General features: G+C 42.2%; 2 protein-coding genes across 14 annotated transcripts in view; both read left to right on the top strand.

Moving 5' to 3' along the window:
* The window catches only part of LOC128583942 (SEC14-like protein 4), a 20,992-nt gene extending 2,493 nt beyond the window's left edge, over positions 1-18,499 (top strand). Inside the window, exons 1-13 of one of the 9 annotated variants that reach the window (XM_053588609.1) lie at positions 2,258-2,318; positions 4,057-4,312; positions 5,243-5,318; positions 11,256-11,299; positions 11,536-11,656; positions 11,760-11,948; positions 13,522-13,617; positions 13,940-14,000; positions 14,956-15,039; positions 15,347-15,453; positions 15,529-15,668; positions 15,764-15,933; positions 17,005-18,499. In XM_053588609.1, the coding sequence (XP_053444584.1) occupies positions 11,585-11,656; positions 11,760-11,948; positions 13,522-13,617; positions 13,940-14,000; positions 14,956-15,039; positions 15,347-15,453; positions 15,529-15,668; positions 15,764-15,933; positions 17,005-17,144 (1,059 nt within the window). In that variant the 5' untranslated portion in view covers positions 2,258-2,318; positions 4,057-4,312; positions 5,243-5,318; positions 11,256-11,299; positions 11,536-11,584 and the 3' untranslated portion in view covers positions 17,145-18,499. Of the gene's footprint in view, positions 1-2,027; positions 2,078-2,178; positions 2,319-4,056; positions 4,313-5,242; positions 5,319-11,255; positions 11,300-11,535; positions 11,657-11,759; positions 11,949-13,521; positions 13,618-13,939; positions 14,001-14,955; positions 15,040-15,346; positions 15,454-15,528; positions 15,669-15,763; positions 15,991-17,004 lie in introns of those variants that run through there. The other 8 variants (XM_053588610.1, XM_053588606.1, XM_053588607.1 and 5 more) reach the window with 8 other exon arrangements.
* Positions 18,500-44,679: 26,180 nt separating this feature from the next.
* Positions 44,680-121,667, top strand: PITPNB (phosphatidylinositol transfer protein beta). 5 transcript variants are annotated; one of them, XM_053587362.1, is made up of 11 exons: positions 46,476-46,627; positions 52,491-52,521; positions 55,621-55,766; positions 69,629-70,385; positions 70,892-70,966; positions 72,575-72,658; positions 101,731-101,808; positions 113,407-113,517; positions 115,061-115,183; positions 118,459-118,544; positions 119,718-119,855. In XM_053587362.1, exons 4-10 carry the CDS (start codon positions 70,314-70,316, stop codon positions 118,504-118,506), a joined length of 591 nt encoding a protein of 196 aa, XP_053443337.1. In that variant the 5' UTR covers positions 46,476-46,627; positions 52,491-52,521; positions 55,621-55,766; positions 69,629-70,313; the 3' UTR covers positions 118,507-118,544; positions 119,718-119,855. The 5 variants fall into 5 exon arrangements, with proteins under 5 accessions (XP_053443336.1, XP_053443337.1, XP_053443333.1 ...); XM_053587361.1 differs by lacking the exons at positions 46,476-46,627; positions 118,459-118,544 and adding an exon at positions 44,680-45,814 and having other exon boundaries at positions 119,718-121,667; XM_053587358.1 differs by lacking the exon at positions 118,459-118,544 and having other exon boundaries at positions 119,718-121,667.
* Positions 121,668-144,179: the final 22,512 nt, after the last annotated feature.

Raw genomic sequence — 144,179 nt, 5'->3', positions numbered from 1 at the left:
CATTTATTGCTTGATGCCCTACTATTTTTCTTATCAACATGCATGAGCTCCTTATAAAGATACCAATTATTTTTCTGTTTATCTACTCGTTTATTTTGAGACTAAATTTTACTCTGTTGCCTTGGGTAGAATGCTGTGGCATCATAGCTCACAGCAACCTCAACCTCCTGGGCTCAAGTGATCCTCTGGCCTCAGCCTCCTAAGTAGTTGGGACTACAGGTGCCCTCCATGACACCCAGCTAGTTTTGCTTTTATTTTTGTTTGTTTGTTTGTTTTTTCCTTCTATTTTTAGTAGAGACAAGGTCTCTCTCTTGCCCAGGCTGGTCTCAAACTCCTGAGCTCAGGTAATCCACCTGCTTCAGCCTCCCAGAGTGCTAGCATTACAGGTGTGAGACACCGCGCCTGGCCAAGATACCAATTTTTGTACATTTTATTTTTCCCAAACTCACGTCTGCAAACACTGACTTAGTGCCTTAATTCTGTCTCTTATTTAACAGAGTTTCATCTTTTTATGTAGTCAAATCAATTTACTTTCCCTTTGTGATTTCTGTCACTGCTCTTAAGCACTAACCATGCCCTTCCAGAGATGTGGAGTCATTTATACTTTCTTTTAGCATTTTTTTTTTTTTTTGGTGATTTCTTTCTTTTAAGATTTAAAATCTCTCCAGGGCAAACTCTGTTCAAATGAAATATAACATAAGTCACAAATGGGAGCCACACATGTAATTTTACATTTTCTGGTGGCTACATTTTTTTAAAGTAAAAGCGATTCACAGAGGATTTTTATGGCAGTGAAACTATTCTGTATTCTGCTGCAATGGTGGATACATGTCACTAAACCATTGTCAAAACTGGGAGAATATACAACACCAAGCAAGAACCCTAATGTAAGCTAGGAACTTGGGGTGATAGTAATGTGTCACTATAGGTTCATTGACTGTAACACGGGTACCACTCTGGTAATAGAGATTGTAAAAAGTAAAGTGACTTTAATTTTTACTCTAAAAAGGTAAAATTTATCAGTTTTAAAAGGTTCAAAATTATTTTTAAAAAATTAAAAGAAACGGGCGAAAATAACTTTAATCTTTTATTCATCCCATTATATTAAAAAACACCATTTCAACATGTAATCACTTAAATAAAATTAACAAAAATCATTTACACGGTTTAGTACTAGGTCATCAAAGTTTGGTTCACATGTCACACTTGCAGCGCGTCTCCATTCACCAGGAGCCACGTTTTTCAGTGCTGGACGGTCACACATGGCTCATGGCCACTGCGCCTGTCATCTTGAGTCTAGCACTGGGTTTGACTCCATGGGAGAACAGAGGAGGAAAGTTCCAGGGCCCTGTTTTACTGCCCCTTGGACTTCACCTCCCCCCTGCTTCTCCCTTGCCAAAGCACAGCCAGCCAACTCGTGTTTTCTCACCTCTCCCAGTGGGAGCTCCACTTGGCTCTCATTTGTCAGCCACTGACACACAATGGCCTCCCAAGCCGTCTGTCACTGCACCCTGGCCACCTCCCACGTGGCCTTCCCTCTGTGGAGCCTACTCAGGAGCTCACCACCTGGGCCATCCCAGGATGTCCACCCCGGCAACTTCCAGCTCTGTGTCAGCCCCAGTAATAATGAAGTTCTGAAACTATATTCCTAACAGCCAACACTCGCTGAGCACATGTGCCAGCCTAACCCCGGGTTGCATCATCTTGTGAGGGCTGGAATCATTTTGCAAACACCCTCATGAACGCAGCCCCCATGAACACTGACAGAGCCCAGCCTGTGTTCAAGGTCATGGATGGAGCTTGGGGGTCCCTTAGGCAAAAGTCCTGGGGATGTGCTAGAAACCTGTTGAGCCAGGTTTATAAAAAGTCCTTCCATTTTGCTCAGAAGGGGATCCTGCTGTGTTCCCTGAAACGTGCCCACGTGTGTCTCTTACGCACCACCACTCCCCAAGTCCCTCCTCCCCAGCCCCAGAACCAGTAGTTGCCCTGGAAGTGAGGAGGCACAGGTGGGGGCCACCTGCTGCCCAGCCTGAGTCTGTGCTCTGGATCTCCTCCGAGGGTCACCTCCCCGCTCCAGGTAGGGTGTGCGTGGGAACCACGGTAACAGCTTCCGAGGGCGGGGCGGGGCGGGGCAGGACCGGCAGTCCCCAGTCCGGGGCGGGACCAAGAACATCTGGCCCGCCTGGCAAAAGCAGGCGGCGGCTGCTGCCGGCAGACACTGCCGGCTCACTTGCACCACGCGCCCCTCTGTGCCTGAGGGCACCATGAGCGGCCGAGTTGGGGACCTGAGTCTCCAGCAGCAGGAGGTGCTGGCCAGGGTGAGGGGCATCATGGGCTGGGAGGGCTGGGAAGGTCCTCCCCGGCCAGCAGCCTGGCTCCGCAACCCCGCTGGAGCGCCCAGACCGGAGAGCGCCTCTGTCCTGCTGAGGCACACGGGACAGGAGCCCCTCTTTGGGGCGGCCAAATTCAGCCATCACCTGCTAACCAACCCTGGCTCGTGTTCCTCCGCTGTGGGGAGGGAGGGGATGGCTCTGCCACCAGGGTACAGGGGCGGCCTTGGGCAGACAGACCGCCAGGTCTCACGCCCAGATTGCAACACCTGTTTTTGTGTCTCTCGCACTCCTAAGGGTCCAGGCCTCCCTACCTTGTTTTTTTTTTTTTTTTTTTTTTAATTAAAGGGAAATGGGAGAGATGTTTGGTGATTTTGAGACGTTTTGCAGGCTAGACCTGGAGCCTGGAGACTGTGGGGAAAGGGGAGATGTCCAGGCCTTAGTAGTCACAGAGTGATGTGATTGTGGGGGCCAGGGATTGGAAACTGTGAGCTGGTGGTGGTGTGTTTGTGTGGCATTGGGGGGGGTGGGGGGGTGGGGGGAGGCGGTCCACAGCCTCGGGTCACACTTCCAGTCTGTGGAGGTGGTCCCAGGAGAAGGAGACTGGTCACCAGATGAAGGAGGGGCCTCAGGTTAAAGAGTAGTGTCCACAGGGGAAGGAAGGATCCCCAGTACAGCAGAGAGGTCCCAGATGATTGAGAAGTGTCCTTGATGAAGGAGAAGGCGGTCCCCTGGTGCGCCCTCTCCCTCCCCGGTGCTGATGACCCCAGGCCCTGTGCTCGCAGGGGGGAGTTGATATCTGCCTTTTGGAGGTGAATGATGACAGGAATGCTCTGAGCCTGAGAGCTTTAAGAATGTAAAAAATTGGGTGGCACCTGTGGCTCAAGGAGTAGGGCGCTGGTCCCATAAGCCAGAGGTGGCGAGTTCAAACCCAGCCCTGGCCAAAAACCAAAAGAAAAAAAAAAAAAAAAGAATGTAAAAAATTAATTTTTATCTTTTCCATCCTTTAAAAATAATGAGTGCTTATTTTTAAAATTGGGGAAAGAGAGAAGAGTAGCAAGAAGGGACAGAGGTGAGGGAGGGTCTCTGAGGTCTGGACGACTATGCCTAGCTTCATTTCCTTCTAGATTCCTCTTGAGCTTAGTTTTGCCCACCTCTGGTCACACTGCGGGATGCTGCTTTCTGTATAAATGCAGTAATAAGAGGAGTTTTCCCCAAAGTCAGTGACTTTCTGTTTGACTCTAAAAGTGGTATAGCCCCCGAGGGTGGATTCTTCCTCACTCCGACCCCAGGGAAGATTCCCCACTTCCCTAGCCTTAGTTTCCTATGCACAAACAGGGGTGTGACCTTTGCCCTCTTACCTCAGAGCACAGCCTGAGGTTCAAATGAGGGAACACAGTGACCTGGAGAGGTTGTGGGTGCAGAGTTATTGCCTCTCAGAGGTCCTAATCCCTCTCCTCCCCTCCCCCCAAAAATTCCTCCAGAATGCAGAGGCTGCAGCTGTTTGTACAAGAACCTCCATTCTGGTGCCTGTTCAGATAGTCGTGGCAGGGGCTGTTGCCCACGTCCCTTGTTAACACTGGAGATGTTTTACCGATTATGCATTTTTAACGATGTAGACGATACACGAATATGCTCTTATTTTAAAGCTAAAGGTAGTTTGGTGAATGGCCTCGCATTTGATTCTTTTTCTAAAATTATTTACTTATTTATTTATTTGACACAGGGTCTTCTCTGCTGCATGGGCTAGAGTACAGTGGCATCATCATTGTTCACTGCAACCGCAAACATCCTGGCTCCAACAACCAACAATCCTCTTGAGTAGCTGGGACCACAGGCACACACCACCACGCCCAGCTAACTTTTTTTTTTTGCAGTTTTTGGCTGGGGCTGGGTTTGAATCTGCCACCTCTGGTATATGGGGCTGGCACCCTACTCCTTTGAGCCACAGGCGCCATCCTTTTATTTTTATTTTTTTAGAGGTTGGTGGTCTCACTTTGTAGCTCAGGCTGGACTTGAACTACTGGGCTCAAATGATCCTCCCCCTCAGCCTTCCTAGGGGCAGGGATTATAGGAGTGAGCCATTGTGCCCAGCAGCCTCATGTATATTTCTAATCCCAAATTCTGGTTCACAGCTTCACCTCTATACCCAGCCCTTGCCTTCAGCTCCCTTAGTCCCCAGGATGTGAGGTGTCCTGTCTGTCTCAGACATGAGCCTCAATCTCTGGTGAACTTCTTTAAAGTCTGCCAGTGGGAAAAGGCACCCCCCAGCGGGTTGGTCACCTTCCTTTCCCCTGGCTTCAGCACATGTCCTAATGAGGCATTCCTGGCTTCCCTTTCAGTCATTTCCCCCCTGCTGACATTTGCCTCTCATTTTTTCCAAAAGTCTCCACTGTGCAGGGCTTCCGACAGTCTGCACTGAATGTGTGCCCATGTGTATCCAACATCTGCTTAGAGGCAGGCCGGACATTAAGTGCTTGACATACCAAACTTCTTTGATTGGCAGGAGTTTATCATTATCCCCATTTCACAGATGAGGAAACTGAGGCTCAGAGGGAGATTAAATAGCTTGCCTCCAAAATCAGACCCTTAAGATGCAGAATCAGACTGGCCTGCATCAGAATAACCCAGGGATCCTTGTAAAAATAGGGATGCTGGGCCCCTACCTCAGCTTGAGGAATTAAGAGTCTTTAGGGGGAGGGCACTCCCAAATTTTGAGAAGGACCCAGCTTTTCTTCCTGGAACGGTGGGCTGGAGGGGGCCCCATTCCCAGATGGCAAAGCGGTTCAGCTCAGCTGCTGCTACGTGCAGGGTCTCTGGGTAGGGCTGATGGCTGATGAGGGTTGGAGATGGGGTTGGTGGCCCCAGAGGTTGTGAAAGCCCCATTGACTATCGTATTCTTCTACCCTTAGTTCCGGGAGAATGTCCAGGACCTGCTGCCCGCCTTGCCTAAAGCCGATGACTACTTCCTCCTGCGCTGGCTCCGAGGTAAGGCTGGTAGGGGCTGAGAGGCAGAGGAGGATGTAGGGAAGGGGGTTTCTCAGGAGAAAAGGGTGGAGGACTTAGGGGAACAGGGTTGCCAAGTCGTAAAGAATGTGAGCTCTGGAATCAGACTTCTCTGGGCTAGAATCTGAGCTCCCCTGTGCACAAGCATGGCACAAACCCCCCACTGAGCCCGTTTTTTCATCTGCAAAGTGAAGATGAGGCAGCCCCTGAGCATAGCGTCCAAGTGAGGTTGGAGCTAAACACCTCCACGGCCTCAGGATATAATGGGGCTGGCCAGGCCCTCCAGTCAGACAGCGCTGAGCAGCTTCTTTCAGACTTGCCTTTGGGTCTTTCTTCAGTTGCCTGAGAACAGGGCTGTGTTGTCCCCTTAAGGAACCTAAGTGTCCTCAAGGGCACTGAGTGAGTGCCCAGCAAACATTTAAGGAAGTGGATTTAATTAACAGTAGAGAAGGAGTTTCTTTTAGGAATTACAGAGGGCGGTTTAAAAAAAATAACAACAGAATCCACCCAGGGCTTAGGGTAAGTGAAAATAATTCATTTTAACTCATTACATCCCATGGACTGGATTTTGAACTTGAGATGGGAGAGATGTTGGGAGTCAACCCGTAAAGCATACACACAGTGCAGGGTTCAAAAACCACCAGCCTTGTACTGGTAGAGCTGCCACTGAATCCCAGCTCTACTACGGCCCACAGAGGGCCTGTGACAAGTCCTTCCTTATCTCTCAGCCTCACTTTCCTCTTCTGTATAATGGGCTCAGTATTGGTCCCGACCTTCAGAATGCTGAGTCAGATGAAGTCACAGATGTGTCTGCATCTGTGTGACGGGAACCTGTGCCCAGGAACCAACTCTTCCTTCTGTTTTGTTCTGTTTTTATCATTATTATTTTTTCATAAACTTCGTTTTTAGGACAGTGTTAGATTTTTCAGAAAAATTTCAAAGATAATATAGAAATTCCCCCAGTTTCCCGATTATGAACATATTGATGTCATTATTGTACATTTGTTACAATTAACGAATGAATATGAATATACTATTATTAACTAAAGTCCATACATTACATTTCCTTATTTTTTCTCTTCCAAGGTCCCATACAGGATCCCACAGTACATTCAGTCACCTTATCTCCTTAAGCTGCTTTTGGCTGTGGCAGTTTCTATCCATATGTTGTTTTGCTTTGTTTTATTTCTTTTTTTTTTTAATTTTTTTTTTTTTTGTAGAGACAGAGTCTCATTTTATGGCCCTCGGTAGAGTGCTTTGCTTTATTTCTAAGTGAACATGTCATTGACCCCAGCCTGGGCTAAGAAAGTGTGGGAAAGTGGATTTCTTGAAGCCCCTTGATATGACGTCAGTCTTCTCTCTTTGGAATCTTGTTGGGTTTTGGCTTTGGTTAAAAACCAGCTTTCAGGTACTTCGTGTGTCCTTTATAAAGGAGACCTATCGTGGAAACCTTAGGCTGCTGGGTCCTGGCAAAGGAAAAGTATCCAAGAGTGGAGGTGGGTGGCTGGTGTCCCGATGCCTCCCACTTCATGCTGTGGGTGATAGATCCTGTTGACATGGCTCCATTGTCCATGTCAACATCACCTGCGCCACTCCCTGCCTCACTAACCCAAAATACAGGTAAAGGGAGGGTGCTCACTGGGCCTGAGCTTGGCAGAGCCTCCTCCCTCTGGCCTCATGCTGAGGGGACTTCCCAACCAACCCTCCTTCTGAAGTCCTTTCCCTCTGGTTTTCTTTATCTCCATCCCATATCTCTGTTCATCGCCCCAACTCAGATGCCAGTTCCATGAGGGCAGGGACTGTGCCTGCCATAGTACCCTCAGGCTGGCACAAAGTAGATTCCACTGAAAAAAAAAAATTCGTCCTTATATCCCATCAGCAGTGCCTGAATCACTGTCTCTAGGACAAGAAGCCACACACTGGTTCTAAATAGAAAAATCTCCTACAGACACTGCAGAGATTGTTTAAAAAGCCAATAAAAGCATATTATGAACAATATACGTTAATAACTTTGAAACTCAAAATGAAATAGATACATTCCTAGAAAAAATATAAGGCCAAAATCCACCAAGAAGAAATAGAAAATCTCAACAGACTGATATGTTTTAAAGAAATTAAAATGGTAATAAAACCTTCCCCTCTTAGAAAACTTAGACCCCAGTGACTTTACAGGTAAATTCCTCAGACATTTTAAGACCAGTTTATTCCTCTCTTACACAACATTTTTAAGTTGCTTTAGAATATATGAAAGAATGAGAGTTACTTTATGAGGCTTGGGTAAGTTTGATCCCAAAGCTATATCAGGACAATAAAATTCTAGTCTTGTTCTGTTTATTAATGTAGATGTGAAGAGATCTGAATCAATATTACACAATAGCATCCAATAGGGTATTAAAACTATATAGCACGACCAAGGAGAATTTACCTTAGTCATATCAGAACAGTTCAACATCCCAATATTAGCACGGCAGTGTCATTGAAAACAATATAGTTAGAAAGAAGAAATCATGTGACTATGTCAATTAATACAGAAAAAGAATTTTAAAAGGTTCAAATCTTATTTATAAGACAGAAGTATTACCAATCTAGGAACAGAAGGAAATTTCCTTGCCTTGGTAATGATTATATAGCAAACACTCTCTTAACAAATTTAATCCTTAAGGTGAAAATTTAGCTGCATTTTCTTTAATATCAGGAACAAAGAAAGGATGAAGACCTTTAAGTCTTACCATGTTAATGCAGAATTAGAGATCTGGCTAAAATCCGGCTAAGACTATAGCCAGATCTGTACAGTCAGATTCTGCCAATGCTATAAAGAAAGAAAAATACGGTCATTGGCGTAAGAACTAGAAGGAAAGAATAAAATATCTGCAGATAGGTAGGTGAGGTAGCTTACACGTTATCCTAGTTCTCTGGGAGGCTGAGGTGGGAGGATCAGCTGAGCTCAGGAGTTTAAGACCAGCCTGAGCAAGAGTGAGACCCCATCTCTGCTAAAAAATAGAAAAATTACCCAGGTGTTGTGGTGGGCCCCTACAGTCCAGCTACTCCAGAGGCTGAGGCAAGAGGATCTCTTGAGCACAGGAATTTGAGGTTGCTGTGAGCTATGAGGCCATAACACTCTAGCCCAGGCAACAGAATGATACTGTCCCCCCCACAAAATCTCTACAGATGATTTGCTTATCTTTCTTGAAAACCAAAACCCAACAGGATCAACAGAAAAACTCTTGAACTAAAAAGAAAGTTCAGCAATACTTCCAGATATGAAATCAGTAGCATTTATCCCAGCATAGAGATATCCTACTGAAAAATATAGAAATCAGATACCATTCAAAACAAAGCCCATAACATATCCAGGATTTTAGGCTAGAATACAAAATCTGTACTGCAAAAATCATAACATTTCTGAAGTATATAGAACTGTTCTCTTCCATTTGGTAGCCTCTATGTTTGGTAGCCTTTAGCCACATATAACCATTAAAATTAAAATTAAATTAAAACTTCAGATCTTGCCAGACGCAGTGGCTCACACCTGTAATCCCCCACCTCAGAGGCCGAGGCAGGTAGATTACCTGAGCTCAGGAGTTCAAGACCAGCCTGAGCAAGAGCAAGACCCTGTTTCTAAAAATAGCTAGGGATTATCGTGGGTGCCTGCAGTCTTAGCTACTTGGGAGGCTGAAGCAAGAGGATCACCTGAGCCCAAGAGTTTGAGGTTGCAGTGAGCTTTGACACCATGGCACTCTACCCAGGGTGAAGGATAAAAGAAGACTCTGTCTCAAAAAAAAAAAAAAAAAAGAAAGAAAGAGAAAAGAGAAGAAAGAAAGAAAGGAAGGAAGGAAGAAAAAGAAAGAAACCAACCAACTCCCCCCCCTTCAGATCCTCAGTCACACTTGTCACATTTCATTTCCTCTGTAACCACAGGCTACCAGTGGCTGCTATTTTGAGCAACTCCAGTATAAGATGTTTGTACCATCACAGAAAGTTCTCTTGGACAGCATTGACCCAGAAAGTTCTGTTGGACAGTGTTAACATGGATTATTTGAATAGCTATATAGTGCAGAGCAAAGATCAGGCAGGTGAACTTGCTGGCTTGTTTTCAAATATTTGCTGAGTTGCCACATAGACAAGCCATGACATATATTTGTTTGACTGCTGACGATGGGGCTGGAATCATTGCTGAGCAGATTTGTGCTCAGTCAAAGCTGAGGAATGGAGTAGGCTGCCTGCTGAGGTGGTGAACTCCTCATCATGGGAGATAACGAAGGCTGAGTGGTGGCCTTAGTAGTTGTTTCTGGAGGTCCATGATCAGAGAGGAGGCACGGAAAGCATCTCAGGGCCATTCCATTTGAAAATCTCTGACCCTGCATCTTCTTACAGCTCCATCAATGTCAAATTCCTCAGCGAGCCAATGGTCTCAAAGAACAACCATCATAGCATTTCCAAAATAGAGCATTATGTTTTAAATTAAAGTGTATCTATTTCTTTGAAATAAGCAATCACAACAATAGCTACCATTTATTGATAACTTACATGAGCCAAGTACTGTATCAAACTTTATTTACTTTTTTCATGCTGTTCTATAGAACTGAAAAAGGTATTATTTTCATTTAACAGTTCGTTAGAAAAATCTAGGGCTCAGAGAAGGTAAGTGACTGCTCAAGGTTGCACAGGAAATAAAAAGGCAAAACTACAATTCAAGCACAAGTTGATCTGATTCAAAATCCCATGCTTCTCACTACATCTAACACTTTGGGGGAGGGTCGCTGCTCAGTGGGCAGGCATTGAATATTATGGGAAAGATCAACTTTTAGAATGAACAGTTTGGGCTCTGCAACCATAGCTCTGTGGTTAGGGCACTGGCCACATGAACCAGGGCTGGTGGGTTCAAACTCAGCCAGGGTCTGCTAAAACAATGACAAAAAAATAGCCAAGCATTGTGGCTGGGTGGCTGTAGTCCCAGCTACTTGGGAGGCTGAAGCAAGAAAATCACTTAAGCCCAAGAGTTTGAGGTTGCTGTGAGCTGTGACACCATGGCGCTCTACCCAGGGCAACATAGTGAGACTCTGTCTCAAAAAAACAACAAAAAAGAACAGTTTAAAAAACATCTGAAAAAAAAAAAAAAAAGAGGTGGGACCATAGGGCGGTGTTTGTGGCTCAAAGGCGGTGTTTGTGGCACCGGCCCCATATGCCAGAGGTGGCGGGTTCATACCCAGCCCGGGCCAAAAACTGCAAAAAAGAAAAAAAAAAATTAGAAGAGGTGGGACCTTAAGGAGGCTCTGCTCTCATGAATGGGATTAGCAATGTCCAACCAAAAGGGTTGGAGGGAGCTAGCTAAGCCCCTTTGCCCTTCTGTCCCTTCTACCATGTGAGGACATAGCATTTCTCCCTTCTGAAGAGTAGAGCATTAAAGGCATCATCCTGAAAGCAGAGATGAATCCCTCATCAGGCGCTGAACCTTCTGGTGCCTTGCTCTTGAACTTCTCAGCCTCTAGAACCATGAAAAATAAATTTCTATTATTGATAAAAAAAAAAAAAATCTGGAAACTTGAAATCAAGGGTCCTTGAAAGTCTAATAGAGGATTAAAGATCTTTATTTTTTAATAAAAACATTTCCAGGCTAAGTTCAGTGGCTCATGCCTGGAATCCTAGCACTCTGGGAGGCCGAGGTGGGAGGATTGCCTGAGCTCAGGAGTTTGAGGTTCTGTGAGCTATGATGATGACACTGCTCCACACTGGCCTGGGTGACAGAGTGAGACCCTGTCTCAAACAAAAACAACCCAAACCATCTCCAGAGTCTCAGTGTGTTCTTGGTGTGTCAGGAGGAAGGGGCTGGGGACGCCCTCCCTATTACCTCACATGCTTTCAGAAAACGGCTCATTCTACATCCAGCCTTGAGTCTCTTCCTGCCTCATCTTTTCGCAGCTCGGAACTTTGACCTACAGAAATCCGAGAACATGCTCCGGAAGGTGAGGCTCCATCAATCCTAGTGTCCCAGAGACCGCACCCCGGGGATTAGGACAAAGAGTGAGGACTCCTGCCCTGTCCCCTTTTCATGTTTCTCCTCGGATCCTTTTCTGCATCAGACCCAAGTTTCCTGCAGGCCCCTTCCTGTCCCCATGCCCAGGGCTACGTTGGTGCAACCCATGCATGCTCTGCCAGGATCTTGGCCACTGTGGGCAGAGATCTGGCGTGGTGTCCACAGGTGCCCCAGTGACCTTTGAGACAGGCAGCATCTGTAGTTAGCTCCTGCCATGTCTCTGCAGCATGTGGAGTTCCGGAAGCAGCAAGACCTGGACAACATCCTCTCCTGGGAGCCACAGGAGGTGAGCTGCATGCAGTGTCCCCCAGGTCGGCTGAGGACCCCTCACCCCCATGTCTGGCCTCCTCCTGGGCTGGTTTGAGTCAGGCTCTTACCCACATGCCCAGGTGCTTCAGCTCTATGACTCAGGAGGTCTATGTGGCTACGACTATGAAGGCTGCCCCGTGTGGTTCAACATCATCGGGACCCTTGACCCCAAAGGTCTCCTCCTGTCGGCCTCCAAGCAGCAGCTGATTCGGAATCGCATCAAGGCCTGTGAGCTGCTTTTGCATGAGTGTGAGCTGCAGAGTCAGAGGGTGAGCACCTGGGGTGGGGAAGGAGGCCGTGCTGGCCTTAGTCTGTCTAAAGGGTGGCACTCTACCCCCCAGCTCTCAGCCCTCAGAGTTCTGGAGGAATGTGGGCTTCTCCCACTGTCGCCCATTCATGAGCATCTTGCATGTGCGCAGCACTCCACTGGCATGAGTCAAGGGCCACCAAAGCCTCCACATCCAAAACTGACCTTGGGTACAGCTCTGTTCTCCTGGAACCCTGGGAATAGTGGACAGTCAGCTTTGCTTTTGAAACGATTCCTCAGTGTAAACTGCTTAACTAGAAACACCCAATGAATGAGCCATTTCTTTGGGCATTCCTGAAAGCAGTGACCCTGGAAACTGGACACATCCCTTGTGGGACCCTGAAAGTTACCATAGAGTTGCTACAAAAAATATTGAGTCCTATGGGGTATTGGGCTCCTAAGCCAAGAAGGACTCCATGTCCACCATTGTGGATCTCATCTCCTTGTCCGTGAGCTATCCACTGGCCACCTGTATCCTTCAGACTGAATCTAATGCCGTGTGTGGCCTTGTTGGTTTTGTGAGTCTAAGTGTCTAGATGAGCCTAAGAGGAAGATCCCCCTTTCCCCCAGTGTGAGCTGTGATGTCCTTGTGGCACAGTTTGGCTAATGTCTCACTCCACATGACAAGGGCATGGCCTGTGTCATCAACACCTGGCATGAGGCTAGACACAACAGAGTCCCTCAACAGAGATCTGTGGTGTGAGTGAGTTGCAAAGCTCTGACCAGTGCCAGGTTTGAGACGATGGGAGGTGGGCGGAGGGAGGGTGATTGGTGGAATTACATCTGCGGTGCATCTTACAAGGGTACATGTGAAACTTAGTAAATGTAGAATATAAATGTCTTAACACAATAACTAAGAACATGCCAGGAAGGCTATGTTAACCAGTGTGATGAAAATGTGTCAAACGGTCTATAAAACCAGTGTATGGTGCCCCACGATCACATTAATGTACACAGCTATGATTTAATAATTAAAAAAAAAAAAGATAGCTGATCTTAGAGGGTTGACACAGTTTCTTCACCTTCACAAATGTCCCAAACTGGAGCTGATAATATAATGACACTTAATAATATCTAGTAGTATTTGTCAGGCACTGGGCTCTTTGCGCATTAGCTCATTGGATACTCACAGAAGTTCTATCAGATCATGGAAGTATCTGGTATTATTTTATGGAGGAAGAAACTAAGAGTTAGAGTGGTTGATAAGTAGCCCGAGGCCATGCAGCATAGCTCTGGCTTGGACATAGCCATGGGACCACACAGTGTTGGCTAACATCGTCTATCATTGTACATGAAGATGCCCAATGAGTAATGAATGATGTCTTCAATTTTGCGGTTACCTTTACTCACAGTGTGAGTCGGACTGTGCCAGGGCTCAGGTGCAGCACCGCCTCAGAACCTAGATGGGCTCCATCTGTTTGGAAAGCACTGTGGCCTGCCGGCAGGGGTAGTGGGGCAGGGCAGTAGGGAAAAGGGCTTGAGTTTCTCTGGCTGGAGCTGTGGTCTGACCAGTATATCTGCTCTGTCCTATGCAGCTGGGAAGGAAGATTGAGGTGGTGCTGATGGTGTTTGACGTAGAGGGCCTGAGCCTGAAACACCTGTGGAAGCCAGCTGTGGAGGTCTACCAGCAGGTAAGGTGGGTGGCTGAAGCCAGAGCAGCCATGGTTCCCAGGCCTATGAGAAGCTGCCGCCCACACCAGCCTGGGAACCTCGGTCCATGGAGGAGCGACAAGGCCAGCCAGTGAAGCTAGCCTGGGGTCCACTCTCCAAGAAGAAAGAATAACTCAAAGAAGGAAGCGTACATTCATGGGGAAGGCAACATGGGCTGGGACAGGCCTCTTGTCTCAGCAGCTCAACCAAGTACTGCCTCTGCGCTGAGTTTCTGCTGCCTCAGAAACCTAGGGGTGGGGATGCTAGAGCCTGGCCTTGACCACACTTGTCTTGACTCCACAGTTTTTTGCCATACTGGAAGAAAATTATCCTGAGATGCTGAAGACTTTAATTATCATTCGAGGTGAGCCCATGACCGGATGAATCCTGGGGGAAGGGGATGCTGGGAATGGTGGGGACAGTAGATAAACCATCCAGTTCAGGGCTTCTCAAATCATCCTTTGTGAAGGACATGTTTTTGTTTGGCTTCTGGCTTTGGTTTGTAATTCCAGTCCTGCACAGACTGATACTTGTGTAATAGACAAAAATGTGGCTGGTATATTGCAGCAGCCATGTCAGCTAAGTTTCTAAACGTTTACTGTTATTGTATTTACTTATTTCGATGTGGAGTAGAAACATACAGTCTGTGGACCAGGCTGGTCGATGGACACACTTTCAGTGGAAATGGCCCCTGTCTGCTATGGCTTTATAGTAAGGGAGTCACTGCATATGCTCTGGAATCAGGTGATCTGGGTTCAAATCTAGCCAGCCCTATGACATTGAGGAAGTTTGTTTAACTTCACTGAGCCTCAGTTATCCCACTCTGTAAAACAGGGATACAAGGGCATCCTCATAATGTAGCTGTGAGGTTAAATGACACTGTCTGTGGAGGAGGCAGAGCATGGACTTGGTTGAGCGATTCAGGGTGGGACAAGAGGTCTAATGCAGATGTCTCATCTTCTTACACCCAAGAGGATTTCAGGGTAATGTGGAGTAACCTTGAGTGTGGAAAGGAAGAGTTACGCTTTGCTGACGTGGGTGCCAACTTGCGCCCAACACCTTGCAACTGGGCTAGGGGAGACAGCTATTTATTGAGAGACAGGTGCCGTGATGAATGTTGCAGATACATTATTTAATCTCCATTTAGAGTTAAAAGCACTAAGACTCAGAGTGGGTAAGTCATTAGCTGAAAGTTACACAGGAAAGAATGGCAGAATCCGTATCTATCTAAATCCTGTCCAGCACATACCCTTAATCATGGCTTTCTATACCCAAGTCCTCTCTTGTCTAGCTCCCCAAGGGACCTTCATGTGTTTCAGCCTCCAAACTGTTCCCTGTGGCCTTCAACTTGGTCAAGTCATTCATGAGTGAGGAGACACGCAGTAAAATAGTGATTCTGGGAGGTGAGTGACTTGGCTTCCTGGCTGTGCGTCTGCTTGGGATGCAGAGGTCAATGCTAAAAACCCCATTTTTCCCTGGTTCATCCTCTTGACTCGGGCACTGATCCTGGCCCAACCCAGTAGCCTTTGCATGCACAGGTGAGGCCTTGGGTCCTAGACCATGTCCTGGGGCCACGTAAGCTCTTGGGTGAGCTTAAGCACCCAAGAGAACAAGCCAAAGACATATCAGGTCCCCTCACTGGGCTCAGCCCCGCTTCCCTCTGTTGAGTCTCCTGAGCCCCTTTGGAGCCCCTCTCCTGCTCCCACACAGACACCTGGAAGCAGGAGCTCACCAAGTTCATCAGCCCTGACCAGCTGCCTATGGAGTTTGGGGGGACCATGACTGACCCTGATGGCAACCCCAAGTGCTCAACCAAGGTACAGGGAAATCAGAGGGTGCACAGGAGGGGAGACAGGATGGTCTAGTGCCCACTCACCCACCCTTGTCCACAGATCAATTACGGAGGTGAGGTGCCCAGGAGCTACTACCTTCGCAACCAGGTGAGGGCACAGTATGAGCACTCAGAGTCCGTGGGCCGTGGCTCCTCCCTGCAGGTGGAGAATGAGATCCTGTTCCCAGGCTGTGTGCTCAGGTAGAGATGGTGACCACTTCACACCTGGGCATGGCTGGGAGGGCCTCCAGAGCCTAGGCAGGTGGTTGTCACCAGGGCTTTGTCATCCACTGCAGGTGGCAGTTTGCATCAGATGGTGGGGATATCGGCTTTGGAGTTTTCCTGAAGACCAAGATGGGGAAGCGGCAGAGGGCTGGGGAGATGACAGAGGTGCTGCCCAGCCAGCGCTACAACGCCCACCTGGTGCCTGAGGACGGGAGCCTGACCTGTCTCAAGGCTGGCGTCTGTAAGAGCTGCAGGGTCACTGGAGCTGTTTTCTTCCCTGTGGTGGAGCAGTGAGCTGGTCTCTGGCTAGTCTACCCTCTCTTTGCTCTCTCTCATGGTGGGCGTGGAGACCTATGTAAGCTCCTACCTCCCAAGGACTTCAGTGGAATTGTCTTTTGGTGTCAGGGGGCTGATGAGTGGTCCCTATATGTGGGTGCAGGAGAGGACCAGCCAGGTTTCACAGCTCAGGGCTTTGGGTCACCTCCTGGAAAGTCCCTACCCCAGGCTTGTCAAGCAAAGAGAAAGCAAAGTATACAGCCATGGCCCTGGTGTCAGGGATCCCAGCACAGAGCCCGCCCAGTTGCACAGAACGTCCACTTCAAAGGGGTGGCTTCCTCCAGGTGTTCATCACCCTTTGCTCCCTGGCCTCCCAGGGCAGATGCAATTCGGTCAGTTTTACCAGATACCGTGTTGCCCACACTGTACACTACTGACCTTCCACCTCTGTGGGGAACATAGCTGGGAGAAGAGGAAACCAAGGCCGATTTCCTATGAAAAGGAGAAGGCACAGCGTTCTTCCTTTAGTCTCAACATAACCTAGTGCCACTTTGTGGAAAGGGAGAATTAGGAGGATGGAGAAGTCTGGATGACTCCTCAAGTCTCAGAGTCTATGGTAGACCTTGGCGTTGAAGGAAATGCCTTCTCCAAGATGGAAAAGTGGCTTACATAGCTCAGCCCTTTCCTCCAGAGAAAGCAGGGCTGCTCTCTGCATGGAGTCATTAGAGTAAGAGAAACCCAGTCCCTCCCCCACAGATGCTCTGTGATCACTGTAAAGTCCATCATCTCAAAGCCTGGAGGTGACAATACCTCCCCCATGGGGCTGCTTCAAGGATTCAGAGAGCTGTGAATGCCTGTAACACGATACCTGTACAAAGAAGGGGCTTGTGATGGCTGGTGGTGGCAATTCCTTTACATGGTACCAGAATCATCCAAGGAGATGGTGGTGAGCAACGGGCTTAGGTCTTAGCAGGACACCAGGAGTGCAGAGGTGCCAGGCCTTGCCCTGCCTGATCATCTCTCTCCATCACTGCAGATGTCCTGCGCTTTGATAACACCTACAGCCTGATGTACACCAAGAAGGTCAGCTACAGTGTGGAGGTGCTGCTCCCTGACAAGGCCTCTGAGGAGAAGTTGCAGAGCCTGAAGGCCACAGGACCCTCCCCAGTGCAATGAAGACCCTGGCTGCCACCTCTTCAAGCCCTTTGCACCCCACTAGACCCCTGTCTTCCAAGCAGGGTAGGTGCTGAAGATGGCCACAGAAAGCCACCTACTCTGTGTTACAACTCAGAAAAGGGACAACCAATGCCTAGGCCACCCTAAGGCCTTAGATGGGCACCTAATCTCCTGTTTCCTGAGTATTTACCAGCATCCACTGAAGAAGGGTCCTGCAGGAAGAAGCTACCCTTGCATCCCTCCTGACAAGACTCACCCATTCTAGGACTTTCCCATGGCTGGTGTCCCAGCTTGTGGGGGCAGGGAGGGTCTTTGCATAGACCCCAGGCCCTGCATGGAGCAGTTTCAGGCCTCCAGAGCCAAGAAGCCCTATTTTCTGCAGGGTCAGCTGAAAGCGGCTGGGTGGGGAGATGGGGCAGGGGTGAGGGTCTCAGTTCTACCAGGGTATCCAGGTCCATTCAAGCTGCTTGTTATGTGTTTAGAGGGAAAATCAGAAATGGAGAAGTGGGACCTGGCAAGGGTAGCCATCAGTGACAAAAGCCACACTCAACACAGTTGAGTGGGTAACGATGCACTCTCCAGGGAATTCCCAGGGACTTCCCCTCCACACCTGCTGTGATCCTGCCAACATGGCTCTTCCTGCACAGGTCAGGAGCAGGGCAGACCTGGAGCCACAGTGCTGTCATCCAGGGAGTGCAGCCGCCAACCCAGGGAGCCCATCTGGGCTTTGAGGTGCTTCTTTAAGAACCATCAAGGTTTTCCTCCATCTTTATATCTTGCCAAGGGGACAGCAGAAGTTTGGCTGACAACACCCCTCATGTACACCACCCAGCAGCTGGCCAGTGATGGCCCAGAGGCTGGCCTCCGGGCGCCTGCAGTCAGCACTGCTACTTGCTCTGCTGGGCAGCTGCACCCAACAGAGCAGACCTTGCCTAGGAACAAGCTTGAGCTGGATGTGACTATGTGAGTTGACTCCAGGGGACAATGAAGAGCCTGGGAGTCCAGCCTGCGCTGCCCTGAGAGCCTGGGAGACCAGCCTGCGCTGCCCTGCCTCCTCCCCACCCTGCCCTCTGCCCCAGGCCAGTGGCCACCAGTATCTCAGAAGACCTGAGCCCACAGCTCAATATCATTGTTCCTGCTGTTTGCCTTTCTGGGTTAATGTCCCAGAGGGCAAAAGAGTACCATCCACCCAGGTGATGTCCCTGAGAGAGGCCAGTCAGATGTTCCTGTAAAAGGTGTCCTTGTTGCAAAGTGTTGGCTTCCTGAATGCGCAGGCCCCTCCCAGGGACCAGAAGCCTCAGCAAACACCACCTGCCCAGGTGCTTTACAAGCAAGAAGCCAGGCTCTGGACCCTCCCTGCTTTCAGATTCTGTGATCTCACTTTCTCCAGTTAAGGAGAACTTTCTCAATTACCCAGAACCTATTTTGGGTGAGAAAATACTGAGGCCTGAGAAGGTGGGGGTCTTCATGTGAGCACTGTGGGGGTCTTGGGGTCCCTCAGCCCCCTGCTGCTGGGGCAGCTGCCCGGTTCCTGGGTGCACAAAGTTTGAACAGCAGCCCTGCTGCTCTAAAAAGCTAAACTAAACTAAACTACATGCCTAAAGCCAGAGCCATGATACATTCCTGGTCCAATAGGGTGTCTGATCAGATTGGCAAAAACAAACAAAGGCTGTCCTGGGCTGTCAGGCAGGAGTCATAGGACATCCCTAAAACCAATGGCTGCCCTTGCCTCTGAGATGTGACAGGCATTCTCACCACCCTGCTATGCTCTGCAGGCGTCTTCCTTTCTGCTGGCCTCGTTGCAGGGATATCTGGAGTCCCCTGGGCACTTGGGTTTCCACAACTGTAGCCACTGGGGCTGAGCTTGTTAGTGAAATCACATGCTGGATTCCACCTGTTGTCATGATGTAGGCTCACAACGCCTCGGGTCAGCCTTCACACCCTGCATCGAAAAATGAGGGGCACTCCCCACAGCTAACTCCCACCATAGGCACAGCCTCGGGTTTCCTAGCAGGTAGCAAAGATTGCTCTGCCCCCGGCACAAGGGTTTCCTGAGGCTCTGATCACAGAATATACAAAGCCACGGGCTGTCTGGAGCTGGCAAGTAACAAGGGGGTCAGGGGCAGGCCCCAGCAGGGATTGAGTCCAGGGCTGGCAGAGCCACCTCACTGCCTAGAGGTTACTCAGTGAGTGTGGCAGTCACCTGTGGAGGGATGGGGGACATTGGCAGCTCTGCCAAGAACCTCTCCTTAGCAATCCATCCCTAACTCATAACACTGTCACTTTAAAAAAAAAAAAGAAAGAAAGAAAATGGCCCATAGAGGGACACTCCTTTGCCTAAATTTTGCTTCTCCATCTATCCTTTTGTTCTTCAGCGTTTATTGACTATCTGAAGGCCCTGGGGACAGGGAGGACCCTGGGCTGACCCAGCCCTGCTGACAGGAGGCCTGCCCTGTGGGGGAGGTGGAAGTGACTCCAGTGATCAGTTATTGAGTGGATGTGTTGTCACCACACGTACTTGGCGGGGCCAGGAGCAGGATTCTGGGGGAGCACCCAGCAAAGAAACATTATGGGGTTAGATGCTCTTTGCCCAAGGTGACTCTGGAGGGAGAGCTGTGGGATGTGGGGGGTGTGTGTGACCAAGCACAGGAGAGCCATACAGCCTAAGGAACGGGGTGTGGATGGCCAAGGGGCTGTAGGGTGTCTGAAGGAGCCCAGGGGCTCTCCTGGCCTTGGGCAATGCTGGTAACGATTCACCAGGTGTTTGCACATGTCTGTGTACACACTAGATGTTAATTAAACTATTTTATAATTTCAGTTACGAAACAGAGCCTCTTGCTTATCAGTAAAGAATGGCAAAAATCTTGGCAGGAGGCCCCAGATGAAAACTCTTGCTCAAAAATTACGTGTATGGAAATACCCAGGCCTCACCTATTCAGGGCATGGAGGCGGGACCCGCCTTTCCCAGCCCATCTCCTTGCTGAAGGACCCACAGTCTTCAGGGTGAGGCAGGTGGAGATCAGGCAGGACCCATGGGCATGTTTTGATGGCAGATGGAAAGGGCCCCCTGCCCCAGCCCAGTTCACCTCTCAAGGAGCCCAGAGTCTTGGGTACCCAGAGCAGGTCTTCACCAGAGCTCCAAGCCACTGCACTCTACAGTTTGTACTCCTGGGCATTAAACCCTGATGCAAAGAGGGGTTACGGGCCCCACTTTACAGACCACAAAACCAAATCTCAGCAAGGAGTGCTTTGGCCAAAGTCTTGGTGTCCAGTGGAAGAGTTGGAACCAGCACCCAGGTCAGTTGGCAGCAGTGCCCCTGCCCTGCCTCTTGGAGTAGAGGTGCCAGCATGAGGCAGGGGGCACACGGGGAGAGTGAAGCGCTGGGTTCCTGGGCTAGAAGGAAGGCCCACGGACTGCAGTAAACTGCTCAGATGTTTGTGCATCTCAGTGGAAGTGATGGTGCCAGCTCCACTCCCCAACACCTACTGTATGCCAGGCATATATGCTTGAGGCAGAAAGCATTCCCCCCCCGCCCCCCAGTTTACGATGAGTAGAGTGAGGCTCAGGGAAGGAAGTGACTTGTCATGTCACACAACATAAAGAAAGATGTGAACCAGAGTCCCTCCCTCCAAACAGCCTGGGAGCTGGATGAGCACTCTCCATGGGTGGGCCGAGGGAGGAGGCCCCTGGGCCAAGCCCTGTACTTTGCTAGGGGGTTGAGAGCGGGGAGAAATCTTCACCTTTGGCCACCAGGGGACGGTGTTGGGCCATCTGTACCTCTGCCCACAGGAGCACAAACAGGGACACTTCCTTCCATCTGGCTCATTGAACAGGTGGGTTGACAAGGCTCAAGGGACCAAGTTCACCAGGCAGAGGCTGTTTATGGGGCCGTCTGGAGTGGCAGAAAGATGTGGTATGACCTTGGTTCAGATCCTGGCTCTGCCCTTGCTGGCTCTGCCCTCCTTCCCACAGCCACTGCCCTGTCAGGGCCTCCATCACCTCTTGCTTGGATGATGAGAAGGGAGGCTCCCCCTGTGCCCAATCCTACCCCCTCCTGCCCAGACTCCACAGTACAGTCAGACTTTCTGAAATGAAAATCTGATCACATCACTCTCTGTGTGAACTCCTCTCTGGCTCTCTATTTCCCCATGGGTAATACTAGTCTTTTTGGAGGCTTCTAAGGCACTCTGTGATGTAGCCACCACACTCCTGTTCCAGCTTCATCCAACAACCTGAGTTCATCAAGTTCCTTTCTGTCTTACCTGCCTTTGCTCATACCTAAGACTCCCAACCTTGTCCTGTGTGTCCACAAGGTCACAGAGTCCTCTTCTGGAAGGCCTTCCCCAGGTAGGCCTCACTCCTACCTGGGCCCTAGCAGTCAGGTCCCGCAACTAGCCCAGAGCTCATCTCACAACAGAGTTATCATCTGCCTCGTGTCTGCCTCCTGTTCAGCCACAGCAGCTCCCTAAAGCCTGGCAAGACATAATAGATACCCTTCACAGAGCACCTGCAGAGGCTTGCTGCTCTCATACCACCTTGTTTAATGTTTAAAGCAGAGTGTAAAACAAATACAGTCATTCCCATCTTACGGGGGGGGAAGTGAGGCTCGCAGGCAAAAAGTCATTTGCTCAGTGGTGGCACCAGAACTAGAACTCAGGATGTCTGACCCCAGAGCCACGTGCCTCCCTGAGCCAGCCAGCCACCCCCTGCCCCTGGAGGTCGGGTCATACCAGGAGCACTGACAAAGGGCAGAGTCTGGTGGTGAGACTCAGCTCTGCAGAAAGACCCAAAGAGAGGGCTGGGTAGGGCAGCCACAGAACAGGGGAGAAGGAACCAGAAAGGATGGGCTCACCTCGCTGTGTCCTAGTCCTGGAGTTGAAGGCAGGCTGGTGACCAGCCCAATAATAACAGTAAAAGCCTATGCTATTGATACTTACCAAGTGCTGAGTGGTATGTGAGGTACCTTTTGGCCTCTGCTATGTTGGCCACCTCAGTACCCTATAAGAAGTAGAAGTTGACTTGGCGTCCATAACACAGTGGTTACGGCGCCAGCCACACACACTGAGGGTGGTGGGTTTGAACCTGGTCTGGGCCAGCTAAACAACGATAACTGCAACAAAAAAATAACTGGGCATTGTGGTGGGAGGCTGAGGAAGGAGACTTGCTTAAGCCCAAGAGTTGGAGGTTGCTGTGAGCTGTGATGCCACAGCACTCTAAAAAAAAAAAAGAGAGAGAGAGAGGTACCAGGTCCAACATATGGTCAACATATAAATTAAGGCCTCTTCCACTTCGCAGAATCCTTCACTGTCCTCCCCAGACTCCTACTGCCGTAGCAACCCATTCCTATGATAAGTGATTAGCAAAGGTACCATATGAGAGAGGAAAGGGAAGAGTTTGTGGGCTTGGCCAGAAGCTGTGTCCCCACCTCAGATGTCTTTGGGTTCTCCTCTGGCAACTCTTGACTTCTTAGTGGTTGTCTATTGTAGGATAGAGCATAAGGTTAAAAGTGCTAGGCATCAGGGACAGAGTGACCTGGGAAAATGCCAAGAAGCACTACTGGCCACGACTACTGAAAACAATACTCTAGACACAACATAACGTCCCAGCCCTAAGTCATATATTACCAGCGATAAGGTTAAGGCAAGACAGCAGTGCAGTAAACAAGATGTGTTAGGAGTTCGATCATGCGGTTAAAGAAGAAGTACTTGTTTTTTTATTTTTATTTTTAATTTCAGTGTGCTTGTTCATGTTTGTTTGAAGTACTCCTTTTCTGTTGATTTCTTCTTTCTCCTGCGGTGCTGGTGTTTTTGATGTTGGTAGAGACGGGGTCTTACTCTGGCTGACTGCTGCTCATATGGGTTTTGAACCTCTGAGCTCAGGCAATCCACCCGCCTTGGCCTTCCACAGCACTGGGACTACAGGCGTGAGATGCCACGCCCGGCCGAAGTACTTGTTTTTTAACCTTTACTCTTTCTAATGCTTTCTGCTGCACTGTATTGTCTCCTGTCTGAGATTTCAATAAAAGCCTAAGAGGAACGTTGGGAGGAGCCACACCCTTGTTTCTCCCTGCAGAGAGCTGGCTGGTGTGGCCTCCCTGGGTCCCTCAGGTCAATGTAAATGGACTGAGTAAGTGTTATTCATTTTGCATCGAGTCACACTGACAGTTGGTATTTTGTGGCACAGACATCAGCAGCAGAAGTATCATCATCATCATTATTGTACTTAATTTTGTTTCCTAAGTCATGAAAGGAGAGAAAACTAAATGATAAAGAATCTAGATCAGGAAACAAAAGCTACTGGAGCTAACAAAAGTTCAGTAAGATTTCAGGACACAAGATTAGTCTACAAAAGTCAGTGGTGTTTCCATACACTAATGATGAACAATCTGAAAATGAAAGTCAGAAAACATTTCATGTACAACAGCATCAAAAGGATAAAATACTCAGGAATAATGTTGACCAAAGAAGCACAAGACTTGTACACTGAAAACCACAGAATACTGTTGGAAGAAATTAAAGAAGACTTAAATAAGTGACAAGATACCTATGCATATGAATTGGAAGATTTGAGGTTAAGAAGATGGTACTCTCCACAGTGACCTACAGATTCAGTGTAATCCCTCCCCAAATCCCAACTGCCTACTTTTTTCTTTTTTCAGAAATGGACAAGCTGATTCCAAAATTCACATGCAAACAGAAGGGACTCAAACTATCCAAAGTCATCTTGAACAAAGTTGGGCAGAACTCACACTTCCGATTTCAAGGAAAAAGATAAATCCATCAAGCAATTAAAATGGACAAATAACACAGCAAAGCCACTTGCAGAAGGTAAAATACGGAAGAGTCAAAGCTGCATGAGCATTTGTTAAAATGCATCTGAGGCAAACGAAGGGCATGAGCTCTATAGTGAAAGTCATGGAGGGAGCCAAGCATGTCTGTGGACGGGCTGCCCAGGGTGAGCCAGGGCAGAGGAAAGGGGCTCAGGGTGGAGCAGGATGGGAGGGGCCCAGGAGCAGCAGGAAGCCCCACTGGCTAGAACTCCCAGTTGAGAGGGTGAGGGAGCTGGCAGGGGAGGGAGGGTTCTTGAGGGTCCTTTGGCAATGGCCCAAATACTGCTGAGGGAGGCATGAGGCATTTGAGAGGATTGAGCTGAAACTTAATGTTGCAGATTTTAAAACATTAAATATATTGCCAATTAGTGGTGGATCCCAAAGCTCCACTCACAGCTGGGAGGATTCACAGGGTCATCATCCTGAAGGAAATCCCTCAGCAGACACAGAAATTCAGTGTTTGTCCAGCCTGATCCAAGACTCAAGGGAATATGTAGGAGAAAGTCCTTACTGGCAGCACAGGGTTAATACTGCAGTACAGTATGCAGAGTGCTGACCAGTGGGAATAAATTTATGTGCACACATGGAAAAAATCAAATGTGCAACATGAGTTTAAAACTTAAAAAAATAACTAACAAAAATAAACTAGAATGAAGTCTCAAGGGAAAAAAAGATGACTTAATTGAAAAATGCAAACATACTCCATGGATTCTTTGCATCTGTACAGGTTGTTTGGGAGAAAAAGAGGAAATGCCATCATTTACATCTGGGATGGTGTTCCAGGGTAGATGGAAACATGACCTGAAGTAGTTACAAAGAAAAAAAAAAAAAAGACAAGACCAAAGAAGAGTCTTTAGATGGCTGATGGTGAGAGTGTTAGGACTGTCTAAGGAAGATTACTGAGCAGCCGTGCTGCTGTAGCTGGAAGGGAAGCTGCTGTGGCCCTTTTTAGTGAAAGGGGCAATCCTTCAACCAATGTCCCCACCATGCCTCAGACACCATGGGTAGCTTCAGAAAAGAGGGTCAGTACAGCCAGTGTTCCTCTAACTGCAGTGTCCAGGTATGTCAGGAAGGCAGGTAAGGGTTGGGATTTGAGGGCAGTGAGGGGCAGTGAGGGACACTCCTGAGATGGCCCTGCCCAGCTGGGAAACCGCTCAGGGCCTCCAGGGGGGATCAACCATCAGTGTACTCACTGCACTAGGTTTGAGCTGCAGCACTGACCCGCCAGGACCCAGGGGTCATCATGACCCAGGCACCTCCAGGTCCACCCCCCACACCCCTGACTCAGGAGCTGGGACCCTGACTCACAGTCCTCTCACGACCCAGGGGTCATCATGACCCAGGCACCTCCAGGTCCACCCTCCACCCCCCTGACTCAGGGAGCTGGGGCCCTGACACACAGTCCTCTCACGACCCAGGGGTCATCATGATCCAGGCACCTCCAGGTCCAACCCCTACACCCCTGACTCAGGGATTTGGGACCCTGACTCACAGTCCTCTCACGACCCAGGGGTCATCATGACCCAGGCACCTCCAGGTCCACCCCCCACCCCCCTGACTCAGGGAGCTGGGACCCTGACTTACAGTCCTCTCTGTCCCCTGCAGTGTCTGTGGCACACACAAAGCTGATCCAGCTGCCCTCAGCATCCAGGGCTCTGGACAGGGGACAGCAGCAGCGTTGGCAATGTCAGTGATCAGGACCGACACTACACATTCTTCGTATGAACACACGCTGGTAGTATTTTCCGTCATTCTGTGCTTTGCATGGTCCTTTCCTTAAAGTGGACTTTAGCTATGCAGAAGTTTTCAATATTAGTGTAGAATAATTTATCTTTTTTTCTTCTCTTGATTAATATTTTTGTATTCTCTCTGAAATGGCATGGTCCATTCTAAAGACAGAAAGATATTTCATATACTTTTCTAGACTCTGTATGATTATACATTTTATATGAAGAATGTGACTCCACAAGTTATTTTTGCCTCTGGGATGAAGCAGGGATCAATTTTCATCATTTTCAGCAGTCCTGTGACATATTCAAGGGAAATCAACTGTTGGTAAAAATTCATCATCTATTTGCAATTTTAAAAGAACTTCTTCTTCATAAATAAGTTAAATTGAAATTTCTAAATCTAATAAGATATATTTTAAAAATGAAAGATAAATCAGGTGGTGCCTGTGGCTCAAAGGAGTAGGGTTCCAGCCCCATACGCCGGAAGTGGTGGGTTCAAACCCAGCCATGGCCAAAAACTGCAAAACAAACAAACAACAAAAAAAGATAAATCATCCTAATGTTTCTATATAAGAAGTGTTCCATTTAAATCAAGAACCAAACAAGCCTCATTCCTCAAGGGAAGAAATGATCTAGAAGTTAGTTTCTCTTCCATAGTTCTCACCAGGGACGTGCTAGATTACAAGAGCTATGGCCCATGTAGGACAGCCCGAGTCTGTCTGTTCCAACGGCTGTTTTATTTCTTACCACAGTCTTCCCCCTCCAGACAAAATGTGAAAATGAAGCTTATTTGCCTTTTTATCATTAATCCTGTCAGACCCAATTTTCTGTTTATATGTTTTTGTTATTATTTTGCTTTTTAATGTGCTGTAATATTTTGATTATAAATTTAAAATTTTTTGTTTGTAAATATTTATTTTCAGGAGATTAAATTTATACATAAAACATCCAAGAGAATTCTTTTTCCTTTTGATGAAGTATAAAACATAACCCCCCAACAGAATACTTGACATTTACAATTCAATAGTAAATTAGCAGAATGCTAAATATGTATAAAACTGTATCTTTCCCAAATATATTTAGAGTTACATGCAGTTTTATAGAATGCCCCCCCCAAAAAGAAAAAGCTCAAAACTGGGCAAATGTCCCCTCATTCCTAAAAGGAAATTATGTCCAATAGAAGCTGTGAGGATTCTTGAGCACATAGGATTTTGTTTCATTACCAAAGCCTGATATTTTGGGCATGTAAGAACTTGGACATGGGACCAGGGCTTGTCAGGCTGGAGTGGGGACTGATGGCCACTGCTCCCCTCACTCAGTGAAAAGTTTAGCAACATTACCTTTTGGCCTTAACCAGCACAGTATATGGTTTTCTGGAATATTGTGAATGTTGATTAAAGATACTCACTTCCGGGCGGCGCCTGTGGCTCAGTGAGTAGGGCGCCAGCCCCATATACCGAGGGTGGTGGGTTCAAACCCAGCACCGGCCGAACTGCAACAAAAAAATAGCCGGGTGTTGTTGCGGGCGCCTGTAGTCCCAGCTGCTCGGGAGGCTGAGGCAAGAGAATCACATAAGCCCAAGAGCTGGAGGTTGCTGTGAGCCGTGTGACGCCATGGCACTCTACCCAAGGGCAGTAAAGTGAGACTCTGTCTCTACAAAAAAAAAAAAGATACTCACTTCCATCCAGATCCTTGGAAATTTGTAACAATTCAGCATCTCCAGAACCCATGCTTATAAATGTTCACCTGACTCATTCTTTGGGAGCCACCTGCGCTTTGGAAAGGGCAGCAGACCCTTCTCTAGGGTGGGGGCACAGCTGAGCAGGGAGATGGTGCCCCTCACCAGCTTGACAACCTCAGCATCTGATGCCATCAGTTATCAGGATATAAACAAGTCAGGCATAAAACAACACACTAGCAAGCAGGAGAGTGACCAGAGGTGACAGGGAGCCGGAAGGTGCAGCCCGGTTCCCATCTGGCACGTGCCACAGCAGTACTGGAGACAGCTGGTGGAACTCTGTGCACTTCAGCCTGTGCTCTCATGGGAACCACAGTCCAGCTGCGTGATGTTCAGTCACTACCACCACTGGAATATTTAAGGCTTCGGCATTTTAAAGACTATTATTTGAACAGAAAATTCTCTTTATCCCTGAAGAATTAAGTCCCTAAATTATAGGTGAAAATGTTCTCATTTCAGTGGGTTGAAAATCAGAGATCAACGATGAGGATGTTTATTGCCTACTTGAATAAATCCCCACTTGAACCACATCTGGTAGCCCAGTCTCCTGTGTGCGTCCTCTTCCAGAGTCCTACCAATTTCCATTGAAGTTTTTCAGGTAATTTTGAACAGTATTAACCATCAATATACAGCCTAATATGAAAGCATGTGGCAAGAGAAAAATCCCAGTATTTTGCTCATAAATGAGGAGTGTGTCACTACTGATGTCTATCTCATGGGTGGATCCATTAGCAGAGAGGCTTGGAGCGGGGGTTCTTGGGGAGCCCATGTGAGAGAAAGCACCTTGCAAACTCTGCTAAGGATGTGCAATATCCTTAGAGCCAAGGACAGAGCCATGCTGCTGCTGTCACCCTATCTCTGAAAGTTGTTTGTTCATATGGGAGATACCAGGGCTCTAAGCAACTGAACAGCTGAGAAGGAAGGCTTCTCAAAGCTTTGAAGACTAGGAATTTTCTGGGATTTGGGCCCTTGGAAATTGAGTTGTGAGTCAACTGTTCCCATTCAACAGTGGAAATTTTTGTTGAATTTTCCGTATGCTTCCATAATGTTCAGAGGCCAAAGAAAAATACCAGTCTGTGGAGTCCAGACTTTCTGCTGAGGGGCATAGTTCAATCTCAAGAAAGGAAAAAGGCCCCCTGCAAGGCAAAGTCCACGGACAGCCACTTGCAGTTCTGAGTGTGATGACCGGTGGCCCCACAGGTGACACAAGACAGATTTCGCTTTTTGTGGGACTTGGCACCAGGGTTGCCACCCCCAACGCAGCCTTTCTGCCCTGGCAGCAAACTGGGTGGGATGCAGGTGGCAGGGTCATGAGGGCTGTGGCTCTGGAAGTACTTGGTTCTGCTTCTTGGAGCGCCAGCAGAGCAGGAGCCCAAGACAGGTGAAGATGGGTGGGCATGGGGCTCAGAAGGGGCGGTGGAGGGGTGCCACTGGGCAGGAAAAGAGGCCTGGGAAGGGCCATGGGACAGTGAAGGCAGGCAGGGCCTGGGGTTGAGGAGGGGTCGGTGACCTGAAGAGGTCAAGGGTGCATGAGGGGCGAGGAGGGGACATGAATGGGGTGGAGGGCACAGTCTGGGCCTGGACAGGGATAGAATGGACACGTGGGTGGAAACAAGGGCAGCAGACAAGGAGAGGCAGGAGTCTGAGGCTCCCTCCTCCCCACTGCTCCTATTGTTTGCTGAAACAAACATAGATAAACAAATGATCAAAAACAGGGGAAATGGAGCTCCTATTTCCGCTGATACTAGCTGTTCTTTGTCAGTGTAGCACAGGTTACTGTGGAGAGTGACCACAAGGACTTCTATGTGTTAGAACACCTGGTGCCATATAGTGAAATTCGGTTCTATCAATGTAGAATACTTTCTATGACATATAGTTCAAAGAAATAGAACCCAGAACATAATAGTGAAAAGGAAAATAATATCTGCCTGTTATCAGTGCAAAGATTCTAATGTATTCAAGTCTCTAAAATACGAAAGAAAAAACTGCCAACAATCCCTTGGAGGCTTGTTAGAGATATGAACCAACAACAGTTCAAAGAAAAAAAAGACAAACAGCTCTTCATCTCATTCAAAAGAGAAAAAAATTTAAACTAAAACTCCACTGACATACTACTTCAGTGACAAAATGTCAAAAGCTTCACATGTAACTGCGTGTGGTTGTGCTCACAGTGTTGCTAAGAAAATGTGACCCAACCACTGTGAGCACAAATTGGGCAATACTCAGCACATTGCACAGTGCTAACACTTCGACCCACAGCAACTCAACACGCCCAAGTCTATCCCAAAGGCAGACTGCAAGCTCCGGAAAGGCTCCCCCTTAAGGCCATCTGGTACAACATCAGAGATTTTAAAGCATACTTCCAAACATAAATATCTATAAAAATCATAATGGAAAGTAGGCAATACTTACTGATGAGAACATTGTGGAAATTGACATTTGGGAGATACAGCCAAGAGTATTACATGAGAATAATCTATGGTAATTTACTTTAGAAAAAACAGAAAGGCTGAAAGTAATTGAAGGATCCAGCTTAAATTGGAAAAAACAACATCAGAATAAACCCAAATAAGGTCATGGAAGGACACACAGATGAGAAATTATTAAAACAGAAAACAAGATGATCATAGGCAGAAGTGGGCAGCCAATGGCTGGTTCTCTGAGAAAGTAAAATACACAAGTCTTTAGTGAGATTTATCAAGGAAAGAAAAGAAATCATAAAAATTCATGTTAGAAATCAATATGAAGACATAACTAGACACGTAGCAGAGAATTAAAAACAGACAAGTGGATATCATGAACCATTTTATGCCAGTGCATTTGTAAAGCTCATTGTGTTTAAGTCAGACTGCAGCAAGCTGATGGGAACCAGGTTGACAAGCCAGTGGTACACTGTGTTTGGCCCCCTCCTTACTGTTGCTGGCTGGATTTAAACCCTTAGGATTGTGGAGATAATAATATAAAATGCACTAAAATACATCCCTGATTCTTCTATGCTTTGGCCAGGTGTTGGGCAAAAGGAACTCAAAACTCACAGGACTGGTCCATGCTATCCTATGTGGTCCCACACACCTTCTAGACTCTGGGACTGACTGGAAACATCTGGAGCCCTTCGTGGTTTTCACAGTTGTGACTATGCCAGGCTGTGCAAAAATGTACCTGTGATGAGCCTGATTTGTGTAACTCTGAATCTGCTTTATGCTGAAGCATGGTGCCTGGGATCTCTTAGGCTCAGTATTTGAATATTTACATGGGAATGCTGACCTCCCTGCATGGTGCCTAACACCCCACAACTGAGTCTTAAGTGCGTGTCAGTGGTGAAGACCATCGGCCTCCAGCCATAGGGCTGGGTCCACATTTTCATCTTTCTATTCAGGAACGCCAGAGTGTGGGGGACTCATTTTTCACTTCAATTTCTTCAACAGAGTGATGGGGATCACAAACCAAAGCCCAGCTAAGGCTCTGGTGAGGTTGAATGAACTAATGCATATGAAGTGTATGACAGGGTTGGATTGTAGGTTTTAGAATTTTGGCCATGGGGATTGTGCTGTGTAAATAGGAAAAATCTCTTGAAAACACACAGCCTCACACACACATACCCACACACACACACTCTTATCACAACACGCAGATTCACACAAGACACCAACATTCTTTAAGCACACAACCCCCTACCAACTGATAGAGAGCATAATTGCTTGCATGAAACATAGAAACTTGGCCAGCCAATGTAAGATTATTTCAAGAGAGGAGATACAGGTTGAAAGCTGATTAGTTTTTACTCTTTAATACAATGAGTTGCAACAAATGTGATGAAACAGTGACCAAACGGCCCTTCATTTTCCTATTTGTCATTGTTTCTAAAGTATGTAGCTTTTAGAATTTGATCACTTGTAGGTCTTAACTTCAGAAGGGTCACTAAAGCAGCAAATAAAAACATATAATATATAGCAATAATACACATTGGTGTACATAGACATTCTGATTTCTATTCATTACATTATTTGATTTCATACATCTAGTTAGCCACAAAATAATACAAGGCACACATAGGAAAAATCAAAGTATGGACCCATACAAGAAGTGTGAATAAAGGAAATTTTACCTGTGTCCTGGGTTCCTCTTGTTTCACCTCTGGCCACCATTACTGGCAGGTGGATGTGGGAATGAGCACGGAATGGGACCTGGGAGCTTGCAACAAATCTGTTCACCATAAAGGAAAGATCCAACCAACTACAGATCTTATAGTTTGGATTGTGAGTCTGAGGGCTGGAGGCTACTCGTTTGCCAACACAATGCCTCAGACTGCCCTCTTTTCAGATACCAAGGTACAGAGATAAGGGATTTTTCTGGATATGGACATGGAAAATATTTCCTTTTTTGATATTGACAATGGATCCCACTTCTTTATGTTCACTAGAGTTTCTGTTGAGGAGCCACTGTCCCCATTTTTTGCTCCTTCAATTCCACCTAATGGTGATCAGGGTGTCATGAGAATCTGTCCTGTGATGAGCTGGGGCACTGCTGATCCTCCAGCCCATCCTGGGGAGCATGAATAGACCCCCACAGCAAAGAAACACTCACAGAAAGGTACTTTGTGGTTAGGCCTGGGCACTTTCTACTTGGTAAAAGTATTATACAAAAGTCATAGCAGAAAAATATGGAACATTTCATGAATGTAATTAATCTAGTATGTAAAGTGAGTGTTAAGTAGTAATTAGAATATAATTTAATTAGAATATAAATGGAATAATTGGTGGTAATTATTTCCACTTGCTATCTTAGTTTATGTTTTGTTTTCTACAAATACATCCTGTGTTCTCATATCAACTTCCAGATGCTTTACTTTTTATTTCTGCAAGTTCAACTTAATGTATTACAGAAGGTATGAGTTTTATAAACATTTGAATGGGACCAAATGGACTATGTGACTTTCAAAATGATAGGGGGACAATACCTTTTATTCCTAGCAAAGTGTGTGTGTGTTTTAACACAGGATTACTAAATACCTAAGAATCACCCAGAACTAAAAAGACGACTTTCCACCACCACGGCTTAGTACAGCTCGTCTGCACCGACGGGGACACCTCTTAACCCGCTGCGTGCACTGTTTTGACATCTGCTGGGCCGTTTCTTCCTCCCTTCTTTTTTCTCGTGTAGTATCCTCACTGCTGGGCTCTGATAGACCTGGTGGCTGTTGAAATGGGATGCTGGTTGCCAGTTAAAAGAAAACGGGACTTGAGAATTGAGAATGTTTTGCTTAGATTTAAAATCATCAGAGTAACCAGCAATAACCAACAAATGATTGCCCAGGAAAGGAGAGAACTTAATTCGATTGCTTAAATATAGAATCTAATCCCTTCCCCAGCCCCCTGCCATGAGTTGCGGTTTTGTATTTTCACTCAGTAAATGTGATCAACCTTGAGATGTTTAAAACCACAGTGGGTGGTGGGGAAGCTAGGCTGGGTTCAGTGGCTCACACCTGTAATCCTAGCACTCTGGAAGGCCAAGGCAGGTGGATCAGCTGAGCTCAGGAGTTTGAGAATATCCTAAGCAAAAGTGAGACCCCCATTATCTACTAAAATTAGAAAAACTAGCCAAGTGTTGGGGTGGTGCCTATAGTCTCAGCTACTCAGAAGCCTGAGGCAGGAGGATAGCTTGAGACCAAGAATTTGGGGGTTGCTGTGAGTTATGATGCCATGGCACTCTACCCAGGGTGACAGAGTAAGACTTTGTTTCTAAATAAATACATGAAACCACAAGGGGGGGCCTGGTATGGCAGCTTACACCTGCCATTCTAGCCCTTTGGGATGCTGAGGTAGGAGGACTGCTTGAGGCCAAGAGTTTGGGACCAGCCTGGGCAACATAGCAAGGCCCCATCTCTACAAAGAGTAAAAGGAAATTAGCCAGTCATAGTGGTGGGTGCTTATAGTTCCAGCTACTCAGGAGACTGAGGCAGAAGGATCACTTGGGCCCAAAGAAGTACTTCCTTGATATTGAAAACCACGTGAACCCAAGGATGCTGAAGTTCAAGGTGTGGATGTGTCCTATCCAGCCCTCCCCATGAAGTCCCCAGGAAACACAAAGTGCAAAAGGCTCTCCATTAAATATAGGAGTCAGCTGACTTCTGGCACCTAACACTCCCCAAGCAACACCAGTTCTCTCCCCTGAGTATATATTAGAACCACCTGGATATTTGGAAGGAAATACAATTTTAGGTTCTGCCCTATACCTGTACTGTCCAAAGTGACAGTCACTGTGGCTATTTAGCACTTGAAATGTGGCTATAGCCATGTATTTTTAATGCATTGGGTTAAATAAAATAAAATTAATCCATCTGTTTATGTTTGATAATGTGGAACTTAAATTACACTTGTGGTGGCATCATGTCTCTGTAATGGGAGCAGCACTCTAGACCATGGCTTTTCAAACCTAATGTGTTGTTAGATGACTTGACTCTTGTATAAATGAAGAGTCTGATTCCATAGCACTTGGCTGGCTTGAGAATCTGGGTTTCTAACCTGGGCACTCAGGTGCTGCTGCAGCTGCTTCCTGACCACCGCTGGGTAGCAAGACCCACACCAGCTGCATCTGGACTTCTTTCTGAACATGCAATGTGTGAAGGCGCCCGGGTTGATTTTAACCAAGAGTCTGTCCTGGAAACCATTATCATAAAAGAATTTACCCCATAGTTGGGCCACCAAGCAAAGCTGATAAAAGTGCATGCGATTGTTGATCTTGTAGATTGAGGTTGGTTGTAGATTCTGGCCCTGAACACTCTTATCATGTGCTACCCACATGCACCAGGTTCTAAAGTAAATAGTGCTTGATTCAATGTAACAACTTAACTCTACCCATATTTGTGACCTGATTTAACAAAAGGTACACAGTGAATTGCTTGAATTCAACTGTGCTAAATGTAGGGAGAAAGGCCCTACCTGTCAGAGTCCTGGTTCCAGACTCCTTTGAATATGCCAAGTCCTCCTCCTCTATTTTTAAATAGTGTCTACTATTCGATGCCTCGTAGAGTTAATGGTGGCTGTGTTTGCTTTGCATATGATAAAGTATTTTTGGTATATATGGTAGTATCCAATATCAGTCATGAGAAAAACAAAATACTATACTTTCTAAGTGAGCATACATTCATTTGGGGTGATGAAACTTGTCCCAAATATTTTTTGTCCTTGGAAACCCCTGTATGGGGTCAGGACAGACCCAGCACTATCCAAGGTGCTAAGTGAAAAGGAATCTCGGTGAACTGATTGGTACTTAGTTCAAAGGGTTTATTTCTGAGGATCCCATTGGCTCCATCCACTTGTTCACATCAGGTCAAGCAGCTCTGTGCTGTGATCCCAATAACTAGGAATTGTTGGAAATGTTGGCAACCCACAAAGCCACGCTCCCCAAATTCCCCTCGACTCTAAACAGTACTACATGTAAGTTCTGGATCTCAGTCCTAAGATCCAAAGACATGCCAACTCATGCCCAAGGGAATCCTTCATCTATCTGGAGTTGTGCAGCGGTAGCCCATCTCAGAACTCTTCATTTTGTTATCACACTAGTAAAAGGAGGCTTTGCGTGCAATTGTCTAGCCAGTAGGATGAGATAGAAATGCAAGGAAACAAGTATTATATTTCTATATTATTCTGCAATAAATAAAATTTTGTTTTCTTCAAAGTACATATGGAATGCTTATATTTTGATAGGATGTATATCTGTGCCAACATATATATTAAATTAGAAAGCAAACAATGTCCATGGTCCCTGCCCTAATGGATCTTACAAGTTAAAGAAAAAAAAAAACTTTAGATAATGTCATTTGCAATAAACAGAAAGCTACTATAAAGACAAGACAGATGTTTTACAAAATCTTTCTGGTAGGATAATGGCCCTAGTCAGGAGTTCAGGAAAGGTTCACCAGGAACATTTCTGATTCAGGGGGAAAGAATTAATGAAGTTGAAGTGAATGAGATGCTGGAGCCTTTGCAGAATGAAGAGCTCAGCTTCAGTCTGCCCATTTGCTGAGCCACTCATTTTTCTTCCACAGCAGATATGACTTTAGATGTTGCCAAAGCTAATGAGGTCCTCATCATTTCTGATGACCTTTGGAGTGACCACTGTGGGTGTATCAAACAGGATCTGAAAGACTATGCTGAGAAATTCAGTTTCTGAATTTGTGTCCTGGGCTCCCCCTCTGTCAGCCATTACCAGGAGGGGGGCCTGGGAATTTACAAAGAATCTGCTTACCAGAGAGGACATATCAAACTGGTTTTGGAACTTGGATTCTGGACACTGAGTTCGATAAAAGGAACTCAGCCAGTACTGTGCCTCCACCTGCACTGTGGGTAAATCCCCGGCTACACAGAGTAGGGATTTTGCTGGATATGGGCATCACAAGTATAACTTTTTGTCACCTTAGTAATGGACCCATGTCTTCACATTGACCTACATCTCTCCAAGCATCTTATTTCTCTAGCATAGTCCAAGACGGGTCAATAAAACTAAGACTACCCAAAGCTATTATTGAAGATTACTTTTTACACATGTCTATGACCTTTTCCACTTAGTAAACATTTTCTTCAAAGTAACCACAGACAATTATGGAGCATTTCATAAATCATAAGTACAAATAAATTAGAAATTAAATTGTATTACAGATATTAACTAAAACATAGTCATCCTTTTAGTTTCATGTTTATTATTTCTGTTACTGTAAATGTGTCTTAAATTCCCAGATTAACTTTTATTATTATTTTTGAGACACAGTCACATAGCTCACAGCAACCTCCATCTCTTCTTGGGCTCAAGTGATACCCCTGCTTCAGCTTCCTGAGTAGCGGGGACTACAGGTGCTTGACACCATGTCTGGCTAGTTTTTCTATTTTCAATAGATAGGGGGGTCTCCCTCTTGCTCAGGCTAGGCTGGAACTTGTGAGCTCAAGCAATCCACCTGCCTTAGCCTCCCAAAGTGTTAGAATTATAGGCATGGGCCACCGCGCCTGGCCAAGATCAATTTTTAAATAATTTTCTATTTATTTTTATAAGATCAATTTAACTTATTCTGGAGGTTATGAATTAAATTAACATTTGGGTACCAGATTACGTAATTTTCTTTTTCTTTCTTTTTTTTTTTTTAGAGACAGAATTTCACTTTGTCGCCCTTGGTAGAGTGCCGTGGTGTCACAACTCACAGCAACCTCCAGCCCTTGGGCTTAGGTGATTCTCTTGCCTCAGCCTCCTGAGTAGCTGGGACTACAAGTACCCGCCACCCTCGGTATATGGCACTGGCATCCTACCCACTTAGCCACAGGCGCCGCTCATGTAATTTTCTATTGTAGGGAAACAGTAGAGACATGGATAAATCCCAGCATAATATCCATAATTGAAAAGACAACATTTTATCAGCAGGTAATAAACTCCAGCAGCTGGAACTACAGGTGTGCACCAACGCATTAAGCTTATTTTTAAATATTTTGTAGAGATGGGGTTTATCTATGTTCCTTAGTTGGTCTTGGATTTCTGGGTTAAAGTGACCCTCCTGCCTTGGCCTCCCAAAGTGCTGGGCTTACAGCATTAGCCACTTGCTCAGTCTAAATCATTTTAAATGGTTACAGAAATGTGAAAAAAACAAAACAAGACCAGAAGAGACAAAATAATTTTGAAAATGTTGAAATTGGGAGGAATTAGACTACTGAACTTTAAGACTTACTGTATAGCTGTAGTAATCAATGGTAATCAAAGAATTTTTTTATTATTAAATCATAGCTGTGTACATTAATGCGATCATGGGGTACCATACACTGGTTTTATAGACCATTTGACACATTTTCATCACACTGGTTAACATAGCCTTCCTGGCATTTTCTTAGTTATTGTGTTAAGACATTTATATTCTACTTTTACTAAGTTTCACACGTACCCTTTTAAGAGGCACTGCAGGCGTAATCCCACCAATCACCCTCCCTCTGCCCACCTCCCCCTCGCTCCCCTTCCTTCCCTCCCTTTCCCCCTATTCTTAGGTTATAACTGGGTTATAGCTTTCATGTGAATAAGTGGGACTACAACAACTGGATATCCATATACATAAACAAAAAATCTTGTGTCTTACATTACACATTCACAAAAACTTACTTGAAATGGATCATAGACCTAAAAATGTAAAAGCCAAAGCTTTATGACATCTAGAAGAAAACAGTAAAATAAAGATATTTGTGGCTTGAAGGTAGGCAAAGATTTCTTAGAACACAAAAGGCATGAATCATAAAAGAAAAAACGGATAAATCAGACTTCATCAGAATCTAAAAGCTCCACTGTTTGAAATTACCACTAAAATGAAAAAAGGCAAGCTGCTGACTGGGAGAAAATACTCAGCACACACATTCTAAATCTAGAATAAACATTTAAAAACATGCAAAAAGTTGAGCAGACACAACAAAAGACGGGTACAAATGAACAAAAAGTATGTGAAGAAATGAGTATCATCATTAGTTTTCAGGGAAGTTCAAGTTAAACTATAATGAGATTCCACAACTTTTGCACTAGAATGGCTAAAATGTGTTGGTAAGGATGTGGAGTAACTGGACTCTCATACATTGCTGGTGGGAATGAAAAATAGTACAACCACTTTTAAAGTTGGTAGGTCACTTCTCCCAGAGTTAACATTTCTTATAACACAAAAGATATTCCTAAGAAAAATGAAAACACATATCCAGAGAAAGACTTCCATACAAACAGTGATAGCAGATTTACCATGACCAAACACTGGAAAAAAACCAAAGTCCACCAACAGGCAAATGGATAAACAAATTCTGGGATATATCCATACAAAGGAATACCACAGAACAACAAAAGGACGGAATGGCACACATAGGTGACTCTCAAACACATAAGGAAAGAACATTACACTGAATGAGGATATGCTGAGAGAACATATACAAAAATAAGATTTCTCTACAAGAGACAAGAAGAGCATCTACGTCTTATGTTGTTGTGATGAATAAATGGGTTAAGTTTACTTCAAATACCTACAGTAGCAACTCAAATGCAAGATAAAATTTTTATTTTTGCAAGATAAAATTTTCTTGAAGATAAATAACTCTGCACGACAGAGTCCCTACAAACTGGTAGCTCTTAACTTAGGGCAATTTTGCCACCAGGGGATACTGGACACTGTTCTAGAGACATTTCTGACTGTCATGATTAAACAGCTATTACTGGAATCTAGCAAATACAGGTGAGTGGTGTATGGTACAGACCAGCTTCCACAATTATCTGACCCCAAATGCCAATATGACAGAGGGTGAGAAACCTAGATGTAAAGAAAGTGACAGAATAATCCAGATAGAAAGAAAATATTCAGAGTGCACATAAAGAAAATGGAATTCAGATCTACAATACGTATACATATGTGTGTGTGTCCTGAAAATCAAAAAGAAAAAAATCAGACCAATAGGAAAAGGAGGAAAGAGTAAGGATATGGGCAATAAACATACAAAAACATCATTACCTGGTAGGAATGCAAAACGTATACACAAGATAGCACTTTAAAATAAAAAAGCTAGCAAAATACAAAAATTCTGACAATACTAAATGTTAATATAAGACAGGGAAGAACAGAAATCGTTATTATGCACTGTAAGGAAGAGGTGAATTAACACAGCCAATATGAATACACATATAAATGCATAAATACATACATACATGCATTCTTATTTATTTATGCTTTAGAATACTAGTGATTAAAGATAGTGGTTACCTCCGGGGATTTATATGTGAAATTGTTTCTGTTCTCTGGAAGCTTTTAAATAGTTTCCATTCACTGAACACCTATTATGTATTAGGTAATATGTAACATAAGTGGCTTTAATACTTTATATTTTTTAGAATATATCTGTTGTAGATATTAGTAGTCCTCCTTTAAGATGCAAAAATTGAGTCTCTGAGAGATTAAGTCATTTAATTAAAGTTCACACAAGCAAGTGGCAGAGCCAGGATTCAGGACCAGGTCCTTCTACTCCAAAGCCCAACTCTGTCTCCCTCACAGGAGTACAGTATTTTGACCCATGCCTTCATTTTTAACATAATTAAAACATTCTTAGGCATATTTCTAGTTTTCTTTCTTTTCTTTTTTTTCCCTGTTACCCTGGGTACAGCGCTGTGGCATCACAGCTCACAGCAACCTCAAATTCTTGGGTTTACATGATTCTCTTGCCTCAGCCTCCCAAGTAGCTGGGACTATAGGTTCCTGCCACAAGACCTGGCTATTTCTTTTTTGTTGCAGTTGTCATTGTTTAGCTAGCCCAGGCCGGGTTCGAACCCGCCAGCCTTGGTGTATGTGGCCAGCGCCACTGAGCTATGGGCACCACCCGGTATTTCTAGTTTTCATAGAATTTTTTTCAAAATCATTCTGGAATGTGAAAACAAAAAGAAATAGGATGGTGAAACACAGAGTTAAGCAAGGCAAATGAAAGAGAAATGTATATAGATATGAAATTATGTATACTGGTTCACAAATTCCCTGGGAGTCCGTTCAAAAGGCCTTTGGATTCCAGGTTACTTTAGCTGCAGGGAGAGAGGCTAAGTTCAACTATAATATTTAAAAGAACTGTTCAAACTTCTGTGTTTCACCAGAATTGTGCTATATTAATTAGACCATAAAATGAGTGTTTCACACACTGCTTGTGTTCAGAAATCTTCTGGTTTGCCTCAGTATAATCTACCATCATTCATACTGTAACAAGCTCTTTGCTCCAGAACTATATACAAGAGAAGTAATGAAATTTGTGGTTATATAAGGCTGGTAAAATTGCTAAGAGAAAGAAAACATACTTCAAAGTTCAACTAGACATCTTATCTGTAAACATTACCTTTGCTGAGAATTGAAAGTTAGAACAAAAAACAAGAGATAGCAGGTTTGGCTTGGTGGCTGTAGCACAGTGGTTATGGTGCCAGCCACATACACCAAAATTGGTGGGTTCGAATCCAACCCCGGCCAGCTAAAACGACAACAACTGCAACAAACAATAGCTGGGAGTTGTGGTGGGCACCTGTAGTCCCAGCTACTTGGGAGGCTGAGGCAAGAGAATCACTTAAACCCAAGATTTGGAGGTTGTTGTGAGCTGCGACATCACAGCACTCTACCGAGGGTGACATAATGAGACTCTTGTCTCAAAAAAACAAAACAAAACAAAAACAAAACAGGATGGCTCTTTCTGATATCTAGAGACAATTAACTAAGCTATATTCCACTTTGTATCCATATTTAAAAAAATGCACCCTTGGTGCATTTATCTTTATTTGTAATACAAGAAAATGTCACACAATGGAGATGTTAATCTATTAAGTCTACTTTTTTCATGTCAGTCTTTTTCTTTGTATGTCCTTCTTTCTCATTTTGATTGTTGGTTTTGTCTTTCGTACTTTCTAGTCTTCTTTCATAATTCTTTCTGCCATTTTTATCCTTTAAGTTAGTGATTTTTCAATTGGTGGTGCCGTGAGAGGATCTTAGATGTACTATAGGATTTTGTTTCATTATGTAGATTTCATGTTTTTTATCCACCTAACTTTGAATTATGAACTTTGAAGTATGTTTTCTTTCTCTCAACAAGTACTTATCAACTGGTTACTTTCTTAAACAATCCTGTTCCTCAACTGAATATTTTAACATGAATCTTTTGATGACGACTTGCCCATGCTGTTTTCAGAGTTGAGCCCAATCTCTCTCCCCTGCTGCAAAATCCCATTACAGTGGGCCCTATACCTATTGTGAAGGTCCTGAATAAAGTCTGCCTTACTATACTTTAACAAGTACAGTATATAATTTTTTCTTTAACAATAAGGAAAAGAGAGACACTGTCTATACTGCATCCTGGTAGGAGGTATGCTCCATCCAGCCCACTGTTGATTTACTTTACAAGCATTTGAGTACCACGAGCAGCAAGCATGTCATGTAGACAAAGGTTAGTGAATGCTTATGGGAGGACTTCTGAAGTTAGAGAAATGATCTGAAACATCCCAATTTTTCCTAGTGACTGACAGAGCATGTCAATACCAAATTTATCCATAACATTAAGAAAGTTATTTATATTTTCAACAAGCACATCATTTGGGAAGAGATTGCAACATAAAAAGACTACTTATATGAGGTTGGCAACTAATCATGTTACCTCCTTGGACTTTAAAGAGCGCCTGTAACTCTAGACTAATATACAAGGGCACAGTATTCAAATCTGTAGTTTCTCTGTTTTCATCTCTAATCATCTAGATTTTGACAATTTTCTTATCATGAGAAAAAGAGAACAAGCATCATAAAGATTATCTGCATGCCCCAACTTTTTAACTTTTAGTTAGAAAATAAGTGTAGTGGAATGAAGCTTTTAAACTTTTGATTTGAAACCTGGCTTTGCAAACCGGCTAGCTAGGTAATTTTTGCACAAGTCACTTAACTTGGCTATAAATTCCCACTTGTCCCTTTCTAAAGCACACTAAAATATTATCTCATAATGTTTTTCCAAATGTGAAAGGAGTTAACGGCATCTCCATTACCCAGCACAATTCTTCAGATAAGATAAGGTGCCCAATCAAAGCAAGAACTTCTCAGCTTCTAAGCTGCTAGAAAGTAAGAGCATATATTTTCTTACATCCTGGCCCTCACAAAAACTAGCATTAACAACTCACTCATACCATGAACTCACTGACTCTCAGGGACTACTGAAGGAGGCAGTTACTAGCTTTTAAGCAGATATTTCATTACTGTTATTTTATGAGGTTGCCCAAATGCTGCTGGTGTATTCTAGTATCAGATATACCAGGCTTTTACATGTACAGAAACATTTTTAATGTTTTTATTCTTTCAACACCTACTCTTTGTGATCTAATTGGTTCCAGCTTATTTTTTTCTCTAAGAAGTTCTAGCTACACCTGCCCCCTAGCTGCTCCCCAATAATTTTCAACCAGTGTGCTGCAAAAATTTTAAAGATCAGTAATTATTTTCAAAAGAAGTTTAAAGCACAGTAAGTGTAGCTATCAAAAAACTTCTTTCAATTGACTATACGAGTATATCAGTTATAATAAACATTTTATTGTTATAACACCAGCTTATTTCTAAAATGGGTAGGGCCTTGAGACACATCCATAGATAGTACGTTTGACAAGGATTTGACAACACAGATCTATGTTGAAATCATCCTGAAATCATCCGAAGTGAATGAAGCCATGTGACCCAGTAATCCTTTGTTGTGCCTTAAGTAGTAAGTCGTGTAGCTCATGTTGACCGTGTGGTACAGTTTTGTGTAGACTTGAAATAGTGAAGTGGTTGAACACAATCACCTTGCAATTCCTAGATTTGAAAATTTCTTTAGTGTATTTATTTAATACCTGTATTTCTGTGCCGAGGGTGGCGGGTTCGAGCCCAGCCCCAGCCAAACTGCAACCAAAAAAAAAAAATAGCCGGGCGTTGTGGCGGGCGCCTGTAGTCCCAGCTACTCGGGAGGCTGGGGCAAGAGAGTCGCTTAAGCCCAGGAGTTGGAGGTTGCTGTGAGCTGTGTGAGGCCACGGCCCTCTACCGAGGGCCATAAAGTGAGACTCTGTCTCTACAAAAAAAAAAAAAAAAAAGAATGAGTTGTCTACTTATTTTATTATTTTTGATTTGGCATTTTTTATTTTTATTAGTGTTTAATTAAAATGGACATGTTTTTAGAAAAGCAAAAGTTAGAAGATGATGCTAGTGCGGCGAATACCACTTCACCCAGTACATTGGCACTACAACTACTTGTCAATATAATGAAGATTATTTATCATTCGGTTTCATATGTAGTAAAGGAAAGCCACCATGTCCCACATGTGTAATCTGTGGCGGAACATTAACAAATGAAGCTATGGTTCCTAGCAAATTAAAGAGCCATTTATAATCCAGACATTCCCACTTGTCTGAAAAGCCAGTGGAATATTTCAAACGACTTGCATTCAGTAATAGAAGCAAAAATATGGACCAAATATGCAATGATATCAGATAAAGCACAAGAAGTGAGTCACACAGTTGCAAAAATTGTACTTAGGGAAATGAAATCTTACACAATTGTAGAATCTATCATTTTACTGACTTCCATGCAATTGTAAAAATAATATTTGGAGAATACAAAAAGGAAATTTAAAAAATTCTGCTTTCAGACAATACAATTTCTTGGTGTGTTAAGGAACTATCCGAAAATACACAATTTCAAGTAATATGTCACCTCAAAGAAGTCAACATGTTTCCAATTCAGTTGGATGAATCTATGGATCTGTCTATAAAGAAGAAATCCTAGAATAGTTTTTATTTTGTCAATCACTCTAAACCAACAAAGGGCCAAGATATTTTCGATTTGACTGATAATTAGTTTAATTCTAATAACTTGTCTTGGGGTTCCTGCATAAGTGTTTGTACAGATGGTGCCTTGTCTATGTCTGGAGGAGTAAAAGATTTGTTACATTTGTGCAAAAAAAAAGAAAAAAATCCAAAAATTATTTTTACACAGGTTTCTACAAATAAGTGTGAGTGTCAAAATCATTAGTGCCTGAATTACAAATATTCTTTAGGTGACACTTTTCAAATTATTAATTATATAAAAAGAAGGCCTTTGCTGTCAATAATTTTTTCTTTTTCGAGGCAGAGTCTCACTTTGTCATCCTCCCTGGAGTGCTGTGGCTCACAGCTCACGGCAACCTTAAACACTTGGGCTCAAGTGATCCTCTTGCCTCAGCCTCCCAAGTAGCTGGGACTACAGTCACCTGCCACAACGCCTGGCTATTTCTAGAGATGAGATCTCACTCTTGCTCAGGCTGGTCTGAACTACTGGGCTCAAGCAATCCACCTGCCTTGGCCTCCCAGAGTGCTAGGATTAAAGGTATGAGCCACCAGCCTCCCCCGCTTACAGTCAAGATTATTTGCAGAATTATGTTCCTCAATGGATGCTTCTCATATGCAGCTTTTATTGCCTAAGGAAGTGAGATGTCATCTTGAGGAAGAGTTCTATCAAGATTTTGCGAAATAAAGTATCAACTTTAAAAAAATGCAACATTTTACATAGGTGATTTACTTTGTGACCAGGTTTGGTGTAATAAAGTTGCATTTTTCAGATTTCAGTGTTTGAATACTCTTAGTAATAAGAATATATAGAGAGCATGAAAATATTCTCACATTTACAGATAAAAATTAATGCTTTCAGAGAAAAATTACTATTCTGGAAGGAAAGGATTAAAAGAGAAACGGCACTCTTACTGAAAATATTTTACAAATTTTAGATTATACACAAATTTTGAAAAATATTTTCCTGCACCTACACTTAACATTGCTGGGTTGTGTGTTAACATTGCTGGAAATCCCTTTAAGTGCATGTACATCAGCAATTTAAAATATTATAGAAGAGTTAAAAATGACAGAGAATTGCAATTAAAATATTCAACAACAGATATAACAACCTTTTGATCATCTCTCAAGGGTAAATTTCCAAATATTACCAATAAAGAAATAGAAATACTTCTTCCATTCTTGACATTACTTGTGTGAAGCAAGCTTTTCTGCAATGAATAATATTAAAAACAAAAATCAATCACAGCCAGAATCCTTGGAAGATTTAAGAGTATGTTTGTCCAAAATTCGACCTTGCAAAGAAGACAGGCTAAAAAACTATCAAGCTCATTAAATGTTAAATTATAATAAACGGAAAAATAAATATAAATACGTTTTTAAAGTATTTTAATTATCTTATTACAAATTATAATAAATTGGCTTTTTTTGGCCGTGATGGTGCATTTTGTGCCAATAAATCAAAAAAGATACTTTTTACTTTTTAAATTTTGATCTATGTAACAAGTGTGCCGTGAGATTAAAAAAGGTTGAAAAACACGCGGTCTAAATTTATTGCAGCCTCTAAGCCCATTTTTCCTCTAACTAGAATGTCTCTCCCACCTTCACAGGCTGGGCCAGCTCTCAAACCTGGCCTCCAAAGAGCCCTTCCCTTGTTCCCTCTGCCTCCCCCATTATTTTATCAAATTAAGCTCCAAATTCCCTCTCTCCTTCCCTCCCTTTCTTTCTTTCCTTTTTTTTGAGACAGAGTCTCACTCTGTCGCCCTGGGTGGAGCCAGATTCTCTCCGTTCCAATTGAGTTATCTCCTCCTCTATCTAGACTGTGAGCTTCTTGAGGACAGGACCCGGGCTTATTCTGCTTCTAGGGGTATCGCTGCAGCCTAGACCTATGCTCGGCACAGACTAAGGCAGTGACCTCCAGGCTGGTAACTCATCCAAAAGTCCACGTTTGAGCTTTGAAGCCGATGGAGCATTCACGGTGATGGCGTTAGTCCTCCCAGAACAGACCCCTTTTCCTGGTGTCAAGGGTAAGTAAGCGCCTCTTTACCCCCAAAGGGGCTTCGTCAGGAGCGTTGGACGCTCCGTCGAGTCCCGTACGTGAATCTGGATTCTCGGGCAGGCGTGGATTTGGGCTTTGGGAAACAGGAGCAGCCACAGCTGCTGGCCCTAGCAAGGTGAGGTCAGGAAACTGCACTGATAAGGCTTCTGGAACATCCACGAGAGCAGTGAAACACATAGGTACATTCTCCTGCGGAATCTGAGCTGGCAGGGCCGGGAGGGCCACAGAACCCAGCGTTGTCCAAGGCCCCCAGCACCCGTCAGAAGTCTTTAACATGAACTTCGGGAGTGAGGTTTCGGACAAAAACGTGGGCCCCTCCTCATAATAGTGAGAGAGAGTAGACAAGTCGTCACCGATACACAGTTTCAGGGAACCAACCAGAAAACTCACCGGAAAGCGTAAGCTCTACAGACGCCCCAAGGGACTCGGGCTGGCGGGCGGAGCCCTAGAACGCAGCCCAGCTCGCCGAGCTTGCACAGCCGCAGTAGAAGCCGCACGCGCTTCCGAGGGGCGCGCAGAGGAAGTGGAAGCTTCGCGCGGCTAGGGTGGGGCGCGGCACTGGACGGAGCTAATCCCCCTTCACGCGCTGACGCGACCGGTCGCGGCGGAAGGGTGCCAGCGCGCAGGCGTGGCGGTGGCTCGGCGCGCAGGGGGGCGGGGCCGCGCAGGCGCCCTGAGAGGCGGTAGCGGCGCGGCGGCGGCGGCGGCGGCGGCGGCGGTGGTGGTGGTAGCGGTGGCAGCTGTGAGGGGTTTCCGGGAAGATGGTGCTGATTAAAGAATTGTGAGTAGGTCCGTGGGCGCGAGCGAGGCTCCGAGATGGTGGTGGTGGGAGATCGGTTGCTTGAGTAGCTACAGACTACTATTAAAACGGAGCGGGCTCCAGCCAGCCGCTCCCAGCGGGCGCCCCTCCCCCCGACACGCACCCCCGGCCCACCCATCCGTGCTGCTGGACCCTGCGGGCTGTGCGGTGGTAACAAGGCCGCCCTCTCTTCTCCAGGGACAGGCGGCTGGATTCAGGCCCGAGCGCATGGCTGGGGGAGGCGCAGCCGACAGTTTCCGCTGTGACCCACCTTCTTACCAACCCTTCACCTCTTGTATGGGTCTAGGCCCACCCCCAGGCCTGTTGGTGGGACGGAGCCCTAGTCCGAGGGTGGGAAAGACACGCTGGGTCTGATTGTGATTTCTTGTCTGGGGTGGAGCCTGCTTGTAATCAGCGGGAGATGGACTTGTCAAGTGAAGGTAGCTTTGGTGGCAGGACTCGAGGTGGGACTTTGGCGCCCTGAAGTTCGAGAAGTCGGGAGGAAACCTGCTCTTCTCTGGGCTTCTCAGACGACTTGACGGAAGAGCCATCTCTGCTTTGGGTAACAGTTTGGGCTCCACCCACTTCTTGGGATGGTAGTGCAGAGTGAACACGTGTTCTGTCAAATGAAGGGGTTTCCAGGGCCATCAGAGCAGCGGAGTGATTTTGTTGAAAAGTTACAGCTTTTTCCACTGGCAGAGATTGTCTGGAAGTGAATGTTCGGCTGTCACAGTTGGTTCGTGTCATTATCATGCCTTCGGCAACTGGGAGATTTCAAATATGCCCCGTTTTCACATTTCTCTTTTCATTGTAAATTCTTGAAAACGAATTTTGCTTAGCTATCTCCAGACACCTTAGTTTTAGTGTTTTCGAACCTTCTTTAAAAAAATCAGTGATGCTTGCTTCTCTGCTTAATACTCTCCAAAAGACCCCCTGCATCACGAAGAATAAAAATCAAAGCCTCTACAACCAGTCTGCAAAGTCTTATGCTGTTTTCCTTTCTACTCTGATCTCATTTACTATTTTTTCCTCTCCCATTCCAGCCTAACCAGCTTCCTTGCTGTTCCTCCACTACTCCAGAATAAGCTGAGTTCAGGACCTTTCTGCTTGCTTTTGTCCTCTTTGCTTGAAGTGCTCTTCCCTCAGATCACTGACCTACCTACCTCCTTTCAGGTCTTTGCTGGAATGTCGGTTTTCTCAGGGAATCCTCTGAAGACTTAATTACCACTCTCACCAAATGGTATTTTCCTTCCCTACTTTATTGGTCTTGATAGCACTTACCACCATCTAACATACAACACAATTTATTATTTTCTCCCTCCACCTACTGAATGTATTCTCTTTTTACATGTAAGCTCCATTAATTTGTCTGCTTTGCTCACCTCCATATCCCCAGGTTTTAGAATAGTCAGTAGCGCATAGTAGGTGCTTAGTAAATATTTGTTAATAAATTGATGAAAAATTATAAATTTGATCAATGACAGGGATTTTGAGAAAAAAATTTTTTGCCTTTTGTGATAGAGTAAACTTTTGCAGTTCAAGCTAGTTATATAGTCTCCAAGTTACAGACTCCCAGCTGATGTAATCCAAATTTAAGAATGGAGGCTATTGCAGGTAGCGGTAAATGGTCCCGTTCCAACTTACATACAAATTGAACTTAAGAACAAACCTACAGAACCTATCATTTGTCACCCAGGGACTGCCTGTAATACTGAACATTGGGTTTATGTAAAAGTTTTCTTACATATTTATTCATGCAAGTGTCACCTCATTTATTACTGTGACTCTATCTGATGTAGGTAGGTAGCAAGAGAGAAGGAAATTGACTTGGCTCCTGTTTCATTGCCAGTGATTTTCAAAAGTGATTTTAGATGAGAGATTTAGTTATCATCATTATTATTTGACACAGAGTCTCACTGTGTCGCCCTCAGTAGAGTACTGTGGTGTCATAGCTCACAGCAACCTCAAACTCTTGGGCTTAAACAATTCTCTTGCCTCGGCTTCCCAAGTAGCTGGGAATACAGGTGCCTGCCACAATGCCTCGCTATTTTTTTTTTTTTTTTTTTTTTGGTTGTAGTTGTCATTCTTGTTTGGCAGGCCTGGGCTGGGTTCGTACCTACCCACTGAGCTACAGGCACCAAGCTTAGTTATTATTCTTTTATTAGTTATTTTTTCCCTCCAAAAATGTGAATTAAATGTTCAGTAGCTTTCTTTGACAGCTGTGTCAGTAGTAGTAAAGTAACTCATGGAAATCACTGGGAATTTGCACACTATATATACTTTTTGCAGACCTTTACTTTTATTATAAAAATTTACCAAGGTACCAAATATTGAAATGTACCCAAAGTCTAATTTTTTTCCCTAAGGAGTTATAACTTAAATATTTTTCTTTCTTTCTTTTTTTTTTTTTTTTTTTGTGAGCCATGGTATTATAGCTCATAGCAACTTCAAACTCTTGGGCTTAAGCAATTCTCTTGCCTCAGCCTTCCAAGTAACTGGGACTATAGGTGCCCACCACAATGCCTGGCTAGTTTTTCTATTAGTAGAAACAGAGTCTAGCTTTGCTCAGGCTGGTTTTGAACTCTTGAGCTCAGGTAATCCACCCACCTCAGCCTCCAAGAGTGCTAGGATTATAGGTGTGAGCCAATAAGTTAAATTTCTTGATGTTCACCCCCTCATGTATGTCTTCCCAGGTCTTATTTTTCTCCCTAGACTTTTTAAAGGTAGAGGCTGTTTCTTAGAGTATTCCCAGTGTCTAGCACAGCATCTAGTCTAGCTAGCACACTGTAAGTTCTTCATGTTTTTGAATGAAATAATGATCTTTTTCTTAGAATTCAACTTTCTGAAATTGTTTTTGGTCAGTGGTAATAAATAGGTCCTTCCTATGTGAACATATTGGTAAACTGAAATATTTTGGCAGATGTTTATTGTCCTACAAAATTCATCCCTTTTTGATAAGAATTAAAAGGTTAGAAGACTTTGGGATGGGTGGGTTCCCTTCAGGTTACTATTTAAACAATAGACAAATGCCATTAAAGTCTTGGTTTTAAAGAACTATTTGCTGGTTCTATTTGGAAACTAATTTTCAGAGTTGTTTGAAATTTTTCAGATTGCCCTAGAAGGTGAATACTGCTTTTAGAATGATAATGAAAAATCAAAACCTCTATGTTCCTTTTTCCTTTTCCTTTTTTAAAAACACATTTCGAAGTTATTTGACTCCTCATCTGAGTATCTTAGTTTCTCTGAAAGTGTTGTTAAATAAAAATGGGGCTTTTCCTGCTCAGTGAGTATGTTTTGAAATTACTCAGCCAAGATTCTTTTGTTCTGTGAAACTTCAAGGAAGACTTTAACTTTTCCCCTTTTATCCCATCCTTGCGTTCTCTCTAGGGTCCGTCATCTTGCTTCAGGCCTTTGTGATAACCCTTGCCCAGCCTCCCAAAAGATGGCTTTTCCCCATTCTCCTGCTTCTCGACATTTTTAACCACCTGCAGAAGACTTCTTCAAAATAGCTTTAGTTGTAATTTATCTCTTGGAACAACTTTCCAGGATTCCTTATTGCCTGATGAATATAATAATTTCTTACCATATTATTCGAGGTTCTGAAAATATATTCCCAACCTATGTCTTTCTAGCCTCCTCTCCCCCAGATTGTGCTACTGAGAAAGTGAGCAGGTTAGTGTGCTCCTTGAGAAGGCGACACCTGAGATGACTAGAGATGTTTAGGTATGAAGGAACTTACAAGAAGTTTTTTTTTTTGTTTCTTTCTTTCTCTTTCTTTCTTACTTTTCTTTTCTCTTTCTTCCTTTTTTCCCTTTCTTTCCTTTCCTTCCCTCCCTCCCTCCTTCCTTCCTTCCTTCCATTTCTTTCTTTCTTTTCCTTCTCTTTCTTTTTTTTTTTTTGTCTTGCTCTGTCCCAGGAGCTAGAGTGCCATGGCCTCAGCTTAGCTCACAGAAACCTCCAAACTCCTGGGATCAAGCAATCCTCCTGCTTCCAGTGTCCTGAGTAGCTGGGACTGCAGACGTGTGCCACCACGCCTGGCTAGTTTTTCTATTTTTAGTAGAGATGATCTTGTGCTTGCTCAGGCTGCTCTCAAACTCTGAACTCAAGCAATCCTCCCTAAGCCTCCACCTCCGCCTCCCAGAGTGCAGGATTACAGGTGTGAGCCACCACTTCTAGCCACAAGAAGTTAATTCTTGATGGAGAATAGGGATTACTAATCATTGTGATTTTGAGAACGTTTATTGTTTTTGAGTCATCATTATCGGAGAGTGATGAGTTACTCCTCATAGTCAAAGAAGAGAGAATATAGGGGACATGTTTTGGATGCATTGGAGACGAAGGTGCTATGAATGTTCAGCATAAATGATTGAAGAGAATGGAGAGGGAGGAGTAGGTAGGAAGTGTAGCTGAATGAAAACTAGTTATCACATTCTGGGTTATACTGGTCTTTTATATTTATGTATAAGAAAGATTATTAACCAAGAATGTGTAGATCAAAAAGATTGTCAGTAATACAAACATTAAACTAAATGACTCTTACTGTAAAAAAAAATAAAAAAATTGCAGCTGAAGAAAAATTGTAGTGAGTAAAACTATTAGGAATTTTCTATAAAATGACAACTGAGTAAGATTAAGAGAGAAAAGTCTGAGGAAGACTCTGTCTCTTCTACGCCCCTCTCAAAAAGAAGTCGTGATGTTGGAACTAGCTATTATGAGATTGGGGGGGTCTTGGTTTTCAGAATTTACAACAGAATTAAGTTAAGGAATCTTCCTGTAAAAACCTGGAGATAAAGTGCCGTATTTTGATATAAAACAATGCACCATAATAATTGTTTTTGAAATTTATCTTTAGACTATATTATAGGTAAAATGGAGCTGTAGTGGTGTCCTTTTGTTCTATCCAGTAACAAACTCCCTGGACAGGATCAGACATGTCAACCTTATATTGAACCTACCCTGGAAGGGTTATATTTATAAAGCTTAAGGTTGTTTCTGTGATAAAGTTTTCTCTTATTAATTTTAAATAAGGCCCCTTATTTTTATCTTATTAAATTTCAGGAATAATTGAGTTGTGGCAAACAGTTTCTGGCAGCATTCATTCATGGTACTCCACACATGTATTCTGTGAGAAGTATCATAAAAACCAAAATGGACCATATATAGATGTAGTAGAATGAAACTACACCAAAAATTTTATGAAGGCAACCTGATCAGACTATCTACAAATAGTTCATTCTGTACCCTGTAATTTTTTTTTTTTTTTTTTTTTTTGTAGAGACAGAGTCTCAGTTTATGGCCCTCGGTAGAGTGCCATGGCATCACACAGTTCACAGCAACCTCCAACTCCCAGGCTTAAGTGATTCTCTTGCCTCAGCCTCCCGAGTAGCTGGGACTACAGGCGCCCGCCACAACGCCCGGCTATTTTTTGGTTGCAGTTTGGCCGGGGCCGGGTTTGAACCCGCCACCCTCGGTATATGGGGCTGGCACCTTACCGACTGAGCCACAGGCGCCGCCCCCTGTAATTTTTAATGATGAGTTTTCTCTTGTTTCTGCACTCTTCACAAGAATCTCTGTGACTTATCTCTGGGGTCCTGACTGCTTAATGGGGTCTGACACAAGGCGGACATTTAATGCAAATGATCATTGAGATCCAGGAAGGATTGTTTAGTTTCCCAACTTAACCCTTTTTTAGGGCTGTAGACTTTCCATAAATGACATCCTTGTATTTTTGTATTTACAAGTCTCATGTGGTATAATTGAATTTAAGGTAAAACTCTATAGATCTGTGTTTCAAAGCTGGGTATTTCATATGTAATGTGTGTTCTTTTTTCTTTTGTCTTTTTAGCCGTGTGGTTTTGCCATGTTCCGTTCAGGAGGTAAGTCTTTCTTGCTTCTGCATCATTTTATTGGTATAGGTAGTTTACGTTGATTTGTTAACCTCAACCACCTAAACCAATAACTTTCCCTTTTTTTTTTATTTGCGATAGTCTTACTATGTCACCCTTGGTAGAGTGCTGTGGTGTCACAGCTCACAGCAACCTCCAACTCTTGGTCTTAAGTGATTCTCTTGCCTCAGCTTCCCAAATAGCTGGGACTGTAGGCACCTACCACAACCCCCAGCCAATTATTTATTTATTTATTTATTTATTTTTGCAGCTGTCATTGTTTAAGCTGGTCTGGGCTGGATTTGAACCTGCCAGCCATGTTGTATGTGGCCAGCGCCGTAACCACTGTGCTACAGGCGCCGACCCTAACCAATAACTTTCATAGTCTCCATTTACCTCTTCATTCCAGCTTATTTGACAAAATGAATTGCAAATGAATTTCTTATTACACTGCTTTGTTTTGGAAAAGTCTAAAGAATATGTAGTTTAACCTCCAGTCTAGTGCAGGAATTCTTTCTACAAGATTCCAGAAAAATAAGGCTCCATCCTAAACTTTTTAAGGTTGCTACTTAGAAAAGCACCCTATTTTAAACCCTATGTTGAACATTTTAAACATTTGTTTTTAACTCAAAATCTGCTTTAGTATAATGTTTGACTATTGTTTACAGATCATCCCACTTGAGCACTGGGAAATAAGTCTGTTGTATCTTGTAAGCCTTGAGGTTTTCTCTCCCATACCACCTCTCAATCCCTTTTGTTCTATCTTAAAAGGTCCCAAGGTTAATTATATCCAGCACGTTCATTTGGCCTAATATAATACGACCTCTAGACTTTTTCACCAGCTGGTCTCATCCCTGGAAATGCTGTATTTGTTGATCTGAACTGAAAACAGTATTCCAGAAATGGTCTGACCAACACATAACTGAGCGCTTTTCTTCCTCAGTCTGCACATAATATAGAAATACATAACCTATTCAACACTTACATGACCTGCATTTGTGGTATAGCTAAGAATGAGGAGTTTTGCAGAAAACACTTCTGAGAGATCAAGATGTGTAGCAAAACTCATTAAACCCTCTGGACCCTTCTCTTAACTTATACACCGTTCCCACTTGCTCAGTTATCTTGTTTTTCTAGAGCTAATGCTAGATTAGAAGCACTGAATTGGAAGTGAGACAAAGCAAATTGATAGTCTGAAAAGTGACAACTGACAGAAGACAGAAAAAAATGCAGGAACTAAAAAAGAGTAGCTGGCACTGTTTAGTGTAGACTTGAACATAGCCATAAATATCTCAGTGGTGCCTGAGGTTTCACTGTATCAAAACACCCACCAGACGTGCCAGGAACCCTTACTCTCTATTTGCACAATTGGTTGGTTGAACATCAATGTGGATATTGACATTTGTTTTTGTTAAATTTTTCTTTTGGTTTCAGCTGATTGAATCAGCTTGTTGAAATCTTTGAGTTTTGATATTGTCACCTAGAATACTCTTCTTAGCATTTCGTTATACTCAAGATTGAATAAACCTGTTGTCTCTATCGTTATTCCTAAAAAATGAGAATAAAGGAAGGCCTAGTAGCATGCCACAAAATATCAATCCATTAATATTTTTTGGATACTGTGTTTTTTTGTATGAATTTTTGTTACTGTGTTACTGTGTGTTCCTGACCAATATGAAATTTGTCTCTTTTTGACTTAGAGACATTTTAATCTTGTTTCAGAATATGACAGAGTTGAAAAGTATGTTTTGGAGATATTTAAGGACTTTGGTATTGCTAGACTAATCCTACTCTAGTGTTAGTATCATTGAAAGCCAAAAGGAGAAATGCAGCCTCTCAGCACTTTCTACAGAAATTTATTTTTGGAGCATTTAAGAAATATTTTTTGTTTCATCTTCCTAAACCTTCCAAATTGAGTAAGTTGGTCTGTGGGTCTGTAGGTGTGGGTGTTTAAATATAGTTAACCTGTAGGGTAGCACATATCCCCGTGAGCTCTTTTAGATTAATACTGTTTACTGAGCTTACACTTAACCCTATTTTTTGTCCCTCAAATAAAATGCTAGTTCTGAATTACAAGGTAGATTTTTATGCCTTTCTTTGAAAATAAGCTTATAAAGAAGAAAAATCTTCTTCAGGCTGTCTTCATTGGAAGGAAGAAATTTAGCTAAATTTGTAGTTTGAAGATAGTGCCATGATTGGGTCACTGGAACAAATTAGAACACAAAAAAGAAATTGGCTTTTTACAATGTTTGTTAGAACTGGTGGCTCCAGATTGATATAGGACAGTACGGCTAACTCACAGGTATTGATGCAGACCACTGAGAATTGTGGTTTACTTAAATGAAATAGAAACTGCTGCCAGCAATTTCCTGCCTATAATAAAAATGCAAACAACAGAGAAGAATATAAAATACTTGTATATTTATAATACTTTAAGAGCAGTTTCTGTTTACTGGGAGACTTCATAACTAACAGTTCTGATCCTGGACACCCAATAACTGGTTCTGGTTGGCTGAGGAAGGGCAAAATTGAGTTGTAATACATAAGTTGTGGGGGGAAAAAAATCCCTGGAAGTCTACTAAAATTTGGACTTTTCATGAGTGAAGAATCTTTGAATCTTTAGGCTTTTTTTGTGATTATACTACATGTATTTCCTCTGTATTGTTGAGAATAATATTCTGGTTGCTTAGCTTTAGTTGGCAAAGTGACAGTTATTCCTGCCATACTTTTCTTTGAATTTTGTGATATTGAATGAGATCTAATAAATGTGAAAGTGCTTTAGAAAGCACATGTATATTGTTCAAAAGTTGAACCAAGTGGTAACACATTTTCTTGACAAACTGATAAAAGCACTAGAGTATTTGTAACTGGCAATTTTTTTTTGAATAATGGAAATCCTGTAAAATGTAAACTGTATGATTATTTGATGTTTGACGTCCTAAACACACTGATTTCTAATTTGAGTTGTTTTTCTATATAGCACAAATGTCCAAATAGTGTGGATATGCTTTTCTATGTTAAGATTTTAGCTTAGGAAATTTCTGCAGTTCCTACTGACTTACTGAAATTCTGTGCTCTTTGCAATTTCAGTATCAGGTTGGGCAGCTTTACACTGTTGCAGAAGCTAGTAAGAATGAGACTGGTGGTGGAGAAGGAATTGAAGTGTTAAAGAATGAACCTTATGAGAAGGATGGAGAAAAGGGACAGTATACACACAAAATTTATCACCTAAAGAGGTAAGTGGGGTATTCACATTTGATGCTTAGTTGCTATGTTAGATATTAATAAATACGCTGTAACTGCCCAGCTTACTTTTGAAGCATGTAACTATCTATAGTAGACATGTTGAGGTACATTTTTTATTTCAATGTGATATGTTGTATTCTAATTTTTAAGAGAACCTCTTCCTTTTGGCTGTTTTTAATTATATGGGTAATACGTTAAAACAAAAATTCAAACAACAGCGAGGACTGTAAAAACCTAGCCCCCACTCCTTGCCATCAAGTATCTGTAATCACAGAGAGAAACACTAGAAATGGTTTAGGGTTTATCCTTCCATGTCATTTTCTGTATATATTCAAAGAAATATTTGAAAACAAATAAATCACCCGAATAATTTCTAGTTTTTTTAAAATGGGTTCATACTGTGTGATTCTGCAGTTTCCTATACTTTTCCCACAATAATATAGCATAAACATCCTCCATGTTATTTTTTAATATCCATGTGATTCTTTTTAAAGCTGCATAAAATTTTTCAGTATTGACACCATATAGTTTACTTAACCATTTCCTAAGTCATAAGTCCATTTAGGTATTGTAGGTATTTTCTAGTTTTTGTCTGATAGAAATAAAGTTTCTGTGAACATGGTTATATATATGTGTTTATGCCTTATGTTACTGTTTCTCTAGGAAAAATTTATGAAAGTAAGATTACTGGGAAGATAAGGACATTTTAAATACTGATACTACTGCCTAATTGCCCTCTAAGAGTTTTATAGTGTTCAACCATATTTTTCTGTCATCTAAATTTTTGCTAATTTCATAGACCAGAAAACAATCGTCTCTTGTTTAAATTTGTATTCCTCTTCTCCTTTTGGAGATAGGGTCTTGCTGTGTTGCCCAGAATGGAAGGCAGTGGTGTAATCACAACTCTTTGCAACCTTCAATTCCTGGGCTTAAGTAATCTTTCTACCTTAGCCTTCCAAGTAACTAGGACTATAAGCAGGTGCCACCATGCCCAGCTAATTTTATTTTGTTTTTTATTTTTTGTAAAGATGGAGTCTTGCTATGTTGTCCAGGCTGGTCTCAAACTCTTAGCCTCAAGTTATCCTCCCACCTCCTCGGCCTCCCATAGTGATAGGATTATAGGTGTGAACCACACCATACTTGGCCTGTATTTTTTTATTAATGAGGTTAAATGTCTTTTCATGTTAACTGACCATTTGGATTTCTTGTGTGACTTGACTTCAAATTTTTTGTCCATTTTTTCCTCTTTGGTTTATTGAGGTTCATACATATTTATTTTTTTATTTTATTTTATTTTTTGAGACAGAGTCTGACTATGTTGCCCTCAGTAGAGTGCTGTAGTGTCACAGCTCACAGCAACCTCAAACTCTTGGGCTCAAGTGATTCTCTTGTCTCAGCCACCCAAGTACTGGGACTATAGGCACCTGCCACAACCCCCGGCTATTTTTGGTTGCTGTTGTCATTGTTGTTTAGCTGGCCCGGGCTGGGTTTGAACCTGTCATCCTCAGTGTATGTGGTTGAGCATGGTGCCGTAACCACTGTGCTACAGGCCCTGAGCCAGGCATACATATTTAAAAATAGAAAATGCATACCAGTATTTATCTAAGGGCAAAAGACCAGTAATGGTTTTTAAGAATCTATTTTGTTAATAGTCTTCCCAGTTTACTAAAGGTAAAAGGGAATCTGTGCTCTTCTGCCTCTGTTTTCTTCATATTGAAGTGTATCATGCTCACATTTTGTAGAGGTTCTTAAAATTGCAGATGAAAATTAGCTGGGGATGGTGGTGTGTGTGTTTGTAGTTCCAGTTACTCGGGAGACTGAGGCAGGAGGATTACTAGAGCACAGGCGTTAAAAGCTGCAGTGAGCTATGATCATGCCACTGCACTCTAGTCTGGGTGTCAGAGTGAGAACTTGTCTCTAAAAACAATAAAGTTGCAAATGAGCCATAGTGCGCAGTATTTTTGTGCATCTTCATTTCAAAGAGATTCTTAAAATTGCTTGGTTTATAGTGACACATAACCTACTAGTTATTAATTATAGAATCTTAAGTTTTGTCATTATTTTTTCCTACTGATACAGCATTTCTTTGCTTCTGTTATAAGTTTGACTTTAGAAGTAATTCCAGGAGTGAAGCCAATAACTCTAATCACTTATCCGTAGAGACTGTCTTATTCATATTTTCAATTAATTTGAAACCCTAAGTTTCAAGCACCCTCAGTTTAAGTGAAAAAGTTTCCATTGAGAGAGAATTTTGGCTTTCTAGATAGTATAGTCTATATAATATTGAAAGTATTGAATTTATTTACAGATACTTGGCTTTCTTTTTCTATTATTTTTGCATTTCCCCATTGAATTCTACCACATTCAAGTTATTCTTGTTGTAAATATATAATTCTTTTTGGATGTTATAAAATAAACCCATGTATAACATTTTATGTAGGACTTTGGTGTCCTTTTTAGATCACTGTTCCATACATGAATTAATTTGAAACAGATTCAAAATGTCTTCTAGTTGAAAGCTAAGAGTTGGAACATGGAGGAAAAAAAACTTTTTTTTGCAGTTTTTGGCCAGGGCTGGGTTTGAACCCACTACCTCCAGTATATGGGGCCGATGCCCTACTCCTTTGAACCACAGGCGCCGCCTCCCCCAAAAAATTTTTTTAAGAGCCAAGGTTGCCCAGGTTGGAGTACAGTGGTGCAGCCATAGCTTATTGTAACTTCAAATGCTCTTCCTGTCATCAGCCTCCTCATAGCTGGGACTATAGGTGCCACCATACATGGGGATGGGGGGTAGAGGAAGGGTTTTGCTGTGTTGCCCAAGATGGTCTCAAACTCTTTTTCTCAAGTGATCCTCCCACTTTGGCCTCCCAAAGTGCTGGGATTATAGACATGAGGCACATGCCTGGCCTGAGGAAATGTTTTATCTATTATTACATGGAAAAGACCATTTGCTAGATAATACATACATTCATGTGTGTTTTTTAGAAAATCAGAAGACGGTCTAGAAAAAGTTTCATTAAAATGTCAAAACTATCACCTAGTGGTAGGATGTGGGTGATTAAAAATTTTTTTTTCTTTTCTGTATTTCCATTTTAATAAGAAAGAAAAGGAATGTTAAATGTTATTTTTGAAACAGTTGATTTAGGTAGCACTTTACCCATAAATAGTGAATCTCTTAAGTTGAAAAGGACTATGTAAATATGTTACCTTTGAAGTATTCCCCTTGGCCATCTAGTGACTGTAGTGATATTCAGCAATAAGGTATGTTAGTACTTTTTCTAGGATGAGTTCATGAATTTAATTGTCATACCTCATACAGCAACAACTCTAATGGCCATTCCAGAAAAAGAGTTCCAAAATTGCTTTGAATGGTGGACTAGTGCTGGTGTTGGTGCATAGCTTCCCAAGGGGAGTACCTCAAAGGTGACTGTAGTGATACTCACTATTGAGATATGTAGCATTTTATATAGGATGAGTTTGTGAACTTAATTGTCTGACCTCGTATTGTATACGAAACACTAAGGCACATGTTTAGCCAAGGTCACACAGCTAATAAGTGGCAGAATGGTGAAAGAGACTTGGATTCTCTGATTTTTAATTCCATACTCTTGCTTATAGTAGGCAGTCTCAGGTGCCTGACAATTCGGAACCCTATAAGCACAGGTCTCCCACGAGAAGGGAAAGAGAGGGTCTGATGGGCTGATGAGGGCAGTTTGATGCCCACAGGAAGCTGGCTTTGTCACACAAAGATGGCAGCTGTGGACAGAAGCACACTATGTCAGGGAAGGGAGAAAACAAATGGTGTTGGCAGTAACGAGTCTCAATGTGGCAAATAATAGCCACTCTGTCAGCAATGAGAAGCAACCAAAAACCTATCCATTGATAAAGACATAACAGGGACCAGTTGTAGGAATCTGGAGGAAGGAATGGTTATGGGGCAAGGGCAATGAGATGTTCACAGTTAGATTTGTCACTGTCATATTGAAGGCACATAAGCCACAGGATAACTATAAGGAAGAACAGAGAATCATGTAGCAGTGAGGCCTTCACTGTGCAAGGCTGGTGATGTAGCCCCGTCAGACTTCAGTTTCCTCAAGGGCATCAGTGTCTCAGCATGGTGGAGACACATCCATGGTCACTAGTTTTACAGCTCTCCTGCGAAAGTGAAGTTTGCATCCACAAATAGGTTTCCTTTTCCAACATTTACTCCATTAGTTAACCTATGCTGTGTGCATTGTCACTGTGTAACATCTGTAGAATTACCAACTTGGCCCAGGCTGCCAAGGCCTTATTTTATAGTTGAGATACTTGAAATTCTAAGGTCAGCTTTACCCAGTGTCACCAAAGTCTCTGGATTCCCTGGCTAGTATGGTTTTGCATTTCAGCAGCACACTTCTTGGTAAGATGTTTACACTTAAAAGATGATCTTGACCAGATAGTAACAAAATCCAAAAGTTAATAATTTGCAAAGGACATTTCAAATACAGTAAAGCCATGACCACCCAAGGAACTGTAATAAACTGGTCAACATATGGAGCTGGTCATCATAAGGTACTAGGCCCATTGTACTAATACATACATGTGGTGCATGTCTGGTCTGAAAATTAGCTCAATTTCAAGTGGTCAGTGTAGGGAAGTGGTCATCTATGGAAGTTCTACTATATCTGGTTTCCTTGAACCTGTAATACATTTTTTTTTATGAAGTCCGTACTTGGCTTGCTAATTTATAATGAACAGTCACCCATGGTACTTCTAAACAGAGCACTAGTACTTATGTATTCTTGTTGTGTGATGGTCATTGGGTTACCGTAAATGCTCTAGGTGGGAGCTTGTTCATTCACCCCAGGAACCTTAGCTGTGAAGAAACTGAGGTCAAGAAAGGTTAAGCAACTTGCCCTGTGTCTCACTGCTGTTTGTAGTAGAAATAGGACTTGGGTGCAGGCAGGCATTGTGACTCTAGAACCTGCCCTTTTAACCACTTTGCTCTATTGCTGAGCTCTGTGGGAGAGTTGGAATGTTTTTCATTTCCTGAAGTTAGCTCCATGGGAGAGAAAGTTTTCCAAAACCTCAAATTTCAGCATATCTGTTTTTCTCATACATCTTTAGGGTCTAAAATCTTCCTCCAAAATAAAGTTAAACTTAACAGTGTACTTAGGATTATTCATATATTCCCTAATTGTTGTGCCTTCATCTGGAATAGAAACCCTTGTCTCTAAGAAAACCAGTTTCTTTGTTGTCCTCCTTAAACATTCTGTGCGGAGACTCCCTCGCTCTCCCCCAGCCTTTTTTGTTCAGCCCCTATGCTTTTTTCTTCTGATGTCAGGCCTCTCATAACCTGCCTGATATTCTGAACATAGGACCTGCCCTGTGCAGAGACATTCCTTGGCTGCTTTTATTCATATTGGTCCCTTTTCCTTGTTATTTTTCTGACTTCTACTCATTTTGACACCTGTTCATGTAGTTCCACGTATGTATGTTTTTGTCTTCTTGCATTCTATTTTACACTAGAGTTTGAGTATGTTTCCTTACTTAATATGCACTTAGTAGTGGATAATGATAAAAGAGGAGGGAATTTCCTAAGCAAAGAATTTTGAAGAAGGACGAGGAAATATGTTAACAATTTTTCAGAAGGTATTTCAGAGAAAATCTTGCAGCTCTCCTGAGACCTCACTGTAGGGAAATATTGACTAATCCTTTTTGTTTGTTTGCTGTCCCATTTTGGGGGAAATCAGCTTTATTCTATTTATTCTGCATAAACATTATGCACCTTCGCTATTTTCAGTCAGTCTGGATGATGGAGGATTTGTAAAGCTTTGCCAATTCTACAATGACCTTGTTCCTCAAAAGTTTAAAGAACAGAAGTTTTATTGAAAAAATAATTATTTTAAAATTTCTTATGAATCAAGGTAAGAGTTCATTTTGGTAAACAAAAGAAGACATTTTAAAATGAGAAATTTAAATCACCTGAAAATTTAAAGATTGTTATATGTGATACTTAACATTTAGAGAGCATCTTGTATAAAATAAATTAATAAATGTCAGCCAAATATAGTAATTTGTTCTTGAGTCACAAATTAGCCAACCTAGACACAGCATATTGTTTTTTTCTTTTACGTAGTTCAGAGTCTTAAATTTTGCAGTTTAGAGTTTCACAAAAATGATTCTATTTCAGAAAAATATCAACTATTTTCTGAAAAATAATTGTTTTCTATTTATGGTATATCTCATTTTTCATTACTGTCCCCTTTTTATTGGTTGAAAAATATATATTATCTCTCTGTTTTTTATAATTATCTAATACTTTAGAGTCTCCTCTCTCCCAGAAGTTAGCCAGTTTATGTCTGGTTATTTTATTCCCTTCTCACAAATCAGGATCTTAAATCATATTTGTAATTTTCCCCCTTACATCTTTGCATTCATCTGTCTTTCCCGTCTCCATTGCTGTTGTAAATCTAAGTTACCATTCTCTCTTGAACTTCTCCATTGCCTCTAGATGGATATCCTGCTATCTGTTCTTTTTCTCCTCCTTTTGTTGACTTAAAAATACTGTGATATAGTTTATATGCCATAAAATTCATCCTTTTTAAGTGTACACTTTTGTAATTTTTATTATATAGTTGTACAACTGTCATTGTTAATCTAATTTTAAACATTCTCAAATTAGATTAACAATGACAATGCCCCCTCAGAAACCCTGTTCCCATGACTGCCCACCAACTTTTGGCTGATTTGCTGTCTTTGTAGCTATGCCTATTGTGGGCTTTTTATATAAACAGAACTATATAATGTGTGGCCTTTTGTGATTGGCTGCTTTCACTTAGCATAATCTGTACTTCTTTTATTATTTTTATTTATTTATTTATTTTTGAGACAGAGTCTCACTTTGTTGCCCTCGGTAGAGTGCTGTGGTGTCACAGCTCACAGCAACATCCAACTCTTGGGCTTAAGCGATTCTCATGCCTCAGCCTCCTGAGTAGCTGGGACTACAGGTGCCTGCCACTATGCCCAGCTATTTTTCTGTTGTAGTTGTCATTGTTGTTTAGCAGGCCAAGGCCGGATTTGAACCTGCCAGCTCTGATGTATGTGGCCAGCACCCTAATCGCTGACCTACAGGCACTGAGCCTTTTTTTTTAATAAACAGTCTCACTCTGTTGCCCTGGGTAGAGTGCCATGGCATCACAGCTCACCGCAACCTCAAACTCTTGGGCTGAAGCAATTCTCTTGCCGCAGCCTCCCAAGAAGGTGAGACTACAGGCTCCTGCCACAACACCCAGCTGTTTTGTTTATTGTAGTTGTTATTGTTGTTTGGCAGGCCCAGGCCAGGTTCGAACCCCCCAGCCCTGGTGTATGCGGCCGGCGCCCTAGCCACTGAACTACAGGCGCTAAGTCGGGCAATATATTCTTTCTTTTTTTTTGTTAGACCACATTACTGAGAAGCTTAGGAATTTTCTTTTTTTTTAATTTTTAGGTTTCAATTTTTTTCTTCCTTTTTTTTTTAATTAAATCATAGCTGTGTATATTAATGCAGTCATGGGGTACAAAGTGCTGGTTTTATATACAATTTGAAATATTTTCATCAAACTGGTTAACATAGCCTTCATGGCATTTTCTTAGTTATTATGTTAAGACATTTATATTCTACATTTAGTAAGTTTCACATGTGCCCTTGTAAAATGCACCATAGGTGTGGTCCCACCAATCACCCTCCCTCCATCCATCCTCCCCTCCCTTTCCCCTTTCCCCATACTCTTAGGAGAGGTTAAAGCTTTCATATGAAAGCTATAAATAGGTTCATAGTAGGGCTGAGTATATGGGATACTTTTTCTTCCATTCTTGAGATACTTTGCTAAGAAGAATATGTTCCAGCTCCATCCATGTAAACATGAAAGAGGTAAAGTCCCCATCTTTCTTTAAGGTTGCATAATATTTCATGGTGTATGTATACCACAATTTATTGATCCATTCGTGGGTAATGGGCCCCTGGGCTCCTTCCATGATTTACCAATTATGAATTGGGCTGCAATGAACATTGTGGTACAAATATCTTTGTTATAATGTGATTTTTGGTCTTCTGGGTATATACCTAGTAGAGGAATTGTAGGATCTAATGGCAGGTCTATTTTTAGTTCTCTAAGTGTTCTCCAAACATCTTTCCAAAAGGAAGGTATTAGTTTGCATTCCCATCAGCAGTGTAGAAGTGTTCCCTTTCCTCCACATCCATGCCAACATCTCTGGTTTTGGGATTTTGTGATATGGGCTAATCTTACTAGAGTTAGATAGTAGGTACCTGAAAGTAGTTTTGATTTGCATTTCTCTGATGATTAAGGATGATGAACATTTTTTCATATGTCTATAGGCTGTGCATCTGTCTTCTTCAGAGAGTTTTCTCTTCATGTCCCTTGCCCACCCTGAGATGGGATCTCTTGTTCTTTTCTTGCTTATACGTTTGAGTTCTCTGTGGATTCTGGTTATTAAATCTTTGTCGGAGACATAACCTGCAAATACCTTCTCCCATTCTGAGGGCTGTCTGCTTGCTTTACTTACTGTGTTCTTGGCTGTGCAGAAGTTTTTAGTTTGATCAGGTCCCAGTAGTTTATTTTTGAAGCTGCTTCAATTGCCTCAGGGGGATCCTCCTCATAAAATATTCGCCCAGGCCAATTTCTTCAAGAGTTTTCCCTGCACTTTCTTCTAGTATTTTTAGTTTCATGTCTTAAGTTTAAATTTTTAATACAGTGAGAGTCTATCTTACTTAATGGTGAAAGATGCGGGTCCAGTTTCAGTCTTCTACAGGTCGCCAGCCAGTTCACCCAGCACCATTTGTTAAATAGGGAATCTTTTCCCCACTCAATGTTTTTAATTGGCTTGTCAAATATCAAATAACAGTAAGTAGCTGGGTTCATCTCTTGGTTCTCGATTCTGTTCCATACATCTACCTATCTGTTTTTGTGCCAGTACCACGCTGTTTTGATCACTATAGATTTAAAGTATAGTCTGAGGTCTGGTAGCGTGATTCCTCCTGCTTTGTTTTTATTTCTGAGTAATGTCTTGGCTATTTGAGTTTTTTTCTGATTCCATATTATTTTTTTGAGATCTTTAAAGTATGACAGTGGAGTTTTAATAGGGATTGCATTAAAATTGTATATTGCTCTGGGTAGTATGGACATTTTAACAATGTTGATTCTTCCCAGCCACGAGCATGGTATGTTTTTCCATTTGTTAACATCTTCAGCTATTTCTTTCCTTAGAGTTTCATAGTTCTCTTTATAGAGATCTTTCACGTCCTTTGTTAGGTAAACTCTGAAATATTTCATCTTCTTTGGCACTACTGTGAACGGAATAGAGTCCTTGACTGTTTTTTCAGCTTGAGTATTGTTGATATATATAAAGGCTACCGATTTATGAATGTTGATTTTGTAATCTGAGACACTGCTGTATTCCTTGATCACTTCAAAGAGTTTTGTAGTAGAATCCCTGTTGTTTTCCAGATATACAATCATATCATCTGCAAAGAGGGAAAGTTTGATCTCTTCTGACCCTATATGGATACCCTTGATCGCCTTTTCTTCCCTAGTTGTGATGGCTAAAACTTGCATTACGGTGTTAAAGAGCAGTGGAGACAATGGGCAGCCTTTCCTGCTTCCTGATCTGAGTGGAAATGATTTCAATTTAACTCCATCCAATATGATATTGGCTGTGGGTTTGTTGTAGATGGCCTCTATCAGTTTAAGAAATGTCCCTTCTATACCAATTTTTTTTTCTTTTTTTGGTAGAGACAGAGTCTCACTGTACCGCCCTCGGGTAGAGTGCCGTGGCATCACACGGCTCACAGCAACCTCTAACTCTTGGGCTTACGCTATTCTCTTGCCTCAGCCTCCTGAGCAGCTGGGACTACAGGCGCCCGCCACAACGCCTGGCTATTTTTTTTGTTGTTGCAGTTTGGCCGGGGCTGGGTTTGAACCCGCCACCCTCGGCATATAGGGCCGGTGCCCTACTCACTGAGGCACAGGCGCCGCCCTATACCAATTTTCTTAAGTGTTCTGATCATGAAGGGATGCTGGATATTATCAAAAGCTTTTTCTGCATCATTTGAGAGAATCATATGGTCTTTGTTTTTTAATTTGTTTATGCGATGAATTGTATTTATAGGTTTACATATATTGAACCAGCCTTGAGACCCTGGGATAAAACCCACTTGGTCATGGTATATAATTTGTTTGATGTGTTGCTGGATTCTGTGTGTTAGGATCTTGTTCAATATTTTCGCATCAATATTCATTAGAGATATTGGTCAGTAATTTTCTTTTTTTCTTGGGTCTTTTCCTGGTTTGGGGATCAAAGTGATGTTTTCTTCACAGAGTGTGTTCGGTAGTATTCCTTCTTTGTTTATATTTTGGAAAAGGTTAAGTAATATAGGTACTAGTTCCTCTTTAAAGGTTAGGTAGAATTCTGATGTGAAGCCATCTGGTCCTGGGCTTTTCTTCTTAGGGAGATTTTGTATAGTTGATGCTATTTCAGAACTTGATATAGGCCTGTTCAACATTTCCACTTGATACTGGCTAAGTCTTGGAAGGTGGTGTGCTTCCAGGTATTGGTTAATTTCCATCAGATTTTCAAATTTCTGAGAATGAAGTTTCTTGTAATATTCTTTAAGGATTTTTTGAATTTCTGAGGGATCTATTGTTACTTTGTCTTTACCATTTCTGATTGATGAAATTAGAGATTGTATCTTTTTTTCCTGGTTAAGTTAGCCAAAGGTTTATCTATTTTATTGACCTTTTCAAAAAACCAACTTTTTGATTGATTGATCTGTTATATAATCCTTTTGTTTTCAATTTCATTTAATTCTGCTCTAATTTTGGCTACAGGCGCTAAGTTCGGCAATATATTCTTAAAGAACCTTCATGCTTTTGAGTGTTATGCTGTGATTTCTTGCAAACAGCTGAAATTTAGATGCATGTACCTTGAAATAAGTAAGCACCATTATGAACACTTATCACTAGGGAACCTGTTTCTTGAATAGTTTGAGAGAGCAAGAGAAGGACTGTCTTTTGTGTTTGTTTTTGAAGGTCTGTCTACATTTTGTTAATGTGGTTAATAATTGTGCCTTTCCTGAGGCTCTCTAAACTTCCAAAACAGGAATTTCCTGTATTTTACTAAAGTGAGTTACTGAGTTACAACTAACATGGAAAAATGATGTGTATGCTTTTAATTATATATAAATGGCACACTTAAACTGCCTTATTAGGAATATATTAAAGTTGCCATTAATGAAAATTCCTCTTTTAAAGTGGAGAAATTTAGAAATTTAGTTTTATTTACTCCATTTATACATTTCCCCAATTTAGTCAGTTATTTAGATTTATTTGAGGTGAGATGTATTTGTTAGTGTTCGTATGTTAAATGTTTAAAAAGCCAATACATTTGAATACAACTAAGTTTGGAGTTCAGTAACTATTCAAACATAAACTGAATTGTTGAAATTCACATAGTGGAAAAAATATCATAGAAATAAGATAGTTGGCATTTTGCGTTGGGTGCAGTGGCTGATGCTGGTATTTACAGCACTTTGGGAGGCGGAGGCAGGAGGATCTTTTGAGTCTAGGACTTTGAGACCAGCCTAGATAGTGTACACGCCAGATTCCATCTTCACAAAAAATAAAAAATATCCGCTGGGCATGGTCATCCATACCTATAGTGCTAACTACTGGGGAGGCTAAGTCAGAAGGGTCACTTGAGCCCAGGAGTTCAAGGTTGCAGTGAGTTATGATTGCTCCACTGCACTCCAGCTCAGGCAAAGAGAGGAAGACCCTGCTCTTAAAAAAAGTTTACCCGTATGCATTGCATGTTAGACCTCACCCACTTTTAAAAGGGATTTTGGTTCTCATTTTTTAGCAATGTGAAAAATTTTTTGGACTACTAGATATTCTTTGACTTTTATTATTTTCAGTTGTCCTGATTTCATATTTCTGAAGTTTGTATGAATTGCCCTACCATTTCAAAAGAATAAGTTATCAAAGAATTATTATTTTTCAAGGATGTGAGGGCACATGTAATTCTCTTTATTTCTGTGGACTCTGACTTGTACTGCCACATGTTATAGGAATACTTGAGTTTTTCTTTTCCATTGATTTAATTTGTCAGAATAGCGGAATCCCCAAACTATGCACCCATTCTTAACTCGCAGTTGGCCCAGTGACTGAACAGGGTAAATGAAAGGATTGTCAACACTTTGTCTTCTTTTGCTGTATAGCGCCAACTGGCATGGGGTTCCTTACCATCTATCTTGCTTAGTCTATAAAATTCAACATAGGAATAGCTCTGGCCAACTGCTCAATCTCATTACAACGTCAGAATTCCTTTCCGGCTCCCAGGTTTCCTTAGTTTGTTCTTCTAATTGAAGAACTTAAGTCCTGCATGAAAGTTTTGAGATATGAAAATATGTCACCTTCAATTACAGGACATGCAGTTTGAGGACATAGTTTTGACATCTAGTTATTTAGCCATGTAAATGCTTACTTCATAGTGTTGTTGGAAGATGTAAGTGACGAAAGGTGTGCGAAAGTTACCAGCTCTGTGTCAGCTGCTATTATAAAGCAGTACCTACCATTTTTTGAGCTCCCATTTTACTGGGCAATGTGCCAAACATATTACAGACATTATGTGATTTAATCTTCTCAAATAGCCCTGCAGAGTAGGTATTATGAACTCCATTCTACATTTGAGTAAGTTCAGAGACCCCAAGTACTATGCCCAAGGTCACACAGCTGAATGGAAATGTTGGGATTTTAATCCAGTCTGTGTGAAAAGCTTATGACAATGTATAAAACTATCCTCTTTACAGTAGGCTCCAATCTGTAAAAATAGTCATTTCATTTGCATTTTTTTGAAGACTGGTGAGACTCATTTTTCCATTTGTTAAGGAGTAGCATTTTCTATTTGTAATGGGTCTATGGATGTCCTTTACTCATTTATATATTGGGATTTTCCCTGATTATCTTATAAATTTGCATGAACTTATAGATGAATCATATACTTAATCCTTCTCTTCCTCTGACTATTTGTGTAGCAGTGAGTGATATCCACACATACAAAATTTTATACTTGAATAAGCTTTGTTTTCTCATTTTCTACATAAATCTTTCACTTTGTTGTTTTTCTTCGAGTCTATTAGGTCTTATCCTGAGATATCCCCTTATTCTAGGGTTTTTGCATTAAACAGTGTAACATAGTCTAAATATGAGAGAGAATTTCCATATTGTATAAATGAGCAGGTTGAGTAGTCTCAACTAGATTTCAGATCATGGTAATAGATCTAAAGCCCCTAAGAAAGAATTGCTTCTATTAAAAAAAAGCATATAGTGAAACATTCTTAATCATTGTATTCTTTTTATTTTTTATTTTTTTGAGACAGAGTCTCACTCTGTTGCCCTTGGTAGAGTGTCATGGCGTTACAGCTCACAGCAACCTCCAACTCTTGGGCTTAAGCCATTATCTTGCCTTAGCCTCCCGAGCTGCTGGGGCTACAGGTGCTCACCACAACTCCTGGCTCTTTTTATGTTGTAGTTGTCATTGCTGTTTTAGCTGGCTGGGGGTGGGTTCAAATCCGCCATCCTTGATGTATGTGTCTGGCACCCACCCACTGAGCCACAAACCGCCCCATTCTGTTATTTTTACATTAGTTTTCCACTGGATTACTTCAGGATTGAAATAAACTGTTGGTAGCAGTCTTTAATACCAGGTCATCAAATGTCTAAGTGGTCACCTTCAGTTACAGCATTCTTTGAAGCAGTTTGATAATTAGAAAGAATTGATAGTGCTGTTGAAAACATATCTAGTATCTCTCTCCTCACAGCAAAGTTCCTGCATTCGTGAGGATGATTGCTCCTGAGGGCTCCTTGGTGTTTCATGAGAAAGCCTGGAATGCATACCCCTACTGTAGAACAAGTAAGCTTGGTCTCCAGCAGCCATTTCACCCCTCCACCTTGAGGATGAGGAGAGGGACTCCTGGTGCTGACACCTTTGAAAAGGGTTACAATGGGCAAGGTCTTCTGTAGGTTCTCGGATAGTTATTGCCTGAGTGATAGCAGAGGAGAGGCTGCTTTGGGTTCTTTCCCTCACTCATTTACAGAGGGTATAAGTTCATTCATTCCCAGATGACAATCACATTGGGGTCCCTGCTTGACTGTCCTGGGTCCAGGGGTGAGCAAATGAAAGGAATCCTGAAATCTTAAGGAAAGGTCATCCACTCTGAAGTATCTTTTGGCAATACTTTGATTGCCACCTAATAGAGGAGAAATATACAGACTTCTGAAACAGTTTCTCATCATTTCCTAAATTAACCTATTGTTTTCCTTTTGTGACATTATTCTTTTCAACATTATTTTGAAATTACATTATTTTCATACTATATGTACTCATAATCTAAAGTATCCTATAGTGTTATTATATAGAAAGTGTTTTACAGATTTAAGCTACTACATGTTCTCTGTTTTCAGGTAGTTTAGTCTCTGTGATGTTATATATTGGGATAGATTGTTATGACTCCAATTAATATTCTGAAATTTTCCCCCTTTTATTGCCTGCCTCTCCATTATGCCTCAGTTGTAACGGTGAGTAAAACTATTTTTGTGTCGCATTACTCTTCATTGTTTAAACTATGTTTTCCATAATTATTTTTAACTGTTCTTTACTTTTTCATTAAAATTGTCTATCACTGCATGGCTCCCTTCCCTGTGTTCAGCCCAGACTCTACCACGTATTCCCAGTGTTAATGGGCTCTTTCTCCACCCTGTCTCAAAATCTCCTTACTGATTTTATTTTGTTTTTGCTACTGCTTTTGAATGCCCAGTTGGCTCACCAAACCTCACTGCTCCTTTAGTAGGCCCTTTGGATTGCATAGCAAGTAGGATTGTTTAAATTATTTAAAATCATGCCGCATTTGGTTTGCGTGACACAAGTCTGTAAAAATTGGTAGCTAATGATTCTTTGTCACTTGAGGATTGGTCTCCTTGTAGAGTCAAAGCATGGATGTTTATACTGGGAATGCTTTCCTCAGACATGAGCCCCAAAGAACCAGTGAAAGATTACTGTCATTTTCCTGTTGTGTTTTCTGCAGAATGAATATATGAAAGATGATTTCTTCATTAAAATTGAAACGTGGCACAAACCAGACTTGGGAACATTAGAAAATGTAAGTTTCAACTCTGCGCTTATAGTGCAGAAGCCCTTAGAAATGGAAACACTGTATGTAGTTCACTTTATTGTCTCCAAAGTAATGTCACCTATGTTGGACTAGCACCTGGCCGTAGTAAGCAGGCTGTGTCAAATTGAAGTAAGACAAGCAACCAGCAACCAAACAGGCTTTCCCTGTCAATCCCCTTGCCTTGACACTTGAATGGATTTTGGTGAGTTGCTGTTTTTATCAGCAACTCTTGTTTATCTGTGATACTGGTTGAGTATGGGTAAACAAAATTCACAGATAATCCCAACTCAATTTTAGCTATTAGTTTTACCAATTAGATTGCTTTCATCTCAAACTATTTACTAGAGCTGTTCCTCATAGCAGAATTAATTGCTTTAAAATTGTTACTGCCACTCCAGTTTGCTGGGATGTGAGTTGACGTTAGAGAAATGGCCAGAAGGCAGGAGGAGAAGGTTGTTTGAATAATTTACAAAAACGTTGACAAGCTCCTCTCTTAATGTCTTTATTAGTTGGTACACATTTATCTCTAAGTTTCGAAAATATCAATTAGAACTCAAATGTAATCATTAACTTTTGGTAAGGTTTGCCATGGAACATGGGAGGGCATCTGGTATGGTTTGATACCCTTGGCCCTGTGGTCCTCAAAAGTGTCCTTGTTGGACGAGCAGCATCCATACATTATCCGTGGACTTTGCCAATACTCAGGCTCCACCCAGGAGCTGCTGAATCAGAATCTCTGGTGGTAGGGTCTAGCAGTCTATTTTCTGGTGCACTCTGCAGTTGAGAACTACTGTCCGAACCATATGACACACTGTTACATGAGAGTGAGCTAATGGCTATGGTAAATTCTGTTCCTGGTGTTGTATTACTATGCTTTTATGTTATGGACACTAATTAATACAACTTTTGAATTTTAGTTTGTAGTATTTGACTTTCAAGTGATTATTTGACATTACATGTAGTTTTTCATTGTATGGCTCTAAAGTTTGGAGTCTAAATGAAACAGTTTGGTGTGTTTTAATCTGTCATTTTTAGCTTTCAAGTGGGCATGTCTTTGGCAGTTTTTAAACAATTTTTAATTGGTTTGTAGATGGAGTTTCAGAAATAAATGATGGGACAGCATGAAGTCTAGAGGAGTTGACATCATACTGAAACTGAATAGCTTTAGGGTAATCAAATTCAGGAAAGATTTTAGATGATGTAGTGGAGCATCTTAAAATCTACTTAGAATGTCACCTTATGTTTTTATAGGTTTCAAGGATTTTGTTGGGTATCATTTGGGTTAAACATCGGTCACATAGATTTTATTATCTAAATCATCTCCAAGGACTACCTGAAAATAATATCAGCAAATTTTTGTTCATTTGGCAGCATCTTCAAACCCTCTCCCCCTTATTATTTGAGATTATAAGGGGTAACAAAAGATTTCTAGATCTCTCAAGATTTCAGATAGCTAATTTCATGAAGTAGTAATTTGGATTTCTAAATTCCCCATAATGTACCCTGAGAGACTTGAGGTAAAGATTTTATGTGTAAGTTTATAGTGTTATCTAACAAGAATAATCTAGTTTATTTTGTTTTCTTTGTCATTTATAGGTACATGGTTTAGATCCAAACATATGGAAAACTGTTGAAATTGTCCACATAGATATTGCAGATCGAAGTCAAGTTGAACCAGCAGTAAGTGTTACTTTGATTACATATCTAAAAATGATTTTCTTCCTTATATGGCCTGCTTTTCTACACTGAAATGAGCCTGGAGTTTTGTAGGGGGTCTGTGGATCAAAGAGGTCAGAGAGTAAGAGAGAAGGTGGTTTGTTTTCTGTATGGATTTTGCCTTTAAGAAATCACAGTATTCCTGGGGATGCATAGGTATGTGTTTTCATTGAAGAAGATAACTCTCGTTGTTTATAAAAGAATACTTCCTTGACTTTTGAAGAATTTGGGCCCCGGTGCTTTTCAAATTCTGTTAAGAAAGTAAAAATTTAATTTACATGTAAGTTTCTATAGCTAAGGGCAAAAGTTGTCATTTATGGAAAATGGTTAGTGTGGAGTATTTTAATTTAATAATTGTTTAGCTTTCTGTTTTGATTCTTATTAGATATAAATATTTGTACTGTCGGCTTTTGATTTAGTAAAGAAATTTTTTTTCCACAAGTAATGCCACTTATATACTTAATGCCACATTAAGACCCTAATCTTGACAAAGCTTGTGAATATTAAATCTATTCTTATTTTATAGTGCACTGGGTGCTGCTTTGGTTTTATGGTATGCATTAGTGGACTTTTGGCCTGTTAACACAACCACATTGGTCCTCTTCTTGATGATCCTTGGGAGCTAAAGCTTTGAAATTCTAGTGGCACCCCTTGTTTCATCATGGTTACGCACAGTGTGTTCTGTTCGTGTCCCCTTCCCTTTCTATTTTTGGTGCTTATTCCCTGAACTTGAGCAATGTTTTAAGCTAAACAAAAATAACTCAAAACACTAAATGTCTGGTTTTGCTGTTGAAATTTAAAGGTAAACCTTTTGAAACAAAGGTCTCTGACCTTTTCTCAGAAATCGCTAGGGTTGGGACTGCTGGCAGTGGCCCTCTGCCAGGATGTGTCTAGTTCACTAGGGTTCTCATCCTGCTTAGAAGTACGGGGACGCTTCTTCCAAAAGTTGGTAAATTTTGGTTATACTGTGATTTAAAGTTGTTTCAAACTTAGGGATATTTCTACATTTGACATTACTTAGGGAATTTTTTTATCCTTAAAAGTGAAATGGTATGTCTGTCATACCCTTGTATTTCTTTTGGTGTCATTACAGCCTTGGTATATGTGAATGAACAGTGATGGGAAGAAGAGTAATTGGGAGTAATTAGTTAAGTGAGTTAGTGGCTAGGTCAGGATAGCTTTCATGCTGCAGAAGATCACAAGATGATTCTGATCAGCAAGTATACCATTCCAAGATTGAGTACCCTGCGGAAAGCAGTCAGATTATGCTGTTACGTTAGTAACTGCTGTGCTGGCTGAACAAAATGGTTTCACTGACCCAGTCCTGTGATTCGTAAGCTTGCAATCCATGACGTTCACCAACAGTACAAATGACCTTTGGTTTTGCTGGGGGCATAAAAGTAGTTCCTTGTTCCCATCCTCAGGCAAAAATGGGGCAGTGTCAATGTGTGTGGGCATAAATGTAGGTGGAAAGAAGACGGTAAAGCAAATTGTATAAGAGCCCTGGAGGCTCTGGTTCCCATTCTTTCCCCTCCAGCACACACGGGTGAAGATGCATGACAATAGCACTTGAGGTAGAGGCTCTGGGTGGAAGACCCGCAGAGGCTGAGTAGGTAGTTCTCTGTATGGAATGACGATGTTTGGAAAAGTAGTGAAAGCGAATGGATTGGGCCCAAGTGTGAGGCCATGGCCCTATGAGGTGACTGAGAACAGACTACCGACACTAGGTGAACTTCAGATTTAAATTCTGAGGCTCTGCCACCTGCTGGCTAATCTTGGACAGGTTACTTAACTCTCTGTGCCTGTATTATTTTGTGTAATTATCTCAGAGGAGTAAATGTGAGTGCCTAGAGCAGTTCCTAGTTTATTAGATACTAGCCATCGTTTCTTTATTAGCTATAGTTGTGTAAGAGTTCTGAAAGTCCACATTTACACTAAGCATTGTTTGTGGAGTAAGTGTTCATAGCTTCTGTCTTCCAAGCTATATTTTAGATATTGGTAAGATATAAATTCATTTTAAAGTATGTTGAATTCACAGTAGTGTTTAAACTTGTGATAAAATGCAAAAAATATTTACCATTTAACCATTTGACAACATACATACAGTTCAGTGGCATTAAATACATTCACCATGTTATACAACTGTCACCACTGTCTAGCTTCAAAACATTTTCAGCTCCTCAAAAGGACACTCTGTACCAATTAACAATCACTCTCCACTACTCTTTCCCGGCAGCCTTTGGCAACTATTAAGCTGTTTTCTTTCTTTAGGGATTTGTGTAGTCTGGGTTTTTCATATAAATGGAATCCCATAATATGTGGTCTGCTTTGTGTGGCTGCTTTGTTATACCTGTACTTAGCGCACGTTTTCAAGGTTCATCCACGTTGTAGCATGTGTCAGTACTTCATTCTTTTTTGTTTTGCAGTTTTGGCCGGGGCTGGGTTTAAATCCGCCACCTCCAGCATATGGGGCTGGTGCCCTACTCCTTTGAGCCACAGGTGCCGCCCTGTACTTCATTCTTTTTTGCAGCTGAATAATCTTCCAGCATATGGATGTGCCAAATTTTGTTTATACATTAATCCATTCGTGGACATTGGGGTTGTTTTCACGTCTTGGCTGTTGTGAATAGCCATACATTGGTGTCACAGTAGCTCTTAGGTTATGAGCTTTCTCATTTGTGGATAATAAAAATACAACTGGTAGGAGTTGTCCCACTTTTTGATGTGAAAAAAGAATTTTGATAGACATTTTTCTTCTATAAAAAGGAGAAAGGAACTTAGTGGTAGCAGAGGTACCCTTGATGGTTTTTCAGACTATGAGTGCTAGGAGCAGAGCATGGCACTCTGGGTGGGGGTGTGTGTGTGTAAAGGCTGGGCGGGTGGTGGCAGGAGAGCCCCTGGCCATGGGGCCAGGCCCCCATTCTAGGGAGGACATGATTGTGAAACGTGGTGGCCCAGGGACTGTGGGCCTGCTTTTCTCATCTGCACATCCTTATCTGTCTACTCTCTTGACAGATTGTTGCCCCATGCTCTTTCTCCTTAGGTTCCACTCCATTGTTTTGGCCTTGACTAGTTAATATTTCTTTTAGGATTACCTTCTCTTCTAAACACCTGGACCAACTGAAGATCATTTCTTCATACCAGAGACAATTTGGTTTTCTGTTCATTTAGTTTGCTCCTTTGATTCTGCTCTTGTATGTAATTTTGTTACTTGGAAATACTAGTTTGTGCTGGGAAGAAAGGAAGAAAGCTTTCAAAACATGTTTATGCTTCTCACATGGCAGTGCTGTGTGCCTGCTCACTGTGTATGCACTGCTGTGGTACCTTGTCAACAGTACCCACCAGGATCCTAAGTCTGAGTGAGATAAACCCAAGATAGCAAAATAGTTAACAAGTTGCAGAATCTTATGTGTGGTCCAGAGAGTTGCAGGATTTCAGTGAAGGGAACAAATGATGTGTGAGAACTGAAATCAGAAAAGGTTGAATGAGCAATCTTCAGCTGTGAAGATGAGTAGGGTTTTGATGGGTAGAGCGGTCATTATACTTTTCCTTCTTGCTGTCAGTGATCTGACACATTTTTCTTCTCTCTCTCCTTTCCAAACAGAGATTGAATGTCGGAGGGAAGAGTCTTTTTACTATTGACAAGCCCTTATCTCCCCCAACTCCTACAACAGTGCCTAAGATATAATAGGTACTCAACGAATGCCATGTTAAGTGAGTGAAGGACTTGTAGTTTGTACAGACTAGAAATGAAGGTACAGGTGTATTGTCTTAACATTTAGTACCTACCTGGTCCTCCTTGGTTTCAGACTGTGCTTTGCATAATACCAAGAGTTTCTTGGTACTCCATAGTTTGGAACAATCAAATTAGGGGGCAGACAAGTTCCTGCCCTTCTCTCTATACCAGCACGGCTCTGCTTGTTTGTCTGACATTAGGCTTGACTCTAAGATTTACTTGAACACACAGTTGTGCAGCTACAGAAAGTATGGTTTAAAAACTAACCTCCCTCTTTTATAAGTGAAGAAACTGAAGCCCAAATAAACTAGCTTGTTGTTGTTCTTAGTTAATGCCAGAAGTGGAAATTCTCTTGGTCCAGTCTTCTGTGCATTGATTGCTTTTCAAACTGGTCTGTACTGACTCTGTCCTGTGCTTCCTGTCCCAGGACACTGCCTGGCTTCACCTACCTTCTGGGACTCCTTTTGTCTGTCCAAAACCTGTGTGTCTTTCAGGATTTAGTTCAGAACTCACTTCCTAGGAAATTCTAGGGAGATTTCACCCAAATTGGTAGCAGCCTTGCCCTCTGCTGAATTTCAGAAGCTGTCATTCATTTCCTTTTCATAGAGTGGGTTTTTCATAAATATTGGTCATATGAACCTCATGATCTTGAGAATAATGATGAAACTAACCTATGAGAGTGAAGAGTTTGGACTGGAGTGTAAAATTGGTTTGATGGCATTTTGATAACACCTAGGTTGGCAAGAAGTGAGGAAATAGGCATTCATACATTGCTTGTGGGGAGTATAAATTGGTGCAATGAGCCTAGCAGAGTTACAAATGTACGTGCCCATTGACCCAACAAAATTCCACTTCTGGGAATTGACCCTACCCACTATGAAGTGACAATTATACAAACCTAAGATTAGAAACAGTCTGAAGTCTAAATGTTTTTCCATCAATCAGGAACTGAAGAAAAACTTTGTGATATAACCACATAGTGGAGTTCAGTGCAATCATTAAAAGGGAGTGAGCTCTATTTTTACTAATAGAGAATCTTTTCCAAGATAATTTGGAAGGAGAAAGATAAAAAAGTATGTTTGCTTCTAGTTCTAATGTTTTAAAAAGGAGAAAATATTATCTTTATCTGTGTATACATATTTGCTTACTTATGTATAGATGGTCAAGAAGAACGCATAAAATTCTGGTAATAGCAATTCCCTTGACGGGAAAGAGGAGGTGGAAGAGTTGTGGTCTGGAAGATGTGTGCATTGGATTGGGGGGATGTTCTCCTCTCACTGACTGTTAGTTTTCCACTGCTGCATAACAAATCACAAATTTAGTGGTACTTTAGTCATGGAACTGACATCCTATTACTTTTGCCATAGTCTGTTGTTTAGAAGCAAGCCAGAGGTTCTGTTTGCACTTAGGGGAAGGGATTATATAAGAGTGGGGGGCGGCACTTGTGGCTGAAGGAGTAGGGCGCCAGCTCCATATACTGGGTGTGGCGGGTTCAAGCCCAGCCCTGGCCAAAAACTGCAAAAAAAAAAAAAAAAAAAAAAAAAAAAAAATAGGGGGTATCACCTTAGAGCAGTGATCCCTAACCTTTTTGGCACCAGGAACCAGTTTCATGGAAGATAATTTTTTCATGGATGGTTGGTGGGGGGTTGGGGGAGATCTGACAGGAGGTGGGACTCAGGTGGCAATTTGAGGGATGGGGAGAGGCTATAAACAGAGATAACGCTTTGCTTAGTCACTACTCATCTCCTGTGTGGCCCAGTTCCTAACAGGCCACAGACTAGAACCTTTTGGCACCAGGGACTGGCTACATGGAAAACATTTTTTCTTCCGTGAGACAGGAGGTAGAGCTCAGGAGGTGATACTTTGGGGCCAGATTCCTAGCAGGCCATGGACCAGTACTGGTCCGTTGCCTGGGGGTTGGGATCGTGGCCTTCGAGTACCTCTGTCCTAACAGCAGCTAACTTTTAGTGCCCAAAACTGGCTTCTTAAGGATTGGAGTGGTATTAGATTTAAGAGCTTAGTAACTCTGAATAGGCAAGTGAAGTGGGTACAGGATCCTTCTGAGGTGGGACTGCTCACAGTGGATTGGGTCTCCTGTTAGAACTGGGAAAGCTGGGGTGGATTTGAGGCATTGAGGCAGAATCCCCTTCCCAGATTTGCTGGGTAGCCTAGAGCAGGGCTCCAGAGAATGGCTTGTGGAGGCCCAGTCTGGATGGGGAATAGCTAGCTAATGTTTAGATGCCACTGTCCTCCCACACCTCCATTCAGCTCCCAGCTCTCAGTCTGCAGCTTGGTTGGGAGCTTCACACTCTTCCCGTTTTGTAAATAGGGACTGATCTCCTTTCACAAGGCCACTGTCATGTCTAGGCCTTTGCTGTGAAGCTGTGGCTGTGCTTTACCTTTGTTTTTCTCATGACTGCTTTTGTGACCGAGGGCAGTACCTTCTTCTGTGTGGAAGATAATGTGTCTCCCATTTAATGCTCATCTGTTGGTAATGGTAGCACCTGAAGTGCAGGATGTGGTTACCTCTGTAGTGAATACCCAGAAATTTGGCAGATCATATCTCTAGTCCTTCCCAGTTTAAAAGTTCGTGATAAAGATTTGGCCTTTCATCTCTCTGATAAATGTATTGGTGGTGATTTAGGCGTGGGGGCGGGGAATCTTATGACGATATGATCTCTCAAAACTTCATACTTGGCATTTTGACTCCTGGAGTTTTGCTGTGACTTAATTCAGCAACTTTTTGTTCTGTTTTTAATGAATCGCTGTGGTTTTCTTTGAGCTAATAAACATTAAGTGGTTGAGTTTCTTTCCTTCGTATTACTTGCTTTAAAAAAAATAAAACCATTACATTAGTTATTTATTTTTGTTCATTTGTTTCTTGAGGCAGAGTCTCACTTTGTTGCCCTGGGTAGAGTGCCATGGTGTCATAGCTCACAAACTCTTGGGCTCAAGTGATTCTCTTGCCTCAGCTTCCCAAGTAGCTAGGACTACAGGTGCCTGCCACAACCTCCTGCTATTTTTAGGGATGGGGTCTTGCTCTGGCTAAGGCTGGTCTTGAACCCATGAACTCAGGCAGTCCACCCGCCTCAGCCTGCCAGGATTCTAGGATTACAGGCGTGAGCCACCTTGGCAGGCCTACATTAGTAATTTAGAGAGAGTAATTAGCCAAGTCCTCTCAGAATCAGGATGAAGGTAAAACCCAAGAATTTGAAAGTGAAGCTTGAATCTTTTAACTCCACCTGGTGGGGTTTTTAGTCCCTGCAGGTGGGTTTAGTACAACACAGCTTTGGATGTTTAATTTGTAGTGACTGTTGATTACTTCTAAGGTTTAGCTCTCTCTGTTGGGTTGTCAGATGGCTTGTATACTACTCTTGTTGTAGACTTGATGTTTTTTGGTCGTGCTTATGAACTGTACTTCACCATGCATAGAAGGGATGTGATACATCCCATGTTGTAACTGATTACTTAGATGGATGTTTTGATAGTTTTACATAATTGAAGAGTGACAATGTCACAATAACTCTAGGAATAGGCGTTTGTTGTAAAAATTCTTTCCCTCATTGTGACTCACGGTCACAAAGTAGCTTGCTGCAGAAATCATATGTATTTAAAATATAGGTTATTAGGATTATTTGTTAATGACTTGTGGGATGTCTATATATGACAATTGCTGTAGACAGTGTTTTCTGTAATTTCCTGGAAAGACATAAGCCTAATGAAACAAACTGAATGGTCTGGGATTTCTGCATAAATGCCTCCACCCACTTTTTTTTGGCCCTTCAGAATGTATCCACCATACAAAACAGATTTCCTGCTTTAAGAGAAAGTGGTGTTGTAGCAAAGTAGTATTAATATGTTATATTCTTTAAGAAGGAAGAGTCCTTCTGTCTGATGTCCCAGCAATCACTGAGCACACCGTGCTCCAGCAGGGCACACTTACTTACCCTTGCACCCTCCTAGTCACTCTCTCCCCCTTGTTTTAAATCTAACCCAGGTGTTACTTATGAAAAGCCATCCTCTGTAAATTGGGTGCCTCCTGGGAGCCAGGACTGTACTATACTTCTCATCATTTCCATGTTTCCAGGTCCTAGCAACATGGTGTGAGCTTTTTAGTAAAGGTTTGGAAGATCACCAATTGACAGAATTTTTTTCCGTATTAAAAAAAAGAAGAAGAAAAGGCAATTTAGAGGAGTTGTTTTTATTCAAGTAGTAAATGAACAAAATGCTACTTTAAGTCTTTCTTAACTTATCCTAGATGATGAAATATATGTGATGTGCTTTCAATTCTAAACATTCTTAGTCTTTCTAAATGAGGGAATAAATAGCTTTCTGATCAGATTAAAATTGTTTTTTAGCTAGATCTAATTGCAACAAGAGTCAAGGTATTAGTAGAAAACACCAGACTGTAAGTTTTAAATTTTTTTTTAATTTCTAAAGTTGTCGTTGATAACATACACAAAAGTTGTAGATTCTTTAAATGTCCTGATGAAATGCACATGCGTATCTTCAACTCATTTTCAAAATATACACAAATGAGTCAGTTGACATCTGCTTCTTTTTTTTAAGGTATAAATTTGAATCTGGCCCTTTTTAATCATCTCCAGCACTTTGTCTAAGTAGCTTTCCATGATTTGTATACAAAAGTCACTTCCCGGGAGAGGAAGACTCTTTAAAGTGTAAGCTGAAGTGTACACACGATTAACATCAGAGAGACCTTCGTTTTTGGAAGTAATTTGAAAGAAAATGAGCATGCTAAATAAAAAAAAGAGAGAAATTGGAACCACATTTTTAGGTATTTATGTGTAACAAGAAAGGATTGTATCAACTTTCCTCTAAAGTACGTACTATGTGATTTCATTTTTATAATTTCTAAGGTGCTTTTTTTGGTAGAAAAATGTTTAATTCAAAATTCGAAGGCTGTGCCACACCTTTTGGGGGCAAGACACGATTGTAAGAGGGACTTTAATAAATGCAATCAGTGTAACCTGGTTTCTTGTACCCTCAATGAATCCCCAGCAATTAAAAAAAAAATTTGAAGCCTTACACATCTAAAAATAGTACAGGTGAGCATCTAAGTCAGGGGTTCTCAACCTGTGGGTCCCGACTCCTTTGTAACAATGAAAACACATCCTGCATATCCGATTTATTTACATTACAATTCATAACAGTAGCAAAATTACAGTTACAAAGTAGCAATGAAAATCATTTTATGGTTGGGGGTCACCACAACATGAGGAACTGTATTAAAGGGTCGTGGCATTAGGAAGGTTGAGAACCACTGATTTGAGTGTTTTTTGAATGGCAGTAAAAAGCAAATATTAATGATATAAAGGTGCTAAATTGTTTCAGAGATGTAGTTTAAAAATATAAATCTATTTCATATTAAAATGCAGCCATTTTGAAAATTTCATTTTTTAAAGAGGGAATAGAATTTTGTTTTAACACTTTTGAGTGTAATGTTGTTATTTGTGGTGAAAGAAAGATTTTTCCCCAATGAGGCATTTCAAAAACCAAGAGGGTTTTTTCGTGACCATAGTAGTGTTTTACTGAAGATGATACTCCTGAAAGGAAGAGACTACAAGCTGGAAACCTGTGTGCTACGTTGTTTCTGGGTCACAGAAAGGACGTGCAAGATGTGCTCTGATTGGTGGGGCCCTGTGCCAGGACTTCTCTACAGGGCTTGGCGGGGGTCCTGTTCTGTGGCCTACCCGGTAAGTTTGTGCTTTTAAGGTAAAGCTCAGATTTCATTCATAACTCTCTTCCTTCTTTTTGTCCTTTTGAATACCTTCTACCTCAATTATTAGTCTCAGTGCCCCTCATCCTTATCTGCCCACAAATATAATTCCCATTGTCTTATTTACCCCAAATCTTCATTTTTTATTCTGGTCCTTCTCCATTTGCATATGTCCCCCTGGAGGGTAATAGGGCAGGGTTGGGGGTGGGCTGTTTCATAATTGGGCTCAGTGCTGCAGTCCCCTCTGCAGCCCTTGTGGTAGCCAGACTTGGTTCCCTGGGCTGAGGTCCTTGGGTTGTTGCCACTGCTGGGACACTGGACTGCTCTACATCATCTCTTCCCTGTAGAAAAACATCTCGTGAGCAGCTTTTTCAGCACCAGTGTGTGGCAAAACTGTGAATTTGCTCCCTAGTCCCAGTTCTGCCCTTAATATCCCAGAGGACACAAGCACTCTCAAGTGAGAGGATGAGGCTGCTGGTAAAAACAAATTCAGCCTCCCTTTCAAGACCTGGAATCACCTGCTGAGTCCAGCTTCCTTAGCCTTTCCTCCCTTTGGTGTGGTCTCCTTTGGAGAACACCCTCACCACAGCTTTTAGGTAGGGTGTCAATTCTGGGCTAAGTCTACTCACCAGTCCAGTTCTCTTACCATTCCTTTGAAAATTAGGAGGTTCTTTTTAGAGCCCCTGAGGGAATCTAGCAAATTTAGAGCTTGCTAGTGGCTAATTTCAGATCTTGCCTAACAAAGCTTTTAGTTAGGATTCAGGCCAAAATTCCAGCCTCTTTCTATTCATTCCTATTCTGCACATAGGTAATTTATTAGAAATACAAACTCGTAGCCCCTTCCCTGTTTATATTCTCTGGAATAAGGCTCTGTCTAGCCCCACATGTGCTCACCTTTGAGAAGCTGTGCTCTAGTACACTATGAACATGAAGATTGTAGGTGAAGTTTGTAGCATAGACTCCCTTCTAGGATTTTGGCAGAAAGAATCTCCCTTGGAGGGCATGGTCCAGCAACATTCACTTCCACTTTTATTTTTACTGTTAAGGAATTTGTAGCCCAGGGATGTGCTATAACTTTCCCCACCTATGTAATTAGGGGACCCAGGAATCCACTGTAGTCTGTTTTTTTTTTGTTTTTCTAGAGTATCTTCTTACTATGTAATGTTCCTTTCTTTGTAATATGTTGATTAAGACTATTCTTAATTTATTCAAAGGAAACAATCAACTGTCCCTTCTTCCACCTGTTTTCCGTAGTCCCCTAAAATACCAGTTTTTATGCTGAATGTTGACATATTTTAAAGTTGTAGAATAAAAGGATTGGAAACTCAAAGGTACATGTTTTGATATGGGTACTCATAGAGAACATTACTCAGATATGTTCTCATTTGTTTAATAAACATTTTTTTTCTATGCTGGTATGGTAAATATTTTTCTAGTTAAAGGAACAACTGTATGTGTAAAGAGAGTGCAAAAGTCTTAATCAGTAAATGCTAAAATATTTCTAATAAGAGACTTGGAGTTAGTTTGTTCCAGCTGTTGCTGGTGCCAAATGTGGGCGCTGAGTACCCCTCCATCAGAGGGCTATTTTCTCACAACTGATACTGACTAGTGCTAGGCTCCAGGCTACAAAGTTCAAAGGTTAATCAGAGTTGAGAGATTTGGAGTTTTGCACTTTACTAAAGCAAAACAGCCATTTTAATTGCATGTCAGAAGACTATAATGGGATTTTGAGTTCATCTAAATGGTGACTCTGAGCCCTTGTAGAAATTCCAGGATAATCAAAATTTTTGAGGGTGCTGATGTCAAAGAAGATGAATTGGTTTTTAAAGTTTATGGTTTTTGCTTCTTGTTTCCACCACTGACCATTTTACTCTTTGGATATCATCCATTTGGCGGGTATGTTTTGGTAAGCAGAATAATGTCTCATTTTAGTTGAAGCTAGGACTACGTGAAGCCAGTACCTGATTTTCTGAAATTGCATTTGCCTTTGAAAATGAACATACATGATTTGCTTATTCATATCTTTAGCTCTTTTCACTTTGAACATGCCATTCACACTTTTTGCTTTAAACCACAGTGTGTATTGTTCAAATAAAGATATTCGTGCTCTTTTAAAAAATACTTTTTCCTAAACGTTAGCCTTGGCAAGCTAATGAAACTTGGTTTAATTTATTTAGGGTAGACTCTTAGAGGCATGTAAGTTTTGGCCACAACGTAAGCAGTACTTGTTACTTGTCCTCTGGGAAGGAGTTGGTGTATCTTTTCTTTTGATCATCACATTCTGTGAGACTATGCCCAGTTGTTACATATTTGAGTAGATAGTTTTGTTGTAACATATGCTTTACTGTACTGGCTTTAGAAAAAACTATTTCAAAGACATCTTACATAAAATGCACTCTAGTCTTATACTATTAAAGTTTTTTCTCTTCAAAATAAAAAAAAGGATGGAATATAATTAGAAAAAGTTAAATATTAGTTTAAACCATGTGCAATTGTGAATATTTGTGAGTTTTTGAGCTGCTGAAATGACATGTTCTTATGAGTCAACCTGATAAATCCTTCAGGCTAACCTTTGGTAAATGACACCCCAGGTGGGCAGTACTGACCATTGTTCCATTTGTTCTCTTTCACAGCTTTCAAGAAGCTTCTGCATTTTGGATTTTACATTTGTTCCGACTGTTGCTTCTTATTTCCTAAGAAGGGCTTTCTGTTAATTGGAGCTATGCACTGGCTACCCAGTTCTTTAGATCTGAAAAGAGCTTTTGTTTATTAGAAGTCTGTGGCTGAGATCCAGCAAGTTCTGGGAGGGCCTGTGGTTGCCAAATGCTGCTTTGGTTGTTCTTTGGCTGTACAACACCTGATCTCAGTAAAGTACCTCTTCCTTTTGCTGTTAAAACCTAGATATTCATTTTTACTTTAAGTTTCTAACTTAACACTAGTGTATGTCAGAGAGTTCCAAAAGCTCTTAATGAAAGTGTGTTTATGATAAAGATGTGAGAATTGTGAACCAGCTCCTAGTGGGTGATGAATGCATGTGATAGTAGCCTCCTTAAACTAGAAGGGAGGAAAAACTCTCAAATACCTTAAGGCAGCAGTGATTTTGCTTATGCTTAAGAAATTTCCAAATGTTCATCTCACCTTTGCTGTGCTGTGAGGTCCTGGTGTTTTTAGAAGTAAGTTAGAGATTTTTCTCCCCATCCTCAAAAAAGATATCAATAAATGTAGGCATGGTTCCTATTAAAAACAAATGTGTAAATGTTTCCCACTTTATTCTGCTGCCTTACGTGGGCAGGTACTTTCAGATCACTTACCCTAGTAGATGTAGAGAAAGTCCAGTGTTTGAAGGCATAGTTGGATGGCAGTGCCCTCTTGTGGGAAGATAACATAATTGTTTATTCCCTGCTTGTTTAAGTCTTAGCACGCATTTTAACACTTAGGTTAAAAAATCTGTATGTGCAAAGATTCTGCAAAAAAAAAAATACTTTTTTACTAAAACCATTATTAGTGTTTATTCCTAATTTCTCTCACGTTTTAAAAGTAAAGAAGTAAGGAAGGTGGAGGTGGTGAGATATAAGGTAGGATTTGCTCCTTGGGTGGGGAAGAATTCTCTGATGAGAGTCAGGAATTTTCCTTTTTTTTTTTTTAGACAGAGTCTCACTTTGTCTCTTGATAGAGTGTCGTGGGTGTCATAGCTCGCAGCAACTTCAAACTCTTGGGCTCAAGTAATTCTCTTGCCTCAGCCTCCTAAGTGGGCTGAGGTGCCTGCCACAATGCCCGGCTATTTTTAGAGCTGGGGTCTCCCTCTTGCTCAGGCTGGTCTCAAACTGGTGAGCTCAGGCAGTCCACCTGCCTTGGCCTCCCAGAGTGCTAGGATTATAGGTGTGAACCACCACTGTGCCAGGCACAGGAAATGTTTTTGAGCAGCTAATGACATATTTTAAAAGAAATTACTATAAACATCTCCAAGTTTTTAAAGTTCATTGCATATAAAAGCCCCTTTTTAGCAATGTAAACTCTTTTTTGGGAAAGTTCTTTAGGCTGAGAGGGGAGCCAGGATCCCTTCAGGTACATGAATATAATCATATGATAAAGTGTAGCTCACATTTTTGTGGTAAGTATTCTGTTTGGCTTTGGTGTCAGATGGGGTGGCCTGAGTCCCAGCTCTTCTGCTCAGTAATAGTGGACTTGGGCCAAGAATTTCACTAATCCAACCCCAGTGGTGGTAAGAGTACACACTTTTATTCCAAGGTTGTGAGGGGTGAAAGGGGAGGTGGGAGACTGCATGCCTGGCATACAAGTAAGTGTTCCAAAAATAGTAGCAGAATGATGCTTCTTGGATTTTGCTCTTGCTATTAAAATAATGCTTAATTTTTAAAGTATTTTTTTTCTTAAGGTTTATTATATTGATGCTAATGGGTTAAATGGGATCCTGGGACTTAGAAGCTGAAGGCCAAATCAAGAACCAACATTTTTCTATAGAAGGCTGACTCTACGACTTTTCCATAGGATGCACCCCTATTTTAGTTTAAGGTGTTTAATGTAATTATCATTTATGGAAACAGATACATTTTGTAATAAAACTCACTTAAACATGCAACTTAATGTTTCAGGTATGTGAAATATGATTTTAAAATATGTTTAACAAATAAGCACTTAGTGAAATCAACTTGTTAATGTTAAAATTTATTTCTTTAGTGTCTAGAGTTTGAAGTATCTTTGTTTTTAGTGCTACATATATTCTAATATAATGTAATATACTAATTTTAAATTTAATTTATAAATATATATTAATTTTTAATAAATATAATGTATTTTTCTGCATGAAACACTCAAGCCAAGTACTTCCCTTGAGAGGGTGGGGAGTAGTCCTGGGACAGTTGCTTAGGGTAGCCCACTGGCTCTGAGCTATCTAGGATTATTCGCTTCTCAAACCCAAGAACTTGCTCCTTTTGGCCTCACCTGTCCATCTCATCCTGGAGCACAACTATTTGGTTTCTTTGCCGCATTGCGGGATATGAAGTGTGTTACAGCAGGTGTTTATTCAGGCCTGAAATTCTGGTTTCTTCACCTTTTTTTTTTTTTTTTCTGGTTTCTTTACTTTGTCTATTAATTTATATCTTTCTAAAGGCTTTTGGGGGGGGGGTCAGCCTTCATAAACATGACAGTGTAAAGGGTACACCAAGAATGGGGGAAGCAGTTAGCCTAGCAGTACTGTAGCCTAGCAGTGCTCTAAGGCCGCAACCACCTCTAGTGGATCAGCATGGCCACTCTTGGCTCTGTCACAGAGCTCTGTTGACAGCCCCTGCTCCTGCCCCCTCGACCTGCCCAAAAGCCAAGATCATCCTCACCACCCCAGGACTCTGAAGGGTTTCTTTAGGATTAGAGAGATTACAAAGTGTTGTGTTCAGGGCTGTAGATTTGACTGCGTTCCTCACTTCTCAATATAGTTGTTTAAAACTTCAACTTTTAGGATTCATTGGTGGAAAGCCAGTAAGGATTAAAGAGGGCTAAATTATAGAATATTTTTTAATGCAGTTTTGTTCCTTTGAGGTACATTCAGTAACAGAAACTAGGCCAACAAGTTATTGACAATTAGTGGTCTTTTGGGAATCTGCTTTAATGAATAGATAAGAATGATTTGTAATTAGCATAATAATTATATGCAAATGAATGCTTCAGAATTGCTCTAAAACACTTCTGAACTGTTTAAACGGCCCTCCTGAGATCTTGTTACTCTATTAATTTGTGTAGCAAATCTTTTCTTCATAGATCATGCAAAGATAAACTTCAGCCCAGCCCCTGTCCAAGTGATTATGAATTCCAAGGTGGTAGGACCTGAATTAATGAGATTTACTTATACTATATTAATGGTACTCTATGGGAACCTGAAAGGTTGAGGAGTCACTGGGGAGATGTAATTAAAAATATAAAAGAAAGCTGCTTATTTGAAAATAACTGTTGAAATCAGTTTCTTAAACAAGTTAGTAAATGTTATTTCTCTTTATACCCATGTTATTTGCTAGTGCAAAATTTAATGCAAACTTTTTTTTTTCTTCTTTTAATGGGCTCACCCTTTGGAGTCTGGCTTTAATTTCATCAGCTCTGGTTAGTTATGTGTTTGGCATTAGAGTGAATGGTGATAAGATCCAGGAACTGTTTTTATTATTTATTTATTTATTTATTTATTTATTTTTAGGTGCCAGGATACTGGAAAATTCAGGGCAGTGCCAATAAATGATCTTTGTTATTTATCTTCATATGTAATTCAGATTTTACTCCATCCTGGGCTTTGCTTTTAGGATGTGATTAGAGGAAATAAGCTTTGCTAAATTGAACTGCAGTACCTGTGTATTTAGTGATCGTCTTTGACCTGTTTGAATAGACACCTAAGTAATCATCTTTACACTAAAGGAAAGCATTTTATAACAGGCTGCAGGATCCTAACCTCTCCTTAAATTTTTATATTTACGCTGTAAAATACCTCCTCTTGCCAAGAGTAGAGGGTAGGGGTTAAGATTTTATATAAGCAGGTGTCAAGGAGTTGCTAATATTTGTGGTTTGGGCATTCTTTTCCTTGGTTTACACTTAGCCTCACCTGTGGTAACCCAGGCATGGTTTTTTAAGCAGTTCCTGGTGTCTGGAGCTTATCTGTTTTCCCTAAGCTGTCAGATTCCTATCAGCTTCGCCACACATCCCCCACCTCCCCACCTCCTACTCACTTTCCCATTCATAATTATGACTTAAATCTGGGCTCAAGGATATTTAAGCTGGCTCAGCACAGATTTTGTACTTGCATATTGGGGGATAGCCACTGTGCTCAAAGATTCATAAAACTAATATTCTTTGTCTTTGAAATGAATCTGGTTTCTATCGAGAATTTCTATTGATAGCTATAGTCAGTAACAGATGTGCACCCAAGAGGTAGCACAACTTTTGTAGTCCAGTGACAGAAAACAGTTATTTATAAGAATTTAATGAATGTATTACCGTGGCTCCACCATGGAGCCACGGTAATCCATTTATTTACCATATTATATTTTATTTTGTACTCCAAAGGGTGTCTTGAATTTCCATTTGCTTTTTTTTACTTAAACAAGAATTTTCAATTAAATAGAGTTGTATTAACACTAATCCGAATATACCTTATGCTGATACTATTGTATTTTTCTGTTGTTCAGGCATTATTATTGGTGGAGCAAGTAGTGTCTAGGGACATTACACCTAACTTGATAATGATGGTTTTACTAAGCCCTTATTCTGGCCAGGCCTCTGGGCATTATACAGATAATTAAAATTGAATCATAAAAACATTTTGCGCCCAATGCACCTTAGCAATAAGGGTTTTCTACCTTTAAACATGATTTAAAACCCATTTTTAAAATGCATTTCCTTGGCCTAGTGAATTTGCTTGCTTTTTTTTCCCAAGGATTACAGAAAGTGCATAGCAAATTCAGCCTTCAGAATACCCAGGAGCTGAAGACTCAAGTAGGCTACAGCTGTCTTCACCCACAGTATTCTAAAAGAACTAATGAGATGAGAAGTCTGCAGCTGGTGGCAAGCACAATAAACCATGAGCCAAGGGCTTCTCTTCATCAGAGCCTCCCCTTTCCCCATGGGATCCCAAAGGAGACAGAATACTAACAAAGCCAGCAGGCTGTCTGATTCCACACTATTGCTCATTTGCAGCTATAATTGGTAGGTGAGGTTGCATTCTGTACGCTAAAACTGTCATACATGAAGGAATACATTTGTTCATTGTGATATGGATATAAATCGGCCAGTTTTCAAATACAGAAAGACCAAACTAGAAGCCCAACAATGAAATTGTAGCAAAGAAGATACTGTTCAAAAAATTAAATGTTTCTTGTAAAAATACAAAACTAAGGTTGTTAAAACTATCCTCACTTCCACTTTTTAATATCTTGCCACTTAATTCACCTGATTAAACATTTACGTATGCAGACTAACATAAAACATAGAAATTTCTAGATTTTGACAAGATGCATTGTTCTCTCTGTCAAGGTTAAGGGTGCTATTGTTATTAATGGGGTTTTTGTTACATTTTTGATGTATCTTTAATGTTTGCTGCTTTGTATTCAAGAGGAAAAAGCTGAGAGATGAAACTTAGTTTCATATGTATATGTGTCTATTTTATATACATACACTTGTGCCTCATTGGAATATCCACTTTGCTATTGTCCTATATGAGGCTGAGCTAGAGTTAAAGTGCTAGGATAGGTGAGCCATACCACCTCCTAGTCAGACTGTGGTTTCCTCATCTTTAAAATGAAGGGGCTTAGGTGGTATTCAAAGTTCAGATCACTTCTATGTTTCTGTGAATCCACACTTCAGAAAAGTGTCTCAGTGAATAGCTAACACTGGTAATGAAGGCTTAGAAATGCACTTTGGGGAACAGTATGTTAGGTCCAGAGTAGAAATGTTTTGAAGTATTCAGTTAATTAATCTTTGTCAAATAGGTATTGAAAAATCTCTAAAACTGTCAGCCTGATAAGAAGATGGGCTTAGGAAGGAGGAGGAATGTTGTTAGGGAAGTCCATCCAATTCATCCACTGACATTATCACTTTCACTGGTGCCATAATCGTGTTTTGGCTTACTAATTTACTCCTACATGAGAATAATTTATGCTGGCCACAATTTAGACCAAGCTCTGTTTTTTAAAGTTAGTTGTTTCTTGGTTGTGTACCACCCTTATTATATAATGTCACTGGTTTTATTTATTCCTAATTTTATCCTAGTGATAATTGTGTATACTTTATCTTGTGAATTTTTTTTTCCTTTGGAGCAGGCAAGAACTACCCTAGAGGTAGTTCTTCAGTCTGTATCATCAGTTCTAAAATTCTGCTCCCCTTTTTTCCTTTCATTATTTTAACATATCTAAAATCAAGAATTGTCTTCCAGTTATGGCTGAGCATTTTCATTTTTAATGGCACACAAAATAATGGATCATCCTATAACTGATGACCTCTTAGATTCAGGAACTGTAATATGTACTGTTCAACTCATCCTTGTTACCTAATATGTCAGATTTTATTTTTAAAAAATAATAAAATACAAAAACAAGTAAAACAGGGACACTTGAGTGTCATACTCGTACAGATCTCACACCCGTCGATAGTAAAAAGGACAAACTGTCCCCAAAGCAGTTAGACATCCACGGAAAATTGCTCAGTGAGTTATTTGTGGGGCTGTTAAGTAATCTTCTATTTGCAAACAACAAACACCTAAACATCATTTATCAGGGATCTGTGACTTGCTTCAGCACAGATAGATTGGTTACTAAGTAAACCCCTTTGGGTTACTTTTATTCCTGAAATGTAATAAATTGGCCCTGCCCAGGCTTCTGGGCATTATACCTCTACATAGAATTTCAATTAATTAAAGTGAGGCAGATCACTTGATGCCAGGAGTTTGAGATCAGCCGGGGAAATAGAACCCATCTAAAAAAATTTTTTTCTCTTAAAAAAAAAGAAAGTTTAAAAAAAAATGTTTTTTTCTTTTTTTAAATTAGCTGGGCATGGTGGCATGTGTCTGTAGTCCAGCTATTGAGGATGTTGAGGCAGGATTCCTTGAGTCCAGGAATTTGAGGTTACTGTGACCTATGATCGTGCCACTGCACTCCAGCCTGGGTGACAGAGCCAGAGCGCGTGCGCGCGCGCGCACACACACACACACACACACAAATACAAATATATATGTATGTATGAATATATATGTATACATATATACACACATGCATATACACAATGCACCTTAACGATAATATTTTTCTATTTTTAAACATCATTTTAAAAATTGATTTCCTTATCTGGTTTTGTTTAGTTTTGATTCTCTGTTGGCAGATAACATGTACTTCTGGGGGTCTAATTACCGTTTATTTGTTTGCCTCTTTTTTTTTTTCTTCCTCCCAACTAGACTGCCTTTTTAGGAGCCAGCACCATATCCTCTTCCCATTCCTGCTATTAACCTCTTAACATTCTCTGTGCTACTTTCTGTATGGTAGCTGTTTAATAAATAGACTTTGATTGAGAGAAGTGATGCTCAAGTGATTATTTGATAGGATGTTAAAGATTTCAATTTCTGAAAAAAGTGAGCTTGTCTTGGATTTTATTTTATTTTTATTTATTTAATTAATTTATTTTGAGGCAGAGTTATCTGTTGCCCAGGCTGGAGTGTGGTGGTGTCATAGCTTGCAGCAACCTCAAATTCTGGGGTTCAAGCAGTCCTCTTGCCTCAGCCTTTCAAGTAACTGGGCATGCACCACCACGCCCTGCTAGTTTTTTTTTTTTTTTTTTTTTGTTAGTAGAGAGGGAAGGGTTGTCTCCTTCTTGTTTAGGCTGGTCTGGAACTCCTGAGTTCCAGCCATCACCCACCTCGGCCTCCCAGAGTGCTAGGATTACAGACCTGAACCACTGTGCCTGGCCTGTCTTTGGGTTTTAATTCCAAGCCTTTGACCTAGAAGAAAATATTATATGATGTTATTTTTATTTATGTTAGGAGAGTAGCTTATTTCTTGTGAATCCAGGTCTTAAGACCACCTGTGCAGTTCGTCCTTTTGTCAGTCAGTAGTGGAGTTGTTAAATTTTGGGATGCAGTTTGAAATTGGAATTTAAGAATTCATACTAGAGACAGTAAGAGAACTTCCTGCGGATGTGCCCAGACACGAAGTAACTTCAGGGTCTGGCTTCTTTTTTTGTAGAGACAGAGTTTCACTCTATTGCCCTCGGTAGAGTGCCGTGGTGTCACACAGCTCACAGCAACCTCCAACTCCTGGGCCCAGGCGATTCTCCTGCCTCAGCCTCCCGAGTAGCTGGGACTACAGGTGCCCGCCACAACGCCCGGCTATTTTTTGTTGCAGTTTGGCTGGGGCTGGGTTTGAACCCGCCACCCTCGGTATATGGGGCCGGTGCCCTGCTCACTGAGCCACAGGCGCCGCCCTCGGGTCTGGCTTCTTGTAAACAGCTCATTCCAGTTCATTGTTCCTGGGTAAGCTGACTGACCTAATGCCTATGGCTATGCTACATTTCCATATTTTAAAGCATTAAGACCTGGTGTGGCCAGCTAAGTTTACTTGTGTTTACTTGTTTAATTATTTCAGTTCATCATTGGGTGCTTGTGTAGCTTCTTAGATAATCTCTAGACAAGTTTCATGCTCAGGATCATATTTACCCAGTTACAAAGTTTTGTTTTCTTCCTGAAACTCACATTTTTCTTTCCTCACATAATTTACTTGTAACTTTCTCTTTAGGAAATGTTAATATGCCCTGTGGATTTACTGAGTATTGAATCTTGAGTGGCTGCTTCTCAAAACGTTTTCTTGATTTGTGAAAAGCTTGTGTTATACTTCAGATCATGTTCGGTTCTTGTTGTGTTTGTATTGCCCTTATCTCCAGAGCAGTGATTTTTAGCCAGAGTTTTCAGATCTGACTTGTCTAGGCATTTTCCCCAAAGTATGTGATCCCTTCACAAATGATATGAAGGACCCAGGGTTCAGAAAGCCTGCTTAAGAAGAAAGGGGCCCTTCTCTTCTTTCAGTTATTTTATTTATTTATTTATTTTATTGTTAAAGCATAGCTGTGTACATTAGTGCAATCAAGGGGTACTGGTTTCATATACAATCTGAAATATTCTCATCAAACTGTTCAACGTAGCCTGCATGGCATTTTCTTAGTTATTGTATGTAGACATTTGTATTCTGCCTTTAGTAAGTTTCGTCTATACTCATTCTAAGATGCACCATAGGTGTGGCCCCACCCATTGCTCTCCCTCCACCTAACCTCTCCCCTCCCTTCCCCTTCCTTGGCCCTTTCCTCATAGTCTTGTGCTATAGTTGGAATAGCCTTCATGTGAAAGCTATAATTTAGCTTCATAGTAGGGCTGAGTACATTGGATACTTTTTCTTCCATTCCTGAGATACTTTGCTAAGAAGAATATGTTCCAGCTCCATCCATGTAAACATGAAAGTGGTAAAGTCTCCATCTTTCTTTAAGGCTGCATAGTATTCCAAGGTATACATGTACCACAATTTGCTAGTCCATTCGTGGGTCGATGGGCACTTGAGTTTCTTCCCTGACTTAGCAATTATGAATTGGGCTGCAATAAACATTCTGGTACAGATGTCTTTGTTATATTGTGATTTTTGGTCTTCTGGGTATAAACCTAGTAAAGGAATTATAGGATTGAATGACAGGTCTATTTTTAGGTCTCTAAGTATTCTCCAAACATCCTTCCAGAAGGAACGTATTAGTGTGCATTCCCACCACAGCAGTGTAGAAGTGTGCCCTTTTCTCCACATCCACGCCAACATGTCTGGTTTTGGGATTTTGTTATGTGGGCTACTCTTACTAGGGTAGGTGATATCTCAAAGTTGTTCTGATTTGCATTTCTCTGATGATTAAGGATGATGAGCTTTTTTTCATGTGTTTGTAGATCGTGCATCTGTCTTCTTTAGAGAAGTTTCTCTTCAAGTCCTTTGCCCACCCTGAGATGGGATCACGTGTTCTTTTCTTGCTAATAGGTATGAGTTCTTTGTGGATTCTGGTTATTAGACCTTTATCGGAGGTATAACCTATGTTTTAACCTATAATATAGACCTATAATTTAGACCTTTATTGAAGGTATAACCTGTATTTTAACCTATAAAACCAAATATTTTCTCCCATTCTGAGGGCTGTCTGCTTGCTTTACTTACTATGTTCTTGGCTGTGCAGAAGCTTTTTAGTTTGATCAGGTCCCAGTAGTGTATTTTTGATACTGCTTCAATTGCCTAGGGAATCCTCCTCATAAAATATTCACCCATGCTGATTCCTTCAAGAGTTTTCCCTGCACTTTCTTCAAGTATTTTTATAGTTTTATGTCTTAAGTTTAAATCATTTATCCAGTGAGAGTCTATCTTAGTTAATGGTGAAAGGTGTGGGTCCAGTTTCAGTCTTCTACAGGTTGCCAGCCAGTTCACCCAGCACCATTTGTTAAATAGAGAATCTTTTCCCCACTGAATGTTTTTAATTGGCTTGTCAAAGATCAAATAACGGTAAGTAGCTGGATTCATCTCTTGGTTCTCGATTCTGTTCCAGACATCTACTTCTCTGTTTTTGTGCCAATACCATGCTGTTTTGATCACTATCGATTTATAGTACAGTCTCAGGTCTGGTACCATGATTCCTCCTGCTTTGTTTTTATTGCTGAGTAATGTTTTGGCTATTCGAGGTTTTTTCTGATTCCATATAAAACGAAGTATTTTTTTCAAGATCTTTAAAATATGACAATGGAGCTTTAATAGGAATTGCATTAAAATTATATATTGCTTTGGGTAGTATAGACATTTTAATGATGTTGATTCTTCCCAGCCATGAGCATGGTATGTTTTTTCATTTGTTAACATCTTCAGCTATTTCTCTTGTTAAAGTTTCATAGTTCCCTTTGTAGAGATCTTTCACGTCCTTTGTTAGGTATACTCCCAAATATTTCATTTTCTGTGGCACTACTGTGAAAGGAATAGAGTCCTTGACTGTTTTTTCGGCTTGGTTATTGTTGGTGTATATAAAGGCTACAGACTTATGGGTGTTGATTTTGTAGCCTGAGACATTGCTGTATTCCTTGATCACTTCAAAAAGTTTTATAGTAGAATCCCTAGTGTTTTCCAGATATACGATCATATCATCTGCCAAGAGTGAAAGTTTGATCTCTTCTGACCCTGTGTGGATACCCTTGATTGCCTTTTCTTCCCTAATTGCAATGGCTAAAACTTCCATTACAATGGTAAACAGCAATGGAAACAATGGGAAACCTTTCCTGGTTCCTGATCTAAGAGGAAATGATTTCAATTTAACTCCATTCAATACGATCTTGGCTGTGGGTTTGCTGTAGATGGCCTCTATTAGTTTAAGAAATGTCCCTTCTATACTAATTTTCTTAAGTGTTCTGATCATGAAGGGATGCTGGATATTGTCAAAAGCTTTCTCTGCATCAATTGAAAGAATCATATGGTCCTTATTTTTTAGTCTGTTTATGTGCTGAATTACATTTACATTTATAGATTTACGTATATTGAACCAGCCTTGAGACAAATCCCACTTGTTCGTGGTGTATAATTTTTTTGATGTATTGTTGGATTCTGTTTGTTAGGATCTTATTGAGTATTTTAGCATCAATATTCATTAGTGATATTGGTCTATAATTTTCTTTTCTTTTTGGGTCTTTCCCTGGTTTGGGGATCAAGGTGATGTTTGCTTCGTGGAATGTGTTGGCTAATATTCCTTCTTTTTCTATATTTTGGAAGAGGTTTAATAATATAGGTACTAGTTCTTCTTTAAATGTTTGGTAGAATTCTGACGTAAAGCGATCTGGTCCTGGGCTTTCCTTTTTAGGGAGATTTTGTATAATTGATGCTATTTCAGAACTTGATATAGGCCTGTTCAACATTTCCACTTTGTTCTGGCTAAGTCTTGGTAGGTGGCGTGCTTCCAGGTCTTGGTTGATTTCTTTCAGATTTTCATATTTGTGAGAGTAGAGTTTCTTGTAGTATTTGTTAAGGATTTTTTAACTTCTGAAGGGTCTGTTGTTATTTCATCGTTACCATTTCTGATTGATGAAATTAGAGATTTTACTCTTTTTTCCTGGTTAGGTTGGCCAAAGGTTTATCTGTTTTATTGATCTTTCCAAAGAACCAACTTTTGGATTTATTGATCTGTTGTATAATTCTTTTGTTTTCAATTTCATTTAATTCTGCTCTGATTTTGGTTATTTCTTTTCTTCTGCTGCGTTTGGGGTTGAAGTGTTCTTCTTTCTCCAGTTGCTTGAGATGTCCCATTAAGTTATTAACTTCCTCTCTTTCCGTTTTCTTGAGGAAGACTTGCAGTGCTATAAATTTTCTTCTTAGGACTGCCTTTGCAGTATCCCAGAGGTTCTGATAATTCGTGTCTTGATTGTTGTTTTGTTCCGAAAATTTGGTGATTTCCTTCTTAATCTCATCTATAATCCATCTATCCTTCAGCATAAGGTTGTTTAGCTTCCATGTTTTTGTATGGGTATGCAAGTACCTGTTGTTATTTAGTTCAACTTTTATTCCATGATGGTCTGAGAAGATGCAAGGAATAATTTCTATTTTTTAAAATTTGCTGAGGTTAGATTTGTGGCCTAGAATGTGGTCGATTTTGGAGTATGTTCTGTGGGCTGATGAGAAGAATGTGTATTCAGTTTTTTTGGGATGAAATGTTCTGTAGATGTCTGTTAAGTCCAGATCTTGAATGGTTAAGTTTAAATCTAAAATTTCTTTGCTTAGCTTCTTTTTGGAGGATCTATCCAGCACTGCTAAAAGGGTGTTAAAATCTCCAACTACTATGGAACTGGAGGAAATCAAGTTGCTCACATCTGTTAGAGTTTCTCTTATAAATTGAGATATGTTTTGGTTGGGTGCATAAATATTAATAATTGAAATCTCATTATATTGAGCATTACTTTTAACAAATATGAAGTGTTCATCCTTATCCTTCCTTATTTCACTTGGTTTAAAGCCTATTGCATCTGCAAATAGGATTGCAATGCCTGCTTTTTTCTGCTTTCCATTTGCCTGGAGTATAGATGACCATCCCTTCACTTTGAGTCTAAATTTGTCTTTTAATGTAAGATGTGATTCTTTTATGCAGCAGATATCTGGCTTGAGTTTTTGTATCCAGTCAGCCAACCTGTGCCTCTTTAGAGGACAATTTAAACCATTCACATTAATTGAGAATGTTGATAAGCCTTTTGAGAGTCTGGTGGACATTTTTAATCCTTTTGCAACTGTGGAAGTTGGAATTTGATCAAAATTTTCTGGGTGGGTTTACTCTTGTGGTGGAGAATTATGCTGGTCTTTATGGAGGATAGGTCTGAGAATATCCTGGAGAGCTGGTTTAGTTATGGCAAATTTCTTCAACATGTGAATGTCATTGAAGTATTTAATTTCTCCGTCATAAATGGAGCTCAGTTTAGCTGGGTACAGGATCCTGGGTTGAAAGTTATTTGTTTTAGGAGGTTAAAAGTCGATGACCATCCTCTTCTAGCTTGAAAGGTTTCAGCAGAGAGATCTGCAGTTACTCTAATATTCTTGCCCTTGTAGGTGATGGTTTTCTTTCGTCTGGCTACTTTCAGAATTTTCTCCTTCATATTAACTTTAGTGAAATTGATTATGATGTGTCTGGGGGATGTCTTATTTGGGTTGAGTTGTGCTGGAGTTCTGAAACTGTCTGCTATCTGAATTTCAGAATCTCTTGGCATGTCTGCAAAGTTCTCCTTCGTAATCTCATGGAGAATAGACTCTGTGCCTTGTGAAGCCACTTCGTCGCTTTCGGGGATCCCTATAAGACGAATATTGGTTTTCTTCGAAATATCCCAGAGCTCTGTGAGAGAGTGATCTGTTTTTGCCCTCCATTTCTCTTCCTCTTTGAGAGTTTGGGAGCGTTCAAAAGCTTTGTCTTGGATGTCAGAAATCCTTTCTTCTGCTTGCTCCATTCTGTTACTTTGTTTCTCAGATCTTTGAGGGATGAAACTTCTTGTCTCAATGTGTCAAAATCTTCAGTCATGGGCGGTGCCTGTGGCTCAGTGAGTAGGGTGCCGGCCCCATATGCCGAGGGTGGCGGGTTCAAACCTCAGCCCCGGCCAAACTGCAACCAAAAAATAGCTGGGCGTTGTGGCGGGCGCCTGTAGTCCCAGCTGCTCGGGAGGCTGAGGAAAGAGCATCGCGTAAGCCCAAGAGTTAGAGGTTGCTGTGAGCCGTGTGACGCCACGGCACTCTACCCGAGGGCGGTACAGTGAGACTCTGTCTCTACAAAAAAAAAAAAAAAAAATCTTCAGTCATTTGGTCTTTGAATTTGTTGAATTCTTGAGATATCTTTTGGGTTACTGCTTGGAATTCTAATTCGATCTTATTTGCTATCCAGATTCTGAATTTGATTTCTGACATCTCAGCTATCTGTTTGTGCATGAGATCTTTTGCTGTGTCTGCCCCATTGATCCTTGGGGGAGTTGATCTACTCTGATTATTCATATTGCCAGAGTTTTTCTGTCGATTTCACCTCATGATTGTTTTTCACCGTTGCCTCTGGCTGTCCTCAGAGTTGGGGAGGTGTCTCTCCAAGATGAGACCCCAGTGGGATCACTCTATTGTTGCTGGATCTTTGTAGGGAGTGAACCTGTGTAGTTCCTCTGGGGCTGCCCCAGCCAGGGAGTTCTGGTTGTGGAAGCAGCTCTGGAGTGTGACACACCTGGATCCAGCAACAGGGCGGGAGGTGGTGTGCATAGTTTTGGGAGTGCCTGGCACCCAGTGACTTTGGCATAGAGAGCCCAAGGCTCCAGCAGTCTCTGGCCAGGAGAAGGGCTCTGCGCAGAGGCAGTGAGGGCTCCGGAGGGCACGGGCTACCAGGGTCCCTGACCAGACAATTGGGTCAGTGTGGAGGCAGGGAGGGTACATGAGGGAGGACGCATGGTTGCATGGCACCTGCAGTTCCTGGTCAGGGCATGTGGAAGCCCGGCAGGCGTGGGTCACGGGTTGGGGGTCGCGGCGCAGCTCTTATGGAGGTCTGGGTGGCGCCAAGCCCAGGAGTTTGAGGTTGCTATGAGCTTGATAGCACGGCACTCTACCCAGGGCAACAGCCCGAGGCTCCAGTGTGCCAAAACCCATCTCACTCTGCCCCTGAGGGTTAAGGCTGTAAGGCAGCTCGGTCCCTGCCTTTAGGCTGCTCAGTCACTAGGTTACTAGCTCCCACCCGATCCTTGCTCTGCCACCCTCAGAGTGGAGCTTGCCAGGGCAGTTCTCTCACAATGGCTCCCTGCAGCCCACAGCTGAACACTATTAGCTCTGTCTGGCTCAGCGGCTCAGTCTGGGTCCCTAGACAATGCCCAAAGTTGTCCGCACTCCTGCTCCAGCTCTCCCCAAGGCAGTTCAACTGAGTGCCAAGTCCAAAAACACGGAAACAGTTCACAGGTAAGGCCTTTCCAGTTTGCAGTCTCACTGCTGCTTGTACTTACGGCTGCTGGCGGGATTAGGTCAATCGAACACATGCAACCACTTGCCAGTTTTCTACTGTTTTTGTCCTCCTCTTGGGGTCCAGAAGTCCCTTGCTGACTCCCTGTATCCTCAAAGGGATGATTATAGGGAGATCCCACCATGCAGACATGCCTGGCGTCTTTTATCTCCCCAGACTCACCGTGCCCAGTTGCAGGGAAGCTATTACTCCTGTTTTATTTATTTATTTATTTATTTATTTATTCATTCATTCATTCATTCATTCATTTATAGACAGAGTCTCACTATGTTGCCCTTGGTAGAGTGCTGTAGCGTCACAGCTCACAGCAATCTCAAACTCCTGGGCTTAAACGATTCTCTTGCCTCAGCCTTCCAAGTAGCTGGGACTATAAGCGTCTGCCACAACACCTGGCTGTTTTGTTGTTGTTGTAGTTGTCATTGTTTGGCAGGCCTGGACTGAGTTTGATCCCACCAGTTCTGGTGTATGGCTGGCACCCTAGCAGCTGAGCTACAAGCACTGAGCCCTTTTAGTTATCTTACTTTATTTTATTTTTTTTATTAAATCATAGCTGTGTGCATTAATGCAATCATGGGGTACCAGGTGCTGGTTTTATGTACAATTGGAAATATTTTCATTACACTGGCTAACATAGCCTTTCTGACTTTTTCTTAGTTATTGTGTGAACACATTTATATTCTACATTTAGTAAGTTTCACATACTCTTGTAAGATGCCGTTCAGTTATTTTGAATGACCAACTGACCTCTGTCCCCTTTTACTATTGCTTTTTTTTTTTTATCTGATGTTTAGGTCTTCAAAAGTAATTTTTATTTCTATCCAGAGGTTATGTGTTTGTAAATGACAAGAGAAACTTCTATGAAGTAGATAGCTGAAAAGATTTACTTTTTTTATTGCCTCTATTCTGTCAGGAAGAGGATGTTAAGGGAAACAGAATTTATACATACTAGAACCTTGAATAAAACCCGGATTTTAGGGCTGTTCCCTGTGGTATGATCTCCTTTGACAGTGAAGGATTGACACAAATGCACTCTCACTTCAATGAAGAAGCCAAGTTGTGTACACCCCAAGGATCTCTGTGAACAAAGGTTTGGACGGGCTAGTCAGGAAATGAAGGTATCTCCCACAGAAGAGATGGGAGGATGCAGCAGAGGCAGTAGTTCTGATTAGAGCTCCCAGTCACAGTAGCTGCTCTCCAGCAACTATATTAAAATGCGTCCCTGTCATCAGAACGCTAAAACTTGAAAAATGTTGGAAGATTTGTCCAGTAACCATTTAGAGTGGATTTCCAGTTAAGACTTTGATTACTTATTATGTAGTTGTTTTGCTAAGGTAAAAGTTTCAAGCAAAGGAAACCAAGCTAAAAACTTAATGTCATGTAGAAGCATTTTCCTTTTACGCAAAAGCACGGTAAGTCTAGTTGGTTTCTGTTGTATGATTTGGTAGTTGCGAAGAGCTGTTCTGGCAAGATTAAAGCATATTCTCTGGGTTTTTTCTCTGCCTCTAACTTTGTTTTGCTTTGTAGGACTACAAAGCTGATGAAGACCCGGCGTTATTCCAGTCAGTCAAGACCAAGAGAGGCCCTTTGGGACCCAACTGGAAGGTACTAGATGCTGACCTTTCTGACAGGCAGAGTGTTGGCAACAGACCACGTGATGGGTCCTGAGTCTTGAAGAGCTGCCGTTTAAATGAAAATAGAAATGGCACAAAAGTAGTTTTATTTGCAATAAGGACTTAACAGCCAGTTGCAGTTGGCTGGAGAGTCTGTGCTGCATTAACAAACAGAACAGAGCCGGACTGTCAATTTTTCAGCATAATGTTATTCTGATAAGTCTTAAAAGAGACAAGTGATTTAGTCTTTGGGGATCATAATGCCCTTTTTTGAGACTTAAAGTAGTATAATATCTATGTTAAATGAAGGTTTATAGTTTAAGTTTAGTCTTAATAAAAACTGAACAAATTCTCTGTACCCGAGCTCATGTTCTTGGTCTTTCAGTAGTTACATTTTTAGAAAGCAGGACACAAGAGGGCAAATTTTGTGGCAAGTAGTTGTTTTCAAATAAAGTGCACACTAATATTCTATTCATGGAAATAAGAAAAGTAATGTGGGGGTGGCGCCTGTGGCTCCGTGAGTAGGGCGCCAGCCCCATGTACTGAGGGTGGCGAGTTCAAACCTGGCTCTGGCCAAAATGCAACAAAAAAATAGCTGGGCGTTGTGGCGGGCGCCTGTAGTCCCACCTACTTGGGAGGCTGAGGCAAGAGAATCGCGTAAGCCCAGGAGCTGGAGGTTGCTGTGAGCTGTGACATCACAGCACTCCACACTGGGTGATAAAGTGAGACTCTGTCTCTAAAAAAAAAAGTAATGTGAAGGTAATCATTCAAATTGTTACAGAAATACAGTGTGTTTTAAAGGCATCCACTAAACTAAATGACGTATTTTTAAAGAAGGCTTAATGTGTTGATGGCAAGTTATTATAACTAATTTGACAGAAGAGGGGCATAAAAACCTAAACATGCCCAGAGCAGATTTTGCACCCAAAGAGTTTCACTTAGTTTTACCAATCTGTCCCTGCTGATGCCAGCCATAGGTCTTTGATAAATATCTAGTTGTTAGTTGTTGCTGTCACGTAGAGGATTACTTCATAGTCCCAAAGAGTAGTTCTACATGGATTTTATACTGTTTGGTTTTGTTGACAATCTTGTACATCAACTAAAAGGAAGAATAAGTCTGACTTGTTTTATTAGAAATGATTCATAACTATCTTATCTTCACATTTGTTCTCCAAGTAGTGTTCAGTTTAAAATTCTCCCAATTTAATGGCCGTGACTGGAAACTTTTAATACCCACAAGTGATTCTGTATCACTAATAAATTCAGGAATAAATGGAGTATGCGTGATCTAAACTTGAAATGAGTGCTGGCTCTAGCTGCTGGCACTTTTATAGGGAATAAAGGGGCATAAACTTGAGACTGGGGGTAAATTAAATTTTGAAATATCAAATTTTTATGTATAAACTTTAGAAGACAATGCTGTGTTACGTGGTGGGGTTATTGTGTTTGGGCTGAAAATATTTGTATATGAACTCCTAACTGATTTTATAACAGGCAGCAAAAGTTTGACACTATGGCTTTTACCTGACTTCTGACTTTTTGGGAATTAGGAATATATACAAAGTCTGACCAGTAAGTTCATAACCTCATCTTTAAAACAGTGCTGAGCTGGCACCTTCCTCTCTTCTCCTCCTTGGACATCATGTCCTTCACTAGCTCCACTGTTTTCTCCACCAACTACTGGTTCCTGGGCTCCGTTCAGGTGCCCAGCTACAGTGTCTGGCCCACCAGCAGCATGGACAGGGTCTATTTAGGTTCCAGGGGCTCAGGCTCCCAGATCTCCATGTCCCACTCCACCAGCTTCTGGGGTGGCTGGGGGTCAGGGGGCCTGACCCCAGGGGTCTGGTGAGAATGGGGCATCTGGTAGGGCATCCAGACCAAGAAGGAGACCATGCAAGAACTGAACGTCCACCTGACCTCCCACCTGGACAGAGTGAGGAACCTGGAGACCAATAATTGGAGGCTGAAGAGCAAAATCTGGGAATACCTGGAGAAGAAGGGGCCCCAGGTCAGGGACTAGGTGCATTACTTTGAGACCATCGAGGACCTGAGGGCTTAGATCTTTGCAAATTCTGTGGACAATGCCCCCATCCTTCTGTGGATTGACAATGCCCACCTTACTGCTAATGACTTTAGAGTCAAGTATGAGACAGCTGGCCATGCACCAATCTGTGAAGAGTGACAGTCATGGGGTGCTCAAGGTCATTGATGACACCAATGTCACTTGGCTGCAGCTGGAGACAGAGATCGAGGCTGTCGAGGAGGAGCTCCTCTTCATGAAGAAGAACCACAAGGAGGAAGTAAATGGCCTTGCAAGCCCAGATTGCCAGCTCTGGGTTGTCTGCGGTGGGAGATGCCCCCAAATCCTAGGACCTGAGCAAAAATGGCGGACACGAGGGCCCAGTATGACAAGCTGGCTTGGAAGAGCCAAGAAGACCTAGACAAGCACTGTTCCCAGCAGACCGAGGAGAACGCCACAGAGGTCACCTCATAGTCTGAGGTCGGAGTTACTGAGATGATGCAAACAGAGCTGAAATGGCACAGTCCAGTCCTTGGAGATCGACCTGTACTCCATGAGAAATCTGAAGTCCAGGTTGGAGGACAGCCGGAGGGAGGTGAAGGCCTGCAACGCCATGCAGATGGAGCATCTCAGTAGGTCCTGCTGCATTTGGAGTCAGAGCTGACACAGACCTGGGCAGTGGGGCAGCACCAGGAGTAGAAGGCACTCGCTGCTGGACATCCAGGTCAACTTAGAGGCTGAGATCACCACCTACCCCCGCCTGCTGGAAGATGGGGAAGAGGTCAGCCTTGGTGATGCCCTGGACAGTAGTAACTCCATGTAAACCATCCGAAAGACCAGCACCTGCAGAGGATAATGGATGGCAGAGTGGGGTCTGAGCCCAGGGACACCAAAGCACTGTGAGGCAGTAAGAGCGGTGTGCCCTTATACCAGTGGAGTTCAGAGGCCAAAACAATGCTGCATACTTTATTGCTAGATAACATTGTGGTCACCTTCAAAGTACTCCCCTTGGGAAGCCACGCGTGGGTGCCACCACCCATTTTGAATCTAAGCCTACAATGGGTATATTAGTAACCACCTCAGAATGTTGTGAAAACTAAGTGAAATAATGTTAAGCGCCCAGGGCTGGGGAAGGGCCATAGTAAATGAATTTTCAGCCTTCGTCACTCTTGGAGGTTAAATCTATAATTATGCTGCCTATCCTAATTATGACTAGTTATTTCTTATCTGTATCTAGTGTGCAGGGTTCCCCTCATTCTAGTATCTGGGAATGTTGAACACTTTCTGGCTCACCTCTTTACTCCTCATGGTTACATATGTTTAAGGAGTATTTTACTTAAAGCAGGGGTCATGGCTTAGAGAGCATTTGCTAGCGGGGGATGATGAGGCTGCTCAGGAATAGATTTTCATATTTTCCACGTTTGTTAAGAGTACAAACCATTTTTAAGCCTGTGGTATAAAACACATCTTTTATTTTTTAAAAACTACAAGCCCAGAGATACAAGCCATAGTTATGTATTAATTTTACCTCTGAAGAAGGAATGTTTTAAATCCCAGCACATGAATTATATTTTGTTACTTGGGGTTCAACACTTGATTAAGTGACTATGTGCATGGTAATATGGGAACGATTTATAACCTGATTAAGATTTTTGCTTTAAGGCAGAATTGTGCATTTCTGATGGATGTAAATGTTTTGCTTCTCTGTAGCAGTGTGTGTGTGTCTGTGTGTGTGTGTGTGTGTGTGTGTGTGGTGACACTGACATGACTGCCTATTCTGATGGCTTATCAAAAACTTTATGTGGATTTCTTTTAGCTTTGCAGTTTGCTTTCTCTGATCTGGGTGAAGAATTATCATTTTAACAAGTTGAAACACTACCTATGAAGATTATGGTATCACTTTCACCCTGTGACAGGGCCTCATTTCTTTCTTCATTTAAGCCAGAAATCTCATGAAGGCTACTTAAGTTTCTGTGTATACAAATACATGATGGTTAACAATTAGGCCTCAAAGGTCTTTGTAGGGGGTTTTGCTAAAGCATCTGTCCCTTGCAGTGCTTGACATGTTTTGGAAATCTCAGGCAGTATTCTGAATGTTGAAAGTATATGAGGGGATCAGGTCAAATAAAGAAGATGATCTGGAAATTTTAGTGGTTTTTATATCATCCTTATATATGTTCTCTTTCTAATTAAAAGGCGTATCCTTTTTGTCTTTTGTGTTAGTTAATTCCAGTCTGAGCAAGTGCTCCACCAGTTGGAGCTGGTCCTTTCAGTTTGTCATACTGTTTACTTGCTCACTTAGGCTTTGATTCACTCTAGAATGGCTGTAGAGGCCATTGTAGATCCTCCAAGCTAGTGGAGAGTATGCATTTTTGTGGGTTACAGAGATGCCAGTTTGTTTACTGCCATACTATCAAGATTCTTTGTGGGTTATAGAGATGCTGAATACTCCACATCTGTGAAAAGATGGTAGTATCTTTGGTGGCGATGGCCTAACATAAACTACAAGATGCTTTTGGCCGTGGATAGGAGGAATGGAAGCAGGTGATAAGGGAGAAGTTGAAATCTAGGTGTGGAAATCTCTTTTGAGGTAGAGACTGGTAAGAAAGCCACCTAGAAGCTCCAGTAGCTGATGAGCAGTGTCCTTCGCCTAGTAGTTGCCCTAAGTGGAAAGACTGAGAGTACGCTTGTTTTTCTTAGTCTAGACATGTCTGTGAAGCCCAGGAAGGCTGTGAAGGCATTTGAAAGTAAGCTCCTTCCCTGTAATTTCACGTTTGAAACCCCATTTTGGGTTGCATAAAGAAACTTAATAAATAGTTTCTAGTATGACCACATTTTGGATTATGTACAATAAACCAGACCTTCAAACTAGCAGATTCTTTTGTTTTGAGCGTCTAATTTGGTGACCAGATTTTTAATTTAATTTCTGAAGTGCATATTTAGCACATAATATGTTCTAATTATACTAACTGCTACTGAGGATGCTGAAAAAAAGCCCTTCCACATGTTCAAGAATCTAAGAGCCCAAGAATGAGATTTGATTAGTTCTAGCTTTATCTTAGCTACTGAATGCTTCTGTTTCAGGCAGAGCTGAAGGATTCATGTGTGGACGGACAAATGAGTATCATACTCAGGTTTGAGAAGTGCTCTGGCAATGTGGGGTTCTTGCAGAGGTTCTTCCAAACACTTTGAGGAACATAAAGTTTTCATTTAAAGGTGAATTTGGGGTTTCACTTGTACATGGTATTGTTCATTAAGCAACTGGACATGAGCATAAAGCACATATCATAGTTCTGTTTAGTAAAATGGGTGTGAGCCGCACAAAAATTAAGTTAGGAGGAACATGGAGGATGTAATTGACTGACTGTCCTTTCACAGGCAGTAAGCTTTCCTGTCAGCATTGCATTTTGCCTATTAGGAAATTATTTTAACCTACAATTACTTTAATCTTTTGAACTTTATTTCACACTTCTTTCATTTAACATTTCCCATTTGCCCAAACAGATGAGAATCTCCCACCTCTCGACCCCACCAGAATTGATGACTTTCTCGTGGCACTTAAGTCTTGAGTCCGGGCCATGGTGTATGTGTTTCCTCATCTCCCGTTGCTCACACTGAGTTTTAGACCGTAAGCTCTGTCTGACCTACCGAACATGGAGGTTTGCTCAGAGTAGGTGCGTAGTATTTGCTGAATTCACATAAATTACGTAAACCAGATGAGAATCAGTTCAGTGTTGGACTTGCCATGTAGTTAGGGAAATATAATGGCCAATGTAGGTTTGTTCAAATGACTTAAATAAAGTTGAAAGAGAATAGCGGTGAGTTGGAGAATGGGGTTCCCCTTGAAATTCCAGCATGCTTATTTCATGTATATTCTGCAATCTTGTGTTGATATTTACTGATGATAACACACTGACAGCAGCTTGGGCAGTGCATTTATTTTTAACTTTTTTAGTGAAATCTGGGTTGAAAACTTCCATCACAAAATTTACAACTAAAATTAAAAAATTAAAATAAAAGATGTGAGCCCTGCAGAAACTACTTTCTTTGTATAGTATACATCTATTCCAGCTTCATCCCAACACATTTTTAAATAGGAAAAACTATAGTTGGCATATCTCATCAAAGTATAAGACACCTGCATTTTAAGTTTTCAGAATGCCTTTGGATTTCTTTCTTTCTTTTTTTCAAATCTTAATTCTCCTTTACCTTTGTATATTTGTCCCAGATTTCAGAACTGGTTTTTGTGGATAACATGGCTGATTGCTCACCCTTCCAGTTAAACACACTGTGTTTTGTTTAGTTATATTGTGTGTCTCTGGTATACATTACTCCCCCTTAGGCCTTGACCACATACCTTAGAGTAACCTAACACGCGTTGTTAAATCAAAAACATGATTTGCGTGGGAGTTTCATTTATAGTTAGAAACATGAAATGTAAGGAATTCAGTGAATATACAAACTATTTAAATATAACTTTAGAAACATTTCACAACTAGTGCTTGCTGTATTACAGATGAAATTTAAATTATGCAGAGATGAGTCATAATTTGCGATTCTTTCTTTAGCCCATGATATTCATCTTGTAGAACTTTTGATGGTTCTTATTGTAACCATCCAGGCTTTGCCTTCTTTTAAAATTGTTCTTTTAAATGTTCATACTTTTAATCTATATAAAACTCTTATTTACTCTTAGATTAGGAAAGAATTAATTTTAACTATTTTGCCTTAGATGAGGATATGATATGTTTGAGTTGGATTGGAGTGATGTGTTAAAGATCTTAATTCAGATTTTGGTTTATTTGTTTTGGGGTTATGTTTTGACTAACGCAAAGTAAAGAATCAGAAAACAATTGTATTCTTTATGGTCACTTGGGAAACTTTGCCTCACGCCAGGATGTGAGCCTCCTGAGGGCTAAGGAGAGAGTCAACCCTAGACCTTCTTTGGTTCCTGTGGATCCAGAACATTGCTCTGAGGATGGGTCTCAAATGTTTTTTCCAGTTGAGATTTTTCACATTTTGAAGGATACACGTTTCTTCACAAGAATGTTTATGATACTCCTGAAACCATGTAAATTTTGCATTTTTACCTTGTGATTACCTTTAAGAAAAATTAAATATGGACTGAATAAGTTATATATTAAAGATCTTAATTCAGCTTTTAGGTTGATTTTTGTTTAATTTGATTTATTAAACATCAAAAGGAAAAGCAGGAAAGGGTTTAGATAGTCAAAGAAGAATGAAGATTTGAAAAAATAATACCCAGATAATTGAGAGCAAAGTAAATCTTTGTCCTAAAATGTTCATCAAACGGCAAAAATATTTTTAAGAGTTAGTTTTTTTTTTTTTTAAACATATTAGGCTTTCTCCGATTATAAAATACCTGAATTTTGAAAATAATCGTACAAAAAAGAAAGTAAAAATTAGTTGTATTCCCACCATTTAATTACTACTATTTGGTATGTTTCCTGATACATGTAATTTATCATACATGTTTATACCACATATAGATAGCTAGTTATATTAATACAATTATCCCTTTTCCTCCACATTGTTAACTGTTCTTTGAAAAGATGGTTTTTAATGGCTGTATGCAGAATAGCGTGTTGTTTGGAAGGCTTGTGAAGTATTTCACCACTTTTCTTTAGTGGGTGTTGAAGTTAATAATTACTAAGTCCAAGTTTTGCTATTACAAATAAATCTTTTGTGTTACTATTTCCTTATCTGATGAATAAGATACATTTCTGAAAGTGGATTACCAGGTTAAAGGATGTAGATAGGATACAAACAGCTTTAAGAGTTTTTATTACATAATAACAGATTTCACCCCAGAAAGATGGTACTAAAATGATTCTTTTAGGTTTTAACTTCATTGCATTTAAGCATTTTTACAATTTTGTTTTATCATTAAGAATGGAGAATTTTAAGGCCATATTCTTAATCGCTAGTTTTAAAACCATAGTTCAAATTAAGAGATGACCACCATAGGTCATTTTTAGAATTGGATGAGACCTTAAATGTCATGTGTATATTAATAATAATTAAAGAAAAGAAATATATAGCTTATAGGTTCTGAACTTCCTCCTGGAAATTTTTATGTTTCTAGGCAGCAGGCTGTTTGTTTACTTATTTTTTAGTTGGTTTGCATGTTCATCTCTGAAAGGTTTTTTAAAAAATAATTACTTGTAAATTGGATGGAAAAGAAACAGCAGAATGAGATTGAGCGTACATTTCAGATCTGGAAAGATAGCTTAGAGAACCGTTTCTTTTTTGTCCAATGACTTATAGTTTAAAATAAATTTCATGGGCCAATGTTACTTTATAAATTACCAGCATTAACTTAATTGATTTGAGCAGCTTGCCAGAGTCCTTAGAAAAAATGTAAGAAGCAAACTCGAGTAATTGTTGAAATCACATGTGTGTGCTCTGTTCTTGGTGGCCAGCATTGGTAATAGGCATGTTTGTATTCAGCTTATTTCTTTAATTAGAACCATGCTTCATTTTGTTATTTTTATAAAGTTGTTGGAGAATTCTGAAGAGTCGGTGTTCTATGTGGTATACCAGAGGCTTTCATTGAGAACAAGGTGTCCAGTGATTTGGAGTTAGAGAATGAGGCTATCAGCAGCCTGTAATTAATAGAAATGTTCAATTTAAAAGGTATCTTAGGGTTAATCAGTAGTTTGGTGGGGTACTCAGCTGTAGAAGAAATTCAATGTGGGTGTGTGGGCAGGGGGGATATTTTGTTAAGCCCTGGCATATTACAGAACAAAACACAAAATTATAGGAAGTTTTAGGACAAGCCATTTGATGACAAGGACATGATATGCTTACCACCTGTAGTCTAGTACCACCTCTGGTCCTTAGGGAACTAAGTTCACTCACCCCAACTTTTAGGTTCACCTCAGTGGTAGTTGGAGATCTCTCACAGAATCTAGTCTTTCCTTCTCCTCACAGGAGGAGAAGTGAGGCCCAGAGAGGTTAAGGAGTTTATTTTGCATAATGGAACTACATCCCGAGTCCCCTTACTCCTACTCTAGTGATATTGGTTGGCAGGTACATCTAACAATTAAAGTGCCCTATTCTATGTATACACCAAAACTGAGTTGCATATGAGGGTTTTTAGGGACACTTACTAGATTAGAAGATATCTCAGCATTGACTGATTACTTATTGAGAAAATGATCCTTGAAAGACCAATAATGTAATTTCAGTGAAGGTGGGCACTCAGAAGCTAGCTGTGTCTTGTGGAAAGCTGGTTGACTGCATGCCAGGGACCTACCTGCAGGGCACAGAGGTGGTGGTGATATGTAATTATGTGATTTTAGTACAGAGCCACAGCATCACAAGACGAGTGTGTTACCTGGAAGAGATTATTGGCACCAAGGGCACCATAATATACATAATTAACACTCTTCTCTACCAGCCACTTTTATGTCCCCTGACAACACCTAGCATAGAGGGAAGTGTAAGTGGTGTCTATTTAATACCTAATGAATTAAACTTATTCATAAAGCATTCAGGTAGCATGTTTGTGTGTTTATGTACGCATACACATATGAGTATGTGCTAAATTTTCACATTAATACTGTTTTGTGGGGGGAAATCCCTGGAAAATAGAGCTAAACTAACCAAGTACTGTTAATGTTCTCACTTGCAAAAGGACAGTTTGCTGTAATATTTTTGTTTAAATGCTTGTGGTGTTACCTCAATGATTTAACCAATATATCAGGTCATTATTCAGAAGATGAAATGTTATTACAGAACAGGTGTCCTTAGAAAAGTTGATCAAGCATGTAGTATGCTGCAGAACTTTCAGTCACCCATTTTTTCATATAGCATATCCCTGTAATTAACTCGAAACCGGAATGTCAGATAACTTGGGGAAAAAAATGTGGTTTACTGTTATGATGACATAAATGAAGAATGATCTTGAAGTTTTAGAGTAATACCTAGAAATTCAACATTTGTTGAATTTACGTGGCTGGATGGAAGGAATCTTTGCTCACACACAGTTTATTGAAAGTGGAATGTGCAAACAAGTTGAAGCGGACAAGAAGCAGGGGTGGCACACAGTGTGCCTAGCCCTGGTATATGTCTGAGAGTCGTGCGAAGCCGAGAAGCCTTACTTAGTTCTTACAACAGTTCTAAGACAGTGTAGCTTTTTAAAAAAATCATCATCTTATAGGCATGCCAAGATGGGGGGGCTTAAAGCTTACAGAGCTTTTACCCAGTCCCTGTCTGCAGTCCACCTCTGCTATCTCCGATACTTTGATATGTGCCTTCTGCACTGGGCAGTGAGCTCCTGAGGGCAGGACCGTGCCTGTCTTTGCTCACTGCCATAAGCCATGGGCTCTTCTGGGTTAGCTCAGGAGTGTTTTGGTCACCCGGGCAGTGGACCTGTATACTAAATGGACCCATAGTGAAAACACTGATCTGTGCTGCCAGTTCCTGGTTGACTCCCACTCATGCCTTCCTGAAAAGAAACATGCTAGTGTTGAACTCACCACGGCAGAGCTCGTACTGATAGGTTGCCCAGAAATCGTCAGTGATCCCATAGGTTGCCATCTCCCCTTCAGTGTTTATAACGAAAATTTTCTGAACCGACCAAAACACTGAATGACTAGAACAGCAAACACCAGCACCTACAATAATTATTAATACTTTACTGAGTTTGCTTTCCCTTCCTCTCTTCTCCTTTTTACACAGATATGTCTTTTTAATTTTTTTGGCTAAACCTAAAATTTCAGAGTGATATTTTATACTCTGCCACCTAGGGTGACATAATCTGAGGATTTTAATTCTGATTGCCTGTTTTTTTTTTTTTACGTTTTCTCATGAAAGTAGATTGCAGAATGTAGTTTTTTTTAAATCTCTTTTAATCCAGATAGTCCCTCCACCTCTATCACTTGGCGTTTTTTAAAAAGTACCTTATTTTCCCTTGTTTAACAGAACAAGTCTTGATTTGATTCCTGACTCCACTATTTAAACTGAGGTATAATCATTTGTGGAATTTAAAGTCTGTATATATAGGAGATTTGCCTATGAATACTTGATAATTATAGATCATTTTCACTGCTGCTTCACTTTTCACATTCCACTTCTGTTGAGAATGTTCAGTTAATAAACAGAGCCACTCCACTTGGCAATATTTCACGATACATGAGAGACTGAACTTTCTCATCATTTTTTATTGTACACTCATCACATCCCCAGTGGGAGTGTGATAATGGCATTATGAGAACCCTTACGTATTAAAGGCTCACTGTTGATAGGATGTGAATAGAATTTGGTATTTAATATGAAATCTGAATAGTGTGATTTGAGGCAGAGCAATGCGCCTATTAAACTTTAGAGCTAGAAAGTAATTTGGTTTGTGGAAGTAGGGTTTGCGGCAAGGGAACTCTATGGCTTTTGCTAAAATGATTTTGAATTTTCAAATATCTGAATTAAATACATATGAGATTGTAATTTACTTCATGTATGTCTGTGATATCGTTATGCAACAGTCAGTTTTAATCAAAACGTAAATATTTAAGTCATGATTTCTCCTTTTCAATTTTCCTCATCTAGAAGGAGCTGGCAAACAGCCCTGACTGTCCTCAGATGTGTGCCTATAAGCTGGTGACCATCAAATTCAAGTGGTGGGGACTGCAGAGCAAAGTAGAAAACTTCATTCAGAAGGTAAAATCTGTTCAAAATGTAGTGTCTTAAATTTAGGGTAAGATTTGAGCTAGCTATTAATGGGATTTTTTTTTTTCCATATTACTTCCCACCCCCCCGCTTTATGAGATGAAAATTACTGTCCCTGCCTACTTCATTTCTGCCCTTCTTTTTATCCCTAGAAACAGCAAAGACATGCCAGCAGAGGTTTGAAGAAGAATACAGCACTTTTTTTATTCAATGTGCTTTATTTGAGGTTTGCCCAGCACTTCTGTAATGAGCCCTTTCCATATATAGCATGTCTCTAGGGGGACCTGGCATTCTGACCTTGGCTTTAAGGAGAAGGCAGGCCCAGCCTGTTGCCCCAACTCATCTGGACAATCTACCCCCAATATTTCATGGTGTAAATACCTTTCACTTTCATAGGATATATCTTTAGAGGTCCTCACTGAGAATAGGTACCCCCTGGGCTAAGGTGACACAGTCTGAGGATCCAGATTCTAATTAATGTGAAAATAACATGGAGTTAAATCTAAAAATGAGGAGAATTGTAGTTGTATAAATACACAATGGTTATTAATATACAAGGAATGTAGAAAGTTTCCTTGGTATTTTCATAGAGTGTTGAGTACTTATTCCATATTTTTATAAAGGACCCCCCAATTATATCTCAGACACCCACATCTAATTATATCTGTTTCACCATAACCTTTCTACTTTTAACCTGTAGCTGTTGTAACTTTTTAGAAGAAAAGGAGCTCAAAGTGCTGGAAAACTGCCTGCTTGTAGTTGACCCATAGTGGGCACTCTGTAAATATTGGCTTCCTCTTGGATCATAATAATAGATCAGCAATCCAGTTCTAATAAATAGAAGTCACATGTGTACTTGAAGCAAGTCTTTTCTGCTCATGGAACAAAAAAAATTAAAAGTCGAAGATTACCCAGAAGTACTTACTGTTCTGTGCACTTTTCTCTTTTGAGAAAGTTGAGTAAAACTTAAATAACTCAACGATTAAAACCACTGATTATGCACATAGTTTTGTATATTTAGTAGCAGTAACATGTAGTGCAAAAAAATTAATGGAGCCTATGTAATGATTCTTAATAAAACATCTGTATTCCAAAGAACCCAGGACTCTTCAGTACACTTCACAGCATTCCTTTGAATTGCAGGGAGGTTAAGAATGATAATCTGTATAGTGCTGTCGCAGAAAAAAATCTAGTTAACCTTTGCTCATTGACATTTAGAGACAGGTAGAAATAAATCTGACCTAGCAGAAGTGTGTTGGATCAGATCATACACACCACGTTATTTTTAGTCTCTACCAGATCATGATGCATTTGCCAGAGGAGATTGTTTCCCATTTCACAGAGAAAGGTTTCTTTTTATTTTGCTGTGTACAATAACAGGATAGAATTGAGATTTCTGTTTATATAGAGTGGCCCTTTAAAACCAAGCATATGTAAATTTCATAGGTTAATCAGGACATGTAGAGCTATAATGTGTCTTTAGTCTTAGATTTTTACCATCTTAAACTGCTTTTTCTTGTGTGTGTTTTTACAGCAGGAAAAAAGGATATTTACAAACTTCCATCGCCAGCTTTTTTGTTGGATTGACAAGTGGATCGATCTGACAATGGAAGACATTAGGAGGATGGAAGATGAGACTCAGAAAGAATTAGAAACAGTAAGACTTTCTGCTCTATGGCAGTTCTCTGATTTCCCCTTTCCTTAAATTGTGTACGTGCTTAGTGAGTGTAGAGTTAAAATTAGGAAGGGTGTTACTACATTTATTCCTCCATCCATTTATCCTCATCAAAACGGAGTTTATTAAACACTGATATTCTTTTACATGTTCTGATTCCCCTTTCGTTGTTCATCTTTCATGAACGTAGAGCTTTCTTGAAACCCAGAGATTTTGTATTCCTTCTCCACACATACGTTTTCTGTGCTAGTACCTGGATCACATTCCTTTTAGAGACTCACTTTGTTAAAGCAAGTTGCCTTTGGCTCAGTTTGTATCTCAGCAGGTTACAGATATTAGCACAGTAAGTCCTAGTTCCCTCTTCTGTAGAAAAGATAAGGCTAATGTTTTTGTCACTGATTCCAGAAATGCCTCCTTCCCTCCCCCCAGATAGCAGTGGATCCTTATTTCTTCATAAGCTTTAGGCAAATTCAGGAAGTCAACATGCCATGTCTCAGTGTTAAAACCCACCTCAGCTCTTTCTCCCCCCCAGTGAGCAGGCCCTGTAGCCAGTGGGCATCTCCCACCCTGGATTCTTCCCTGGTTTCTTCGTACATGTCTGGTTTTGTTTTTGCCTTGGGCCCACATGTCTTCGGTTGGCAGTATGGCCCCATGGGGAAACAAACCAAAGGAACGTCCAGGGGCTGTTAGTGGTTTTCATGCGATCATCTCAACCCCTGCCAGAAGGACCAGTTTTGGAAGACCTGCAGGTGTGATTATTTAACAAATGCCTATGTGTGTGAGGCAGGAACTCCATTTAATCACAGGAGAATGGCAGCAAATCAGGTTCTCTGGCACTGAAGGAAATCTTTTTCTCTGGCACATTAGCATCGTTTGAATCTGTGTTTAAAATTGCTTACTTTTGGTGATTACAGCAGATCTGCTTCTAATTAGCTTTATACAAACGTTCTGAGAAGAGTAGGACATACTTTCTTAATAAGGCAATAAAATGTTTTAACCTTATCGTATACATAAAGTAAACTATAGGCAGACTCCAACTTACGAGTGGATTTTATTCCCAAAATTAAGATGATTGTTTAAAATTTGGAACATACTTTCCCATAGAGGCAACATTATAAATTGGGGTTTGGCTTCTAGGTTAGCCAACAGAAGCCTCTTTGGGCCCAGTTTCTCATAGTAGTAAGAATCTGAGTTCTAGAAATTGGGAATAGGGTGGTAAAATAGCAAGGGCAGAAGAAGACACTCGCCGACCCCCTTATTTTTAGGCTGGCCACAGGCAGAATGTTTAAACAGGCAAGAATAGGTCATGGGCACTTGCTACTCTTTTCAGGCCTCTCTTCCACTTTTGCCGTCCCTTTCTTAAAAGTCAGGTACCCTTTCCTTTTTTGACTCTTAACAAGCTTCCCTCCATCTCCTTCCCCACTCTGCCCCACCTGGTTTTAGTCCCTTTTCTCTTGCATGCCTGGTTTTGCTTCCTCCAAGTGCTTCAGACTCCTGAGATACCTGCCACCTCTGAGCAGCTTGTGTCCACTGAACATGAAAAGGAAGCAGCATGATTATACTCATTCACACTAAGTTTTGTGATAGAACACTGGCATTTCCAACAATGAATTACCAACACCAAGAGAAAACAGAAAATGGATTTATTTATGTTGGTTCAAACCCTTAGGAAAGAACCCTGTCTCTGTGGTGAGTCAGTGACGATTACATGAGGAAGAATAGTTATACCATGGCTGGGTGATGAATGTAGCTCTTCCTGCTTTGAGCCCTTGGGCAGAACTTAACTGAGACCTCTTCCCCAGGGGAGTGCTCTGGCTTCCCTCACTGTACTTGAACACAGAGCAGTGTCAGCATGAGGAGACCCTCTTGCAGAGCTGGTGACTTGTGCCCACCTGCGGCAGTGGGTCTGCAGGCTCAGCTGCTTCTCTCCGTGCAAGTCAGTCATTTTGAGTTGAGATTTGCACTTTAGAAGAAGGTGTAAGATAGACAACTAATTACATAGAAGCCCAATTTATTAGACAATATCATCATTGTATCCACATGGCTCAAAAGAATTGGTTGGTAGAAATCTGTCATTGGTTCATGGTGGAGAAGCCCCGCGGTTTCTTTGTTAAATATTTCAAACACACTTTAAGACATTTCAGGAGTAAGTGCTGATCATCTTAACCTTAAATGCCATTGAAGTCCTTTTGCTGTAGGTCACTGGGTAGTGATTCAGTGTTCACGACAGTGCTGCCCCTCTGAGTCCTAATAGCTGGTTTGTGGGCATCTTGAGGAGCAGGCATAGTGCCTGCGGGCCACAATATCCTGAAGAGGCTTACCTTGTCCTCTTCACCACTCAGGAATTTCCCCTTTTCTTGAGGTCTTGACATCTGATGATAGAATTTGATACATTGTAATGCTCTTAATTCACAACTATTTTAAGAATTGGATTTATTTCAAATGGGTTTTTGGCCCTAGAGAGGTTAGGCACGGGAGGAATGCCCTGCCTGTAATCCTGCAGGGAACTGCTGGAGTTAGGTTTGGCAGCAACAGGAGTACTTTGGGTAAACTTCATACCTGTTTGTTCTCAGCTGGCACACTGGAAGTGGAGGGGGAGAGTTCGTGTTGTTTTGGAAATGTGTTTATCGCACTTGCTTGTTTTCTGTGCACTTATTTCTTGATTTTTCTCATTCAATTTTTTTTTTGTCCCTAAGCTGTCATTGTGAACGCCTGTCCTTTCTCATACATGCTGTGTCCTATATTGTTTGCCATATTTTATTTCTGTGTTGCTTGTTCTTCCTTCCATTCTTCTTTTCATTCTTCCTCTTTTTAATAAACTTCCTATAAAGAACTCCACTCAGAGACTCTGGTCTCAGAAGCAGCCAGAGGTGGCCACACCAACATGGCTTTCTGTGTGGTCAAGGACCGTAAAAGTATAGATCAGGCCATTGGGACATTTTCTCACATCATATTGCAAACACTTTATTTACCCATTGGCTATCTTTGATAATCGATATTATCAGTTTGTGAGCTTTTCTACATTTAAGAATAGATATATAATACATTTTTTGTGCTTGTGTGAAAATAGCCTTTTGCAAGATTGTATTTAAACACAGATTACTAGAGGGACCTCAAAACTTCATTCTTCATATAAATAGTGGTTGCAAATAGGCAGCCATGACTTCATAATCTGTTCTAGATCTTTTTCTCCCCTTGCTGACTAACCCCTATTTAGAGTCTGATTTTAGCAGCTCACAATTTTATTTTACGTTTAGATGCGTAAGAAGGGTTCCGTTCGAGGCACGTCGGCTGCTGATGTCTAGATGAGTCCCCTGTAGGGTCAGAGACAATATCAAACTGTGTAAGTGAAGACCTGGGTAAAAAGATGTTTAAAAACCTATACCTTCTTGGTGATGGGTAGTTAACTTGCTGAGCAGAGGCTCTAAGTGTTAAATGTGGTTTTATTTTTAGGATTTAAAAGATAAATATTTTAGAAATTGACAATGAATACTTGCATTATTCTTTAATAATTTTGTCTGTGGAACAGGTTACTTTAATAATCCCAGGCTAATGTCACAGGGTAAAGCCCAGCTACTAAGTGCACATGTTCATCACATAGTGTTGTCCTAGTCGCTAGCTGAATTTTTGATAGCCAGTTAACTGACCTGTTTCTCAGTAGCCATTTGTGGTTGGTAAGGAAATAAGTAAAAGCATTTCAAATCAAACAAAGATTCTTAATCCTGTAGCATAAGAGCCAACCTCAAGAATTTGAGTTGAAATTTTTTCTGTGACCAGAAAGTCTTCCTTCATGTTTAATCTTCAGTTTAGCTTTACTCTGTATAAATTTACTTTGTTTTTAATTTATGGTATAAAACACAGCTATGATCGTATTTTTCTAAGACAAATTTATATGCCCAGATAACAGATTTCCTGGGAGGGGGTACATAGAAGAGCATCAAAATCTACCCCACCAGTATGAGTAAACAAAAATTGACAATGTACTATCGTCATTTGTTAATAGTGAACTGCAATGTTGAGGAAAAGAACAAGACATTAACATAACTGCCTCCACCGTGGTTCTTTGCTGCCCTTTACACGAGCTGCCTGCTCTTTAATTATTGAGTGTGAGGATAAATGAAGTGTTCCGTTGTGGAAAAAAGTAGTTTTACCAAATAAGAATGAAGTAACTCTTTAAAGATTCCTCCAAAGCTCTTTGTTTGAATTCAGTGTTCTTTAAAAAAATGTTTTTAGTTGTGTACTTCTGTTAAATTTTCCTAAGTTTCTGTGATTTATTTTATGCTTTTGCTTCTAATTTATTTTTCCCTCTGATGAGACAAAATGTGATAGATTGAGACTAAAATCTCTTTAAACAGATTAAATATTTTAAGATGCAGTAGTTTGGGTACATTTTATGTCAAAAGTTTTGGTACACTGAGAATTTTTTTCTGAAGAGTATGTATGACAGGCTGCTAATATTTGCTGTGTCTCTCTGTATTTTAATGCATTTCGCACTATCTTTCACTTTTCTTTACAGTTACGTAATCAAGGTCAAGTGAGGGGAACAAGTGCAGCCAGTGATGAGTGAAGAAGAATCTGACCAGTATCTCACAGTGTTGACGTTTCCCAGACGTTTGCTTGTGATGACATATACACATGCATAGGTTCCCAACCATGTGTGTGTCTATCTGTGTGTGTGTATGTCTGTAGCTGTATGTAAAACGCATGTAGAGCTACAGATCCAGATACACATACTTGTGTATATATGTACATACAAACATACTGAAGGGATTAGTACAATTTCTCCAAAGTACTGTACCTATCTTCAGCAAGAATGCAAAAGAAAATATTTTCAATATATATACCTGGAACAGATTTTAATAAGTATCAAGAGTAATACCATTAATGGACAAATTTGACTGCATTGTAATACTAGCTGGTATGTTTCATAAGTGTCAAGCTGTGGACCAATACATATAGCCTTTTTTATTTTTCTGTTCTTTTAAATCAGTCTCTTATAAATTTATATTTTAGTCCCATAAGCAGCAGACTCCCATAAAAAAATTTCTTCAAAATCTTTTGGTATTCCAAAGAATTTGGAATATAAACTCAATATATTTATAACTATTTATTTCTGGATGGTTATTATCTTGTAGCCAAATTTGACAATGTCTATTAGTAAAGAGTAACGTTAGAAGCCAGTTTTTACTGGCTGAGGGAAAAAATCCTTTTAAAAAAAATTTCTGGTTTTTATTGGATTTTTGTATTTTAAATTTCAAATATTTTTCTATATCAAACCGAGCAAAAATGGAGATGGTGGTTCGTGATTTATAATAAACACTTTTCAGGTTCCTGTTAGAAGAAATTAAGAAGTTAGTCTTAATAATATAGGCTATGTAGAAAATTGAAAGTATGGCACTTCCTTGGAGTCTTGTTTTAGAAATGACTTTCCTGGATTAACAGCTTGGAAACTATGCAAATTGTCTGGGTTCCTTTCAGCTCACACGATAAATTGTGGATAGTGACAATGTTTTGCTCTTTCCTGTTGAAATATACTTCAAGGGGGAGATGCTGCCTTTGAGACAGAAGTTTAAGACACAGTGTGAGTCTTGCCTGCACACAATTAGGAGGCCCTGCCAAGGGGCCTGGCAGACCTCAGACTCTGGAACGTGCTCCCAAGTAGAACATCATCAGCACATGTTCTGAATGGGTATCATGAGGATGCTGGTTAGATGTCGCTGCCACCTTTTTCTTTTTTTCTTTTTTTTTAAAGGAACAATAGCTAGGTAAGATTTTTGTAAGCTTTCTCTGAGTTCCAGTTTTTCTCCTATCAGTCCTGGAAGCTTGAATGGAATAATATTCTCAAAGCCTTCAGGTCACAAACTGTCTTTTTGAACCTCCTGTTCCTCTTAAAAACACCCCAATGCCTGCAGTCAAATCACATTAGTGATCTTATTTGCTGACAGTCCCGCCCTCCGTTCCTCTCGTTTTCCCACATGTCCTGTGTCCCCACTGGAGTGACTGCAGCGAATCAGACGTGGAAGGATGTTAGGATCACTACTGCGTTGCCATACCCTGTTATCCTCAGCAGCAAACCCCACATTTCATACATCCTTTGTGTACTCAGGATAAAGACTGATGTTTACTGCACTGTTGTAAGATAGGTTTTGTCAGAGCATAATCATTGTCTGCGAAGTGTTTGGTGTGAGGGAGATTATTGCTAATTTTGTGAAATAAAGAGTCTAGCCCTCTGTTTTTAATGAACTTAACTCTCACTGGCATCTGTAGTTATCATTGGGAGCTTGGGCACACATGGAAATGAGAGCCCTGCGCATGGATTTTAATGTTTTTCTAACAACTGTGGAGATTTGAGGGAATGTGTGGTGAATGTAAAATACCTAGTTTACTCGGCAGTCTCTTGTGTAAATTACAGTAAAACAAAGTAAATGAAATTTAAACAAAAAATAAATTTGATCACAAAATGCCATTTGTGTGCTTGAGTGTTTGCTTCCCTGATGCCGCGTCTGGTTTGGAATGTGGCAGACCACTTCCCTACTAGTTTTCTAAGAATTCTCATAAATTGCATGACTATCTACCACTCTGGGAAAAACAAAAAAAGTTTTTATTTTTCTTTCTTTTTTGTAGAGACAGAGTCTCACTTTACCGCCTTCGGTAGAGTGCCATAATGTCACAGGACTCACAGCAACCTCTAGCTCTTGGGCTTCTGCGATTCTCCTGCCTCAGCCTCCCAAGCAGCTGGGACTACAGGCGCCCGCCACAACGCCCGGCTGTTTTTTGGTTGCATTCAGCCAGGGCTGGGTTTGAACCCGCCACCCTTGATATATGGGGTCGGCGCCCTACTCACTGAGCCACAGGCGCCACCCAAGTTTTTATATTTCATTTGCATCTATACCACACTATGTTAAATTTGGTTTTTGAAATAACTTTTTGTCTTTGAAAGCTAAGCAGTGAACTGAAGAAGGATTATGTATTAGTCTCAGAGGTTTTTAAAGGGAAAAAAATAGAGACAACCCATGGTATTTTTCAAGTATTCAGTAAGGATTTTGCCATTAGATTCCGATTGTTTGAATATTGTGGCTTTGTGGTTAGGGCTACTTTTTATCTCTCCTTCTGTAGGACTGTGTCATTTCTCGTCACCTCTTTTTGTGTATGTTCTTGTGGTTCCAGCTGACATTCTAGGAGACTGCTCAACATTAGGAGAGATAACCAGCTGTATGGGGGAATTTCATTGTAATATTATGTTTGTTGGAGAGACCAAGACACTCCTGCCAAGTGAGAGGTGTCGCCTGGGGTTATGCTTTCTGATTTGGAAATGTTGAGCAGTAGCAGGTCCCTTCAAAACCAGTTCTTCATCCAGATTGCATCGGCAAAAGTAGAAATTGCAAATAATCTAAAGCTGCCTTTCACGAAAGTTCCGGGGCCAGCCTAACCAAAGCAGTGCTCAGAAAGTGCTCAGGTACAACAAATCTTTCTTGTTCTAAAAGGAATTTGGAACTAATTTTTGCTTCCCTCACTTAAGATTTCCTGCCTTCCCCAGAAGGGCTTATAATCTCATGTGAGGAGCCACTGCTTCGTGACTTCTTAGGAAACATGTACATTTTTCTCTTCTGTTGGGGTACATCAGGAATTAACATTTGTCCCTGGGAAAGAAAAAAGAATGTTGACTACGTTCCAGGATCTTCTCATTGTGCCCAGACTAACTCCCAGATTCCCATGCTTAGAGAACAGACTGGTTTGCGAAAACTCAGCTCGTGTAAACCAGTGTTCTCAGCCCTGCTTGCACGTTAGAAGCACGTGGGGGAGCCCTTAAAAATACTCGTTATTTTCCAGTTGCCTTTCTGTTGTTTTGAATTTGGTGTGCCTTCTTTGCAGGTGCTGGGGTACAAAGCTGGCAGAACCCTTGTCTCTTGCAGAAAGGTCATTGAAATGACCACTTCCTCTCTGGGTAATCAGATTCCTACCCATTCTTCAAAGCCTGGGGCCAAGGGTTGCTTCCTCCAAGAAGACTTCCTTCACTTGCAGTGACTCTCCTTTAAGCAGTTTGCACCTTGCTTTGGCTCTTACACCTTGGTTCGTAGATGTCATCTTTAAATTTCTATATGTTTTGTGGCCCACCTTAATCTGGGAATTCCTTGGAAGTAGGTGTCGTAGTTGAACCTGAAAGCCACTCTGAATTGGCTCCTTTTAATCTACAGTAGGTGGTTGCCTATCAGATACCAAGGGCCCTTTAGAATTCTGGGGTTTGAGCAGACGGGAGTTTATAACTAAAAGGTGAGATTTAATTTCTGCCCTCAGAATTAAAGCCCACACGAACTAGCTGCAACAGGATGTGGTAGTGACAGTAGCTACCAGTGCAAAGTATGAAGAGAGAACAGAGGAGGGAGCTCCAAGTCCGCATTTTCCTCTTTGCTTTCCAGACACCTAGACTGGAGGTTTCAGAGACTCTTTAAACTAAAGGAGTCTGAAACAACTCTTCTCACCTCTTACTCCTTCCTCAACATGTACTGTCTGTTCCTCTTGTCAATTAACTGTGTCACCGGCTGTGCTGCCTGAGTCAGAAATGCTGATTGGTCAAAAAGTACCCCTAAATGCCTGTGAATTCCTGTCCCTCTTTTATGTCCTGGTTCGGTCCAAACTAGGCTCTGATGAACCCCCCTGTCACCTAGAGCAGAGGTCCAGAAACCCTGCAGAAGACTAAATAGTAAATATTTTAGACTTTGTGGGCCATATGGTGTATTACAGCTATTCAGTTCTGCATTTGTAATGCAAAAATAGTCATAGATAATACATAAATATAAATAGTATGTCAGTTCCAATAAAACTTTATTTATACAAATAGAGGCTGGCTGGATTTGACTACCAAGGCCATAGTTTGCTAAGCCCTGATGTAGGGCATTGTATAGAAAACCCTGATCAGACTCTGCCAAAATTAACTTTCTAGACTAGCGGTTCTCAAACTGCGGGTCACAACCCACAGGAACTGTATTAAAGGGCCACAGCATTAGGAAGGTTGAGAACCACTGTTCTAGACCATTCCTGATGGCGCCGTGCCCCTGCTTAAACACTAGTGTCGCTCCCTGAGGCCCTAAAGCCCAAAACTAATGTCCACTGTGAGCCTCTTTTGCCATTAGTAAAGTGGAACCCGTGGCAGATCCGTCACAGGTGAAAGGAATTGAGCTGATTTCTGTGCTGCCCAGAACATCTGTTGACCATGAAAAGAGCTCTAAGCATCTGATTCCCAGCCAAAAGGAACAGAAAGTTGAGGAATGAAGCCATGATGTGTTGACAAAAACCATGTGTGAAATACAGTGAAGATAATTCTGGTTAAACGTCTCAGTTGGCATATTTTATTTGTCCAGAAAATACCATCAGTGACTGTTAAACTAAATGCTATGCTCATAGAAAGGCTTGTAGAAAACTTAGACCTCCACAATTGACGTTTGACTCTCTAGATGGCATTACTAACGTGTTAACCTGGTCTTGGTGTCATGGCTCTGATAGGGAACACCAACACCAGGCCCTTGCTTAGAAAACTGACCCAAAGTTTCCCTGAGTCAGTGACATTTGACTTGAGTTGAATCTGTTTACTTCTTGGGATTTCAGGGGAGCAATAAAGCACCCTGACGTACCTCCTCTGCCTTGTTGATCCCTTACGATTTCTGACACTACCTGCTAAATCAGTCACTGGCAGAATTGCCTTGCACTGCAGACTGAAGGAGGTTCATGAAGTGGAACGGAGGAGTGGCTTACAGTGTTTATTAATGTGTGTGCCAAACTAAAGCTTTGCCTCTAGGCATTCTGTTGCCTGATGGCTCCCAGCAGCCCAGAATGCCAATGGCATGTCCTCTCCACACTGCCTCCACTTTCCTATCGTCCAGGAGACTCAGAAACAACTTGTCTGCCTACCAAGTAGGGATGTGCGTGCTTCCCACCCCAGGTGTCCCATAGCTGTCTGTCCCAAAACCTTCCAAGAGAAGCAGAGACTTCTCCCAAGTAAGGCTGGGGGAGGTGTGGGGTCAGGCCCTGAATAGCCATGCCTTTACGTCAGCAGTCAGCAATTATTTTTGGCCTTGTGAGGGCCATGCAGTCTCTGCATGTAGCTACTCACCTCTGCCTTTGTAGTGGGAAAATAACCAGAGACATTACAAAAATGCATGGGCATGGCTGTGTTCAATAAAACTTTATTTACACAAACGGGCAGCAGTTTGGATTTGGCCAAGGGCCATAGTTTGCCAACCCCTGTTTAAAATTCTTCTGTGGTCGTTCCTCTTAAGAGATTGCATTAAAGAAAAAAAAATAAAAAGCCAACACTTAATATGGTGCCTACTAGGCCAATACATAATTGGCCTTACACCACTCTATGAGGTAGGGGAAGAAACTGAGGCCCAGCTCAGACTGATCTTGCCCCTCGTCATATTACTAAAAGTAATAAAGCCAGTGTTGTAATCCAGGGGCCACTCCACAGTCGGCCGTAACCGCTGCTCATCCCTGCCTCCCTGTCTTTCAGAACTGCCAAGCTCCGTGCTCATGGCGTTTACTAAGGGTCCATGTAAGGAGTGGCTGACCCTGATGATAAAAATTCTATTAAGGACATTCTATGATCTTAAGTACCCCTTAGGAACGAACTTCTGTGACTGATTCTTCCCCAGAGCTCAGAGCCAAGAAAACACTTCTTCCTAGACAGTGTTGAATTTCCCCCACAGCTTGTGTGTCAGGAAACCCCCATGTTGTATTTACACCAACTGAGGCACCTCTTCAGGTGGGGCTTCCTACCCCCCTCCCCACCCCTCAGACTTGATTTTTGCAGATGATGACGCTGTGAAAGTTGAGGCTTTCTGCTTCTCCACTTTCCATGCCCCCCTATTGTTAGGTCCCCTGGAAGTACTCAGAGGGAACAGTTTGGTGAAAATTCTGAAATGTGGAAACATGAACGGTGCCTACGCCTTGGAATGAGAAATGAGAATAGCTGCCTTCACTCTCTGCCACAGAGCAGGAAGTCCTCAGCTGGGAACACCTGGAAGGGTGCCACCATAGTGCTTTTGTTAGCGTGGTGCCTGGAGGGACTGTGGGTAGTCCCCTGGCCCCAAGTTGTCTTCAGCGCTTTACTTGACAATCTTCTTTAAAATCTTTTTCTGCTGCCCGAGGCCTCAAGAACCCTCCCTGCAGTGCCTTCTATCACTGGAGATGAGGTTTCTCGGTTCGGCATCTGGTGGCCCATGAGCTCACTCCTATTAGGCACGTGCCAGAAAGCTGATGGGGGGATTTCAGGATTCCTCTCTGCCCCTTCCAACACAACAGGCTCAGATTTTCCACTTGTGCGATTGAGGTCAGCGCCTGCATTCCTGCTGGCGAGCTCCCCGCGCCTATGAGCACTGGGCCTCAGGCGGGGGCCTCTCCCACTAGCCCTGGCATTCACTCCCCATGTAGGTTCTGTCTCCCCTCATGTTGTTTGTGTGCCACAGGGTGTCCTGGGACGGGGGTCCCCGGGTGACTCTGGACAGCCTGGCCCTGCCCTGGCTGTGAGGCCCCAGAATGAGATGGTGGCCTCTGTGTTTGTTCGGGCCTTTGTGAGAATAGGGATGAGACATCTGTCTGTCCAGGAGAGGAACGGGGGGTAACTATTGCCTGTAAGGAGCTTTTTCCTCTTACTTGTCGGTTTATCTAGAGAACAGCAGCCCTGCAATCCTTACTGACATCGTGGGGTTTCAGTAACGGATGCTGCACTGGGGCGTTGGCATCCCCTGTCTCTGCGCTCCAGGCCCGCACCTCCACTCTGAGCAGCAGTCTGCAAGTATGCCTTGGCCCCTCTGCGTCTCAGTGTCCTGCCATGAAAGTCTGGGTAATCCAACCAACAGGGAATGTGGCCCTGTGACAAGAAATGTGTAAATTGGGACCCCCCCCACCCCCTGGAGGCCTGGTGTTTAGCAGCTCCCTCCAGGGGGACGATGAGAGGTCTTTCGCTCCCTGCTTGCTTACAAGAGCCCACAGTAAGCCTCTTGGCTTTGTACCTGGAATTTGTTTTTCTTGGATCCTCTTTCCTGGAGTTGCATCTTGCCTCAGCAGAGATGATGTGCACTTGTCTATCTTCTTTCTAAGCTCAGCTCCCCACTTTGGGCTTCACTGAGTCCACGTCTGTCCAGTATCTCTTCCTGTGGACAGGAGCCTCTGGCAAAAGTTTGCCTCTAGTCGGCCATCTTCCTTCCTCCTCAAGAAATGTGTAAGGTGATGCATGAACATCTTTACAGCCATGGGTTTGCCCCGTGGTTGGTCTATTAGTCTGCTAGGGTGACCAGCCATCCCAGTTTGCCCAGGACACAGGGTTTCTTGGAAGGCTGGATTTAGGTGCTAAAATTGGGACATTCTTGGGTACTTGAGGACAGTTGATCACCCTAATGTCAACATTCTTTAAGCCAGAAGCTTTCATTTAAAAACAAATGTGGGGTGGCGCCTGTGGCTCAAAGGAGCAGGGTGCCAGCCCCATATGCTGTTCAAACCTGGCCCGGCCAAAAAAAAAAAAAACAAAACAAAACCAAAAAAAATGCAAAAGCTGAACCAACGTGGTATAGGAAATAGGGAACCTCGTTTTTTATTTTATTTTATTTTATTTTATTTTTTTATTAAATCATGGCTGTGTACATTAATGCAATCATGGGGTACCATGCGCTGGTTTTATATACAATTTGAAATATTTTCATCACACTGGTTAACATAGCCTTCCTGGCATTTTCTTAGTTATTGTGCCATTTATATTCTACATTTAGTAAGTTTCACGTGTACCCTTGTAAGATGCACCGTAGGTGTGACCCACCGATTATCCTCCCTCCACCCATCCTCCCCCCTCCTCTTCCCTCCCTCTCCCCTTTCCCCATATTCTTGGGCTATAATTCTTGGGCTATAATTCCTCATGTGAAAGCTATAAATTAGTTTCATAGTAGGGCTGAGTACATTGGATACTTTTTTTTTCCATTCTTGAGATACTTTGCTAAGAAGAATATGTTCCAGCTCCATCCATGTAAACATGAAAGAGGTAAAGTCTCCATCTTTCTTTAAGGCTGCATAATATTCCATGGTGTACATATACCACAATTTATTGATCCATTCATGGGTCGATGGGCACTTGGGCTTCTTCCATGATTTAGCAATTATGAATTGGGCTGCAATAAACATTCTGGTACAAATTATCTTTGTTATAATGTGATTTTTGGTCTTCTGGGTATATACCTAGTAGAGGAATTGTAGGATCGAATGGCAGGTCTATTTGTAGATCCCTAAGTGTTCTCCAAACATCTTTCCCAAAGGAAGGTTTTAGTTGCATTCCCACCAGCAGTGTAGAAGTGTTCCCTTTTCTCCACATCCATGCCAACATCTCTGGTTTTGGGATTTTGTGATGTGGGCTAATCTTACTGGAGTTAGATGATACCTCAAAGTAGTTTTGATTTGATGATTAAGGATGATGAGCATTTTTCATATGTCTGTAGGCCATGTGCCTGTCTTCTTCAGAGAGGTTTCTCTTCAAGTCCCTCGCCCACCCTGAGATTGAAGGATAGGCAAGGGACTTGAAGGGATCACTGGTTCTTTTCTTGCTAATATGTTTGAGTTCTCTCTGGATTGTGGTTATTAAACCTTTGTCGGAGACATAACCTGCAAATATCTTCTCCCATTCTGAGGGCTGTTTGCTTGCTTTACTTACTGTGTTCTTGGCTGTGCAGAAGCTTTTTAGTTTGATCAGATCCCAGTAGTGTATTTTTGATGCTGCTTCAATTGCCTGGGGGATCCTCCTCATAAAATATTTGCCCAGGCTAATTTCTTCACGTGTTTTCCCTGCATTTTCTTCTAGTATTTTTATAGTTTCATGTCTTAAGTTTAAATATTTAATCCAGTGAGTCTATCTTAGTTAATGGTGAAAGATGTGGGTCCAGTTGGTGACCTCGTTTTGTAACCAGATGTGCCCCAAACCAACTGCCTAACCCCCATCTTTTTGGTCCTGGCATTACGTAGGAGGTGTCTCAGGGTGGGGCGGGGCACAGGTTCCGTGGAAGCTGCCCACTGAGGAGGCACACAGCTGACCCAGCAGATCCCCCTGTGCCGTGACACCTCGTTCCCTCTCCACACCATCCTTGAGTGGGGAGTTATCTCCCTTCCATCCTTTGGAGGGAACTGGAGTGCACATAGGTCTAAGAAGCTGCTCTCAGCTGAAAAGAGGCAGAGCCTCCTATAGCCAAAGACCCCTCTTTAAAAGGAAGGGGATGTGTGTCATTCTCTCTTTGATTCCAGACAGAGACAAACCTCCCTGAGTGCCCAGGGCCCCTGTGTGTTGGCCCAGCCACCCTCTCTATCCTTGCCTACCTGCTGGCCCTCACCGCTAGCTGTAGCCATAGTGGCCTGGTTCCAGCTTCTCTGAGACCAGTGCCCATTGAGTCCTGTAGGCCCAGAGCTCCTGAACCTCTGTTCATCCTTCAACCTCAACACAGGGGCCACACTCTTAAAGAAGCCCACCTGGACCTCCCAACATGACTGGCACCCCTAACCGGGTGCTGCCATCTCAGCTCCCTAAGGGCAGATCTCAGGAACATTTGGGATCAGCCATTGGAGGTGCAGGGCCTGCCCACTGCCTGCCACAGAGTAGGCCACACTCAATAGATCTGTCTGGAGTGAATGGGGCAGAGAAGCCCAGAATTAACTCCTCGCCTCTGGTGCCTTTTCCCCTGAGCAGCCAGGCAGCCTCCCTGCGACACCAACCATTTTCCTGACCCGGCCGGCAGCGTGTCTCAGGCCCCATCCCAGGAAGAACCACTCTACCTCTATTCCCTCTCATCCTTTGTGAGGAAATATTTCTGTTTTATGACTAACTCTGCTTCTCATTTCTCTCGCGTTATCTTAATGAATTAACTGGGTCCCCACCGTTCCCCTGGCCCCCTGCAGTTTATGAGCTGTACAGCAATATCTGCGATCTTAGTCAACCCCACACAGTTGTTGTGCTGGTTCCTATTACAGTAATTGGCATAAACTTTATTCTTTTTGCAGAGAGATTTTTTGGCCCGCTGAGACTGCATAACCATCTGCCATAAATTGAGACTAGTACGGCTTATTTGGGTGAATGCAAAATTGGATCCCATTCTTTACTCTGTGGCTTGATTCAACTTCCAGATGGTTAATCCACATGAAGTAATAGGAATGCACCACAGCTCTGCTTAGCTGAAGATGGAGACGTAATATTTATTTGCTGATGTGGAGGCCTCTGAACGCTGCCCTGTCGGGATGTCAATATATAACACAGCAGCACAAAAATGTCAGCTTGTTCTGCAGAAACGACAGCATTCCTCCAAGTTGCCATGGGGGACCCCTGGATGTCTTTTTTTTTTTTTTGGTCTGCCCTTGACCTAATCTCAAGAGGTTTTGTTCTCTCCTGGGCTGTTTCTTATCAGCCATGTCTGCCCGTGTAGCTGACTTCACATCTGCTTTGACTTTAGTGCCTGTGACATTTTCATTAATACTTCCCAAGGTTGAGCCTTTATTCCAAATATCCTGCAGCTCAAAGAAGCCACAGCTCAGCTGTGCCCGGCTGGGGGCTGCTGGGAAATTTGGCCCAGCAACTTAGATGGGCTCGGACATCTCCACCCGGTTGGGCCAATCAATCCTTCTTAATTTTTCCTTCTCACACCGACCTGCCATGCTGGGAAGGTGCTGAAGGAGATCGAGGTGAGAAGACTTGGAGTCATAGCTTTAGCTCCAGGGGGCCTGGAGCTGCCCCCCACTGCCCCACCAGGATAACCTGCCCTCTGCCGGCCAACCTTGCCCTTGCAAACTCTTCAATTTCAGAGCCTGCCCAGGGAAAACCAGGATTCAGAGCTTCCTCTCTGCACCCATCTGGCTCTATAAATGCCTTCATCTGAATCACCTGGAGAGTGTGATTGAAAAGGTAGACTTCTGAGTCTAGGGAACCAGTTTGCCCCGACTGCTCTGGTTTTAGCACTGAAAGTCACACCTGTCGGAGAAGCCCTCAGATCTGGGCAAATTGGGACAGCTGATCACCCTGCCTGGGCCCTTTCTACTGACCCAGAGGCACAGAATGAGGATGTTTGAGGACTCAAGCCTAAGGGGCTGCATTCTGATCAGGTCTCATGGGTGGTTCGGACTTGCACTTGGGAACCATAGTGGTCAGCCACAGGTGCCTTAGGGCCCTGCCGTCTCCTGTGCCTGGCACACAGTGGACTTAGATAACATTTGACACAAGCCTTTAGCACACAATACCATCATTTCCTTGCAGTATTGGCCTCCCTCTGCCCAGTTCACTTTACTATTCTCTGTGCCTGGCTTATTATAGTCAACACTCAGAAAGATGGACTGAGGAGTAATCTGAGACAAGAAAGTACTCACGGTAGGGAACATGACCCTGCCCACATCTACTGCCCACATGCGTTTCTAACGTCTGGGGTGGACTTGATTGGAGATTAGATCCAGGACATTCTTCTAGGGCAGGCATCAGATCGAGGCTATTTTTTTTTTTTAAAAGGAATGAAAACTTTGAAAGTTTCAAGATGGAACAAATAAGGAATTAGATCTAAGAACCTCTAAAATGGAATGGATTGGAACCATGAACGTAAAATGGAGTTGCTCTTTCTTCCTTAATCTTCATGAGAGCTTCTGCTGACAGAATAAGAGACTGGACTCTTGTACCTGATTAACAAAGCCCAGTGCTTTCAAATGTTAAAGTCCATAGTTCTCCCAATACTCATGGCTATGCATGAAGATGGACTAAATCATGAAGTCTCCAGGCCAGGTGGAGGGGACAGGGGACCCAGGAAATGGGCCAAGCCACAGGGAGGGAGTGGGAACAAGTGTCTGGCCCTGGAAGGATCCCAGCACCATGATCTTTCACTCCTGAGCTTATCCAGGGGACAACTGTCTCCCCATCATCTGAGCACAATCCCCAGCTTCATCCCAGCTTGTTGCCTTGAGCAGCACAGATTTTACAACCTCTGTTCCGCTCTGAACTAGGAGAGGCAAAGACTTTCCTCTGCATTGTGGCTTCACAGAAGACATACAGTGTGATCTGTATGGGTTTTATCTGTCCATGAAGCACTACGGTTGACCCAGAGGCCCCACAGCCTGCCTCAGATCCTCTTGGTGGTAAGAGAATGGAAGTGAGGAGGAGGATGTTCAACTGCAAAGGAGCGGAGCAGTCACCCTGACTGATTGAACCCACTGGATTTAGTGGCGGTCGGCATGTTTGTTCACTTGGTTACGCTAAAACTTCAGCGATAAACTGACATGGGGAGAGCCCTGGACACAGCTGAACAGGAGACCAAGCTCAAGGTCCTGCCTGCTGACCTGGTCAGTGGATACTGTGGGCTTCACCTTCAAAGTCTGTCATGAGTCCCACCTCTCTCATCACTTGACCCATTTGAGCCGCCTGCTGTCCTTTCTCCCTGGATTGTTGCTGAGTTTCCTGACTGGGCTTGGGCACCAGCCGCATACACCGGGGTTGGTGGGTTCGGCTAAGGCAAGAGAATCACTTAAGCCTAAGAGTTGAGGTTGCTGTGAGCTGTGACGCCACTGCACTCTACCGAGGGCAACATAGTGAGACTGTCTCAAAAAAAAAAAAAAAAGTTTCCTAACTGGCCCCTTTCCCTCTGGTAGAGAGACCAGAGCGATTCTTCTGAGTAGCAAACAGGTCAAGTCCTTCCTCTGGTCGAAGCTTTCCCTGTAACTCGAGCAAAGTGCAGATCCCTTGCTGTGACTCGCCAGGCCCTCTTTGCTCTCCCATCTGCCTCCTCACCCCTCTGCAGCCACAGCAGCTGCTTCCCACCAGACTGGTCCCTCAACCTTTGCACTGGCTGTTCTGCTGCCTGGAGCACTCTTCACCCAGATCTCCGCGGGGCTCCCTCCCCCACCTCACTTAGTTGCTCAACTGCCTGCTCAGCAGGGGTAGGGGGGCTCTGGACCATTTTTAGGCTCTCCTTCCGTTTACCAAAGCTCTAAATGCTTCACAGCACTTCTCTTTATGGGAGGCATGCGCATGTTTATGTTTGTTGTCTCCCCACACTCTCCGTGTGCCTGGGATCAGGCTTGATCATGCGTCCTAAGCACTCCTCCGTCCTAAGCACTCCTCCGTAAGCCTTTGCAAATGAGTAGCTCACCATCTCTGCCATGGTAGACTAGGCCAGCAATCTCAGTGAACCACACAGAAGTTGCAAAGATTACATAAAACTGAACAGGGCTGTCCAAATATAATAATAGCCATCAGCATCACTCCACCCCAAAGCGGCGATTCTGGAGCATTCTGTGTAATTGGAGCACAATTAAGCATATGGCAGTGTTTCCACCAGGCCATAGAACTGATTCTGAGCTTCCCCAACATGGCCTCAGTCTTCTTTCCTTATCCCGACAAATCCGGATCCACCATCAGAAAAACCCTGTGGTCTGAATACTGGGGAATAAGAATCATGCTAACAGGACTTAATACCGCGACATTGAGCTATATAACCAGTGACAATTTCCTTGATTTTGCAGCCAAAATAAATAACAGTAAGAGGATTCCCACTTGTGGGTGAGGGGCGTGGAGTGGCCAGGAATCTTCCCAGCCTGGGCTGCCACTGATGGACCAGGCCGGGCCCTTTGATGCCATCAGCAGAGCTGCACCCCACTCCTCCCTCTCCACACAGCTACACCCCTCACTGGCCTCACTCACTCTTCCAGGAGTGGCAGGTGCTGTGCAAAGTATTCTCAGTGTGACGAGGGGTTAAAGAGGCCAACAGAAAAGAATGAAGACACCTATTTGCCACCCATTTCAGCTGTGTAGGGAGATTTCTTTTGTATATGTAAAAATCACATACACAAACTAGACTGTGAACTCCCTGGGGGTGAGGTCTATGTTCAAGGTAACCAGTCTGGGAATGTCGGAAGTTATCTGTGGCCCCTCATTATTAGAGACGAGATAATAAAGGAAGTGAGGTGTCTAGCAGGGCAAGGTTAGAGACAACTTTTCATGTTTATCCGGGGGAATGTACAGGTAAAACAAGGGATATTCATAAAATGGAATGTTGTATAGCAGTAAAAGGAATGAGCTAACATTATACTTACCGGCAAGGGTGAAATCTCAAAAATTAATATTGATAGAGAAAAAATGTTACAAATGAGCCACAGAGGATAATATCATTTATGTTCATTTAAAAACTGTCTGCCAAACGACAAACTGTCTGTTTGTCGTTCTTAGATACATAAGTATGTATATGAACGGGCAGCAGATGATCTGCAGAATGAAACTGTCCATGTCTGTGGCAGCTGGGAGGGGAATAGCCTGGGGTTGAGGGCCCATATAGACTGATGATGATATTGAGTCGCTCACAGACAAATATCCTTGAGGGAATCAGTTCATTCCTGTCTAGCTGCCAATTAAAAATAAACGAGGTTTCTAGTGTCTCTCCCAGTCTGCATTGGGATAGCCCCAGCCAGGGGCCCATGAGCCACAGTGTGCCTCCCCAGTAGGTCTTCAAAAACTGCACGTTCAATGCCTGGGACTTCTGTATTTATAAAACCAATATACTAAGAGAGCTTTCTTGGCCAACAAAAGATTTCTTTATTGAATTCTGAATATGAAATTTTACTCTCTAGAGTATTCTCTACTCCCCCTGAGACAGTAGTTCTCAACCTTCCTAATGCCGTGATCCTTTCATACAGTTCCTCATGTTGTGGTGACCCCCAACCATAAAATGATTTTTGTTGCTACTTCATAACTGTAATTATGTTACTATTATGAATCATAATGTAAATATCTGATATACAGGATGTATTTTCATTGTTGCGATCCACAGGTTGAGAACTGCTGCTGAGACATTCTACGTATCCCTTGATTTGTGTAGAACATCCTTGCATCTGCTTGTTCTTGCTGTTGTGTCTGTCTGTTTTTGCTGATACGTCTTCTTGTTTTAGCTAAGGGAGTCTGGTACAGCTGTAGCACCTCCCACACACACAGGCTTCCTTTATTTCTTCCATGACCAAATTTCTTCTTTGATTTTCTCTTTCTTTCTTTTTTCCCTGCTCTCTCTCTGTCCAAACTCACTTGTCTTAGATAGATAGCTGTTCTGTGCTATGATCTTTGCTGGGTGGGATCCAGATGTCAATGCAAGGTAGCTTCTCCCCTCAAGGGAGTGAAAATTCAATACTTTGCCCTTCCCCAGGCAGGACAACACGTGTAAGGCAAGGCCACCTGGGGAGGATCAGGAATCCTGAAAGAGAGAGGTCCGTTCTAAGCAGAAAGTTTTATAAAGGCCATTGACAACAGGCTTATGTGCAGAGGAGGGTGGGCAGAAGGGAGAGGGGAGTAGACACTGGCTTTATGAGGAATGGTGGAAAGGCCCGGAAAGCAACATTCCATTTGAGAGAAAAGATCTCTGTGTCTGTGTGCAGCTGTCAAGGATCCAGTAATCTGGGTTTGGGGGAAGGAGGGCCCCAGCTGGGAGTCCACACAGGTTGAGACAATTAGGGGGATAATTCAGGCTGAGTCATCTTGGTGGAGGCCCCGGAGGAGGGTGTTGGGTGGGTGTGGGTCCCATCAGCATAATTGCTCTAGACTTCTGGTTCTCTTTGACATGGCACTAAAATAAGTTAATCCACAGCTTGAAAAGTGTTGAGTCTCCTCTTGCAGTATAGCATTAACAGCAAAATCTGCCTGAACCTGACTCCAGGGTGACCTGGGAAGGACTCTGTCTCAGGGGCAGGAAGCAGGGAACATTTGGGGAATCAGGCTAATTAGAATCCTGCCCCAAGCCTCAGTAATGCCCTTGTCAGAAAACAGGAATTATGCTATATCCCATCAATTCTAACTAATACTGTTTTTTTTTTTTTAATTTGCATTTTAATATTTCTTAAGATTGCGATGTGGCTTACAACTGATGGTGTCTTAGACTTGGTGAATTAGGTTAATAAGAAGAGAAAAATAGAAGACTCACCACCATAGACAGAGTGTTTATTCTCCATCAGGCAGTGCTTCCATGAACTTTCCAATTTAATCTTCCTGATGACCCTGTGAGATGGGTACCAATTTCATGCCTATTTTGTGGATGCAAAAACCAAGGTTTTGAGGGTGAATTGCATGTCACAGCCAGTATATAGGGAAGGCCAAATCTGGCAAAGTGATTTCAGCACTTACATACACATAGGTTGAAAAGAGCATATTTATGTTTTCAGCTTGCTGTCTGACATGTAGTAGGTGCTCGAATATTCCAGTCTCCCTGCTCAGAGCACAGCTCCACCAACCACGTGGATGCTCAGGAAGTGTTTGTTCCCTGAATGACTGAATGGCTGGATGAATTCCCCACCTCCATATCTCTCAGCCCACCCTGGAGGTCATCCGCAGATACCTCGGTGAGTGGACAGGCTGGCTAGAAGTGCTGGAGAACTAGTTGACATCCCCAAACTCACTCCTTAGGCAGAAAAGTGTGGGTGTTGGTAGATAAATACCCTGGCTCCCTTACTCTCCAGTGCTGCAAACGAAGAGCAATCCACAGTCTCCCAGAGGCCCCCAGCAGGATTGCGCGCCAGATGCCCACAGTGGTAATTCACTCCCTAATGCATCCCTGCCTGGTTTTCCTCCTCTCTCACTGCCCTGATCTGAGCTCTCCTTCCTGGGGTCACCTGACAAAGGACTTGCCCCAAATCCTTTCCTCCACGTCTGCTTTTGGGGGAGTCCAGATTGAAGCAGTGATGTGGACTTCAACCTGACCGTGCTGGCCAAGGAGGTGGTGGTGTCACAGGATTCTGGTGATAGTGGGGGAAAGAGAGGGGCCAGGCCCTGACAGAGCCCACAGCAGGATGCCCCTGGTCGTTCTGTGGCTGGAGGTTGTTAAGCCCTGCAGATCACAGCCATGGTGGCATGAAGATGAGGGGTCATAAGGGAACCCTGCACTCACTTCTGTGCACAGAGTGGGGCTGGCTTTAGGGAGAGGACTGCTGGGCCCCAACACTCAGAAGCTGCTGCAGGAGCGGCACTGTGGTAAGTGGGCCTGGGGTCAAGGCCACCTGGATTTAGATTCCAGCCCTGAGGCTCCCAGGCCCTGTGGGTGGCATCCTCTTTCTGAGCCCTTTTTTTTTTTCCCTCTGTACAAGAGTCCATCTCAGGTTGCAGAGGGGCCCACTGAAATAACACGTGTAAAGAACTTCACCTGGAGAGGCAGGCAAGCGATGAACCACCCCGCACAGGGGGATTAGAGTCAATCGCCAGGTTCAAGAACTTTCAGCATCTCTCTGAGATTCTGTTTCTTCTCAGCTGTCAAGTAAGCTCAGAGTCAGTGTACAGTGGCCACATGGTACACATTGATCACTGAAGTTAAGAGTTAATAAAGATTTATCTTATTCCCTGGACACTCTCTATATTCCTGTCCCACTGACCTCTTTTGTTCTCACCACAGGGCCTTTGCACCTGCTGTTTCTGCTGCCAGGCAGGCCTTCCACGACCCCAACATTCTAATGGCATCTCAAAGCCCTGTTTGCCATTGTCCCAACTGTACAGCTTCGTGTGCTTGTTGAAGGTAGCCTCTTCCTTTAGTCTAAGCTCCAGGAGGTCAGGGGCTGTGCTTTTTTGGTTCATGGCTGCTTTTCTACCTCCATGGGCATATTTTGACATATAATCAAGCCTCAATAAACGTTTGTTGAGTGGATGTCTGGATAGGGGGGCTTGTGTTTCCAAAACCCTTCTGAGGGAGCGACTTAAAAGCAAAGAATTTGGGGGCGGGGTGGGTGAGGGGAGAGAGTTGTGTTTGTTTCAGCCGTTTAGCCTGGGCAAGAGCAAAGGGGCATGTTTGGAGCCAAATGACCCTGTGTTCAGAGACCAACTCTGCGTGATTTTCAGAAACTGGAGCCTGGGAGGCGCTGTGGCTATGAGGCCATTGCTTACTATGATGTTGTAATTGTTGGGTCAGATTTAATTGCACACTAAAAAGCAGATGGCCGTGCTGTGTGGCTGTGACACATCGCTCTGTTTGCATTGCCGCTCCAGTGGGCACAGGGGCCTTTGTTCCCAGGATTCAATAAAAGTCAGGCTCAAGCAGTTTGGATATTTCTAAGCAATTCTTGTCTATTGTTGAGGTATCTCTGGCCATTGTTTCTTCTTGGTCTGCGACAGGGGAATTGAGACCAAGTCACGGGAGGGACAACAAGGGCACAGGAATGGTCATCTGGAAGACGAGGAGGCTCTAGCAGCTAAGGTTTTGCTTTCAGCTCCCGGGAGGGCTGTAACAGTTGCTGGCCCAGGCAGGGGAGATAAACAGGATCAGACAGGTGCTCAGAGCCAACTGCTGGGTTTGTTCCAGCAGCCACCACATGCAAATGGCTTCACCACCCTGGGCTTCAGTTTCCTCATCTCTAAAATAGCCCTAATAGTACTTAAAAGGAAGAGGGGATACGACTGTAAAGAAACTTAAAAACAGCCAAAGGTGCGGCCACTCTGATCACACAGCTATTTCCTCCCCCGCATTCTTCCACTCCCTCCTGTCTGTGCACATTTGGCCTACGTGGCTGCAGGCACAATGTGCATTCTGCTTTTCCTAACCTTCTGTTAGCTCACAGTTCCTCATGTTTCTACATGCTTCTCATAGTTCACATTTTCAATGGTCGCTAGGTTGTCTACTAGGGCAGCGTCTCAGGAGTAACTAAAATACACTTACACACACGCACAGAGAACCTTTGCCATCCGCAGGGCGTTCAGATCACTGCTAGATTTCCAGCACTATAGGCAACACTAGAATGACCACCTTCATATTGGTCATTTATTCTAGCTGCTTTTGAATTCTCTCTCTCTTTTTTTTTGGCTGGTGCTGGGTTTGAACCTGCCACCTCCGGCCTATGGGGCTGACGCCCTAGTCCTTTGAGCCACAGGCACTGCCCTGAATTCTCTCTTAAGGATAAATTCCAAAGTGAAAATTCCCGGGTCATACCCCATAACATGGGCATTTGGGGTCGAGGGTGGCATTTCCAGCAGAGCTGTTCAACTAAGGGACAGGACAGATTGACTCAGGTGGCAGTGAGCCTCCTGTGGACCGGAGGGGAGCCATCCATTGATGTATTTGTTGGGCCCTGCAGTGAGTATGTAAAGCGGGGTTAGGTGCTGAGGACATGGGTGACAGGGTCCCTGCCTCCTGGGAGCTCACTGGCCAGGGGGAGACAGAGAGGTAAAGGGGTATCTTTCAGTGCATGCTGTGCTATGCCATGACGGGGGAGGTTCTGGGCTGGTGGCTCCCAGCCCAGCCTGTGAGTACTCTGCTCCGGGCAGCCACACATCAGGATAAATCTCGCCTCGGCGACAATTCACTGTGGTATCCTGTGTTTTAAGGGACCTCAGCTCCATCAGCTTGTGGCTCCTTCTTCTGCTGAGGACCTTGTAATTCAGAGGCCCACATGGGAAGTGTGATTTGTTCTGGGGAGCTCCAGGCGTTCAGTCCTGACGACCCCAGAGATGGCGGGTGGGTTTTCTCCTTTCGATGTTCACCTGTAGAACTTACTCCTTCTGACTGAATCCTTGTCCTCTTTGACTGACATCTCCACGTGCCCCCATGTCCTGCCTCCAGCTCCTGGTAACCACCATTCTACTCTGCCTCTGTGCGTTTGACCGTCCGAGATTCCCCATGTTGAGTGAGAACACACGGCACTCACCTTTCTGTGTCTGCTCAGTTCATGTAGCCAATGTCCTTCAGGTTCGTCCCGATTGTCACAAATGACAGGATTTGCTTTTCATTTTATAAAGTTAAAGAATATTCCGTTGCGTTCATATGTACCGTTTTGTCAGTTTTAAAAATTAATTAAAAATATTTATCTGAGGCTTGGCGCCTGTAGGACAGTGGTTAGGGTGCCAGCCCCATGCACCTGGGGTGGCAGGTTCGAACCCAGCCGGGCCTGCTAAGCAACAATGACAACTACAACAAAAAGTAGCCGGCACTGTGGCAGGCACCTGTAGTCCCAGCTACTTGGGAGGCTGAGGCAAGAGAATGGCTTAAGCCCAAGAGTTTGAAGTTGCTGTGAGCTGTGACATCACAGTCCTCTACCGAGGGCGACGTAATGAGACTTTGACTCAAAAACAAACAAACAAACAAACAAACAAAAAAACCCTGAAGAATTAGTGGATATTGAGATGGGGCTTACAAGAGCACAGCTGCTTGAGTCACTTCTTACATTTCTGAGACTCCAGAAGCTTTTCTGGCCAGTTTCCAGGGAGTGTGCACCAATCCCACCCGCATGAGGGCCATGTTGTGAACAGTTGGCTCTTAAGTCCCGACTGCCCTTAGGTCACTGTGTGACCTTCTGCTAGTCACTTCATCTCTGTTTCCCTTTCAGGCACGTGGGATGGTAATCCCACAGGTTCCATCCTGGGCTGGGGCACTTCACTCCCTTCCCTCCCTGGTGTATGTCAAGGCTCCTGGAAGCAGAAGCCAGATTTCTCTTTGGTGAACAGCCCCGCTCCTGTCTCAGACTGTGGACTGTGGGGCTGATCCCACACCCTAACTCCAGGGATGGGCCATGATTCAGACCTGGCCAATGAGATACCATGGCGATTGGCTGAGGAATGGGCCCATCAGAGTCAGTGAGTGGCAGCATTAGGGTTTTGGCTGAAAGTCCTGCATTATGGGTATTTTCTCTCTGGTGGGATTGCTAAACCACAGGAAGCAAGTCTTGAGCTTCTAGGGACTATTTATCATCATAGAGGGGAGGATCTATCTGGAAAGAAACCAGAACAGAGCCAAGACATGGAGAGAGACTGATTTCTAAATGGAGCACCTGGATCCAGCCATACCTGAAGCTAGAATAAATATATTAGTCAATGAATTTCCAATTTGGGTTTTTTTTTTTTTAAGATCTTACTGTGTTTCCCAGAATAGATTCAACTCCTGGGCTTAAGCAAGCCTTCTGCCTCAGACTCCATAAATTTTCATTTTTGTGTCAGCTAGTTTGAGCTGGGTTTGTATCACTTTCTTCCTAATTGTTCTTGTGCATCCATTCACCCCCTTCCAACACTGCTGTAGAAGAGCTGGAATGCTCTTTCCAAAGTACAAACTTGACCTGTCACTACTGTTTCAACCCTTCCATGGCTCCTTCAAGGTAACGTCCAGACTCATTAGCCTGATGTTCAAGCTATAGATCTGTCAACAGTGGCCTCCTCTCCCACTGTGTCCACCAAGGGCATTATGTTCAGCTACACACTTCCCTGTCTCTACACCTTGTACCCTTCTTTATGCTGCTCCCTAATGTCTGTCTCCATCAAGCTTAGCCTTCCATACTCAGTTCCAAGACCATTCCCAGTGGAATTGGGCTGGGTTTTGCACTTTGAAATCACTTGCCTATAGAACTCTCAGGAGCATGTGTTATAAACATAGCTCTTCCAACTACTGGGTTGGATTCTGTGAAGTTGGGGCCAGGAAACTCTGATTTTAATCAGAGCGCTGAGCATCTTCCTTGCTCTTCCCCCCTCCCACGTGTCTTTCCCCTCTGAGTCTCAGATGTCTCCTCTGTAAAATGGGTATGAAAAACCTACTTCATAGGTAGGTAGCTGGGGGAATGAAGTGTGACAACTGAAGTCCTTAGCCTGGTGAGGGGCACTTGGTCCACAATGTCTGTGATGGTCATCAAGCTTACTCTCTTGCAGGGTGACTAATTGTCCTTATTTTCCCTGAGCTGAGGATTTCCTTGAGTATAAGGGTTTGGGTTTAAAATATGGGAAGGGCTCAGGCAAATCAGGATGGGTTGATGACCCCGCGTGTCCTGCTTTTTTTCCCTGGAACAAAAATCTTGTTTATCCACCCCGACCCCACTGGCCAGCAGAAATCACTAAATCTGGCACTCCAACAGAAAGGCAGGAAACTCAGTGAACAAAAGCACAAACCACTTTTGAATTACTCAGAATTGGGGTTTTCCTTCCAGGAGTGATACGGTCTGCATGTGGTTGCTCTTTATGTCACTGATGGGGTCACATTTTGACCCTTCCACCCCTCCTCTGGCCCCTCGACCCCACCCAGGTGCGTGACAGGGTCCAGAAAGCCGTGCCGGCCAAACTCCGGCTTGCATTTTCTGAGTTTTGGACACACCAACTGTACATCACATTTTAATATTCCTTCCATTAGAGTCTCGAGAACTTTTTTTTTTTTCTGTGCTGAGTTCCTGGATTTATTTTGAGCCAAACGGCTCCTCACCCAAACTCCTCTGCCTCTTTTCAAAACCCAAGGCCACGTCCAACCTCACAGGCCCAAACCACGCTTACATAACCTGCAGTGACACTAACTGTTTGTGAGGCCAGCGGAGTGGGGCCGAGGCTGCCTGCTGCAGAGCACAGGGGACATTTTGTCCTGCAAAGTGATGCTGTTTGGGGTGTGTGCGTGCGCGTGTGTGCTTTTCCCCTCCTGAAATTCAAAAACAGCTCCTTTTGCTCAAGCTGTCAGAAAGGAGAAGAAGAAGAAAAAAGAGTCTGCAATAATTTCAGTGTTGGGCCCAGATCAAGAATTGCAAATGCTAAGAGAATATTTTCCAAAGTTACGAGGCAAGTAGGAGTCGCTGAGTTACGGGAAATTGGAGGCTGACCTTGTGTAACTTCCAGGGGCCCTGTCTCGTGGCCGCCTCCCCAACGCCGATGGACTTTTCTCCGATCATTATAGCTCACAATGATATCGTCTTCCTTGTGGGCCACTTGCCACGTGAGGCACTCCTGTGCTTTATCTTATTTCTTCCTCAAAAATAAGTCCTCTTAACTATCCCTATTTTGCTGAGGGGGAAAATCAAACTCAGAAAAGTGGAAGGGATTTGTTCGAGGTCAGCTTAGTGATGATTGGAGAACAGTGATTTGAATCCAGGTCCGCTTGACTCCAAAATCCAAACTTACACCATCACCTGATGTTGGATGTGAGCACCTACTGTGTGCAAGTTGATGTGTTTTCAGCTGTCACGTGGCTTTCTTGCTAAATATCCAGCCAAGACTCAGTTTTCAGTCTAACTGGTTCTCCATAGGTGGCATTTGGTATTCCCACGGGGAGGATTATGTTCTGAAGGTTCGTCCCTATAGCCCCAGTGTGTTTGGATGGAGGGGCCTGGGATGAGTGTTCCTATAACAGAATTCTTTGATGGAGAAATCTGAGGCGTAGGATCAACCCTACAGGGTTACCTAACTCATAACCTGCCTCTGTGAAACAGTCCAAAGAAAGAAACTATCATTTGGTTGAATACCTACTATGTGCATTATGAACCTCGTCTGATTTAATTCTTCCAACAACTTTCAAAGCCAGGTGCTGCTGTATGTATCCACCTTAGAGCCAGCAAAACTGGGCTCTGAGAGGGAAAGGGATTGCCCAGTGTCACACAGCCAGGAAGCAGTGGAGCTGAGATGGAATCCAGGTTCACCCATTAGACCAGTGGTTCTCAACCTTCCAATTCCGTGATGTATTTTCATTGTTACAAAGGGGTTGGGACCCACAGGTTGAGAACCGCTGCATTAGACCCATGTGTCCTGAGTACTTGTTCTGTGTTAGGTGGGGTGCTGGCAATGTGGAGGTGAATGCGTCATACTCTCTGTCCTTGAGGAGTCTAGTTGGGGAACAGGATGGTGACCTCACAAGGTAACAGTGCTGGGATGGGGACAGCAGAGGTGTCCAGAGGAGCACCAGGAAAGCCTTCTTGGAGGTGGTGATTATCTACAGTAAGACCTGTCAGTCTGGAAGGTCTATGGAGTCAGCAGCTGCATTTGTCCTGTGTCCCCAGCACAGTGCCTAAGACATTGTAGATACCCAAAATGTATGCTTAGAATCACTGAATGAGTTGGGGGTTAGGGTAAGAGGAAGTGATAGTGGTAGACAGAATAATGGCCCCCCGAAGTGTCCACGACCTTGTTCCCAGCCCCTGTGAATGTGTTACTGTACATGGCAAAAGGGACTTTGCAGATAGAATTAGCATTAAGGGATCTTGAGATGGGGAGATTTTTCTGAGTTATCCATGCGGGCCCATTCTG

This window comes from Nycticebus coucang, chromosome 4 (genome assembly GCF_027406575.1).
Source record: "Nycticebus coucang isolate mNycCou1 chromosome 4, mNycCou1.pri, whole genome shotgun sequence".
NCBI lineage: Eukaryota > Metazoa > Chordata > Mammalia > Primates > Lorisidae > Nycticebus > Nycticebus coucang.
Note: the sequence above shows the minus strand (reverse complement) of the source record. Positions and strands in the feature narration are given on the sequence as shown.

Bases quoted from the DNA above. Each gene is read 5' to 3' on its own strand.
- PITPNB (XM_053587361.1), top strand. From the start codon at position 70,314: ATGACTCCAATTAATATTCTGAAATTTTCCCCCTTTTATTGCCTGCCT. The intron at 72,659-101,730 runs GTAAGTGTTACT...TTTGCTTTGTAG, and splicing joins GAAGTCAAGTTGAACCAGCA to GACTACAAAGCTGATGAAGA. The intron at 113,518-115,060 runs GTAAAATCTGTT...GTGTTTTTACAG, and splicing joins TAGAAAACTTCATTCAGAAG to CAGGAAAAAAGGATATTTAC.